The sequence below is a fragment of the Larus michahellis genome, chromosome 5, assembly GCF_964199755.1.
Source record: "Larus michahellis chromosome 5, bLarMic1.1, whole genome shotgun sequence".
NCBI classification, from domain to species: Eukaryota; Metazoa; Chordata; class Aves; order Charadriiformes; family Laridae; genus Larus; species Larus michahellis.
This window is the reverse complement of record NC_133900.1, coordinates 62300537-62417507: the sequence shown is the minus strand read 5'-3', so window position 1 is coordinate 62417507 and position 116971 is coordinate 62300537. Positions and strand designations below refer to the sequence as shown.

The following is a 116971-nucleotide window of genomic DNA, read 5'->3' as shown; positions in this document are numbered from 1 at the left end:
GTCCAGGCCCTGGCCCAGATCCTCATCTTGGGGCTGGGAACCTTTGTTGTTTTGGTTTTGTACTTGAATTGTGGTAGCTAGAGGGAAAGCAGTATAGCTGGGCTTTGGGATGTGGCAGTTACATCTCCATTTGTTGTGCAGGCGTAACTTTGCTGACTTAGGGATTGCAATAATTCAGAGGCACTGGTTATAGAGGGCATTCCAAATGCAACATTACCCCTTAAAACTCTCTGAAAGTCTGGTAGGGGCCCAACTGGGCATGAAGTGCCATTGTTTTCTCTCGCTCCAAGCTCTAATTGTTCTCATGGTTTTGTTTGTGATTAATAGGGATTCCTTGAATATCTAGTAGTGCATCTTTAATGAAAGGTCACAGCTTCTTCTCTGACCCTGGGGGGTCCTCTTGGAACTCTAGAGGTGGCTGAGGGGGAACAAACCACAAAACAAAGCAAAAAACCCAGCAACACCAAATTTCTCATCTACAGATACAGTTCTTTATTTCTTTGTTTTTTGGAAAAGCTTCTGTCTTAACCTCTGATGCTCTTATTTATTTCGCTGTTAAGTAGTGAATAAATTGAATTCTTCATAAATCCCTCCAAAACCAAAATCTAGGCAGCTCTGATGCAAGCAGTGATATTTCAACTAAAGTCACAGTTGCCATATTAATTCCAAAAGCATGCACCGAGTACAGCATATATTCATAATTAGTATTACTCATTATGAGAGTATTAAGGAACAACTGCGTTTTCCATAGGGTTATTTAATTAATCTTTGAAGCCTTTCAGATGTTCATCAGCCGAGCAGAATTTCCCCTCAAGCAAAGTAGTTTTACAATCACAAGTACGCTGTTAATTTACTTGGCCTCTTAATTTAGAGTGAGTTTGTGAAACTTCAACCTTGTCTTGTTCTTCTGTGGTGCAAAATTATCTCTATTCTAAGTATTCATTTAGAAGTCAGGTTTTGTAAGTCAGTATAGTTCTGAAGGTCACTTGTCGAAGCCAGTATTTGCCCAGTCGTGGCTGCTACACCAGCTCAGCTCTTGGGCTACAATTCTGAATCTATTTGGTGATGGTAAGCAAGAATGAATACAACTTAATGATAGCGCAAATGTTATCGAAAGTCTGTTAAACTCCTGCAATATTGAAACATTTTGTATTACAAACCGGGCTGCTCCAGTGTGAGTAAACTGGGAGTTGTACCCACTGTGTTGGCCTTGGGTGATCATGGCTTCAGAAACGGTCTTCACCATTACTAAACAAAGTTCGCTCTTGAAACTTCTTCCAAGTAGTTACTCTTTTCTTAGAAATTTGGACTGTGTTACTTTTGCTGACTCCCAGGAAGCAAATAGTTTTGTGTAAGTACTTTGCTGGCTGCTTAGGGGGCTGTGACAAACACTGTGAAGGCCGTGCAACGGGACTGTCTTTATCTCAAGGATGTTTTTCTGTATGTAGTGGTATGAGATGCTTAGACTACGAAGGCTGTCAAACACCTTCTGTATTGTTTCTGTACGTCTCTGTAGGAGAATAGTATCTTTCATCAGCCATGCCAACTTAGCCTGAGCCTAGCTACACTTTTTATAAGACTTCAGTATCTGTTATACTCTGATTTAGGAAAAAAACCTGCCAACAGAGGAGTTGTAAGATGGATCATTAATATATAATACAAAAAAAACCCCAAACACTTCAGTGAGCTCACAGCTCTAATAACAGAAAACCCCAAAATGAAAATAGGTTTTTTTTTGGAATATTTGTTTTGCCCAAAACACTATCACCATGTTTGCAATGCAATAGTGTCGGATTTTAAAATCTGCCCTCACTGTGAATATGCTGCCCGCCTGCACCTCACGGCTACCACTTTAGGCTGTGTAGTGTAGATTGTCATTTCTTCCCTTCGTTTACCACTTTCTGCCAGAGCAATGCTGTCAAGCAGAGCCAGGGTTTCACTCTTAATTGGAGCCAGTTCTGCCTTACAGCCGAACTGCAGAGTGTGGTGAGTGTCCAGGAGAGAGAGGAGTCGACTCTGTGAGTACAAAGCTGTGGGTTGCAGCCCCACTACCTTGGGTTCTAATTTTTTTTAGGTTGACTTTGGTGCATTTCTGTTGTAAAACTTGCCAAATAAATCCTGTATCGAACAGGCAAACACACGGCACGTATTGTACATTATATTGTTTTTACTACATTCATAGAATCATAGAATCTTCATGGTTGGAAAGGACCTTTGAGATCATCGAGTCCAACCATACACACAAAACCAAAAAAAACCCAAAAAAACCCAAAACAACAAAAACCAAACAAAAAACCAAAAAAACCCAACAACCAACAATCTCTGCCCTTCAGAGCATCCCCTGAGGTGCCAAATCTACACGTTTCTTAAATATCTCTAGGGATGGTGACTCAACCACCTCCCTGGGCAGGCTGTCCCAGTGCCTGACCACTCTTTCAGTAAAGTAATTCTTCCTAATATCTAACCTAAACCTCCCCTGCCGCAGCTTCAGACCATTTCCTCTGCTCCTGTCATTATTCACCTGGGAGAAGAGGCCAACACCCACCTCTCTACAGCCTCCTTTCAGGTAGTTGTAGGGGGCAATGAGGTCTCCCCTCAGTCTCCTTCAAACAAAACATGCTCAGCTCCCTCAGCCTCAGAAATCACTTACTGGTTTTAGATTGGTGATGCGAGAATGATGTTGCAAGGTAAGTGTATTTTTAATAGAGCAGGTTTTGGTGTTCAAGGAATGTTCAGGTTTTATGTTGATGTTGCTTCTTCCCATCCATGCTCGGTTTGTTGCACAAAAGCGGTAATGAATTTCTATGTATGTTAACGGCTTTGAATATCAGAAAGAGTGTGTTCCTGTTATGCCCAGCCCTGACAGGTGCTTATATTGGCTGTTCCTGTTGAAAATAAAGTAAATATCAAGGTAGCTCAGGAATCATTTCCTTGATGCTGACAGTTTAAAAAAGGTAATTCAGAGAAGTGGAATTGTGGAGCCTTGGGAAGTGATGCCTCTCATTTAGTGAGAAGCGTGGCAATGAAACTGAAAACCCAGCATCAGACAGCACATCGCTGGGCTCGGTGCGCTGCGTGAAAACGGGAAGGTATTTGAGTTGATGCAGCAAGTTCAATCCTGGTGACAGGACTGACTGTCAGTCCAAAATTTTCCTGCAGATTTGATTTGAACTTGACATTCTTGTTAAAGGCAGCGATATAGCCACGGGCCAGCTTCCTTCTGTAGCCAAGGCAGCAGGAGCTGCGCTAAACTAGTTATTCTGGAAAGAGTTCTTGAAATACCATGTGTGTATGTGTCTGACCTCGAAGCTACGGGACCTTGTTTTCAGGTCAGTTACCACTTTGTGCCCTTCAGACTCCTGCGAGGCGGAGCTGTGATGAAAATGAATCTTGCATTGAGGCTTGGCACTAGCTGCTCACTTGAGACAATGTCCTTAATACGGTAGCAGAGAACCCACCTATTATCTAAAAATTTGAGTTGTCTTTAGTCACTTAAAATTATTTTGACATTGGCGGGGAGCGAATTGTGCTCCCTCTGAGGTAATGGCTTATGGTGCTGCTTCTGCCATTTGGTGACCACGTGCTATTTTGCCTGCATGGGCGCAGGAGTCAGTTTTTGTGCTAGACCCTTGTTTCTTAAAAGCAGGGACCAAAGCCTCAGTGTATACTTAGTGACTCCTTACAGTAGATGTTCTGCTAGTGTCATCAGAGTCATTTTGTGGAATTGATTTACCTGCTTTGTACATCTTACGTTCAAAATGGCAAATTGCGTGAGGTTCAAGGTTCAAAAGTGTCAGCTTTTGATCTGAATACACGTGTCATTTCTTTTATTGCTATTTATTTAATTGATTTGGCAGGTCTAGCTTTAAAAAGTTAAAATTCTAGCAGTCCACGTTTTCACTTATGTGGATTTTTACTGCCTGAGGGCAGTAAGTGTGCCGAGCTCCTGATGCGCTAACCAAACTGCAAACCCAAAGATTCAAAAATCCAAGGTCCACAGTTTCACGTAACCAGCGTACGGAACAAGACAATCTCGGGCTTATCCCTGGTGTGAGCAGTCCATGAGAGCAGGAAGAGCACAGTAAGAGACCAACACACAGCGTACTCGCTCGGTTTGCAGCTCTTACAGTTTACCTGTAAATTCTCGTTACAGTTTACACACCAGGGGAATGAGCTACATCTTAAATCTTTTCTCCTTGCTGTCATTTTGTCATATGTCAAATTTCCATTGGTTATTCTGGTGTTCATCCAGGCCATAATCTGCAGTTGTATGCGTTTTTTAAGGACTAAAGACTGAATAAATCTTGTCTGTCGAGGAAAGTATTCTCACTGGAATTTAACTTGAGAAGGGAAGGGCTCTTGGACTATTAAAAAATGCTGCTTGTCTTATTTTTGTAGTAATTACCTCTTCTTCCTCTGAAGACAATTGCTGGCTTTGGATTTGCCGTAATATTCCAAGTAGCTGTCGGCAGCCTGGGGTGAATAGTGAGATGGATATCAAATTATCAGCGTTATGATTTCACTACTGAATAATACGAGTACGAGGACACTTGGTAACCTTCAAACACAACCCTGCAACGGCTATAAACCAGAGCTCCCTAATTAACAAGAAGCTGTGGCCTAAAAGCCACATGAAACCTGTTAATTCCGTTTAGCATATTATGGAGCATTTGAAAGTCTGTTCTCGTGTCTTGAAGAGAAATTGTTCAGAATAATGTTTTTCACAGAAAAAAATAATCAGGGTTTTTTTCCTTCTGCTCACGGTGGCGTGACGCTCAGCAGACTGGGGCTTCTAAAGCCTGTGTCACTTACATGGTTGCTGGTGATCTAGAAAGAACATGTATGAGTGATTTTATTTATTAAAAAAAAAAAAAGGAGGGAGGGGCTGATAAATAACTTCAACCAGTGCGGCGGGAAGAAATGTTTGGAAGTAGCCTCTGCAAACGTAGAACTTCATACTTGAAGGGTAACGGTAGGAATAACATGCATTTGGGTGCACGTTTCCAGAGATAAATTTGTGTATGTTTACATGGTAGGGACAAAGTAGGGTAAAGTCTTTTTTCGTTGTGATTCTATGCTCCTAACCCGTGTCGTTTTGTCACTCTGTCAGCCTAGCCCCTTCAAATCAGCTGGACGCGCCCTGAATGAAATTGGGCTGTAGCACTAGTTTTACTGGGTGCTTTTGTTCCCCTGGCTGGACACCCGGTCTTCAAAGAATGTAGTTGCCACTACAAAGGTACGTGCTCAGGTCCTGGGGAAGGTCTTCCTTTGAGCAGCATCTTCTCTGATACCAGACGAGAAGCCCTTGTAGAGCAAGATCTGAGTATGTAGATGGGAAGGAACCCCCTTGGTCATGGTCTGGTGTAATCCTTGACTCACTGAGCTGTGGGGCTGGGGGGGCCTGGCTTTGGGCACTTTATAAGAGCAGATATTTCCTCTCCTTTGTTACACTGCTCAGGAGTTTGGTCAGGTACGGTTTCCCTCTGCTGATGGGTGCCAAGGTGAGGCCGATGTGAACTGTGACAGGCTCTCCTGGATGTAGATTGCACATAGAGAACAGAGCAGAAAATGGAGGCCTTTGTCAAAGCCTCCTTTGTAACCGTAAATAATGCACCTTTGTGTCACGGTACAGGAGTTTCCTACTCGACCTCATGTAACTAAACGGTACACTCACATCCAGAGAGAATCATTTAGAGAGACTTACTTCTCTTGCATCTCAGAGCCAATGGCAGAGGTGCTGTGGTGGTGGTGGTGGTGGTGATGGTGATGATGATGATGATATGATTCGATTGGCACAGGAAGAAGGCAGACGGGCTTTGTTCCAATTACCCCATATAAAATGGGGTGGGTTTGTGGGTGGACATGTAGCAGCCTGGTATACACTGTGGGAGATGGGGGTAAGAACAACTGAGCTCCAGCCAGCGCCTGGTGGAAGGCAAAGGAGGCATTTATAAGTTATCCTACAAGTACAGCAGCTCCAGCCCTTCCTCTACTGGACCTTTTTAAGCTACTTGCTTCATTAGACCAGACATACGCGTGACAGTCACAGCTTTTAAAGAATCAGGGAAGAGAGTCGGGTATACTAGGCTAGAGCAGCTGCGGTATTTTGGGAGGCCGGTGTCATAATTTGGATCTTTCTGGTTTTATTCTGCTGTCGTTTCCTCCTCGTTCCTCTGTGTTGGCACTCATCGCCTGGTCCAGCGCCGGTGGCCGGGTTCCCTGCCACCACAGCAGTGGAGAGCAGCTTCATGCCAGGGCTGAGGTTTGTCCTCTGAGCTGTTCAGCTGGTTTCTGCCTGGTTTGTTTCAGTACTCCCTGCTCTATTTGCTTGTTTTACTTGTCTACTTTTTTTTTTAACCTCGTTAATCAAGCCCGTTTGGCAATACCGGAAGCTGGATAGAGCCACTTATTCTAGCTCAGGTCCTGTCCAGTGCAGCATCCAGTTCCTATATCTCCTGGTAGATATTTGCTTAGCTGCTTCCTCAACCTTAAATGACAGCGATTTCACAGCCTTCTTGAACAGTAAATGTGTACACTGCAAATGCTGGTGTTACCTGCAGAAAGCTTCCTACTGTCTAAGCCTTACTGAAATGTAACCTCCCCCTATTTTTTGTCCATCTGGGCATGGAGAATAAATTTCCTATCTCTCTCTCTGTTTCTCTCACATCCTTGGCAGCTGAGACTGCTTCGTGTTTCCCTTCAGGCTCCTTTGCTAAACCACCCCAATGAGCAGCTTCTCTCGGTGCGGACGGCTTGTCCCGTGCTCGTACTGGGCACAGCGCTCCAGCTGATGCCTCCCTGCCCAGCTGCGCGGAGCCTGAGGATTACATCAGCCAGCTTTCACTTGCCGTATCCTGGTGAGGGATTTACCTTGTAAAAACAGGATGCCACTTCTGACCCAGGAGAGCTGGAATGCACTGCGAGATCTATGTACTTTCTATGGAACTGCCTAATTGTTCCCAAGTCTGCACTTGTGCTGTAGCGTAGTGCTGCCAAAATGTAAAATCCTGTATTAGAGCTGCTTCGGTTTAATTTTTTTACCATCTGTTTCTGTGGTTAGTCAAGTTTGTTTTGAACTCCTGTCATGTAGTGAATCCACAGCCCTTCCTTTACCTTTCTCTGGCACTAGCACAATACTACTGATTAAAAACACGGGATGGCAATGGAGCACGAAGAGACGTCTGCAGAATCTGACTGCTGTGTGGTGGTGAACTAGTGGTAAATACTCCCCAAGCAGGATTTCCCAACAAGCTTTGTCAGCTTCTCCAAGAAATTGCAATCTGCGCTATGTTTCCTTAGTTTGAGAATATCATGTGAGAGAGTATCAAAAGCCTCATGAAAACCAACATGTGTGATATCTGCTGCTTCTCGCCTTATGGTGTATTATGCTGTTGAAGGGAAATGCACTGGTTTGAAATGATCTGTCAAATTTATGTTGGCTTTCATTCATCATCATGCTACTCTTCAAGCACTAAAAAGAACAAAACCCAAATCTCATTATGTGCCCAGAAAAATTCTGGAAGGCTGCACTTGGTTTGATCTATCGTTTCCTTTTTCCCTGTTCTAAAGATTGCTCTTTTACATCACAAGAAAACTGCTAACACCTCTGGTAGTCACGTTTTGGAGTTTCTTGTTTCGGTGCCCAGGATAAGACCTAAGCTGCGTCAAAACTTCTCACATACCTAAGTAGTGATGTGGCAGGATCCCTATGAGTCCCCATGAAACAGCTGGTTGTATATTTGGGGGGGGGGGGTGTTGTACTGCTGTGTTTGGTGGTTTTGTGGTGTTCCTACAAAGAAGGTAGACATGAATCTAGTAAGGAGCTCTCATAATGTGTTGTGCAAAGCCTTACTAATGTGCCTTCAAGTACCTATAGGGATAAAGGAGGAAAGGGCTAACCTGGCATCAGAATCCATGTTTATCAAAGGAGCAATAGGGAAGAAATGAGATAAACCTCTGAAGTGTCTCGTGATATCCTAATGTCCAGTGACGAGAAACAAGAGAGCAAAGGCCTGTCAAAGTCATCCAGGCAAGGCAGTGCCCCACCATGACCCATGAACACAGGGTGAAGGCGGCAGCTCTCCCCCGTCCCTGTCCTTTGCCGGCTCGGGCAGAGGGAGCAGCGTGCAGCTCAGGCAGTGTTCAGGCATCTAAAATGTTCACTGGAGGGATCCCCCCATATTCATTCCTGTCCTTCCCTTGGATTTACAATAAGGACCTGATTTCTTCTGGTCCTTAAACTTGAGTCCAGATTGAGCTGGTATTGCTTGCCAATGGGCTCCCATTGCTTTCTTCCTCCCAAACCTTACTTAAAGCCTCCCTGTCCTGGCAAGCTGGCAGGCAAAAAGGCTTTCCCTGTCAAGAGGATTCCCATCTTTCTCCACAGCTCCTGCAATGTCATCCCGTGGCTGAGGGTGACAAAGCCATCTTGGAAGCTTCATCTGTGCTCTTGTCTCCAGGACTCATTTGGCTCCACCTGATCCTTGAGCAGAAGGATTAGGATTCACAAGTCTAGAGCAACATCACCACTACTTTCTCACCTGCTCAAGCCTTTCTTGAAAGTATCTTAGTTCAGCAGCCAGGGTCGCTTGGTGAGTGACTCTTGGCTGTCTTTGTGCCTTTGAGGCTTGGGTGCTGACAGAGACCCCATCTGCTGGGCAGGCGCCCTTCTATCACGTCCAGATGGAAATCACCAGTCCCTGCTGCTTTTTCCTTGCAGTGGTGACTGTGAAACTTGCTTTGAGGTGAGACATTTGTCATTTTCTGCAACGAAGAGCAAATCCTTACTTGTGGGCAGGATATTGGAGCAGCAATTTAAACTGTCTTTAATCTAGTGGCTACCTGTTAAGAGTGGAAGCAGAGGAAGCCTGAGATAAGTTCATTTCCTTTTTCCTTACCCTTGCAGATAGAGTGAGCAATGAATCAATTTCTTCGTAACAATATTTTTAGTGGAAGACTGTTGTCGTACCTCTTCTTGATTGTCTTTTTTTCTAGACTTAGAAAGAAGCTTAACATTCTCTCTTCTAAACTGTCCGTAATTTGTCTACATCTGTGAAGTGTTGTCCCCAAGAGTGGAGGTTGTCCTTCTGTCGAGGCTTCATTGGGAACAAAACCAACAGAATAATGATTTCCCTTCCGTGTTATGCTCCTATGGATGTACCTTATAGTTCATAAAGCAAATGTTTAATTAAGTTGTCTCTGTCAGCATAAACTTTGGACATTTCCCTTGTAGTAGTATGGCCAACTGTCCCAAGTCTAGGCTGGATTTTAAGAAGGCTTTAGAAGCGAATGAATTTTATTTAGGCACCTGGATAATTTTAGAAACGTGATCTCTTACGTATCCTGTGGAGATTGTCACTTTATTAAGGCATAATAGTCATAAATATGGCTTAATGGTTTTGCTTTGGGACCGTGATGCCTTGATTATAGATGATAATCAAAAGCCACTTTTTCTCAAGACCTGAAGCAGGCAATTAAGATGCGATATCGGCTCCACTTACAATGTCACTATCTTGACGTGAAATCCTAGATGTAGTGCTGTGAAGAAGAGATGAAAAGGTGCCGGCTTTGCCTGATTTCCTTTGCACTTCAATAATCTTTACGTTTACACTTCCAGTGAGGTGTCAAAGATTTGGATGTTGTATTTTTGGATGAGAATTGAAATAAAATACTTCAGGCAAGAAGTTAGGTCTCTGAGCCTGTACTCTTAGTGGAATGCCAGCAGACCACAAAGAGTCAGAGACACATACTTCACCCTGACGGATTTCCCGAGCGATGAATGTACTTTATACAGTGTTAATTTAGTGTAAAGACCCCACTCTTGTCTATAACATCTAATGAAGAAAACCGAAAGTCAAATACTTATTTCAAACAAACAAACAAAAAAACCCCAACCCAAACCAAAACCTCACAAAATCCACCCCATGCTGTCTTTTTAAGGCAAATGATAGCAATTTCCAGGGCACTGCAATTTACAAAAGTCTTCAAAATGATGTGGGGCAGCTCCTCAGTTCTAGATGACTTTTCCTAATTAAAACAAATTCAATTAGTAATTCCTAGGTTGTAAGTTGAAAGCACCAATATAGCTTGCCCTTCAATGCAGTAACATTTAAAAGATACCTTTAATCTGAAGTAATTAATTAGGAAATATACTGTAGTTCCCCTTAGGCAACTCCCCTAGCAAACAACTGGCACTACTTAAAAGCTTGTGTCTGCTTGAAAGTGATATACGTATTAAAATGTATACCCCAAATTCTATAATAGCTTTCACTTAAGCCACAATCCTTTCTGCTTTTTGAAATGTGCAATAAATCCCTGTGCAAATATAATACCATGCTTTCACATTTTGGCCAATAATCTCAAAAACAATATTAAGCTTCACAGCAGCACTTTCTCCCGCAGTGGGACATAAAAGACTATTTCCGCTTAAGAAGTTCATGAAACGAAGCACAAGGAATCTAGCTCACTGACCCAAAACCTGTCTCATAGTAAGGAACGAGGCCAGAAGGGCCTATAGCCGTCCCAAAGAACAGCACTTCCACGATGTGAAGAAAACTATTTGGTTTACTGTCATTATGTTGGGCTTCTTCAAGGGAATGTGCAAAGGTATTTCAAGCTTAGGCTTCAGGATTATCCATTCTGCATGGATAAAATTCTGAGCAGGTTCACCCCTCTCTGAAGCACCATAATTGATACACGTCATGAGATTTAAAAAACAAAAAAGGTTTGCACACCACTTTCGTTTCTTGGACCTCCAGGACATCTTTTTTTTTTATTTTATTTTTATTATTATTATTATTTGGAAGCTTTTGGCTGCAACCCTAATAGCTGGAGGCTTTTTATCTGAAGTATTTACATAAACTGCAGATTGTCATACAATCAGCAGACCCCAGGAGTTTCCAGCCTTAGGAAGCGTGAGTATTGTGAGACTGGCAGGACTGCAATGCAAAAATGAGGCTTGCCACCTTAACGAAACATTTTCTCCGGGGGTGAAATGCTCCTCTACTGCAGAGAACCCGCAGAAGTTTCGCATTGTATTACCATATAATTATACGGGCTTATTAAGAGCAATCATAGTAAGAGCTGAACAACTCCTAATTCTCATCTCTGTCATGAGCACACTAGTGAGCATTGCCTCGGCTGTGCATGCAGCTGCATTTCAAGGCAGCAATTAGGGCAGGCCCTTTTATGAACAGTGTTAGCTGCTTTTTGGCTTGTGGAACAATTTACTTTGACTGAAAAGTTGTCACAAGTTGTTGAGTTTACAGTCACGTACGGCTCGAGCTAATAATAACCTGATAATGCAGTGAACACTTTCTCTTCTTTAATGTATATCTAAGAATACTTAAGTCTAAGTCTTTTTCATTAAAGAATATATCTTCCTCTTTCCTGACCTCATGATTTCTCAGCATCCCTGAATGGTACAATTAGAGGTGAGGAGGCAGGTCTGCTCCAGATCTGATGCACCATTAGACCAAATTTAGTATGGCAGTCTAAAAAAGATTGTATCGCTTTGGTGAGATAAAGTATACATTAATCCTGTCTACCAGTTAAATTCTGACTGTGGCAGCAGTACTCTACTGGAGCTCCTTGGTTCATCTGGCAGAACTGTCCTTGGCTGTAGTAGAAAGCTAACAGTACAATTCAGATTGGGTAAGTGCTGAAAAAGCATCTTTTCTCTATTTTCGCTCCATTTGAGCAACATCTTCCAAAACACACCAATCTGTATGTCTGTTGCCCAGTCCTGGCCTAGAAATTGTTCTTTAAAACGTAACGGAATTCAGCAGTGGTCACATGCATGGAGGATGTGCTCTGAATTCATTTCCCTCACTAGCAGGTGTATTTGTTATTTGATAACTATAACCATACTGAGTTGAGGCCAACCACTGTGCTACAGTTCAGGTCACGTTGGGCTAGGGGAGCTACAAACACGTGTTGGCAATGGCCATCGCTGTGTAGACAGTTGAGGGTAGTACCTCATGATCTGGAATCATAGAATCATAGAATGTTTCGGTTGGAAGGGACCTTAAAGATCATCTAGTTCCAACCCCCCTGCCCTGGGCAGGGACACCTCCCACTAGACCAGGTTGCTCAAAGCCCCATCCAGCCTGGCCTTGAACACTTCCAGGGATGGGGCATCCACAGCTTCCCTGGGCAACCTGTTCTAGTGCCTCACCACCCTCACAGGAAAGAATTTCTTCCTAATATCCATTCTAAATCTACCCTCCTTCAGTTTGAAACCACTACTCCTCGTCCTATCATTATACTCCCTGATAAAACTTGAGTTGAGTGAGTACTATTTGCTTCCAGCAGCGTGCGCCTGGGAATTTGGCTGGGAGCATGAAAAGAACACAGAAATGTCTCTTGTACTAAACCGGGCAGTATTCATCTCTTCATTACTCTGTTGAAAACTAAGTCAAAACTAACTTGCTCAGCTTTAGAATGCAGTTTTGGTAGTCCAATTCTCTTCAACGAGCTTTTTAAGTAAGTTGTAGTTCAAATTTATTTGTTTTCCAGAAAAATCACAAAATATAAATCAAACCCTTCTGTTTCAAAATCCAAATGTAATACGGTTCTATATGTCTATATACAGTAATATGGTTCTAGCATATAGAACTCATCAAAGGTTTAGTAATACCGCTCGAAACAAATGCTGTTTCTCAAATATTCCTCAAGGCAAACACACTAAATGTTCCATTAATTTCAGAGGGCTTTATTAGGAGACTTTCTTAAGAGCGTCTGAAAGCAGAGTGTTGCTCATCTTCATTGTCTAGTTCACGATAACGCAATGACAAGTTCTAGAGCAGCAAAGGTCATTGTGCAAATTTCACGCGTGGGAATTACTTAACATCTTCACAGGTTTCACTCTGGATTGCCGCACACCTGAACCAAAGCAGTGAAAGATCTGAAAGGTCTTTCAAACTGTTTTAACGGCAGGAGAAAACTGAGAGTGGATGCATCTTCAATGCGATCCTGCTCCGCCTGTTGACAAAGACTCTGGCACAGTTTAGCTGAGCCTGAGAAAGATGAAGCAGGAGGGCGTTTCCTTTCGAACATCTCACTGGCCATACAGCCAGCACTCTGGTCCCGAGCCCTGTCTTCCTGGACTTTCTTTTAGGGTCCTGCCACATGTGCTTTTGCAGCTGTACCCAGGGCAGTCCCCGCTGCCTTCCTCTGAGTTGCTGTTCTTCTCTTGCGCTCATACTTAACGCCTACTTAAGCAATACCCAAGGGAGCTTTCTGGCTTAACCTTGCCCTTAATAAGATTCATAGAAGGTTTCCTCTTTAAAGAGATACCGCTTCTCAAAACACACTAACTTTACTAGAGCAGTACCCTTCCCTTGTTGGATATGGTTTAAATGGGGTAAATCCTGGTAACTGATGGAAAGAAATGAGTTTAAATTCACCTGCTGAGGCTCGCTGTGGGGCTTCATACCCACTTTTCCTTCCTAAACTGTGACCCTCCTTTTAACATCCAGCTTCTTATCTCTGTGTGGGCTTTTTTCCTGTTACAAGGCTCCTTCTAACACCTGAATAATCTCATTTAACCTAAGGGTGTCTTATTTAACCCGGTGGTTCCCACTATGGGTTTACCTGAGAACCAACCATGGCAGAAAACAATGATGATCAGAGGAAAGGAGGGTGCCCGAGCACACCAAACAGCAGCTGCATCTCTAAAGAAGACCCTGTTTCATTGGCAGTGGTGAAGAGCTGGAGGTAAATGCAGCTGTGAATTAGTGCACCAACAGGGTCGTCAAGAATTTCTCATTTCCAGTCACTTAGGAGCGCTTTTTTCCAGAACATCTGGTGTTGATACTAATAATCTCTCCCTCTTTGATCTTCCCAATTTTTTACTGCGTATTTCTCTCTCGTGCAATTAGTGCAAGTTGTTTGTGCCCTTTTATGGCCACCATATGTTGGAAACCTGAACTCTGCAGGGAGACTCAGCGCTGCACGAGCTGCTGCAGTGTTTGAACGGAGCTGCTGGAGTTCTGCCAGGGGAGGCTGCTTCAGACCCATCCTGATGGATTTGCCTCTCCCTCTTTCCCAGACCCTGTATTATTCCCGATAGCTCTAATGATCAGGGAAGACAGTTGCACACACACAAGTGAGAGGCAGTTCATACAATCCCCAGAGATTAACAGTTGAGAGACAGAACTGGAAGCGGGTATCTGTGAAGGACTCCAGGGATAAATTTTCCAGGTTTATGTGCTGCTCTGTCCAGTTGTTGTTTGATGTCCAACTCAGAAATATAAAACACTATTGTCACCAGAAATTCTTTTGATGAATATCCCAGTTATTTCTAGCAGGATCACTATTTCCTCTGAGGTTTTTATTAAAAAAAAAAAAGAAAAGACACACAAAAACCCTACCAAAACAAAAAAAAAGAAAACAAAGCAACGCAAAAAAAGCAAGTTATTCAGAAAACAAAGTAAACCTCTTGTATGTCACTTTGACAAGAAGCCCAGTCAATTCCCAGTGTTTTTGTAGATATTCTGACCTGAAAAATTCAGACTCTTTGTATCTGGGATGTATAATTTTCTGCCAGGTAGCTTCTCTCTTTTCAGGCTACAAATGCCCTACAGGTGATTTCAGTGCAACTCTGCACAGCCACAACTGTCTGAATGAGAATCTTGGACTCCTTCCAGTAACAGGGACCATAGTCCTGCTCTGCCGAAGGCTGCACGAGCTCAAGCGATGCTTGACAAAGGTGCAAGTGGAGCACTAGGCTGATGACTTTTGGATGTCAGACATCCCTTCACATGGATCTTCTTTGGAATGAGTCCTGGCAAATAAATGGTAGCCCAGTGTGGTAGTCTAACAGTGGTGTTGCCACTGCTTCATTCAATCATCTCACTCAAAGCTGTCCTTAGTTTTGCTTTGGCCGTTAGTATAACTAGGCTTGGAGGGTCTGGTCCCATTGTATGAAAAAATGTTGTGTAGAACACAATGTGTAGAACACAAAGAAAGTATTCCTTTGATTTTGAGAGCATGGAGGACCTCTCCCTGACCAATGAACGTCATAAGGAAGGCAATATTCACCATTTATGGGTAACAGAGGGATGTTGAGTGATGAGGGCATGGTATGATATGGACTTTCACATTGAGTGGAAGTATCACATGACTGCAAATTAAAATTAAATACCTCCAGTCAACCAAATTGCAGGTAGAGAGAAAGAAACAGCCATAGTGGATGAAATGCCAAATAGTTCAAATCTTTCTTTTTTAAATCTCATGGCATAAGACTGGTTGCACCCAGAAAATACTGAGAGAATACTCCAAGTTGAACAAAAATATCTCTAGTTCTCTGCAACTGGAAATTAAAAGAACTGATTTTTTTGTATGCCTTCAGGGCACAATGCCACTCCAAACTGCAGGAGGCAGGATGTCATCTTCCCACTTTAAGTTGGCTACAGCCTGGGCTGTGAACACCACGAGCCCTGAAAACAAGACTCTATTGCAGCATGATCCAGCTGCCAACTTGAGGAGGGATATTTTCATTTTTTGTGTTGTTCCAAACAGACAATGGGAGAGGTTTCAGGATTGTCATCGGAGGGTTGAAACTAGGTGACTTTTAAGGAAGGTCCCTTCCAACTCTAACCATTCTATGATTCTATGATAAGAAGAAGTTCTTCCTGCCCAGGAAGAATTCTTGGGGAATTGCATGAGTGACACTTACTCCTTTTTTCTTTTTTCCCTTTCAAATGTTATTTCTGTGCCTTTAAGCAGCTTTGCACTGTGAATTGCATCTCTTTTGAAACCTAGAGACTAAGTTTTATATGAATACCAGTTACAGAACCTGAATCCTTATCAGCAAGACTCAAATCCCATTAGTATTGCATTTTGCATAAAATATTCAAAATGAATTATATATATTTGTAGGGCAAAGCAGGAGTAAATTAGTAAATAGGGGAAAAAAAAAAAAAAAGAAGGAATTTTATGTAGGAAAGCATGGCCTGAAGTGTGTATCTGAGATCTGGGAAGTTATGCATAATGAATAGGTAAGTGTGCTGTTGAATTTGGATATTTTCTGTAGGTGGATGATGGAAATTGTGCAGCACTGATGTGTAAATAATGCACATACACTCAGTAAGTCTGACCCGTTGCTTCTGAAACAGAGGTGAACATACCAGGAAGAGCCTGACAAGAATGCTCAAAATAAGTCTCTAAGCCACATGAAAACACATACAGCTTCCAGCAGCCATTGCAAAGGCAGACTGACAATTTGGGAGCTGTATTTTGATGATTCCTTCTCCCCTCCTGCCCTCACTCATCACGAGGGGTTTTTTGTGACTATATGGATCGGGGCTTCCAGTGCATGACTTGTTCAAATACTGAACTTTTCAGTTGCTAGACTGAAAAAAATACACATAAATAATACACACATAAAATGTGTGTCCTCTTTGTGTGCTACTGAAAACAAGTACATACACGGTCTAATTTGTTCATAAAATCTCAGAGACGGACATGTGCTGTAGATGAATCTAAAAGAACAGCTGGCTCAAGCTAGATGCTGTGGATTGGAAATACTAATTAATGTTTTTCTAAAGGCTGTATCTCATACTGCAATTCACCCCAGGACTAGGGGGAAAAAAAAAAGATATTCACAGCAAGAGACCAAGCATTGCAAGTATTTGTATGCTACTGAAACCTTCACTCAAAAGTAGCACGAATTTACCCTGAGCTCTTCCTCTGCTTCCACATCCCTAAATGGCTCTTTGCAATAGATCACAGTGTTTTTATTTGGTGCAAAACGGTTGTAAATACAGAAAGCAATAGGCAACTAGTTTTTCTATATCTCAAAATCTTATTTACTGCCTTTCTGCTCCAGTACTTGTAGTGGTCTTGGCCGTGAGGAAGCCCCAGGTAACGCCGCCTGGCAGGAGCATGAGGAACCATGCCTGCCCAAAGTGGGGCAACACACTGGGGAGCCTTTCTTCAGACCCACCCTTCTTCAATGTTTTGGTAAGTAAAAGTAACCAAGTCTTGTGAAATCCAGAGAAAATAACTCCTCTGCGTATTTTTCCAATTATAGAGGACAAAACCCCCCATTTGCCTTGTCTTTGATCTCCACAGACTAACTGGGGGTACTTAGTTGAATGCCTGGGTCTTCTTCCAGTTGACAGCAGTGTTCTGGTCTTTATTTCAGCCTCCAGCCTCTGAGGCACCAGGACTCCTGCCGTCCTGGCAAACCTCTCCCAAATAAAATAATGCTGTGGCTTTGGTAGCCCCCTATTAGGCTTTTTATTGCCTCACTGGTGGAGGGTCCCTTCCTTGCTGTTTGTTGAGGGAGCTTCAATAGCCTTTCTCTTGCTGGGTGTTAGTAAGATCGATGGAAGGTCTTTCCACAGTGCAGAACCCAGAGCTCTGTCCCTATCTGAAATGCTGTCTAACAAAATTGATAAAGGAATTAAATCTTCCAGCAAGCATCTCAAATAGATGTGATATTCATGTTTGGAGGTGATGTATGTTCTGCTCCTGATACGGAAAACTAGCTCCTGTCCAGCGCATTCAGAACGGATAAGCAAGTTGTCATGCATAACTTTAATGGTGAAAATAACTTTGTGTGGGTGACAGAATGGGGATAAATGCATTTAATATGAAATCTTGTTATATATATGGACACAGAGGCTGTATATCTCATACATGATAATGTAATTTCCAAAGCATTTTAGAGGTTTTTATAGCTCCAGTTCGGCTCAAAAGAGAATTCACCAGGCTGCGTGGAAACTCTCCCCCTCCTGTAGTGGCTTAATACATGGGCAAAACAGGCAGTTGCCAAAGACAGAAGCCTGATAGGGACAGCAAAAACCCTACAAGAGGCAGCCACTGTCTCCTTTGCCTACCAGAAAGGGAATTGGTGCTGTTGGTGAGGGTTCGGGCTGTGTGGGACAGGGGCTGCTCCGGTGGCGGAGCAGAGGCAGCTCTGCCCCCATTCCTCAGCGGGAGCTGCATCCGAGAGATGCTCATAGCTAAGAAACAGACGTTCAGCCTCGCCTACTCCATTAAGAAGAGTTGCGTTGACATTTTCCCATCCTGACCCATATGAAGCTGGACCTCTGTGCAGGATGTGAGGCTGCATTTTTAATCACGACACTGTGATCTCAGCTGAGCTTCTCCAGTGTTGCAGGGGAGCAAACAAAAGCATGAAATGGTGGCTAATACATATTTGGAGTCTCCTGCCCTGATGTCAATGGCCATGATAGCTGCACGGTGTCACGCTGAAGGCAGGCTTTCTCTCTATCAAAATATGACAAAAGGCAAAAGCCCTCAATGATGCTGATGCTATAATTTCATTTCTAATGGGTATTCTACTATCTGAAACAAAAGCTCAGCACTGCCAGAGGGCTCTTGCATGGTTATGACTAATATAAATGAGTATTCAAAAGTGATTCTTCCTTTGCAAGCTGATCCCATGGTGTGTTTACCTAAGCCATTCTCTTCTGGGGGTAGCTTGGTGACACACTTCAAGCATAAGGATCACTAAACTAGATTTAGTCATGCATACTTGAGTCACCGCCTGGTGTTACTTAATTTAGTACAGGCCATTAAATATTTTTACCTCTGTATTAGGGTCAGGACAGAAGAACTAATCAAGTGAGATTCAGTGAGGCTTTACATGTCATATAATGTACTCAAGCTAATCTTCCACACTTCCCACCACATGTGACCGACACAGAAATACACGGGGGGGCACATTCTCCATGTATGTGCATGTACATTTCCTTGTGAATTTGGTGATGCTAGTGTGCGTGTGTGCAAGGGTGATATTAAACATTAAGACCATCTTCATGCAATAGCAAAGCCTTTCAAGGTGAGGCTAAAGATGTTCAAGGTGACAGCCAGAGCAGAGGCACAAAATCCCCAGCCTGGTCTGACCTGAAGATGCTTTGTTGGTACAGATATGCCACGGATGCGTTGCAGTGGCATAAAATACTGCTTACTTCAGCGTGGCTACCTTGGTGCAGGATGAGTTCATTGGGGTTTCAAAGCACAAGATTTATTAATATATTAAGAGATAGTTACACTGGTGGAAACATCCTTGCTGCACAGAGGCCTGAAGTAAAAAGACACATGTAGCACAATCATTTTAGAAATCTTAATCTATTTAGCGTCTTTAGTATTCATCTTGTTAAACATGTGCAGCACTAAATAAATCGGTGCTACTTAAATATTTATCAGATGTCTCCCTGCATGTTTAAATAGCAAGCAGGCAAGCAGGCAGCCCGTCATAAACATCAGCTTTTTTTGTTGTTGTTTTTTTTGTTTTTTTGGTTTTTTTTTACCATCCCTCCAGGATCATCTACATTTTCTTCTTTTCTCCTTGAAGGCTCACCATCACGGTCATCCCGGTGCCCCTGAGTGGGGAGAAGCCGGGCAGGGTCCGTCAGGCTGCGCAGCAGCAGTCCGGGAGGCTGGGTCTGAGCCCGGGATGGAGCCTGGGACACCCCTTGGGGCCGAAACCCAAGTTCACTGGCACAGCAGTGGGTCCCCTTCCCCCGGGCTGCGGGGCTGGCCCTCGGCTCAACCACCTTAGTTGGTCACCCGGTGCTGTTTGTGGCACCCAGCAGGCTTTTCAGCGCATTTTTATTTGGAACCAGTTTTGTTTACCCCTGTGATTCCAAATCTCGCTGCGGCTTCAAGCTGTTGTATTATTATAACCTTTTGCTGCAAATAAGCTTTGAAAAAACAGTTTGCCCCATTGCCAGGAAGCTTAAAAGCAGAAAGGACAGAAATCAACTGCTTTAATATGAATTACAAAATCATAGCAACAACCATTAACAGATCTTCGTGCCGCACCCGATTTCCACTGGTGACTATGGTACATTTTAACGATGCAGAAGTTTGTGCCAGGTGCACACGGAGAATTATAATTATAATTTGTTTCCAGCCGCGTTTCACACCATGCTGTTGCCAGCTAAGCACAAACACGTGTCCGGCTGCTGAATGCTAGAAGAGGAAATCACAGGGAAGGGTCCCGACAAGAGGACAGAACGCTACAGATCACGGTTCTGATACCAAGAGGGTAAGCCCTACAGATTCACTGGGTCCAGCAACGTTATTTTCAGCTGGCATGAGTGAGGACAGGGCCAGACACACAAGCATTTGTGTTCTGCACTTCAGTAGCATCTTCCCCCTGAGGAGCCACGCACTTCACAAACTTCTACATTTCCTTTTACAGACAAGGAAATCGATGAAAAGAGAGGTTATAATAACTTTGTGCCATATGAATTAAAAGTTGGGGACAAAATGAACAAAAAAAGTCTCTGACTCTTAGTTTTGTGTTATTACCACAAAACCATGCTTAACTCTGCTTCGTGTGCAGCCAAGAAAACTTTTTTTAATTGTATGCAACAGAACAGTTAGATATCAATGGTTCAGTGACAACCTCTGTAGGCATTTGAAATGTGGTACTTTGGGACCCAGCGCTGTGCCTTCCAACACTCTCCTCAGTGAAACGGTCAAGGAAGTGGAGAGCGTCCTCATAAAATATGCAGCTGATGCTAATTTGAGAGACACAGCAAACATTTTGGAGACAGGATTATTCAAAATAACCTTTATAAACCAAGAAAGCCCTAAATCAAATATTTGAAATTTAAGAAAGCAAAGTGAAAAGGAGGGAAAATATCAAGGTTGGGCAAGTGCCTCGGGATGCTCTGGGCAGACTTTGCAGCTGGGAGAGGGACCTGGGGACCCTTCCTACTCTGTTTCTACGCCTGCATGGTATTCCTGAAGTTCTGAGATCCGATGCCCAAATGAAATGTAATGTTTCTGGCACTACTATCTGTCTTCACATTCATCTGGTCTTCGTAGCAGCTTCTAGAGAGAAAGATGGAAGTTAAAAGTTTGCTCCAACTGGTTAAGCAACTCAACTGATAAGACTGAATAAAAGTGCTCCTGAGAAATTTTTTTGGTCACAAATAAGTTCAAAATGACTTCATACTACGATCAAAGCATTGCTAAATCTGTGCTAAACCTCTTCCTGCCCACTGAGAAGAACTGACATTCTGCAGATTTGAAATACAGCAACTGAGGCAGCCTGGATACAAAGGTTAACCTAGACAGATTAATATGAGCTCGTATAAAGCTCTTAATGCTATTCCAAATGCTAATAGTGACTGACATTATAGGGTTTCCTGGAACTGATTTAGAAAGACGAGAACTGTTTGCAGTAAAAAAAGCCTGTTTATCTAATAAGAAGAGCATAAAATTCCTTAATTACCCAGCAATTTAACCAATTATGATCTCATTTAACAGACAAATCATTTCTAAACATGGCATACATCTGTCTGATTTCCCAAGACACTGTACTGTACCGTGCAGTGCTCTTCAAACAGGGCTCCAGAGGCACTTCTGAAATAGATGCTGGCAGAAACCTGTGAAAAAGGCAAGTTTTATTATAACCATTTTGCCAGCCGGTAAAGTGAGTTGCAGGAAGTACAGTGTTTTTCTCAAGGTGAGAGAAAGGGGGACCGACAGCTTCATAGGGAGAGGTTCGTAATGTCCGTCTTTTTTTCCCAAGCCTGGGGATACACAGCTCCTGGTTAAGCGGTAAACTATCCTCTACCCTCTTCAGCACATAGGTGCTCTATGGAGATGCTTTTGAAGCTTTTCAGCCATGCACATGCTTTCCCTTTTTTTTTTTTTCCATTTTAGTGAAATAACAAATGCGAGATTATTGTGAATCTGGCAAAGGCATAACGGGAGTTTTGAGAACCTCAGGGAGCTGAGCCGTTTCACTGAGTGTAATCTTAGCTCACAAATAGAACAGCAGTCCTGGTAGTATTGCAAATTCTGCCTCAGCAGCAAAAATGTCTTAGAAGATTTTTTTTCCCCTTTCTAAAATTGGTGAGAAAATGTATACTTAAAATCTTTAAGCATCCAATTATAAAAATACTATCCCCCCCCTCCATCGCAGAAGAACTTCAATATCAAAAAATAAATCGGGCTATTGAGTCAAAATCAAAAGACAAGATATTTCATTTACAGTCTTTCAGATATTGCAAAGTGACTGCAGAAAATAAATGTCGGAATGTTTATAATATACACAAGCTTAGGCTGGAAATTCAACTGGAAGCATTTTTCTAATGTATGTGGTATGCTGTGTCACTAAGTACAAACTAATAACATTTAATGCATACCAGAATTCAGATTTGGCTGCCAGCTACACACAAACATCTCCTCTTGTTGGGTTCAATGTAAACTGTATTCCCATCCCAGGGCAGACTTTGTTTCCTAGTCTTTCTGGGAATTTCCACAGATTTCACACAGGCAGGAAATATTTCTCATGTGATCTCTCTGCTCTTGCTTTGGCAACTCTTGGGCAGAATGACTATGCACACTTTTTATAATGTTTTCTGGGTTTTACTCTGTGCATTGAGATATTCTGCAAGCTACTTGAATCCAATTACAAAACCACTGCAATGTGCATGTTTGGTAATACGAAACAGCTGCTAAAGAAAGCTTAAAATACATATAATGTGCAATTTTTAATTGCATGCCTGTACTGTATCAACTCTCAGATAGCTCATATAGAATGTATAAAGTAATATGTTTTACTGCAGTGCATTGTGGATTACTTTTTATGTGATGATTGCTTCTACAACTGAAGCATGATTTGGGAATTTATTTCTTTTCCTTACTACAAATAGCAGAGGGTAAATACTACAAATCTGCAAAAGCAAATGTTTAAGCTTGTGTACAGAGGCGAGTGCTTGGATGAGCAAGGTGCAACAGAGACCACGATCTGGTAGCCTTGAGAAAGCTTTACCAAAATGTGGTGAAAATTACTATAGTTTGGACTTGTAAATTTGAATACAGCAAATAAACACAAAGTCCCTAAATTTGTGGTAATAATCTGCCTGGCGGGTAGCTGCCCTTGATTGTCCTGTAAGTCCTTTCTGTGGCTGCCTCTTCAGACAGGCAGGATGACATGCAGAGGAGTTAAATGAAGTGTCCATTTAACAAGAAGAGTGGGAACGGGAGTTTGCAACCTAAGCTCAGTCTATTAGACCTTCAGCTCTTCAAATGTCTGTAATTCGATGTTCAGGGAACTAAAGAGCAAAAAGACTGCCACAATATGAGTCCGGTTCAGCTTTACAGATAAAGCATTAGAGTAAGAAACAATGGCTTCCAGATTTGTCAAAAGACCTTTTCTACTTTAGCAGCTCTGGAGGATTTGCAGGCTTTATATGCTGAAGAGAATACTTCCGTCTTCTAGTTGGAATTGGCACCAATAATCCCAATCTTTTATCAGTCATGTCTGCTTTGGACCACTGCCTTTTTCAAGCACAGACTCTCTTTCTACACTGTATAGCTTGTACCATACTTGATGGCAGGGAAATACTACAGTAGTCAATCACAGGCACTATTTCAATCAAGTGACCAGGCAACACTGGTGCTGGTGGGTGTTAAAACATATTATTAAACATGGTTCTTTCTCATTTTTAGTTCAGAAAAGGAGAGAAAAAAAAAATCAATGTTCTACTTAGCAAGATTTTCTTCAAGAATGGTGCTACACAATCATAACAGCTTTAGTTTGTCAAAGGAAAAGACTAAAAGACTCTCATAAAGGTCAAACGGCACCAAACAGTGTTGGGACAAGATGTAGAGGTTGAACTTGAAGACTAGTGTCACCGCTGAGTGGTACCACACCTAATTCTTTGGTATTGCCTGGTACTGTGGAGCTACTACATTGTTCATCGCTATTACAAGGCTGTTTGAAAGAGTAGAAAAGAAACTGGAAGCTGAAACTAGGCAACTCACGGGAATGCTAAAATTTTGATCTTTAATAATGAGAAAAGATGGCCATTCAGACAATTCACAATCCAACCAAGATCTACTGCCATCTGAAGCCTAGGGACCTCTCTCCAGAAGTCTGCTGTATGTGATGAGCTTGATGTTGAAACTAGTATGTAAGTCTTCACGGCTTCATGCATGTTGTGTATAGAAATCACGTGGAAAGCGTCCCTCTGACTTAAAAGAGAAACCCTATGAATCAAGGAGCTTAGGAAACAATGTTTGATCATTCATTTCTTCACGGGATGCAGTGCAGACCAAAGAGTGCATGACTTGCTGCAATCCCCTTTATGAAAGCAGGTGACGAGTAAGTACAATGATGAAAGTTGGCCTTTGTTTTGCCCAGATTAGGTGTGCAATGCCTCTGTTTTCCGGGCCTATGTGGGCCTCCATCCCCAGGTTAAAGGCTGCAGACTGTGGGACATGCTGAAGTGAAGGACCTGCACTCCAGGCTTCGCTATCCCTTGAACCGTGCCAGTCTGGAGATTACAGGTAAATTAATACTTACGCAGCCAGAGACTGAAAACCTGAACAAAGAGCGAGCCAGCATGACAATATGGATGGGCCCCTGCTACACTTATCAGCATGACTGAGAACCCGAGCAGAGAGGAGGGGAAGCTGTAGCCTGCAGCAGGGCAGGACCAAGAGGCGCATTTCTGCTCTTGGAGCATGAGGCTGACTCTTGCTCTGCTGCCTGCACAAATATAGCTATGTGCTACCTCTCACTCAGGCTAGATTTTAAGATCACAGTTTAACTTTCAAGCAACAAACCTCAGGTGTCCTCCAACAGTGTAAATGTTTCCTTGTTCTCAAATGCTTAGTGATGCCTTACTTAGAATACTTAGAATATGTAAAATCATTTGACATTCTGACATGCAAAAATGCAACAGAGCAGAGCTAAAGGTCAGCTTCTTGGTTTTATGTCTTGCATGCTTCCACAGTGGAAATACTTTTCCCATTCTTTGTCTCTCATACTTTAGTCAGCTGGGAGGTAGAATGCGGGGAATAATAAACTGATGAGAACAGTAGGGGGAAAAAAGCCAACCTCCTCCATAAAATTCTGAAAACACCTCCTTTGACAAAAAAGAAAAAAAAAAAAGAAGAGATTATATTACAAAGGTGAAAATGGCATTGTGCTTGAGCATGTTATCATCAGGGCTGCAGTCTTTTGCTCAGCTGTAATGAACATTTTTTGTGCCAAACCTGAGAAGACCAAGGAGGGAGGTGGAGCTGTGAGGTGGCAAAGGGGAGGAGCAGCACTTCTGTTTCGCATGATAACTGCTTGTGGGTAGTAGGCTGCCACCCCAACCATTCAGTGGAAAGTGGAAGCTTGGGATGGGGAGGGACAGAAATGGTAATTTTTTTAAAGTGTGCAGCTTAACATGAGGAGAGGGAAGGAAAAGTTCACCACCTCGATCAGAAGCCCGGACAAGGTAACAATAAAAATTGTTCTCTATCCACCCTATAGGAAACTTAGGGATCGGATACTCAGCAACATCTCTGTGAAGGGTGTATAAAACCCAGGCCTCTTCCTATCCTGGTAATAAATTTTCAGCCGAGGTACGGTCTGTGTAAGATAAATTGTTATACCTCATATAGTTCATTTGAGGAGACTTGCACTAGGTGTAAAGTTAATAATAGAAACCAGAGCGAAGGGGCCCTGTCAGGTTAATCCTGCGATGTGTGTTGTTTATGTGCTTCCTGCAAGATGTTGTAGGTGGTGGTGTCATTCTGCCTGGAAACATAATGAATGGATGCCTGCCTTTCTTCTATTTTGTTGTGCTACAGATTATTCTATACTGATATTAAAAATAACCTTCTTCCAATCTTCTTTACTCACATCAGGCAGAATTTACTCCACAGCAAGCAGACAAAAGAAGGTCACTGCAGCAGCTAAGCTCCTAAGGTAGGATTACATTCTGTGGGAAGCATGGGATAGTTACCCTGTGCTGAGGGGAATTCTGCTTATCACAGGGTCACAAACAGAGATGAAAATTGGTCCTTTTTTTTTTTCCTGACAGCAGCCTACCAAGATTAATGACTTTGGTTTTGTACTGGCTTTCATGAGTGTACTTGGTTTGGCTGATTATTTCTGTAGTGTTTTTCCTTACTGACTTACAGATACTGTAATTAGATGAATAGTTTGTTTAAACCCTATCACAGAATGGTAGGGGTTGGAAGAGACCTTCAGAGATCATCTAGTCCAACCCCCCTGCCAGAGCAGGCTCACCTAGAGCAGGTTGGACACGAACGCATCCAGGCGAGTTTTGCATGTCTCCAGAGAAGGACAGATTACAGCCTCTCCTGTCTCTGTCCAAACAGTCCAGCTCAGGTGCCAGCTCTCAGAAGAGGTGAATAAATGCACTGATTAAAACAAATCAAAGCAATTAAATAAGCCACAGGGCAGAATGAAGAATCTATCAGTCCTAATCTCCAGGTGTCCGTGACCATAGCCCTCAGTGAGGCAGCAGGCTAGCCTCCGTGCTGTACCACATACAGCTGCTGGCCACTTGCATCACACACACAGGTGACTTCGTTAGCCAGGACTCAACTTTGTGACTGCGCCTGTGGGACCCAGACAGGTTGAAGCCCGTGTGTGCCTCCACAAGATATGAGTATACCACAAGAAGCAGCCGCAGTGGTAGTCAGCAATTAACTGGTCACAAGCAAGGAATTACCAGTAGTTGAGAACAGATGTGCCCTGTGGCCGTACCTTTGGTTCCAAAGGGAAAGGTACCAAACTGTGAGTAGGGAAATTTGGTAAACAGGAGCAGCCTTATTTAAAATCTTTTTTTCTATAAGATGAAATTACACTTACGCAAGAGGTTTTCAGGACTTCATTTGAAAGCATTTATTTAAGGCCACAAGTTGCTTTCTAACAAACTGAAATGCCCTTGCTGATGTAGCCACGTCCTCTATCAGATGGCTCTTTACGTTCAGTTCCCACAGAGAGACAACCTGGGAGCTGTTGTCCAGTCCCTTTATGCCACCAGAGAAGCATAAGGTGCTGGAGCTGGAACCAAAATCTGGGGTGATAGTTGCCCACTGCTCCCCGGTCTGCCATCAAACAGCATCAGAACTAAGTCGTGCTCCTTTTTCTCCCATGTCAAAAAGAGATGTGCCTTTTCCAGTTTAATTTCAAGTATTCCTGATGTGGTAATTTATCAGGATGTCAATCATCAAAGCTTGCAAGTCGAAATAAAATACAGAGATGATGGAAAAACAAAGCGGGGGGAGCTCATAAAAGAAGTTACAAGCTCTGAGTACATGCATCATGTAAGCCCTGTCATTTTGTATCTTTGTTTAGCTGTGAAATCTGTTACAGCAACTACTAGTGGTTTCCTCAGATGAAAAGCGATGAATATAATTTTTAAGTTCCTTGACTAGTTGTCATGCAGATCTATCACAGTTGCGAGGAGGGTGCACAGCAGAGTGTAATGGCAAGACATGTGTAGCTGACGAAACATCAACTCTCTGAAGGCATCCTAAAGTGATATACAGCATGATAAATCTTCCATACAAATGAAGGCAATCCACACTTAAATCACATCCTAAACTGGCATGAATCAAAGGTCTACAATGAAATGTCATTTTGTTTTCTAAGTTTGAGAATGAATGGGAGTAAGATTGTCCATTTCCTCTTTTTATTTTCCCTCAGGAGCAAGAAATTAAGCAAATACATAGCAGGCTGTAGCTGTTTCCCACCATTTTTACATATCCTAGTCATTCTTTCAAAATTTATGTGTTTTGTGTCCAATGCAGCAACATGTTCCTCCTGCCTGCTATAACCCCAGTTCCCTGCTCTCCCAGAGCCTGCAAAGCCTGGCAAGCCCGGCTCCAGCCTGGAAGAGTTCATGGCTTGGAGTTCGAGCTGCAAACTCATACAGCCCATAATCCCTTAAGCCTTGCATCCCACGGGAGAATTAAGGATGGGGAGGGATGCAGCTGTGGATGTCAGAGAGGGGAGAAACTGTGCCGATGGGGAGCTGAGCAGGAGGAGGGCATGGGGTATGCGGGGAGCTGGTGGGTGCTGCTGAGCAGCGTTAGCTAATTGGGAGGCCTGGCAGAATCTGAAGGGCTAAACCAGACCCAGAGGGAAGGGTGGCATCAGGCAGCAGGAGGAAGGGCAGAGCTGAGCAGAGTGCATGGTGGCGGAGGGCAGGGAAGGACTTGGAGATTATAACCCACAGAAAGCTGGGCAAAGTGGGCAGGCGTCGGGCTAAGGGGTGGAGCTGACAAGAGGGATAGGTAGACTGGTTGGATTTTGGGGTGTTGGCTTCGGCGTAGTCTTGGAAAAGGGTGTAAATCACTTTTCTCTACAGCCCTGGTACAGGGAAGGCACGCTGCTCCTCTCCCCCACTTCCATGCACCCATCTCTCCCCGACCACATGCTCAGGGAACAGCCAGATGAAGACTAAACACAGTGTAAGGGGGTTTTGTACCTCCACCTTCTTCTTTTTGGGAGGTGTAAAGGTTGGAGTTAGGATTTTAGATCTCTTCAGGCAATACTATGCCTAGTTTAACTCCAACTAATGAAAAAGGCTATTTATCTAATAGACCTTTAATCACGAGCTCTACTTAAAAATCAATTACATGATACAACCATTATAGTTAAGCTCTAAATCTCATGTATCTTCCTGTTATCTGAGGATTTTCCTCTGAGATAACAGAGATGATTGATACACAGCCAGATTTTCAAATGCTCAGCATCGAGTATGGGCCAGCTTTTTTTTATCCAGCTGTTCATGTGTTAGATGCTTATAAAGCAGGTTTTCAAAGGTCTTAGCACCTACTGCGGTGTGGATCGAAAGTCTGCTTCCTCATTTATGTGAGCAATTAGGGGTTTCACTGTCTTGGGAACCTGACCGCAGCTGAGTGCTGAGATCATTTAAAAGTTTTGGCCACAAAGAAAAAAGCTAGAAGACATCTGGATTAATTTTAGCCCCATCACCCTAAGGCACAAAGGACCACAGATAAAAGGTGGTGCAGTCCCTGGGGGATGAGTCTTCTTGATGCTCTCTGGGCCTGCTAAGACTCCATGCCGTTTTCACATGTTCCACTGCTCTAACACGACTGCGTTACACTGGGCATGCAAACCACACGCCAGCACATCGTTCACAGCTCCCACAGCCAAACATCAAGCGGTGAAACAAGCCCGGACCCAGCTGTGATCTGAATGGCAGGGAGACAGGGAGTGAAGGAAAGGGCGGCAAACTGGTGCGGTATTTCCCACTTTGCAGTTGTCCGCCTCTACCTGACATGCAGTTAGCGGAGAGGAAACATCAAGGAAAGGTCAACAGCTGCTCAAAGCGCTTTCAGGTCAGACGTATACTTGGAATTGCCAGCAATGGAATGGGAGGCAGCTGAAGAGGTCACGCTTCCATTTACCATCTCACAGTGACAAGCTCTGACAGTTTAACTAGGTGCTACTCAGAGAACACACTTTCAGTACCTAATACGATATAAATTATCGTAACTCAGTCACTTCCAGAGACCTCGGGCAAACTCCTCATCCCAGGCTGGATACCAGTGGTACAAAGAAACACATATGTGACTGGAAAGCTTTCTTATATTGATGGCATCATCCACAAAAAAGCAGGAAAGCTGCTACACATGGATAATACTAATCAGAAAATGGGCGTTGGCTTAGTCTACTGAAGAAATGCCTCCATTAATAGTGTTGGGCTTCATTTAGTTTCGGTCCTTCTCTGAAAGCTGATTTCTTTTTCCTGTAACTCCAGTTGCATGTCCTTGTTTATGCAAACTACAGACATTTCTCACCTAGAAGTCCTGTGGTAGCCTGCCATAAATGGTAGTAAACCTATAACTTGTATTAATTAATAATCCAAAAGAAAATCTTAGTGTCTTTGGCTCCAGCAAGGCTAGATTTCCTGACACTTCATTCCATGCTGTTCTCCTCCACATTTACACATTCTCTCCAAGTTCCTACAGACTATTCCACCCTTGTGGTTATTTATCACTGTAGCCATATGCCTTCACTCTGCAGTTTAAAATCAGTCAATGAGTCAATGAGGCCAGTGAGATTTGGCCTTTCTGTTTTAACCCCGTATAGAAGCAAGGGAATCAAATCCATGAGATCATCCGATTAATAGTGATGGGCATTCACAGCACATTATTTGGAAGGAATATTCGCTTGTATACAGAACAATTTTCATCCAAAGCTTAAGACAGGAACTGTGTGTCTGAATTTGAGGACAATCTGGCTAATGTAATACACTCATCCTTTTGTCAAAACGTTCTGTGTTTTCCCCAAGACATCACCTCTGTTTGACTTAGGGTGCATATGAGAACTATAACAAGAACTAGGTCAACAGCATTTCTTTGAGCTCTGTGCCACTCCATTTTGGGTTGTATCACTACATATCCTCCTGCTGAACAAGTCCAGGATTAGCCCTGGGCAGAATAGTTGTCCTTTCTATGTGCAGCCAATGTGGCAACCTGATCTTTGATGTGCATTGCTGGCAAATGCCCTCAGCTGAAATACAGGTAAAGTTCAGCAACACCAAGTGCCGCTTGTGGGAAAACTGTTCGATGTTTGGCCAAGCTTGCATTAGCAATGCAGACTGCTGCAATAGCCATAGCCTGGATTTCTTTCTGCCTGTCAATGTACAAAGCCAAAAGGCAGACTAACCTCCTTCTCCATCAGCATTTTAAGAAATTCCAAGGAACTGGCATGGCCTCGGATCTCCAGTGCAAATTCTTGCTTTGCCTTGATCCATGATGGTGAATAACAGAAGGTGTGGTAAGAGACATGAGAATCATGTTTATGTTTTAATATTGCAATGGGGGAACCGTATTAAAATATCAAAGATGCAAATAAGAATCACAAAGGGCAGAAGGAGAAAAGTGCAGGAGCCTTTGAAAGTGTCTGTTACTGTATTGCGACCTGTAGGGAAAGTGCTTCTTGTCTTACCAATAAATCACTGCCTCTCAGAAACAAAACCCACTTAGGAACACAGACAGCAGCCCTAAAAGAAATGATCACCTCATCAGGAAATAAGACACCCCTCAGGAAAGGTAAAACAAGATGTTTTTCCAAAAGCTAATGGGGCAAGTCACCTTGATACGGAGAAGTGAACCTGTCTGAACCCAAATCGAGCCCTGGGAGAAACGGCCCAAGAGGGATGTCCCTCAGCAGAGGCCGGCCCTTGGTCCCGGCGTTCGGGGAACACCTTCCCGGCGGGGGCCGGGTCCCGCCTCAGGGCCAGCCTGGCCCAGGGAGCAACAGGTCGCCGATGGCTGCGGGGCCAGCTCGACCCGGCTCGGCCGCCCTTAAATAACCGCGGCACGGAGCCTTTCCCCCCCTCCCCCGCGGGTCCCTGCGGGGCTAAACCCCTCACGCTCCTCCTCTTCCTCAGCCCCAGCCTGCCGGGGTGGTCCCGCAGCCCCGGCCCGGGGCAGAGCCCGCCCTCCATAATCCATGCGCGGGCGGCACCACCACCACCATTGCCGCGGCGCTCGGAGGCGGCAGGCGAAGCGGGCCGTGCCGTGCCCCGGCGCCTCCGACTCCGCTTTCCCCGCTTGGCCGGTGAGTGCTGCGGGACGGAGGGGGGTGTACCGGGGCAGCCACACTGCCCGCGGCGGGGCCGGGGCTCCTCCGCCTTCCCCCGCTGCGGGCGGCAGAAGGTCCTGGCCGGGAGAGCGCGGCCCCTTCCCTCGCGGGAGGAGAGGTGGCGGGGGGCCGCTGTGGGAAGCCCAGTGAGGGAGGCGGGTGTCTGGCCGTCGAGGGAGGCGGGTGTCTGGGGCAGCGGGGCTGTCTGCGGGGAGGGGGGTCGGTGGGGATCCCCGGGACTGGGAGAGCGACCCGCGAGAGAGGCGGGATGGAGGCGCTGAGGGAGGGAGGGAGGCGGCCCCGCCTCAGCGCGGGCAGAGGGGCCGGCCGGCGGGCAGGTCTGTGGTGAGGGGAGCCGGGGGAGCGCGCAGGGGCTCCGCGGGAGGGAAGGAAGGGGCTGCGGGGCGGTGTGGGCCGGTCCGCGGGGAGCCGGGGCGTATCCGCCCGCTGAGGAGAGCGGGGCGGCGGGCGCGGCCGCTGCAGGCGGAGCGGGTTTCCACCCCGCGGGGCTGGCCGAGGAGGGGTCGGGGGCCGGCCGCGGGTGCCTGGCCGCTGGAGAGGAGTGGCGGGGAGACCCTCGGGGATCTTCGGGGAGCCGCTCCGCGGGCACCAAGGTGCCTGCTGAGGGCACCTGCCCGGGGCGAGTCGCGGGGGGCGGAGCGGGTGGTGGGGCCTGAGCGGCGCCGGGGAGGCGGAGGAAGGGACGGGGACACCGTGGCGGCCTCGAAATCGGCTCGTCTGGGCGGAGGCGGCGGCAGGGAGCCGAACCCCTGCCTTGGGTCTGCGGCGCAGCGGTGGGTGCGAGCGGGGGGTGGGGGGAGCCTGCCCGCTGCCGGCGGGGGTCCCCGCGGGGCTCGGCAGCGCGCTGCGGAGGGCGCCGCCCCGCAGGAGTTGAGGGTGGTGTTGCCGGTGGGTTGATGCCCAGTGTGTACCTGGGCAGATCCCGCCCCGGGGGGACAGACCTTTATTCTCGGTAGGGGCGAGCTCTGCTGCGAGCTGGGGACCTCTCCCGAGAGCGGATGGGGGGAAAGGGGCGGTTGTGGTGGTGAAAACACGGGCTGTGCCTTCCCCTGCACACGCATGCAGGGGAGAAACTGCAGGAGCTACCGAGTCGGTCGGTAATTCCAGCAGAGGCAGGGCTGCGGTGGCTGTGATACCGTGTGCAGTTTGCAGATCAAGGACGAAGCAGCCTGGAGGAGGAAGAGGTCTCTACAGGTTTAGTAGACTTGGTCTCAGCTGACAGTGGGAGTACGGGGGGATCTGTCGCCTCGGTACTTTGGTAATGGGTCACGTCCTCAGCCCTCATCACCCAAAAAACTAGCTGTTTATGGGCTGGCGTTACGTTTTAAGATTTTTCTATGTGATGCTGAAAAGTGCTCTCATAAGGAATGTGCTATGAATACTAGGGTAAACACACCACTTAAGTTAAACATATTCTCTTTTTTTTGATTTTTCTTTTTTTTTCCCCCCCTTTTTTTTTGTTTCAGTTAGTGAGACTATACTTTAAACATTTAGGCAGTCAGCTAAAAATCAGACCCGCTGATGTTCTGAGGAGGTTCTCTCACTTGGAATTTTTACCGGTCTCTTTCTGTTGTTGTTTGCAAATGGCTGTAACTTGCAAGACAGCAGGATTTTTTTTGGCGTTGCTTCTTTTTTGTTTTTTTATTTTCAAATTATTAAGTAGCTGCTCAAAGCGAACTGGGTTCTGAATATCCATTTTTTCCTGACTTGACCACTTACTCATTTTGAGCACATAGCAAGCATGTCAGATGGATACTGAGGCTACCTTGTGTGGAAGATTCTATTTGTTTGGTTTCTGTCGATGCTGCCAGCCTCTCTTCTGCAGTCCCTAGTGCTTGCTAGGTTCATTTGCTTCCTACTCGTCCTATGGCAACAGGTTGTAATTGTTGGTAGGCTTAGGACAGATGTAACAGAAAACTGTACCTTTTTAAGCTGCCAGCATCTAGCTTGGCTTGCTGTATTATGTCTCTTGAATGGGAAGTTGTTGTTTGTGGGTTGGTTTTCCCTTTTTTTTTTTTTTTTATAAATACTTGGGAGTCGTAGTCTACCTGTACCTGTCTGTTTTGTGACTGGCTTAATGCATTTCACTCTTCTGGTGGTTGCTCATATTGGAGCAACCTCACTGAAGAGGATTACGGACTTGGATTTTCAAATGACTAATTAAACATTGTAGCAAATGTAGCCAGATCCTTTGTGTGGGCTTCCTATGGACAACTGCATCTTCCACCATCCCATACTGGTTCACTGCCAGCAGGCTCCCACAGCTTTAGCAGTCTAGCCTCTGGTTGATTGAATTTCAGTTCACAGGGTTAATCATCGTTGCATCACTGCACTGCAGCGTTGTATTTGCATGGATGGCAGTGCTAAACAGGAGGCGGCCAGTCCTGTTGAAACAAAGAGCTGGACATCATGCTGTTTCTGAGCTCTGCTATTTAGAGTTGATGTATCATGAAAGCCGTTGCTGGATTTCTGCATCTCTCACTCAGTCTCCTCTACCCCTCTTAAACTTACAGCGGAGTTGCTGAAGCTTTATTGTGTTTGGAAAACATTACCATATTTTTAATAATAAGTAACATATATTGGAGATATGATAATACTGAAGCATACTTGGTAAAAGCGTGGTGGTGTTCTCCACAGAACTTATATTTAGTGACTTGTATGTGTAGAATATTAGTGACAACTGCAGAATAAAAAGCAAGAGTGCTGGTCTTTTAAAGACAGATACTTGCAAACCACACAGAAAATAAATTATATATGTCATCTGGAAAAGGAAGGCCAAAGAAAGCATACCACCCAACAAGTGAGCAAGACTGGCAAACTGGTAACTACGGCAGAGGAGAAGGCTGAGGTACTCAACAACTTTTTTGCTTCAGTCTTTGCTGGCAACCTCTCTCCCCACGTCTCTCAAGTAGATGGACCGCAAGGCAGGGACTGGGGAAGCAAAGTCCTTACCTCTGTAAGAGAAGAGCAGGTTCATGACCATGCGAGGAATCTGAACGTACATAAGTCAATGGGACCTGATGAGATGCATCCAAGAGTCCTGAGGGAGTTGGCTGATGTAGTTGCCAAGCCACTCTCCATGATATTTGAAAAGTCATGGCAGTCAGGTGAATTCCCTGGTGACTAGAAAAAGGGAAACATTGCACCCATTTTTAAAAAGGGCAGAAAGGAGGACCCTGGGAACTACCGACCTGTCAGTCTTGCCTCTGTGCCTGGGAAGATCATGGAATAGATCCTCCTAGAAGCTGGGCTGAGGCACATGGAGGACAAGCAGGTGATTTGAGGCAGCCAGCATGGCTTCAAGTCCTGCCAGACCAACCTAGTGGCCCTCTATGATGGAGTGACTACGTCAGCGGACAAGGGAAGAGCTATGGATGTTGTCTATCTGGACTTATGTAAGGCCTTTGACACTGTCCCCCACAACATCCTTCTCTCTAAATTGGAGAGATATAGATTTTATGGGGGGGCTGTTTGGTAGATAAGGAATTGGTTGGACGGTTGCATCCAGAGGGTAGTGGTCAATGGCCCAGTGTCCAGATGGAGGTTGGTGACAAGTGGTGTCCCTCAGGGGTCCGTAATGAGACCAGTACAGTTCAATATCTTAATCAATGACACAGACGGTGGGATCGAGTGCACCCTCAGCAGGTTTGCAGATGTGACACCAAGATGAGTGGCATGGTTGACACGGCTGAGGGACGGGATGCCATTGAGAGGGACCTGGAAAGACTTGAGAAGTGGGCCTGTGCTCATGAGGTTCAACAAGGCCAAGTGTAGGGTCCTGCACGTGGCTTGGGGCAACCCCTGTTATCAGTGGAGGCTGGAGGATGAAGGGATTGAGAGCAGTCCTGCCGAGAAGGACTTCAGGGTACTGTTGGATGAAAAGCTGGCCATGAGCCGACAATGGTTGCTTGCAGCCCAGAAAGCCAACTGTATCCTGGGCTGCATCAAAATAAGTGTGGCCAGCAGGTCGAGGGAGGTGATTCTGCCCCTCTACTCTGCCCTGGTGAGACCCCACCTGGAGTACTGTGTCCAGCTCTGGAGCCCTCAGTACAGGAGAGACATGGATCTTTTGGAGAGGGTCTAGAGGGCCACGAAAATGGTCAGAGGGCTGGAGCACCTCTGCTGTGAAGACAGGCTGAGAGAGGTGGGGCTCTTCAGCTTGGAGTAGAGAAGGCTCTGGGGAGACCTTATTGTGACCTTTCAGTACTTAAAGGGGGCCTACAGGAAAGATGAGCACAAACTTTTCAGCAGGGCCTTGTTGAGATAGGACAAGGGGTAGTGGCTTTAAACTAAAAGAGGGGAGATTTAGACTAGATAAAGGAAGACATTTTTTACAATGACAGTGATGAAACACTGACACAGGTTGCCCAGAGAGGTGGTAGATACCCTATCCCTGGAAACATTCAAGGTCAGGTTGGATGGGGCTCTGAGAAACTTCATCTAGTTGAAGATACATCTGCTCATTGCAGAGGAGGTTGGACTAGATGACCTTAAATGTCCCTTCCAACCCAAACTATGCTATGATTCTATGATATCTTATTAAGTACTTAACAGGGTTTGTGTTTTGTTTTTTAATTGAAACATAGTAATGAAATGGATATCTTATTTGGTAATTAACGTAAGTGTGTCAAAGGTTCATGCAGCTTCTTTTCATTCACTATTTACGTGAACTTGGGGAGAGTTGTACTGGCAGTTACTGTATGTAGCTCACTGACTGCAGTGATGCCATGCTATTTCTGAGGAAATGAGATGGCCACATGCTGCAATGAAGAGTAGCATGAACTGCTATGTAATTCTCTTTATACGTGTCACTTGTGCATATGTCATTCTTGCAGTTCTCACAATTACAAATTTCATGGATAGACTTTTTTCTTTTTAATGCTGTTTGTCTAGCATATTTAACTACTAATATGCTCCCAGCTAAGTTTCTTTTAGATATCAAGATAAGGATAACTGCTGGGACCTTTTTACATCTGAGTTATTTTTAGGTAGGTTGAATACATATTGAATGATCAGAGGTATCCTGAGTTATGGGTTTAATAGTGTTTCTGCAAGTTCCCAATCCTTATTGGCGTAACCTTGAAAATATACTAGTGTTTTATGCAGTATAGAGAAGATTTGGTGTCAGCCTGGAGGAATTGCCCAGTAAGATTATGTATACCATGCTTATTGTGGTATATTTGCCAACGAAGGGAGAGGAAGAGGATATGGTCAGAATTCTGCAGATGCTTTGATTTACAACAAACCCACCTGCTTGCTGAAAAATTCTCAACTTTATAAAAGCTTAACTGAAAGTTATGCAGAGTTGGAGACATCAGTAGTGTCTTTGGAATGGAAAGGTGGTTATGGGTCTCCACTTAGCAGGATGTTGTTTGTATCTGCAGTACAGGTAGCGTCCTTGTCTTAAAACTGCCAACGCCCTGTCTTGGTTAATACATGACTTCACATTTCTAGCAGGCATAGTGAATGGGTGGACATTTTGATAGTGCTTTATTTGTCTATTTGTACAATTAGATACACTTTAAATTGTCCTTAACCTAAAATCTGACTAAAAAAAAAAAAGTTGTGTGTGTACTTTCTCTTATTCTGCCCTCTCTCTAGTATGAAAGAAAGCACTATGGAGAACATGCCCTGCATTCAAGCTTTGCCTTAAGACACCAGTTAGGGAGGCAATCTTTCTCTCAATTTCATCTTTCACATGTGCACCTAATGTTTACCTATATTGTATGCTTTTTTTATCTGTTTTCTGAACTCTTGGAATCAAGGCTCAGTCACCATGTGTGAGCCTTTTCTCCTGACTCATTGAAGTGTTGCAACTGTACTTTAGAAAACTCCGAAAACCCTAAACTTTACTTAGAAAAAGTGTTCAAACTTTTTTTTTATTAAGAAAAGCCAAGTTGAACTGTATTGTATCAAACTTGCACAATCTTCGCTGTTGTGTCATTAAGGCAAAACACACTTCTTTTTTTTCCGCACTTAGTTCTGGTCGTGTAATATTTTGTCCTGTAGAGTTTCCTGCAGATTTGTTAATAAACTACAGCCTAAGCAATTTTCAGTTTCTGACCATTTCTATGTTCAGCCCTAGAGTAATAAGTGCATAAAAGAAAATTCCACTGAAAAATATCTTTTAGGATGAAGAAAACTAGTTTCGAGAAAATATTATAGGAGGAAAAATAATATTTTTGGAGGTGGACTTTTTTTTTGTTTTCATTATTCTTTAACAAAACATTATTTTCCAGGTAGGAGAATACTCATGGTTTGATGTGTTCTAAGTTCTTATGTTCTTGTGTTGAGTGTCCTATTTCAGAGTTACTGCTAATAACACCTTTCTGAACAAGGCTTGGATAATTCTGCTATTCATAGCATTGTTACTGTTCATTCTTCTTGGTTTTCACTAGCCATGAGGGGGGAAGATAGAGTTGAGTTTTTCTTCTTAACTTGATTGGACTTTAGGGAAACAAAACTGTCTCTAGTTCTTTGATCTGGTCTTGTATTTCCTTGTTCCTTATTTTTCTTGATGTTAATCTATGCTTTGAACGCACCACAGACTGCTAAGCAAGACTGCAACATGGTTTCTTGCAAGTCAATAATGGTTTTCAGAAGGGTAGCCTGTATTTTACCAGACACTGTAAAGCACGGGAGATAGTTAAGTCTCACCTTAGTATCGATTTTTTAAGTCTTTTGCCTTCAGTATCTCTTTGACCTGGAAGGACCTTGGAAGTCAAGGTATTGGTGTAGGATTGGGCTGACTGAGGCCGTGAGGTGTTTGTGTTACTTTACTGCTGTTCTTGCAAGTGAATGGTCTGAACACCAAAGTGATTAACGACATTTCTGTATAGGTAGTGCTGCTGAAAAAGGCAACAGAGGCACAACTATGCTGAGCAAAGGCAGTTTGTGCTGGGTGCTCTCCAGTTTGAAGTGGGTGGCTTGTCATGAGCAGTGTGTTCCCAGCCATCCCCACCAGTGTCATTCTGGTAGATCACCAAAGACATTTCAAAGATAAGCCAGTCTGGTGGGTGGTAAAGTCAGTGTGATGGTCTCTGGCATGCTGTACATGCAACTTCCAAAGTCAGAAAGGGGCAGAAATTTTTCTGTTGCCTTTTATCTGTTATTTTTGGTCTCCCTGGAGGCCACCATGGCCCATGCTGAAGCGAAGGAGTCTTACCTAGCCCCAGGGAGGTGAAGGAAATGTTGGAAACCCAGGGGGTGTTCAGTTTAGACTTCTTAAGTGGTGCTCGATTAAACTGCTGTGATTTTGTAGATTCAGAAAGTTCTTAAATAACTGTAAACATCCAAAGTCATCTTAATGTCACTCACCTTTAGCAAGCTGTGAATAAAAATTGTTGAGTTGACTTCTCTGGTTCCTAAGGAGAGCTTTGAGATAGTTTGAGTTAATAGAAAGTAATTACTGACACCCGTTGTCACCTGTGTGAAGTTTTGTTGGTTTTTTTTGGTTTTGTTAACTTTTCAGTAACGAATAATTTTTTTCCTCAGTCTTGGAGGACAATTAGAAGTAGCTGGCATCCAGAAGGTTTTACTGAAAGGTTGAGATTAAAGAAGCTACAGGATATGACTTGTAATAATTGCCATCAACTATGGTAACATCAGGTGGCTGATTAAATGCATTGTGTAACTGTTGTGATGTGACATATTGTACTTGGTCAGAAGTGCAATTCATACATTGTTCCTTTAGTTCTGTTTCCCTTGGAGCTGTCCCAGTGCTCTGCTCTGTTTGTTTTTGAAAACTCACTGACCTGGAACTATTCATAATTGTTTTTTCTTCCCTCTTTCAAGTACATTGTATGTAGTAGACCATATTATTCACTAACTTCAATCTTTATTTTTTTTCTTTTCTGTCCGATCTGGCTTGCTTTTACAATATCCACAGAAGATTGCAGGTTATCTTGCACTTTCCTATTTGCTTGCACACATCTTAACGAGCTCTTTCTTGTTTTTGCCAGAGATGGTGCGCTGAATCATTTTCACAAGAGGCATCTACACCACTGTGAAGCAAGAATACATTAAAGAATAAAAGGTGTGAGGGTGCGCCAGTGCTTTCCTGGCTAGAAAGCTAACCCCCAAGTGAATGTATTGAAGATTTCTAGACTTGGTGGGACAAATATCTCTACCTCAAATTTTATGAATACTGCTAGCTATGGCTGTGGAACTCTGTTTGCTGCTGCTGCTGTTCTGTGGAAGTACTATTTCAGAGGTACAGCCTATATACAAACCGCCTCCTGGGACTTTGGATTTTGGATTTGTACCAGCCAAGACGTATGATACAGGTGCATACCATGAACCCGGGCCAATAGGAATTTTGTTTAAAATAGTACACGCATTCCTGTACTTAGTGCAGCCAAATTCTTTTCCTCAAGGTAAGTAGATACACATCTATCTCTTTTTTTTTTTTGATAAAGATTTGTTATTGATGCATTCATCTTATTGTAGATACCAAGACCATCATCTGGAACTACTATGAAGGGCTTTGTTAGCCGCACGTGTTATGGCCTGGAAATGTGTACAGTTTCATATGAAGTAACGTTTTTCTGCTAAGCATAATGTGTGTGTGTGATGTTAATGAAAATGAAATGTTGATGAAATTTCACAGGACTCTGCTTACATATCTCAAAGCTGTCACTGATGCATTTGAGGCTTTTTTTTTCTTAACTGAAACTTTTTCTTATGTATGCCCAGAAGCACGGGATATAGCAGTAAACCATAAACTGCTTTGTGTTTAATATTAAATCTGTAAGAGACAGCTGTGAGGCTTGCATATTATGATAAACAGTCAGGTGATTATAATATGAGATTTAGCTTAGGAAATGGAAATGTAGCAATGTGAAATAAATTTCATTCATTTCCACATTTGTGCATTCACAGCCAGGTTTTATGTAAGGGCAGTTCCATGACACAGCCACGTGTAATTTCTTGTTCCTTTGTAAGCTGAAGTTAACACTTGAGACTGCATTTATTTTATTCAGGCATTTTTTTCCCAATCCTTTCCTACTCAGTTGTCCCTTCTTCTAAAGGAAAAGTTAAGGTATCAGAGAAGTGTGTGCTTATTGAGGGCGCATTGATTACAAGATGGTTTTTGGAAACTGTGTTTGTGGATACAGTGGCTGTATCGACTTTCCAGCATGCTTTTTGTTTCATTTAGTTCTTAAAAGAAAATGCTAATGTGTTTGTATAAGATTTGCATTTAAAATTATATTGAGGTGAAGCTTTAATAAAACCGAAGGACGGCTTTGGTTTGTTATTGATTCCTTTTGGTGGTTTAGTTGTAACTGTGTATAAAAGACGTTTATATTATTTTGTAGTACATCTTTCAATTTACCTATTAAAACCTTTAGTAATTTCAAGTCTTAAATTCTGTGGTCACGTACCTGTATGATATCTGCGAACTGTTATTTGCTTGTACCTTTGATGTCTCTTTAATAGCTGTAAAAGAATGAGCTCAAATGAACTTGAATGAAAGAATTCTATTTAGGCAAGTGCTTGGAGTCCCGGGTGTTAACCTGGAGAGCAAAACCCTGGTGTGTTCCCTGCAGGATCTGTCTTCTGAGCAGGTCTTACACAAGGTGTAATGAGAGCAAGTGCATGAAGGTGACAGGAATGTCACCTTTTGGAGGAACTGTTTCCAGATACCTCTGCTTTTGTGGCCTCTTTCCTTCCATTAAATAAGTAGATGAGCTATGAGAGAGGTGACTGTGAGATGTGGTAAGTTAGGATTGTCATCTGCATTCAACTCTTAGAAACAGGCCTTAGTTTTGCCTAAAGCTCTGCTTGAATATTTTATTCTCTTGCAATTGAGGAAACTTGATTTCAGTGAGATGTTTACCATTTCTTTATATTAACAGAAATTTGGTCTGTAACCTTGTATGTCAAATTTAATATTATGTATCCTAAGCATATAAATAATTATCGAGTAGAGAATTTACGATCAAGATTCTACTTCTGTGGGACTGCTTGTAGTAAGTTTTGCATTAAGTAGGTGTTATGAAATCCAGTGTTAAAGAGAAAGGAAACATTCAGGAGTAAATCAGTTGTTCTTAGCTTGTAAGCTTTGAACATCTCGTACCTCTCCTTCCTTCCTTGCAGATACTTTTTGCCAAGTCAGTCGTTTTTAGAAGTTTAGGCGAAACCCTTTTCCGATGCCCCCACATACCTCACTGCAAAATACAGATTTGACGGATCATGTCAGTTTGAGTCATACCATTTAATTGGTTAATCCCCATAATCTCTTTTGCCATATGCTGTTCTATTTTCACATTCAGTGTATTAATGGTGTAGTTACATAGTTACGTATTTGAAATGCCTTTTTTATTTTAAACTGCAAACTTGAAATTGAGTTAATTCTGATTCAGAAATGAAAATAAACATTATCACAGATGGGCACAGAAAGCAAGCCTTTTGATGTTTCTAGCTCAAAACTTCATCATTCTGATTGGGCTGGTGCTTCACAAGAGTTAGCTCCAGATTGATACCCTGGTGTATTGCATGTAACCATAACATAGAGGAGAAGCATGATTCCTGTGCAGGATTTGGCATCAGTTGCTTCGACCTTTGATTTTAGTAGTCTTTTTTTTCCCTCCCCGCCTTATACTTGGAAATACTTGATGTTTGTTTTTCCAGTCTACTGTTAGTACTTTAAGCTGTGAGGAAAAAAAGTGGCAGGATTGTCTAATCGCATGTGGATATTCCTGCCATTGCAAATAATTTTTGTGCTTGCAGTAGTATTCTGATGGAGCTGAATGTTACAGGATAGCTTTCGTACTCCTTCAGTCCCAAGTGTGCCTTTTAGGAAGCGTTGTGGTTTAACCCTAACCAGCAACCTGGACCATGCAGCCATTCCCCTCCCAGTGGGATAGGGGAGGAGAATCGGGGCAGGGGGGGCACGGGGGAGGAAACCTTGTGTGTTGAAATAAAGACATTTTAATAGAAGAGAAAATAATAACAATGGTAAAAGAATATACAAAATAAGTGATGCAATGGAATTTATCTCATTACCCAATGACTGATTGCCCAGCCTGTCCTGAGCAGCGATGGCAGGTTCCCCCCTGCCCCAGCCAACTCTCATTTATATATTGAGCATGATGCCTCTGGTATGGAATATTTCTGTGGCCAGCTTGTCCTGTCTGTGCTCCCTCTCAGCTTCTACGGGAAGCTGAAAAAATCCTTGACTTAACGTAAGCATTACTTAGCAATAACTAAACCAAAATGTGTTATTGACATTATTCTCATACTAAATGCAAACCACAGCAGCTGCTAGAAAGAGAATTAACTCTATCCCAGCTGAAACTAGGCCAGGAAGAAAGCTAGTATGGTAAAACAAAATGTGAAGTACGTCAGAGTCTTTGGGAAACGTTGTCCTTAAAGTATTTGCATTCTGCTAAGCGTTAACATTTATTTAAATGTTTTTATATGTTACTTAAAAGTTGAAAGGGATCGCTTCATTTAAAGGAAAAAAAAAATCAGTCACAAAATATTTTCTAAGGTGTTTTTTTTTGTTTGTTAAATCTAAGTGAGTAATTATTTACTGGCATCTAGATTTATTCATGGCATCCGGTTTGTGGTCATACAGCTTCATCTAAGTTTAGATTTAATAGGTAAGTTATTAATGGGATTAAATATAGTGCTCACGTAAAGTGCAGTAGCAGAACCAGAACAAGGAACTGAAACTCCTGAAGTTTGTTTTTTTTTTTAAATTGCTGGATCTTTACCACCAGGACTGTGCTCTTTGGATATGGCAGTAAATGAGTTTAAAAAAGTCAACTAGGATATCTGATTGCAATGCTTCAGTGCATGGAAATAGATTCTGCTTTGAACTCCACCAGTCAAATACTTTTGTTCTCACTAGATGATGTACTGGGGTAAATGGGAGTGAATTTACTCCCAAGCATAAACTGTTATGCAGGGAAGCAGCCTCCACTTTGAGTTAATGATACACTGGAGTGGAAGAGACCGTGTTTGGTCACTGGTTTGCTACCTGGGGCTCAATAGGTCTCTTTAATCCTGCTGTGCCTTGGTTTCTCCATCTGTAAAATGGAGATGATGGTGGTACTACTCCTTTTGTTGAGGACTACATAGGATAGAGCATCATTATTCTTTGCTGTTAATAGCACCATTTACAATAACTAGATGATAACAGGAAAATTACAAGTTGTTTCTATCACTTGGCAAAAACGTCATCTAACAAAAGAAATTGTCATGTTTTCTCTTCGAATTTGCCATAAACTGAGGTGTTAATTTATTAATAAAGTTAAGTTAGTTCATGGTTGTGACATGGTGCGTGTCACCTGTTGTGTTGGAGACCTTCAGGTGTGAACTTGATGTAGCCAGGGCATGGTCAGTGTGATCCTCTGGCTGCTATGAATATCTTATCATGGCTTTGTCTTTGTTCCCATGGAAACCAGTTGTTAGTTGCAGTAAGACGATGTTAATCTGAGATTCCACTTGCCAACAGGATGTGCACAACAAATCTTTGGCTTCACAGCTTGTGTCTTGTAACAAAAATGTGAAGAGTTCACAATGGAACCAAGCTGGGAATAAGTCTGCTATTTTCAGGTGAAATAAGACAAAAATTTACAGGCCTTTTTACCTTATTCTGCTCCACCTGAACATACTGCAGGACAGCTGTGCCACTTATGTTAAGTTACAACTGCTTTGTTCCAGCTTCTGCTTTTTATTCTGGATAATTCTGTTTCTGCTGAAGCAGGAATAAAACTTTAACATCAAAATCAACTGTTGAATGCAGGTACTTCCTGGGCAAAACATAGTATGAAGAGTTAAATGTACTATTTGCCTGGTGGGAACAAGAGCAAACTGGTTTTTAGACCTGGACTACACCTCTCAATTCTTTCTGTTTGTGGAGTCTCACTTGTTGAACAGTTTGAGCATAAGACTGAGGATCAGAACTTGACTATTTTAATGCAAAATCCTGTTTCTGACCCCTTTTGGTCTTTCTTTTTCCTTACTCAGTCAGCCTTTAAAGCAGCTGCAAATTCTGGAGTTCATCAAGTTGTTCTTGTGTTCCCTATCTCTGCAATTAGTCTCCCGCATGAGTGTATTCAGCAATTAAAACATTTTAACATTTTAACGTTCATTGATGTGAAAATAAACAGTGTATCTCTAGCTAGTATTGCTGTAATAGAAATTGCATATTCAAAACCCTGTTATTGTAGGTAGGTTTGAGCTCCTAGGATATTGATTTTTTTAATAGATTAGCTGTGTTGGATGTGAGGTTCTAAAGAAAATAATCAAAACACTTTATCACTCCCTCGGTTAAAAACTTGGTAAGTCAGAATTGTTGGGGTTTTTTTGTGTAAAACTAACTTCTTTGCCTTTTGTAACTATTTAGTTCTTGGCTGTCTACTTCTACTTTAGTTTTGCTTCCTATTAGTAATAAATCTTCCACAGCTCCCCTACCAAAAAAAATGCATGTGTCTGGATGTTGCAGCATTGGAACTAAACTAGGCTATGTGTAGCTGGTAGTGCCTCTTTGTTCTTATACTTGAGATGTATGCTGGCCATTCCATATGCTGGGAATGCTGGCCATGTCCGCACCAGTGTGCAGTGAAAAGCCTACACGCTGGCTCTGACTTAAGTGCAGATACTACATTTCAGCAACAGGCGATACTGCTTGGGTACCCCAAGCAATTACAACCTTTTATAAAAACTGAAATTACAATATCCTTTTTCCTAATTGTGTGAAGCCTCAGTTTTAGTTTGGGCGTGAAACTGCCCTGATGTGATAGACTGCTTTTTTGAGCTAATGTTTGACACTATGCATATGGGTTGGTTTTCTTAAAGCTTATGTCCTGGAGCTGAGTTGTCAGCACAGATGCAACGGCTGGTGCAGGAACTGAGCAGAAGGGAAGAAGAGCAAGACCTGCTCTTTAGTTAGCTGTTAGATTGGCTAAGCTGTATTGTGAAATGACAAGTTCGTTAAGCTGTAGAGTCAGTGCCTTCACCGCATCCCTGTAACTCTTTTTCCAGCACTGTGGCTACAGCTGTGATGTGAACTTAGAGTAGTAGCTGAAGTGTGTGTATCAAAAATGCAGGCTTCAGTGACAGTGATAGCAAGTAGTGGTGATGTCTTTTGGGTAGAACTGGGATAAGAAGGGGGTCTTACAGTGCTCCTTTACTTGGTAATATGGTGTGTACATTGAAAGAAGCGTCCTGTGTCTAATGTTGGAAATACTGGGGAAGATGGAGCAGCAGCCAGATAAATTAGCCTCTTCTCTTTTCTGCCCACTCATATACATTTAAGGAAATAGTTCTTAAAAAAAAAAAAAAAATATAAATCATTGCTCATTTCATGCTGGGAAGTTAAGAGATGCTCTACTTGATGATATACCCATGTAAACAAGGAACACTGAGAATGTTTCTGAAGCAGATTTATGGCCTGCTTTTTTATTTTCTTAGGTGTCAGAAGAGTAATTCCTTTTTCCCTGAACTATTCCAAACTGCAGACAATCTAACAGATTGCTTGTCAAAAGGATTTTTTTGTGGATGGGGAGGAGACAGAGGTTTTAGGGAGGGGAGGCTTATACAGATTATCTATTAGAGGCTACCACAGAAAACTACAGTTGCAGACATTAGCACTTCTCTGATGTCTTCCTGCCTGCTTCTCTTGGATTACATAAACAAGGAATCTATTTTGCAGACAGGTATTATGTGGAAAATATGCAAGTCATTTTTTAATCAGTGTAGTATAGCTGATCATCTGAAAAATCTTACACTGTACACACATCTGGAATCCTTTTCCTACAGCATCCTCAATTGCTTGCCCTTGATCTGGTTTAATACTGCCTGCCAGCTGTGCCTAGAAGAAAAAACATGCCTTGACAGCAATTGGAAAATGACAATCCAGCTTCACAAATTACAACACTATTAGGACAGAAGGGAGAAACTAATGAAAATGAACCTCAAGCAGAGTTTGAGGGAGCTGGTTACTTTCTGTGGGGAGGGTGCAGAAGTGGCGTTACCACAGATGGCTGTGGTGGCAGGCTGGAGGGCACCTCAAGCAGTAGTACCTCTTGGAGGCTAGATTATAACAATAATTAAAATGGCCCCACAGCTGTGTGGTATTGAGACTCAGCTCATATTTCCCAGACCTAAACTGCTCTCTGCCCCTTCCGAATTAGACTGCTATGACCTTTCTGTGTGTTGGGAACTTTTCCTGGTGAATGGGTTGGGTATTTTCTGGGTGAGGTGCTGAGTTTGCTCAGGGAACCTGCTAATAGTTACAGCATGGGCAATGCCAGGTGAGTGCTTGATCCTGTCCAGACCCTGTTCTGTTAGTCTGTGGACGTTACTGGGAGACATGAGGTATAACCAAAGAGCTGATCATCAGCATTCCTGCCTACTGTGCAGGGGTTGAGTTCTGGGCGCAGCTAAATCCAGGGGTGCCGACTACAGGGAAGGGAAGGGTGGGAGGTACAAGATGGTATTGGGACAGAAGGTGGCCTTGTCATTTTTTTGTCATTCTAGGTAAACAAGCTTTATTGATAGGGTTTGTATGTTTTTAAAGAAAAAAGCAGAGGTACCATGTCCTAAAATTGCATGTGTCTGGATAATTAGTGCTACTGTGTGGTGTGTGTATTTGTGGTGGGGGTGGTAATGTTAGATACATTGAATGGAGTATGGTGTCTGTGTACCACCAATTACAGGAAAACACTGAATTAATCTCTGTGTGCATTCATTTTTCTTAACTTCTCTAAAAGATTGGCCATCCCATTTAGTATCTCATAGCAAAGAGATAAGCAACTTGGGCATCAACTTGGTCCAAGCCTAAGTTTTGCCTTTCAGATGCCAGTGCACAATCGCAGTCAGAGTACACCATGTGAAGAAGGCAGTTCTTTGTGTCCCTTCCTCTGTTAACAGGAAATCTAAACCACTAAGAGCATGAAAGCTTATTTGAGACTTCCAGAGTGTACCTGCAGCATCTTGTGTGGTGAGAAGTGGGACAGGGTAGATTTTGGGTCAACCACATCCTCTGGTAATGTGTATCATGTGTGAACTCTTTGAAAATTATCTGTAACTTATGGGTTTTCACACCACTCTGCTGAGGCTCTGTGATTTTTCTAGCTTAACAATGGCAACTACTCTGCTGTCCATCCTCCCCCTCCGTTTAATTTTACAAGCTTATCTATCCACATAGTGTTGAATTCTGTTTTCTAATTTGTAGTTCATGGAACTGATGGGGAGAGAGGCGGGGGGGTGTCACTGAATTTACTGGGATAATGTTTTCACAAGCCTCTAAGGGACCTCTCAATTCCTTCATCATCTTGGCTGTTATGAAGCATTTTGAGTTAATCATGTGAGGTACTGTATGGATACTGCCTGTTATTGGAAAAGCGTTCATTTGACTTTCTCTTTTCTTTGTTATAGACCATCATAATTAGATAACATTAGCTTAGCCCTCTCATTTTTTTTCTGACAATTTGCTTAGGTTGCTGTTCAGAGAGCAACAAACTCCTAGGTCTTGTTCAGTGATGACTTTTTCTAGAATGGTGTCAGCCAAAGTAATAAGAATTTGATAGATATTTTGCAACAAATCTTTCCACAGTCCTCATATTCAAAGTTTAATTACATCGAAAATTATGAAAATAGGAATTTTTTCCTCTCCTTTTTTCTCACTATTTTTTTTTTTGGTTTTCAAGATGCTGTGTATAACTTTTTGATCTTAATAAAGTTGATGCTTTTTTCGAAGTGAATATGCGCTATTCAAAAATTGCTGGAGCAAAGTAAATAAGTAAATGTGTAAGTATTAGTTTTAGTAGGGTTTGTCATCCTTTTAACAGTACTAAATCTTTCCAGATTGGTATTAAGGGTTTTGAGTATACTTCTTCCTGTTCCACGATCGAGTTACCTTCTTATTAGAAGGGAAACCAGCTGCCATGAATGTCAGCTATTGTAGTTTAAGCTGACTAATCTATCAATATATGCACCTTAGTGTAAGCCTACCAGTTACAAAAAAACCCCTCATGAACCTGCTTTTGACACTTTTTTGCAACATGCAGATATATTTCTCATCTAAAAACAGTTCTGTGACTAAATTATGACCTGTATTGCATTGTAACATAGGCAAGATCCTTATTATCTCTGAAAATATACAAATCATTTTATTTTTGTAAACTTTAAACAGTGATTGCAGTTGTGAATGTGAATATTCTTAGTATTCTAAGTATTTCCTTGGCTATTTCACTTAGCTGAAAGATGCCTGGGTGTAATTGTACAGAACAAATACAAACTCGAGGCCTAATTAACTTCCTTCAGAGTAGCAACCTTTACTTTTGCTTTGATTTTTGAGTGAAGTAGTGATCTCTGTAGTACTTTGAACCAACACGTGTGCCACAGGTATTGAACATACGTGGAAAACTGTGTCCCTTGCAGAAATGGGAAAGCAGAAGGAATTCTGAGGAATCTGAGTGAGGCTGCCAGAACACCAGTCACTGAGGTAATTAACAGCTAGTACCAGCAGGGCTCCAGCATGTACTTCCAAATTATCTGTGTTCATATTTCCAATAATTCAAGTTATGCAATATAAGCGAGGATTTTCTGTGCTTTCCTCATTTACAGCAATTTCTGAGGAGAGAAAGGAGTAGGAAAAATTTAGACTGTTGTTCATATAGTCTAAATATTTACTATTTTGATCTAAGTTAACAAGTCCAATATGTCTACACAACCCACACTATCAAGAAGTTGCTCAGTCTCTGCAGTGTGCTAAAACAGACAAGCATATACAGTGCACCCAGTTAAATCTTTGCCTGTAATCTGTTGTAAATCCTTGCCAGATGGTGGCCTAGAGGGAACTTTAGGTAGCTACCGCAAACAAAGTAAGTGGCAAAAAATAGCTGCCGTGGCACAAACAATGTGCTGCTGAAGTTTTGTTGCCTTCAGAAAGTGAGAGAATGCAGTTTGTGTGAAATACTTCTTCAAAGCTTTCTACTTGACTTTGTGTCTGCATGATATATGCAAATTTATTGCAGCCTCCTAGGCAAAGATTTTTCTAAAGGCTACTCTCATTTGTTCTTTTTCCAAAACTTCAGCAAGAACAGAACTTTCTTTGTAGCAAAGGACAACTAGAAAGTCCCTGCAAAGGTTACTTTCAAAGGAGAAATCTTTCATTCTAGGTGTCCTGTAACAGTCAATATTGTGGCAATTTCTTTTTTTTTCTTTAAACCTTTTCCTGACCAGGCTCTTTAACATTTTCTCTTTGTGTTGATAGAAAGCAGAATGTGCCTGAACAGAAAATGTGACTGCACTAAAGGAATAAGCTATAAGGTGTGAGGATTTTCTGTGGAAGACTTAAATTACCTGTTTGGTCTTCCTGACTAATAACAATCTTGAGGAAGCTAAATTTATAAAAATTCCATTGTTTCATCCATATTTCTTGGAAATTGGGGAAAATTTTGTATGCACGAATGAAGTTAATTGACTGTTACTGTTATCTGATCCCCTGCTGTATAATTTCTTCAGTGGATCAATGGTATTTCTGTCAGGAAGGTTGCAAAGGGGTGTCCCTAATTTCATGTTCTGGTTACTGCAGCCTGCTCGTTCAGCAGCTGTTGCTGCTCTGCAATTCCTCATCTTCAGTGATTGCACGGTGCTTAGTACTGCCTGCGCTCTGGTTAAAGCTCACCCTGTTTAGACCACTCCTGGAGTTTCAATCCTGCTCATAGCTGTTCATCTCTTCATTACCTGCTTTGTATTGCAGCTCTACCCCCTCTCACATTGTCCCTCGTTGCATCCAATATAAGCTAAGACTCATTTCTAAGTGGTCAAGTAGCTTGTCCTTTCAACTATGAATAAAGCAGTTTGTGCTTTACAAGTCTGCTGAGACCTTAAAAATGCATTTACTATGTTTTTGCCTGTGTCATATTGTGTGTTGCTGGGTTTTGAAACTGAGGCAGAGTACTGCAGGATAAGTGTATTTCTCTTGCTTTTGATCAACACGTAACTAAAGAATGTGGAGTCAGAGAACGGGAATGGATGGCGATCATATTGATGAGAGGAAACAGCATACTGAAGGCAGAATAGGGTGAGAAAGCAGACTGCCATAGCAGATGAGATAAGAAGTTAAAATACTTAAGCAATTTAGTATGTATTTGTCGTTTTTTACCTCCATTGAAACAAGTTCTTCCAGCCACTGTAGAATAACAGGTTCTAGGGCTTCATTCTACATGTCAGGGGTGAGGTACAGCAGCAAGGTCCCTTTCTTACTTGCCTTTTTTTGCACATTATGTCTATAATGCAGGTGAATAAACATGGGATTGAACAGACAATTTCATTTCACCATCTCTGTAGTGCAAGTAGGTGGTCTTGTGCTTCAGAAGCAAGGGGAGGTAGGTGTCACTCTGGAGTTGTGCTCAAACGGAAGAAGGCCCCAGTGGTCTCTTGTGAGGAGCAGGAGGGTGGAAGCCTGATGTTCTCAGTAACTCAAGGTACGAAACCAGGGAATTGTATAGAGAGATAGCTTGCCTGAAAGTTGTGGGGAGAATTTATCTGACAAGGCTGGTTTTTTTCTTAATTTGGGGACAAGGGTTTTGGCTCAAGTCTGTCTGAGGGAGATGTTGTGAAGAGGGAGGGGAATGAACCTGCTGAATCTGGAGTTGGAAAGGAATGTTCTAGACTATCTGAGTGAATGCATGGATTAGACTCCTCATCTGTGGACTAAAGTGGTCTCTTACTGTGTGGGAAGCGGGAAGATCTCACCTCTGAGACTTCCCACTTGGCCTACAGAGTGAGTTTTCTCCTTGCTCTGTGGAAAGAGGACAGACTGCACAGGGTGAGCGATGGGGCAGGACCCTCTCTGCAGTCTCTGCACCAACGTATGTGGTGGATTCTTCGGCCATCAACGTTACTGAGCTCCCACCTTGCTCTGCAGTGGAACCCGAGCCAAGTGACTGCAGTGCAATTAAGGGCAGTAAGAGTGAGCAGAGCTGTTCGATAGGTAATTATGTGGCACTAAAGGGGACCACCCTTTAGCTGGGAGGCGAGGACTGCTGAAGGAGATGTCTTCAGTGGGAACTGAATCTGATCATAGTAAAGGCTAATGGCTAGAGGCTTTCTAACCTTGGGGAAGCAACCAAAGCCCCACTCAAGTCAAAGCAAGTATTTTAAAATATCAATACAGTAAACTTGCAGTAAAACTTGCTATAAGATACTGGAAAGATTTTTTTTTTTTCTCTGATATTAGGTCTGAAAGGATAATATAGCTTTCCTGCATTTCATGGGCTTGCAAGAGTTATTCATTAGTCTGAGCCATAATTAGAGTGGGGAAAAAAAAGCTTGAAGTAATTTTAATTCATTAATTTGAGATTAATTATTGCTGCTTATTTATGACACTAAATGTGGTCAAACTGACTTGTATTCAGAGAGAATACAAGTTCAGTGTGTGTGTAATCCATTGCCTCTACTATAGATGAAGGGGAATGGGATGAAATACTATGATATGCATTAGAACAAGATAGCATTAAAGCAGTTATTAATTCATCATGTATATTATCTATGTAGTTCCCCCCTGTTGTTCTGAAAAATCTCCATTCAGTACAATATGAGTGCTTCAGTCATGGTTCTTATTGGTTTCCTTGAGGTCCTTTCCAGAATAGAAGCCTAATAGCTTATATTATGCATAAAAAGATAAATTAATTTCTGGCATAATTTGATTAATGCTGGAGTTGCACTATAACTGAATGAACTCAATGGAATTGTTTGAGTGAAGATGAAGCATAGCATTCCCAAAGGTTTTACTCCAACTGTTTTCCTGTCACCTAGATTTGAAAAGCTTTCTTGGCAGAAGAATTTGTAACTAATTTATGTTGGTGCTTAATAGCCAGACAGCTTATTTTTAAATCTCTATTATTTTTGCTCTCCCTCTCTGTAGAGCAGTTTTGAGAAGCAAGTCTACTGCTAACCTCATTTTCTTGTCTGGGTAATGAGATATTGAATGTAAGTACACAATATGTGTGCAATGCAGGAGTTGGGGATTATGTTTTTCTTAACGGGGGCTCCTCAGAGGTGCTTAATATTTTATCACAAATTGCAATGGTAAATTAAGAGTTCATCTGGCTAGTTAGATTTACTAGGGCAGATGGCATTTCGCATGGGTGATGAGAGCAGGAAGGAGACAGAACAGAGTAGTAATGTAATTAGCTGTGTATATGAGCCTCACAAGGTAAATCTCTTTAACCCCAGTGATAAAATGTGTTCTGTGCTAAAGCCTTGGATTACTGGTCCTGTGAAACAATGTGTGCAGCTGGTCAAGCCGAGATTTCAGAAGTAATCCCATTAATTTGAAAATAGAGGACACCGCTTTTTATCACACCTTCCTAGCACGTTTATATTTGCAACAGAAATCAGCCTCAAGGTGGTACTCTACCGATAATGCAGGAGAGAGTCATGTGGAGTTGCCTTAGTTCAATTTTAAATAAAAACTTATTTGAATGCTGGAGATGAGATGTTCTAGCTAGGGAGGAAAGGTACTTCAGAAAAACAAACCAAAATCGCAGACTGAATTAAATGTGAGCTGAGGTGTCTCTTCGCTGTGCTATGGTGAGCAGTGTAGCCATACCTGAAAAGATGATGCTTGTGTTTTACACGGTACCTGGCACAGGACATTCCCCTGCTTTACCCTTAAGTGCTGTAGCAGTAACCGTGATTGCTCTCAATATGTATAAAACCTAATAGGGAGATTCTTGATTCTACAACACCACTAAGGCTAGTTTGTGCTTACAGTTGTGTGGGTGAGTAACTGCAGGTAATCTTGCATTCAGTTATAGCCAAAATTATATTTTATATAGGAATATATACGACTTCTCATCCAGTTGATACTGAAGGCTATTGAATTAGTCAATTCATGGCAAAGACTGGTCAATCACTGTGTGCTACCTGGTGAGAAAAACACCCTGAAGCTTCACATTACTTCTAAAAAATCTTTAGAAAGTAATATAAGTAGTAAATCTTTATTCAGCAGGGAAATCTCACATTCTGGAAAACCAAGTTAAAAAATGGGCTGTTGTGCTATGTATGAAACCTCTATTATTCTCACTATTTAACTTATTCAATTCATGTGGGAACTTAGTGTATCTATTTTCAGGCTTTCTTGTTTATTATAAACCTAAAGGTGTTTTAGTTTCTGATGAACAGGCTTTAGAGCCTCTAAATTTCAAAACCACATTGAAAATGCTGTTTTCTGCATGAGTTAGTCATAGTGTATTCAGGTTGATTTCTGTCAAGTTTTTTTTTTTTTTGACTGGCAAGCTATAAATTATGGAAACAGTATAAATAAAAACTGTGAATCACGAACATTCTGAGCAAGTAATCAGAGCACTTCAGGGTTTGTTTTGTTTTCTTGAAGTATTGGATGTTGTCCTTGGAGATACTCAAAACCTGACTGGAGATGACACGTACCACCTGAGTAGCTTGTGGTGGGTGACTCTGCACTGAGCTGGGGGATTGGACTGGGTGATCTTGGGGGGTTCCTTTCAGCCTCAACTATCCTCTCTTGTCTCTTGAGTAGCTGTATATATGCATATACATATGCCTACTGATGTCCATAAATATATATGTGTGTATAGATGTGTTTTTCTTGTTTAATTTTCATTTTAATTTATGATGGGGACAGGCACTTGACTAGAAGAATAAAAACTTTCAATTTTTATTTAACAGGAAAGACTAATGCTTTAAAAATTTTATTCTGTACTGATTCCCAACAGTAGGAAATGTATCAAAGGAAGCTTTCGTCAATAATAAAATTTAGCTTTCTTACATGCTTCCTGGCAGTGCTTTCACTCCTCCATTAAATAATTTATAAGAAATCAGCATGATTTTAGGATAACTTTGGAATAATTTAGATCAGAAGGAAGCTCTGGTGGTCATCAGGTCCAACCCTTTTACAAAGCAAGATGAACCTTGGAGTTAGGAGCAGCCTGGAGGTGAGGGCAGGTTGCTGGAGGCTCTTCTGCTTGGCTTTGGAGTACTAGTGAGGATGGTGATGCCACGGAGTCCTGGGCAGTGGGTTCCCACGTTTAACCACCCGCCCACAGAGGTTCTGTACCGCTTCATGCCACTGATGACCACAGAAGCTATTCCTTTTTCTTCTTTCCAATCGCAATCTGATTAAAGTTGGTAGAAATTTCTCTTCAGCAGCTGTTCTGTGGTGTGTTGTCACACAATGCTAAATGGTTGAATAAATATGTAAACAAGAGGGTTATTTTAGCCCTTTTCTTCTCCTGATTGCTAAAAGGCATCTAGCTGTAGAGAAAATTCATTGCATTATGTATTTTATGCACCAGCATTTCTTAAATTTACTTACTTGGTAGGTATTTAGATATAAACAAGAAGAATGAAATGTTGCCTCTGATGAAGGAAAAAAAAAAAGTCTAACAGCCAGTGTGAATTACATCTTTGGGGTTTCTGCAGTTCTGCATCACTTGGCTGTACACCTCCTTGCCTCTGAAACTCTGCGAGAAACACGGATGCTGCCTGGGGATGGGCTCAATACAGGGAGGACTCTGCTGGTCCCGGTGTACAAGATGTCTCAGGGCTGCGGCGGTGGATCAGTTGCATGTTGCCCATGCAGGGGTGCTTGCCCTTCCCTTCAGCAGCCTCGTGACTCTCAAGGTGCAGAGCTTGGAAGGATTTGCAAGGATTGTAATTCTTTTGTTCTTCCTGGGTTCTTACTCTACGTATGTTTTGGATTTACTTCTGTTACTGTGGGATTCATCCTTATCATCTAGAATATGTATGGTCTTTCCAAAATGAGGTTGCCTCACTGTAGAGAGTCCTTGATCATCTGCTGCTAGCCCTCTTTCTGCATTTTAGCATATACTTCCCGTTGGTGGATGATTTGCAGCGTGACACTCCTGTGATGTGTTAACAGATTATTCTTTTTATTTTTTAATTGGCAGTCTTACTGGCTGCAGCTTCCTGGCAGGGAGTACCTTCCTTGAAATAGCAGTTAATTGCTTCGCTGTTGTGAATTTTCTTCTCTGGGGCACAGTTTTCTGTGAGGAACTCTTCAGGTTCTCTTCAGCTTACAGACCAGCGGGCCCATGTTCCCTCTGTAGGGTGTTGGGGAGGGAGGACTATGGGTGCTGTCAGCTTAGGGGTTTGTTTTCCTGAGCCACATGCAGGATTAGAGAGGAGCAAGATCGCTGTGAACTCACTGAACATATTTCACAAGTGCTACAATAAATTCTGGGAGGGTCTGGATCTTTTGGGGGGTGAATGGTCACTTTTGAACCTACAGATCTTTTATTGATCCGCAGGATAGGTAACTTGCTGGAGGTTTTTCTCAAGTATGTTCGGTTGCATATGGGGAGACTAACGATGGGGCAATAGTACCATGAAGTGCAGCTCTGTATGAAGGTGTGGGGCAGAGTGCTTCTCCTTGAGGTGTAGTATGCTCCTTCCTAATGTGCTTCCCCTTCATCAGAGGAGACGAAAAGTTCAGTCATTCCTCCCAAGCATCCAAAGGCTGCTGCTTTTATACAACCTAGCATGGAGCACACCCAGAGCTGCTGATGCCCCTCTGAGGCAGAGGGTCTGCAGAGCTGAGGGTGCCCCTCTCCAAGTGCAGGGTGTCAAGGAAGTGGCTGGGAGCTGCAGTTCCAGCAGAGTTCCCATAGGGTTGGCAAAACCTCAATGAGGGTGGTAGGCTGGTGATGTCCCAAAAAGGGGATCCATCCACCAGCAGCTGCTGGTGTTTACTGAAAGAAACTGGTGTGGTGAAATGATATTTATAATGTTAAGTGGCACTATTTGCATTAAATTCCTACTTTCTTTTTTGGGTAGTTGCTGTATTTTGTCTATATTGTGAGTAAGTTAGAAATGCGTGTTTTTAGGTGGAGCTGCATGCACAGTAAGTTGGCACGTGTTAGGCTTTCTGATTTGTTTTGGCGGTATTGCATACTCTCATGCAAAGTCTGGTCCAGAGACAAAAAAAAAAAAAAAGAGAAAAAGATTGGGGTAACGTTGGCAAGAATAAGGCCCTGTTTCCTTGTATTATGCAGTCAAGAAGTCATTGTTAGCATGCTTGTTTTGCACATTATCTGTCTAATTCTGTAGATATGTGGTATATATATATGTATGCATGTATGTAGTTGTCATAAACATGAAGCAAAGCTGATACCTGAACTTTGTTCAAGTAATTGATAAGTTTGGGATTCACTTTTAATAATGATGCTATGGTACAGAGCATTTCCTTGGAAAAACCTTCACTGTATTTCAGTGGATATTGATTAATTGATAGATAACCTGCGTATCTTCCTGTGAGCTCATAAAATACGCAGTTGGTTAAAAATGTTGTTACTAGACAAGTTTATGGAAACACTTATGTTCTTGCTTATCCTATTGATTGATATCTGTTCTTAATTTCATCTTGCCTACCTAACAGTAGAATTCATACCGTCCTTCCCCCCCCCCCCCCCCCCGCCATTTTTTATTATTATGTTGTTTAAAACTCAGGAATATTCTTGCTTATTTTCAGATCTCGTCAGAAAATTAGCACAGCAGAAGTTTGGAAATACACAGGGCGATTATCAAAAGGTAAATTGTCTATGTGAATCTGTATAAAATATTGAAAACAATGACTTTGGAATTCAGTTTTGTTTCTAAAATAGGAAATAGTATTTTAAAGCTATAACAACAGGATACAAGAATGAAATTTGTGAATGATGTGTATGATGGTTTCATACAAAATTAGGGACCAAAACCTTTCAAAAAATATTACAAAGAAAATTTCATAAGCCACTGTAAAGAAGCTACATATAGTTAAGGCTCACTTACAAGTTCCAGCTGTAATGTGATTGGGGTGTCTGTTGCACAAAGATTGAAGGCTCTTTTTATTTAAAAATACTGCTTTTATTTAAAAACACTTAGAACCATTACTGCTCAGCTCTCATGTTAGCTTCAGCTATTGTCCTCAAAAAGCTGAAATTATATGCTTGGTCTGGTGCCTTTGTGAAACAAAATCTCCACAGCCTACTTATAAAGTGTATTTTAGTTTAGGTAGTGTGCTAATCACATCAAGGTTATTTTCCATTCTTTCTTTAGGTTGGTGATTATCCCATAACAGTTGAAGTTCACAGGGTACTTGGAAGCAAGAGGAGATAGAATGTAGCGTGAGCCTGATTTTAGGCTGTTCTCATGGACAGTACCCCATCGTCTTTGAAGCAATGTCACAGGTTCCTGCAATAGGTACCTTAACCAGGCCCACAAAATGGACATTACTTTGCGTGAGCTACTTGTTTGTAGTCCCTGCCTTATGGCGTACATGTCAGGAAGATGAGTATGGAACGTGGCATACGGGCACTGAGCTGCTGCCTTGAATCAGGATGACCTGAATGATCTTGGGATTTGAAGGGGGAAGGCCTTGTGTTTCCATGTGTTCCTGACAATGAAGCTATGGCTCCAGTAGCTTGATAACCTCTGCATGACATCCCAGTGTGTGAGGATTGCTGTTATGGTGCATCAAGGGACACTTGCCAATCCCACATGCTTGTTCGGTGCGGCTCTGTAAGAGCCATGCATCACAGATTGTGCCTGCGCACCCAGGGAGGAATGCAGGGTGGACTCGGTTGTCAGAGTCTTTGGAACAAAACCATTAGACCATACATGGTCTGAGTGCGAATATAGTATTTAGTAACTACTATGTAAGTCATGAGAAATTTGAGTCTATATGACAGCTGTAATCCTGCACAGTGGAGACACTTGTTAAAATACTGTGTGGTTATAGCGTGGCAAATACAGAATTAGGTGTGCTTAGGAAGTAAAACAAATATTGACTATTTATAGGTCCTAATTTTGACCTGAATACAATGTAAAACTTTAAAGCAAATTTGGAAAAGCAAAATCTATCAAGACAAGTAGAGAGTCCCTCGGAAGACAGAAGCATCAGTGAGAGGTAGCTGTGAAGAGGCCAGCATGGCTGTAGGTGTGCCCCTGGAGGAGTTTCCAGTGGGGACAGGGAAGCGTGAATGTCACTGAAGGGTTGCGGGTAGGTAGGTAGAAATGTTGCCTGTGGTTTTCATCACTCAAATTCAGGGAGAATGAACTCGGAGTAGGATGGGTTCAGAAGGTGTGTATTAGGATGATCTGGGAAACACGCAGGTCTTCAGAAGAGACTGGAAGAGTTTATTTAGCTTAGCAAAATAATTGATAAGGGGGGTGATTACTCCTTACAAATACATATGGAGAGGAAACACCAGGAAGAAAAAAATGCTTTTCGGGCAAAAGATGGTGCTATCACAGAAGCAAAGGGGCAGAAATGGACCACGTGTACATCCATGTAAGACTTACTAGTTCACCGAGCGTTGGGAACAGTCCTTCAGTAGCGAGAACAGGAAATCTGGTTCTGATATTTATCCTGTTAAATTTCTGCTGTTGTTCATCTGTATCTTTTTTTTTTTTTAAAAAACCTATTTGTAGAGTGTATTAGTGACCCAGGAGGCCCCTTCCCACTTCTGTGCTGTGTGTCCCTGTGTTCCCAGTTGGAGTCTTACCATGGACGTCTCTCCGTCCCCTGTCAGGGCCAGCAATCTGCCAGCCCAGCCCAGTAGCTGAGCTCAGGGGGATTCCTGCTTGCTGCTGCTGCCACTGCTTTACTTCTGCTGGGAGACAGCCTTGCTTAAAAAATTCAAAATCATACTTGGTACCAGATTTTTAAGGGAGGCTAAGCACTTATTTTCTTCCCATTAAAAGCATAGTTCCAAATATGATTTTTGCACATTTTAAGCATATTGTACAGTAGAAGTTTCATAAAGATGTGCGTGATGCTGAGAAAAATTTCCCCAAACTTGAGAACATTTCTGATTCTTCCACATCAGACTTTGGGTTGAGGGGTCTTGCTGTGTTCAGCTTGTCCGCTTCCCTTTTCTCTTCTACTTATGAGAAAGGGAAAAGCATTATCAGCGGTAAACTTGTACAGAGATGAAGGGGAAAAAATGCAAGAAATTCTATTTCCATTATGGAAACAAAGAAGGAACTGGGTTCTTCTGAAATTCCTTAAATTGAATATTTAGTGTTTTTCTGAAATTACAGATAAGAAATCAGTTAAGAACCTGATAAATAGACATCTTCGGTCTTTCTTGAATGCCTTTTTTTTTTTTTTACTTTTGAATAATTTAAAATAAACCTCTACATAATTAGTTAAAAGTGAGGGTGAATTTTGTGTGTAATGTGTGAAGGTCCACAAACTGCTACTAAAACTGCTGGTTTTATGCCAAAATAAAATTAGTGTTGAAAAAGAAAAAGTTAATCAGGAATATCATAGGTCAGTTATGACAGGTGGAAATTGTGAATAAATCGCTAAACCACGAAGTAATGTAATTCCTGGCGTTCTGTTCTGTGAGATGTTTTGGGAATTACATGAAACAGATGCTCAGTGTAGAAATAACTGATCTGTTGCTGTTTAAAGATGGAAATATTTCTTGGACAAACCCTAAATTCCTCTCACTTACCAAGGAAACCAAAAATTATCTGCTATATATTTTAGCGTAAACAATTTTCCGTAATTATTTAATGTTGCTTCTATGCATTATTTTACTTTCATGTCTTTTTATTATTGTTTCTGTGTTGTTAATTGTTTTGGTCATGGCTAATTATTCATTATTCACGTGATTTGTTTTTGTGCATGCTGCCTGTGCATTATACACATTCTCCATTTGTTTTGACTTCCACAGCCAGAAAATGTTGTCCTGACTCTTCAGGTAATGTCTTATGGTAGATGTACAGCTTTGAAAAGCAACTAACCATGTCTGTATGCGCTACTTCTATTAGAACATCTGTAACCATTTTTAATGTTATTTAAAATGTGTTTTTCCATCTAACCTGTTTTAAAACTTATGTTATCAAATAATTTCTGAAGTGTTCAGCTCACCAGAAAACGGTAATTCTTTTGCAAATTCTAGCCAAGTTCTTCTTCCAAGCGTCTAGTTTGTATTCTTCAGAAGGGATAACGGCTTTTAACCAGCAGTTAATAAAATAGATTTCATCCTAGAATTGGTAATTAGGTCAGAAATTTGCAACTCTGCTAGTGGTGATGGTTGCTGTATTTGGATCAGTTGGTAATTAGGGATTGTGAGGGAAGGGCATCAGCAAAGCTGGAACTGGAGCATGATTGATAGCTTGTGAGAAATTGTAACTTATTTTGCAGGACAATACACAGCCTCAGTTTCATCCTTGTGCTGCCAAGTTGCCCTTGTGCTGGCAGATTGGTAAAACAGCAGAGGACTCACAGCACTAGCGTGATAATTAGTTCTCCTAAAATTGGGAAGGGAAAGTAGAAAAGTGATTTATCAGGGAAGAAAGACTGCTGGGGCACGCTCGTGCCGTGCTGTCCACCTCTGCGTGCTGACAGCTGCCCGATCCCGTTGGGGAGGCGTTGGGAACGGCATGGCCAGCTCGCGGCTTGTCCCCTGGCAGCCAGGTGGCTGTGTGTGGGGCTGTGCCAGGGCTGCCTGGCCCAGCTTCTCCGTCCTGGGGCACTTGCGCTGCTTCCAGCGTAAAAGCTAGTCAGGGTATAGCATTGCGTTGTCCCCTTTCACTCCTTCCAGCTTTTGAAAGCCTCCTTTTAGTTGCTGCGGCTGCTTTGCTGTTTGGCAGCAGAATAAACGTCTCTACCTGAGAGAGCTTAAAATCGGCTCCTTCATGTTTTCCAGTCCCTAAACAGTTTTTACTTCAGCAGTTTTTGGAGAAACCTCTGCCATTGCAATCGATCATCCAGTGAAGTACTTCCCTTTGCGGTTCATACGAATCTTTATGCTCACAACTGATTAAAAAGGAGAACAAGCTAAGCTTCTCTCCCCACTCCTAGATGAAGTGTTGATCCAGTCAGCCTTTCTGACATTTGTGGAGCCTTTTTGGAAACAGATGTCAGAAATAGTAAATATGTGGTCCAGGAAATCAAATGTGTTAATTTTTAACCTATTTCCGTTGCCTCAATTCACATTCGTTTCTTGTGAGCGTATTTCTCTCTTAGCACTCACGCTTGTAGTTTACCTAGTTAATACTCTAGCTAAATAATTATTAGCTATCAGTATCTACGATGTTATGCATCTTTTTGTTAGAAAAGTTGCCAATTATTGACAAAATACACCAAGTCCATAACCTCATAACTTAGTAGATGGTTTAGTCTGTAGTTTGACTTCTAATTACTTGCTCTATATTGATTGCAGTTACTGTGTGATATCTGCTATTACCACTATTTTTGTCTGAATTACAGGCCATCTACTATGAAATCGGTTTTATAGTCTCCGCAGCCTTGGGATTGCTATTTATTTTGTTACTGCCTCTTGTGGGACTTTGCTTCTGTATGTGTCGTTGCTGTGACAACTGTGGTGGGGAAATGCATCAAAGACAGAAGAAAAATGCTGACTGTCAGAGGAGCTGTTTTGCAACATTTCTTTTTGTTGCTTCTTTAATAATAAGGCAAGTGTAATAAAGAGAACAATATGAAGCTTGGTATAGCACTAATTTTGCAGTGTCATAAGACGATTAATGTTACTGTATTAGCCTACAGGTGCAGAAATGATTTTATTAGACTAAGTAATATTATTGCTTATTAAAGAAAATGTGACTGCATTATAAAAATGCTGCTACCATTGCTATCCACAGGTCATTATGTACTCACTTAAGAAGAATGTAGGAGCGAAACAAAAAAAAAAAATAAAAATCAAGCTTGAATTTGGCAAATGAAGTTTTTGCCAGTCTCAAAATGGCAACTGCAGAATGTTACGTTAAACTTATGAACATAAGATACTGTGTCCTATGTTCAATTCCTATGCTATAGAGGACTTGAGGTACAACATATTGCTTTGCTCTTGATAGTGTAGTAGTGGTGAGAGAAGTAATTTTATGACCTCCTTCAGTATTTACTCTCCTCCACATTTTCTTATTAGTTCAGAATAGTGGGTTTTCTTTTGGGCACTGAGTTGTTTAAACCATGCATGCACTCACTCTACAATCCTGGAGTTTGGAGACATTTTTGTAGTATTAGTGTTAGGAGCATATTCCTGTTCTGTGCTGGGTGTGCAATAGGTGATGAGGGACTACAATCCAGACTTTTCTTTTCCCCGTAGATGCTTTCAAAATACATTGTTTGCTTTCAGGTTTTTTTACTTTCCTTCAACGTCTTCATATTTTCACCTGCCCACTATCCTTATTTTGTGATTATATTTAAAAAAAATAATTACCTGTACTGTGTGACTGTTCAATCAGGGGGGACTTACTTTGGTCACTTCACTGAATTCTAGATATTTTTTTTTCTTTTTACTACTGTTTGTCATGACAAATTGTGGCCTTGTCTATGCTCAAATGTACACCATGCTGATATCAGGTATAGGAAGATGCTCTTTTCTCCCAGGCATCACTGACAAACATGACACTTAAGGATTCTGAAGACCAGAAATCTGAATGGTATTGTAGGTGATAGGTGCATCCCTGCCATGATGACAGGACAAAAGTTGTTCATAGTACAATGATGCCTCAAAGAAAGTAAGTTACTACATTACCTCTCAGCATGCCGAAACTGAAGGTAGCTCACCGAGCATGCCAGCTATCTTTACGCCATGTTGCAGGACACTATGTTCTGGTTATAATGGCTGGGGAATGTTGTCTGTTAGCTGAGAAATTAAGAAATTGTCCCCCTTGTTGGTCTCTTTAACTTGTGCTTTTGCTGCCAGCTATTCTTGTGGTATTAAACATATGCAGCATTGGCAAAATGCTTCTTCCCAGGTCATGACTGGGAGATGAGTGATCCCTGGTAACATGCTTTCCAGGACTGAGGAAACTGCCTCTTTAACTTACCATTTTTTTCCCTTTTGTATAAGACATCAGGAGTATTGGATGCTTACCCTAAGGAAGGAGTTGGCCTGAGCTCTGTCTGCAGGTTTCCACAGGTGGAGATAATCTCATATGACTCCCCGGCTAAGTCTCTAATGCCGTGAGTGCTGTGCAAGGCAAGATAGGACTTTACAGGGCTAATATTACTGACCTCTGCCTGACTCGGCGCTCAGGTCTCCAGTACGCCTCCGTACAAAGCAAGATTCTGCTGCCCTTCCTGGGTCGTCTTTCACAAGAGAAGACAAGATGCCATGCCTGGATCTATTTAAGCCCACGCCAGCTTGTTTACTGCTGTGCTGAAACACAAAAGGACAGTCTTGTTGGCAGCCATTGCCCTGACAAAAATCTGGAGAAAGCCTGAGATTTACTTACAATTGTTTCTTATGCTGTTTCTGTTCTTATGCTAAGTTTCCTTCTGGATTTATTCTCTACTTTCCCCCTAAGTTACCATGCAATTTCAGCTTAGGTGGAAGATTTATCTGTAGTGGTTCTTCCCAAAACTACACATCTCAAGGACTGTGCCAGAGCTGCACATGTAAACTGTGACAATAATCAAAAGTGTTTAGTCCTGTGCAAGTAAAATGCTTATGGCTATTTGCAGACAGAGCCAAAAGAACAAAAACTTGAACGACCTCTGCTAGCACAGGGTTACATCAAGATGTGCCATGAAATCACTAAGGTGGGTCCTCTTACTGTTTGGGTATAGTTTAAAGTTCATGCAGCACTGGGGGCCTCCTTTGGGAGTATATGGCATTCCAGTCACCTGGCAGGGCGTTGGGAGACATAGACTCCTTCACCAAGTGCCGCGCTGCTTCAGAAGGTGCATTTAGCAAGGCATTCATCCATCAGAGTACCCTGAACCCACATCTCTGCCAGTGGAGCTTAGTTTTAAAGGCTGTCTAGCAGAACGTATGTGCAGACAGCTGCTGGAGGTAACGTGAAGGATTTCTAGCAGATGGACTTCTTCAGGAGGTACCATCTAAGTGTATGTTCTGCATCTTCTTTCCATCTCTCTTGCAGTGCCAGCTGTTCTGGGATTCTCTCGGTCAATGGATCAGAACTTCGACGAGCAGGAAACAAGAGCCTCTTTTTTTTTTTTCTCCTTTTTTTTTTTTTCCCCCCCCAGTCCTTGGCATGGATTTGGGCTTAAACAGGTCTAAACTATCTTTCCTTTGCTGGGAAAGACGGGTCACATGCATCATAGCATATTAGTAGGGGGAAGACGCGGAACAGAGAGCTTACAGTAGATTATGTGTATATAGGCAACAACTCTAGAGAACTTGAAAATAACAAGGGGATGGCTTTTCTGTGTGTGAGCATGCGAGTTCACACCGACATGTTTATGCTGGTAATGTAGGTTTTAAAAGATTTCAGCTAGTAGATTTTACTCATGAGAAACATTATTTCTTCTCACTTGTCCACTGATACAGTGCTCTGGTAATTAGGGTAAAGTTTTAGTACTAAGTTTACTGGAATAGTATGTAAAGAAAACACAAAGATGACAGATTTTATTTATTAAAAAAAAAAAAGTTCTACCTAGATGTGCTCTTTGAAGGTGAGCTGTAGGTGGGAAGTCTGCTTTCCTCAAGGAGAGGTATAAGAAGCAAGTCAGAAATCTTGTGACTATGTACACAATTGTTTATCTTAAAATGAATAGGCCTTAAATGTGTCATTTCCAGTAGATAAATTTTATGTTTGATATATTCCTTTTGGTAGATTGAGTCAGAAATACATGTAGTATTTTGATAATTCGCAGGTTTTAGACAAGAATTTTGTCATACAAAGTAGGATTCTATTGCTAAAAACCACAGGGTGTAGAAATAATCTATCAAATAGGTAGCTGAGTGGGTTTGATATTCCAAATTTATCATTAAAACAACAACGTGCTTTTCCTCAAAGGTTAAATGAGAGTTTAGGGACAGAGAACTGCTATTTCATTTTATACCCTAGTCATCTTCAGGCTTAGGCAAACACACATTTTCTCTGTGAAAGAAATGGGATTTCATTAATTCCTCTACGTCATAAAGAAAAGGAAGGGACACTGGATTTTTAAGAAAGTGTACATTGCAATTCCAAATGTAATACTGGTAATAGAAAGTGTCCTGGCTATTAGATAGAAAAATACATAGTTTTCTGTCCTTCCAAGAGAGCTTGTGTTATCCACAACTTCAAGAAAGAACTTAAGTTGTTATATAGGAAGGTAGGGAAAGACAAGTCTGAAGGACAGGAACAATATGTGGTATCTTAGCAAGTACCTCATGCAGCCTTCGTAGGCACCCTCTTGGCTTTGTGAGGTTGGTAATGCCTGTTGTTCAGAGCCTGGGAACCAACATTATCTGAAAGAATTGGACAGAAATCTCTAGCCCATATTTCTTAAATTCATTAGCTGGTAGTGAGGAAGGTGGTGTTTCACCAGTGCGTAAATCTGTTCAGAGTTTCTGTTCTGGGACTTGAAATTCTGTTGCAAGCACAGCTGAAGGAGAAGCTTGGATCCGCCCCTGCAACTCGATTAGTAACATTTATGTTGGTCTGTGAAACCCGACAAGAAATTGAGTGTGGAATATCTGACTCCCAAAGAGACTGTTTAAACAGTTCTCTAATCTGTTACAGAAAAGGCTTGTCCTTTTTATTCCTGCTTTATGCTTCTGTCCTTGTAGCTGCTTATTGAATGTTGACTCAAGGCTCAGCTATGTAATAAATAGATTTTTCCATGCTTATGTTGTGTATTTGTTTAGTTACATTCAGAATGTAGTCGCAATTGTTCAGAGTGCCTTGTCTGCTTAAAGCATCTCCAGTATCTTGTTTCCTCCCACTACTTCCATTTAGGAGACTGAAGAGAAAAAATGATTGTGCTCAAGTCTTACAAAGTACTGTTTTGTTAGCTTCAATTGACCCTTCCGCTCTGTGAGTGTAACATTGAAAGGACATAAAGATGATGGCTGTCCAAAGAACAAGGATGTTGTTATAAACTCCAAACCTCAGAGTGACATACAAATGTTTACTTTTCCTGGTAGTGTGAGATAGTTTGTCTTCTGATTTTAAAAAAACAAAACAACAAAAACCCAAAAACCAACCAAACAAAAAAAAAACCACCAAAAAAACCCCAAACAAACAACTGTTACCATCACTGTAGAGTGAAAAGAAATAATATATTGCATGTGTCCAAAATGAAACTGCTTATGTCTCCTTATATTGAAAATTGCTGTTTCTTGGCATTTTATGCATTCTGAGTTCTCATTCCATGGGTGGTAGCTGATGATAATGGCTACTGGAGTGTTGGTCATAGTGGAAATAAGACTATGGCATTTGCTGTTAGCTTAATAAATAGTAAGATAAACATTGGTGTCCCTTTGTTCATTAGTGATGACTAGGAAGGTAGTAAATGGCCAGTTTTGAAGACATAGCTGTTAAACTTTGGGTAGAGAAGCAACCTATTTATGTCAAATTCTGTCATCCTGTTCTGAATTTTTTTTTGGATATTGAGAAAAATGTTATTGAAGCAATCCTAGTAGACTAGCACCTGTGGGGAGTAGTCTTGCCATCTCTCCCTGTATCATGCTCTGAAATCAGAATTTTCCTACTGAGAGTCTTTGTCAGAGCAGCAAAAATTTTAGTACTTGAGACCAGTTTTACCGGGAGAACAAGCCGTTGCCTTCTTCGGGAAAGTTAAAACAGGAAAAGTAAAATAAAGATGAAGGTTTTGGATCACTGAGAAGAGGAGGCAAGCATCATCAGTGTGTTTGCTCCTGTCTTGGCAGGATATGCAAATCATGTTATTCTAGGTACCGTTTGCTCTCCACTGTCTCATTTCTCATTTACGTGGCTGTATTATGGCTTCCTTTGAAAATACATTCTTTGGAGCAAGAATTATACTTGCCATCTGTGTGCCATCCAGAGAAATTCCCTGTAATGCACCTGACTGCAGCCTCTAGGCAGCGTTTGCCCTTTGGGGATGTGTCATGCCTGGGTTGAGCCTAGTGGTTAAATCTGCAGAAAGTTAGCGCTTAACCCATCAAGCGGGTTTGTAGTTGGCGTGCTTTTGAGGCTATTACCACTTTGGTGCTTACTCTTGGTTTTTCTGGTGCTTGTTGGAAGGGTTAGCTGTTGTGAATGTGAGACGTTTAAAACCAAAAAGTCATCCTTCTTTTTAAGTCTATTTTACACCTAAACTAAACAAAAATCTAAGGATCATGAGAGAGTTTTTGAAGCCTCTCATGGGATTTTTTTAATTGCCTTTTTTACTTACTGTTTGTGCAGATCTGCCATGCTGTAATTAGAGTTTTACAGTGGGGAATGATCAAATAGAAAATAATCAGCATCAGTGCTGAATAGAAATCTTGCTCACTTTTCACTTTTTATTTTACTACCAGGAAATGCTTATATATTATTTTAGCATTAATAGGGACTATTCTTGTGCTTTTAAAAGATCTGTGCAATTATGTAAATAAATTGGGCCATTATGAGTACATGCTGCTGTCATTTTCAAATGTAAAATATTTCTTTTTACAGATGTTTTCTGAGCATTTGCTGTGTAAAGGTTAATGATACTTGTAAAAGAGACTAACATTTCTAAGTCTCATACAATTTACTACTATACTATATACATTTTCTGACAGTATCAATGCAAATGGATAGGTACCTGTATGTTAATAACTTCTGAAGTTCTGAACTTATTTTTTTTTGCATTAGTAGTACAATATCAGCCCTTATGGCTAATTCCTCTGCTCCGCCTCGTGGTGCATGTGAGAACTTGTAGTAAGAAAAAGAATGTGTAAATCTATGGAAACCACCGTTTTGATGATGTTGACTTTTTTTTTTCCTGTAATTTTTTGGTTCTGTTTTATGTCAGAATGGGCATTTACACTAATAAAGAAATATCTGTTATCTGTATTTTTTATAGTGTTGGAGTGCTCTGTGCATATGCTGCCAACCAGCATTTAACTAACCAAGTCCGAGGAGCAAAGAAACTGGTTAACAGTAATTTTAAGGATCTGAAAATTTTCCTTAATGATACTCCAGCGGTAAAGAATTTTTTGCTTATGGGGAATGGGGGTGGGAGGGAAGAGGTGGAAGTAAGAAGTATTGCAGAAAATAATTGTTTCTTTCTATTTGGTATAAATCATACTTGCAGTATTTTGTTTATTCTTTGTGTGTCAGTCTCATGAATTAGAATAAATGATGCAAGGTAAGACATTTTCACATAGCAGTAAATGTTTGGGAGTTATCCTGATGGATCAGCATTCTTTGAGCAACTTTTGAGCTGTGCTATGCTGCAACGATGCTTGTAGGCCCTTTTCCTCCCACTGAACTAGTGCAGATCGCTAGCAGAAGGTGAATCATTTGAAAAAAATATGGCTTTAAAAGGAATACATATAAAAAAAAAAAAGGATATTACATGAAAACTTGGATTCGTTTTTGCTGTTTCCTGTTTCCTTGTATTTTGAACTTAACTTGTACGTGTTCTGGGAGTGAGCTACAAAAACTTGTTTTCCAGAATTATTTTTGACTGTTTTTTTTCTTTAAACTAGTGTCATATTGTGCCATACTGAACAGGAAAGATTCTCCCCTTTCTCCTTCTCCTTCAAGTACCCAAAGCAGTCCTCTTCATGTCTTTTTTGCATTGAAAAAAATAGAAATGCTAGTAAGGAAGACTTGTAAACTTTCCTATGTACAAATTTCAGTTCTTCATGGATTAGGAGAAGTCCAACAGTCCTATTATCTTGGCTTTCATTAATTTTAATTAATTAAATTTAGTTTAATTAATCTGTTTTACTTGCATGTGACTGATAAATTAGATAAATGGAGTTCACACCATTATGTGGGATCCACGAGTGCGGTAGCCTCCCAGTCACAGTAACTCTGGGCTCCCATGACCAATGAGCTGGTTTTCGTAGAAGTAACTATATTAATAGAGGGGAAAAAAAATAGACACTAGCTAAAAAGTTAATAAAACCACATGAATTACTGAATTTAAAAGTGTCAAGATTTGAACACTCATGCCAGGGATTCCTCGAAGTCTCAGATAGTAGGTTTTCAGTTTCTGTGCAAGACTATTAATTTTTATTTTCTAGACTTCATGATACTTAATGATGTAGTCATCAGATACATCTTCTAAGTCGTTTTGTCAGAGAAGATACACATGTGCATGTATACATGATACCCATGTAAGAATTTTTTTGAGGATAGGAGAAGGACTTCAGCTTCTTCAAGAAGTTGTAGAATCCAATTAATTGTCTATAAAGCTCTGAAATCCTAACTGATGTCCTTGACTCATCAGTATGAGGTGTATGGTACATAATAGGATTTCTAAAAGAAGTCACATGTTAAGAGTTCATGTCGTAGAAGATTTGCAGACTATGAGTATTGAGTGGTAACACATACAGAATCGTCTTTAGTATGTGACATTGCTGGAGACAATGCAAAAACTTGTAGCCCTGCAAAATTTTAGTCCTCAGGTTAGCCTAGGAAGACAAAACAAACAAAGAAACAAAAATATACCTACAGCCTTCTTACTAAGAAACTCTCAAATTTTTTTCCTCTTTTAGGAAAAGGAGGTTTGCCTCATACTTTGTCATTTAATTATATCCACTGCCGTATGATTGATAGGTTGGTTTGAGGGTGGTTTTTTGTCTGTTATTTTTTATTTACTCCACGGAAAGTTTGAGACTGCAAGTCAGATATGCTTTGGTACACATATAAGTCACGTTTAAAGTTGGAACCCCATTTGTCAAGTATGTGAGCCTTTACATTACTTTAACTGAGTTGGCGTAGGATTTGTAGTGCATTATTTTTAAACACGCAGAAATGAATGAAGGTTATTTAATGTCTTTTCAAAATTAGTATAGTGAGATTTCCACTTGGAATGATGCTTTGATGGTGTTCACCCAGGATCTGGTTGTAACTAAGTTGCTGCTTCTTATTCTTACGATGTCTTGGTAGAGCCCAAGTTGTGACTGGGCCAAATCCACCTGGGGGTAAAGAAAACCATTTGCATTAAGCCAGCCAGCTCCTTTCCACAAGAGAAGGTCTGAGAGGCTGCCCAGATATGAGCCAGTCTGATGGGTGAATTCCTTCCAAATTATCACCCCATCAACTTGCTGCGTGTCTCTCCATAAAGGAGGAACTAGTGCCACTAGAAAATCAAATAACAGAGATGAAGACATGCAAAACCTTATTGGCCTCACCAACTGGAAGCCTTCATAAGGCCACAGTTCCTGCTACTTAACACTTTTAAGCTGAATCATTTACCCCAGACATGTTCCAATTAAGTAGATTTCCCAGTTAGACATGTCTTATACTAACTGAAAACAGTAGAATGCCAGGATTTCGGGGGTTCGCACAAATATTTTGATTGTTTCAAAGTGGCAGGTTGACTTATTATTTAAAAACATTACTTTTTACCAGTCATTTCAATATTTTTTTTTTTATCATCGTCTTTTCAGCAAATTGACTACTTGGTGAGCCAGTACAACACAACTAAGGATAAAGCACTCTCTGACCTAAATAGTAAGTACTTTGATTTAAAGGGAGTTAGTGATGTGTATTTAAAGATTTCAATAAGGTGATATAAATAGCTCATAATGCAAAGTGAAATTTTATTTATGAGAATATGGTTTTCAAGCAAAAGTGCTGTTCTTAGTGGTAAATGAGACTAAAACCTGAGATTCACTTCACATAAAATGTCTTGGAGCACATGTAATGCGTATTATTTCCTGAAATAAAAATCTTTTATTAAATTGCTTATACAGTAAGTCAGGCTAATATTTTATTTTCTTTTTTATAGTTCAGTAACCACTAATAGTTAATGTTTTTTTAGAGTATTATTCCTCAGTTTTTAACAGTGGAGTGAAATGTCAAGGAACAGAGCTACTAGCTGTTGTGATGGTTCCACTGAGCGAGAAATCTCCGTATTTGTTTATTTTTGTTGTTATACCTTTGTCCTCTACTCAGCTAGAAGTTGAGGTATAAGCTTATCTTCTTTCTAAAGCTGCTTAACGTATTTGCCGTTTCAGAATGAGCAGTTGAAGAGCAGGAGATAAAACTCGAATTACAACTGCTGCGCTTTCCCCTTCAGCGCAGTTACAATATGAGGCGTCACCTTTTAAAGCTCTCAGGAAACAGAAACAACCGAACCACTGATTTTTTTTTTTATTTTTTATTTTTAATTTAAGCATCACTTTACAAAAATCATAATAATAGAAAGGGCTGACTGTATTCAGTGCAGATTAGAATTCAAGATGCACTGTTAGTAGGTGTTAATAAATGTGTACAGGTCTTCATTTGGGACTAAAGTGAAATACAGAAATACCAAAACCTGTTTTAAACAGCACTCTGCTGGGATCAAACTATGCAACTGTGGCAGCACTTACCATGAATTGACTTACCATGCATAGAATCTATGCTTCTGTCGAGGTTTAAAACTTATTTTAAAGGTAGTTTTCAATGCAGCCAGCTTGGCATACCCTGAGGTCTGTGTGTCTTGTCTATATGAGGCTACTAAAGCACATTGAATGTGGTTGCAAAAGTAGTAGTAGTCTTCGTACTTAATTCTAGGCAGGAACACTCTGGTGTAAAGAAAGTGTGTCATCTTTAAGCCTATAATAATAACAACAAATTGACATCTGCATTTCAAGTACTAGCTTGTGGCTTCCCAGGCACTCTAAATGAAATTTCAAATTAAATATTTATTTGTTCTGAATACCAGTTTAATATGTTAGTTAACGGGAACCTAGTTGGATCTGTGATGAGAATGCCTATCAATAAATAAAGATAGCTTTTATTTTCTTGAAATACCAGAATTAAGTGTGTGACACCTGGGGACAAAAGGATTTCATTCTAAGGGAATCAACAGTAGCATAAACCTTGAGAGAAATGTAGATGAGTTCAGTTTGCCCACCCTAAGGAGATGCTGAGAAGTGTTTTCTGCTTGATAAAAATTTTCATCCTAAGCCAGACACGACAGTGCTGACAGTAATGGATGCTTCTGTCTCACCAAGAGCAAAAAAAATTTGAAAAGCTGTTCACCATGATGTGAAAACAGAAGGGACCCAGCAACTACCTAAAGGATATGTTACATGAAGATGCTTCACCAAACTCTGCTTGGCATTTGTGTGTCGTCTTGCTGAATTAAAGCTTTGTTTCTGTTTGTGGGCAGTGGGGCAGGAGGGTTTGGAGGAGGGGACAGCAGTGGGTAAGCATGAAGCCAGCGCTGAGAGCCAGGGGGTCAGGGGCCGGCAGATGTGTGCTTAACACGCTTAAGAGATTGCAGCCGGGATGGCTGGCAGGTCTGGCTTGTGGGTGACCTTGACATTGCTGGATACGTGAGGAACAGGAAAAAGGGAAATAATTAATTTTCTTGTTTCTCTTGCACTATGAAAACATAGCGTATAGTGAAAGAGTATGCCACAAAATTCCCATCCAGGTGTTGGATCTCTTAAGATGGATTGTGGGGACAAAAAAAATATGTTTCCAAAAAAGTAGTAAATGCAATTAAATACGAATTTTGGAGTTTGTTGAAATGTTGTGTGTCTTTACCTATATGGTCAAGTGCTAGTGAATGTTTTCCACCATATTTTGATTTACTGCTTTCATTTATTGGCCTGCAGCTAGCTAAAGGAGAACCGTGTTCCTGCTTCATTTTCTGTCACTAAGTTCTAACTGTCAGGCCCTAGAAATTTTAATAATATACGTATACTTTAAATAAGAGTCTGACAGCACCTATGCTAAGAGGAAGTTTAAATTGAACTAGTGTGTAACGTTTGGATTTTTTTGTCTCTTTGTCCTACAGATGTTGGACCATTGCTTGGAAGTAGAGTTCAAGAACAGCTGGGAAAAGAAGTGCGTCCCGCACTTGATGCAGCTCTGACAATGGCAGGAGGTAAAGATGTACATCCTGTTGTATTAATGTTCTGCTGCCATGGTAAGACAGGCATCATCTTTCTAGTGCACAGCATGGGATGGCTTTATGCAGTACCGTGATTCGACTTACCACTTCTCTAAATGCCTGGATGTTTATTTTGAACTGAGGATTTCAGGTATTTTGAGGTTTATAAATATATTTAAAAACTAAACCAAGATTTATGTGCCATTGTTGATACCTAGTTTCAGCAGTCATTGAAGAGAGCTGAAATCCAAATTCCCTGCTGCAGGTGGTTGTCCCTTTCCATTGAATATAGGAAGACTAGGAAAACTGTGCCTTAAGGGCTGTCTGTAGGTCTTTGCAGGTTAGTCTTCAACAGGTCAGGGAGTGAACATACAAGTGTCCCCGTTCTGTACACTGACAAGCCAGTTATGAGAGTGCTAACCATGCTAATCATTTCTTCATTGTGTCTTTGAGTTTAGCATTGCTCATACTTAGTTCTGTCTACGTTTAAAGAAAGCAGTCTTTTATTATTTTTTCCATTTAAGGTTTTTTTTTCAGGAATCAGATACAGCTCATAGAGCAAAGGGAAAGGCATCAGTGAATTTGAGTCACTTTGGTATTTTTTACCCATGAATTCTTTCTCATTCACTCGTCATCGTTCTCTTTTTGTTTTGCTTTATTTCTCTTATTTGTCTTGAAGTCAAAGTGGAAAGGGCTATCAAAGGTAAAACATACAATAAAACCTTGTGTTGTGTGAAGTGCACTTTATTTTTGTAACTTGTGTATCTTTAGTTGTATCTGTGTGGTTTTTTGTCCATTAAACACCCGTTCAGTGGTTGTTTTTTGGTTTGGTGTGATTGGGATGAAATCTAAAGCCAGTGTTGAACACTCATTAATGATTGCTGATGCAACGTGATCTCTTTCCCTTTCATCTTGCAGCTACATAACTTGTGAATTGAATTATAACCAAAAAACCTGACAATACTGTTTTGTGAATATGGGCTTTCTTTTAATTTCTAATGGCCAAGTATTAAAGTTCTTTACTGAAATCACTGGGTAAGAAGAGATAGGGAAAGGGTAGAAAGGACTAATCTGGGAAGTGGATAGAATCTCAATAAGAGTAACCTGAGCACATTCATTTGTTTGTGGGAAAACGTAAGTGATGTATTTTTATGTGCAATAAATAAGTATTCTGTGTTAGAGGGCTTTTGTGGGAGGGAGGCAGGGTTGTTTAAATCAGTATTGTTAAGAATATTGTAGCTTTTGCGTCTGTGCACTTTCTCTTCATATCTGTTTCTATAGACTGGTTTCTAACTTTTTTTCTTTTAAAAAACTGTACATCCTTGCAGCCATCAGAGAAACAAAGGAAGCACTGGAAAATGTGAGTGTCTCTGTAGAGGTTTTGCAGGAGGGAACAGAGAGGCTTCATGCAAACTTGACAGATGTTAAAATGCATCTAAGCAATACCCTCAATGATTCGGCGTGCTCTGTGACTCAGGCTGCCTCAACTTGCAATATCATCAGGAATTCATTAAATCAACTGAACATCAATGCCAATTTTAGTGGGGTAAGAGAATATTTTTCAGACTCTTTCAGTGTGATTGCCTTGAATAAGCTCAGTAGTGTCTCTGCAGCTTACTGGCTTGGTACGTGCTGTCACTTGTGAGATAAGTGACCTTCCCTTATTCTGTGTTTCTGGGTAATTCCCATCACTGTTTTCATCTTCTGTGTAGAAGAGGATAAAGTGTGTGTCAAGCGGCTACGTTAAAGTGCTGCTCTGGGCAATGAAATAATCCGCCCTCCCAAAAAATACTATGTTAAGCTTTACTTTTGTACAGCAAAGGTTTCAGGAGTGTGCTAAAAAGATTCTACTACAATTTGTCTTTCTATTTTCTTTGCCCTCTCTCATATCTTTGAAACGTTTAGTAAATTAGCAAGACTACTCCTTTGGTGTGACTCAAGAATGCTTTTTGCTTCCTAGTTGCCAGGAGTGAGCTCACAGCTTGCCAAGGTCAATGATGTCCTTAAAATAGACCTTTCTAGTCTGGTTCAAAAGGTATGTTTCTTGACAGGCTTGTAAACTGTTAAGTAATAAACTGGGATACTTGCACATCACTTGTTTTCCCTTGGCTTTCTCAAGCAGAGTTCTCTTGTTCCTGCCTTATCCTGCCTCATGGTGGATCTCTCTCCTTATTATTTCATTTTTTGGCCAAGATTTAATATTTGAAAGTATGAATGTAGTGCTTTATATGCCCAGGATACTACGGATCAAAAATGTGTTGCTAATTGTCTGCTTGAAAGAATAATCCTTAAAAAGACAAAAGGGCAGAAACATGGATTTACTTGCATGCTCTGTATTTTTTGATTCAAACTAAAGGGAAAAAAAAAAAATCCATGCTGTCCTAATTAGTTGTATTTTATTCCAGCTGTTTTGACATATGTCTTTCAAATTCTTTATATGCATAATTGATGTTAAGTCTGGTGCAATGGACCTAATGTAATTATTTGTTAGTATTTTTGCAAGACTATACATGAAATGCCATGATTTTCACCTATGAAAAAAATGGCTTAGTTTGAGCAGCTTAAAAAAATCTAGCAACCTGAAAATGTTTGTTTGGAATAGAAGACGTTTTCTGAAACCAAAGGCTCAGAGCGCTGCCTGAAGTGATCAGGCTGCAGGAAGTAAGAGACTTCAGCATCCACTCCAGTGGCTTCTGCTTTCTGTCCAGATGAGCTACTGAGCTTGCTCACCACTCTTGAGACCCTGTCTTTCCCCTTCTCACTAAAGAAAGGGTTGCAATGTCTTCAGAGGCAGTTGGATTTCAGTGTTGGTAACATGCATTTCGTATTAAAGACAGCATAGAATGGCAAAGAGGAGGTATTTGGTACGCAGTTACTCCTTTCACTTACTGAGTCTTCATAGGTGTGTTCTCAGTTTTCTATGAGATAGATCTGACAGGCAACAGTAATATAAAGTTGGAGATGGTTGTGACGGGTGCATGTGTATTTAAATGTAGATTTTTTTTTTTTTCAAGGAGTATCCTGGAGAGCAAACTGAATCTCAAATATACTTCAGTTCCTATTTTGCTTTGACCTTTTCTAATGTGCAGTGATAAAAATGTATTTTTCATAGTATTACCACGTACATTTTAGCATGTGTATACTTTTACTCCTTGTATAAATGGAAATAAAATTGCAATAAGTAATAAACGGAAATAAAATTGCAATAAATAAATTTTGTGGTGAGAAACTTATTATAGTTTTTCCAACTTTTATTCTTAGGGTTATGCAGCATTTAATGATACTCCAGACCTAGTAGTGAATCAAACCAGGAACATTTTATCAGGTGAGGACAATCTATCTTTGAACTTTGATTTTTTTAATGTTGATGTTTTTACATCACTGACCGATGTTTTTGTTTTCTTTTATTGATAATATATTTTCTGTGCTAAAGGTAATTAAAAATGAAAATGTAAGGCTTAATTTATTTTTTTTTTTTACATTTGGTGACACAAAAAAGCCATAGAAAGCAACTGTGTCTTAATGAGGACCCAAAATTAAATCTAAAAATAGACCATATGATACTTTATGAAGGAGTTTTATTTGCTAGGCTTTTTACTGCTTAAGTAATAAGAAATCTTAGGATCCCAGCTGCACATTGATGCCTTATCTTTATTTGGTTGAAAAGCTAATTTTCTTTGACTGATATGTCTGTGACGTATTTAGGAGTGTAATGTTTAAAAAAAACTAAACCTGCCTGTTGCTGTATTAAAATGTAGTGGATGGTGAAGGGGAGGTAAAAATATGCCTTAGGGGTAATTTAAATGTCTGTCTTAATTGTTTTGTTACTTGGGCTTTAAACTGTTACTCTTTGACAGTACCTGGACACTTGACGTTCGAATAAAATGTAATAATACTTTATGTGTACTAATCTGTTTTAATTTTTGTTCTTGCACTGTGGACCTGTTCTGCATATATAAACAGCTGTTCCTTGTAAGTTTTTCTTTTTTTTTTTTTTTTTTCCCTGGGCAAAGTGAAACACAGTATGTACACAAACACAGTATACTGTGTGAATTTGCCTAAAATGAGCCAGTTTTCTAAAACTGATGTTATACTTTTTATTAGGAAATCTAGTGCAGATTTACTCATTTTTCAGTACCTGCTGATATGCATAAACACAGACAGGCCATCTTAATTTATCTACTTATAAATTTTTAGGGTTTTGTCTTTTTATAAAAACTGAGTTTGAGTTACAAATGAAATTTAAAAAAAAATAATTTACTAGTGTGGTACCTGGTTGAATTTAGGAGAATAAACACCAAAACAAACAGCCAAAAACTTGTCCAGTTGTTTTTTGAGAAAGAGAGGAAATACTACCAAATTGAAACCTCTAGTTTAAATTCTGCTATTTCAAGTATGTTCCAAGTTGGAAGAAGGGGAAGAGTAAACAGAAACTGCTATTTACAAGTAGACAATATGTGTAATAAGTGAAGTAATCATGTTTTTGTGTGTCTAAATAGTGTGTATCTGAATTGTACGTATAGGGTAGTGTGTTCATTCATAATTTGAGGGGAAAAAAGCTTAATTGATCATTATCTCAAGAGTGCTGCTAACTAATCAGAATGAATTTATTTAAGTAGTCTTTTTTTAATAACTAGAATAGATTCTCAATATAGGCAGTCTAATTTCTTTCACAGTGTTGTATTCCCAATGGATGAAGTTTAAATAGATTTTGATCTTCTCCTTCGTAAACTTAGTGGCTAATTGTCTTGCTCAGTGCAAGACAATTTGCACTGAGCAAAGTCGGTGCAAGACTCATTTGCAATATTGCATGAAAAGCAAGATTTAAACTGGCTAGATAAAAAGTGACACATTCATTATAACAAAAGGAAAGAAAGAATTCTGGCTCGACATCTACATCTTTCATCATTAAACTGAATGCTAAAAATAAAGCGTGCATTTTAAAACACCATTGTGTTACTTTGAAGCTCAATGTTTTTGTTGCCTGCTTGTCTCTTCTTCACGCTTGTCTTCATGGCTTGCTTGTTACATGTGGCAAATGGCTTAAGTAGCATTTTATAATGCATATGTGGCATGTAAATTTCTTCTCTGAATCTGTAACAGTGCAATATGTTTATTCTTTTAGATATCAAAAACGTGCTGGAATCTGTTGGTTCAAATATCACTACCTTCACAAAAGCGCTCCCTGTTCAGAAGATTTTAGCGGACTTGACAATATATCTCACACAGAGTGAAGCATACGTTCAAGATTATTTTCCAGTAGTGGAGCAGTACGATTTCTACAGGTATGTATGGGAAATAAGGCAGGAGTGAAGTGCTACCTGTTAATACTTTGTCATATTTTGATGTTCTTTAAAGTCTATTTAAACTATTAATGATAAACACAGTGAAACAAAGATGCTATAGGGCAACTGTTTGTTACTGGCATTTTGGTGAAAACCAAAGCTGCAGCTAACCAATGATGAGGTGCTGTTCCACTACGGAGCAAGAGGTAGTTTCTGCTCTCTCTGCCTTCAAGCCTTTTTCAGGGAGGTAGGTGTCGAAGAGGAATGGATTGTTTCACAATGTCAGGGCGACATCTCATTTAGGGCTTGTTTTTGTTGAGTTGTAGGTGAGTTGTGAGAGCATAGGACCAGAGAGGCCTTGAAGCCAATCCCTTTTTATTGCACGCTTTCTACCACAAAGGAGGAGTAGCACGGATTCTGCTTCACACCTTGTAAATCTTCGCACACCCATGCTTATTCCTACTGGTGTAGTACTTGTCCTTGTGAACACATGGGTTGATTGTACCTTGAGAAAAGCATATTCTTCCTATTTGAGACTTGTGCGGCTCCTATATTTGAGTAATAATCTCATATTTTGAAGCATAAAGCTTTTGATTTCATACCATGTAACATTGTGCAGTTTTAGTCATTTTAGCCTCATCAAGTTCTCCCTACATTCTGACACTTCAGTTGATCCTATATCGATAATTGCTTCTATCTTTGTGTCATAATCAGTTTCGCTGCTACAGAATAACTGTGCTAGTGGCTTTAATTCAATGTTAAATAGAAGTGTGCAGAAGACCGAACTGTGAGAACCTCACTTATAACCTTGCCTTTAGCCCATTCCTTACCTGGCAGTTGTTGTGGGGAGCCTTAATTTGACAAATTTATCAATATTTTCTTTGAAGCTCAGATTGTATTTAACCAAATAAATATATTGCTTCATTCTGATATAGTATGCCTCTGTTAATCTTGTATTTAGATTCAAAAAAGTGGAGAAATATATCTTATCCACGTGGCACTTAAATACCCATTTTTGTCAAGCTTAACATAGTAGTACTTGAAGTACAAGTAAAACCAAGAAGCCTGTAGTTGTCCAAATTATTTTCTATCCATCCCTTTCTTAATAACAGGTGCATTATTTGTAGTTCTTCATAAGTATTCTTTTATGAATGTGCCTGTCAGCATTAATGTTTTTCTTTCTCTTTCTTGGCTGTGCCTATTCATTATGATATTCCTTCCTCCGATTTTTCTGGTTCCTGCTTTCTCTCCACAAAGCTACAGGGAGGAGAAAAGGGAACTTAAGAAATATAAGCTGGGAGAAGTGACAAAGGGAAAAGGAAGAGCAGAGGGAATTGGGAGAAGGTGAAAGGCTAGAATGAGATATAAAACATGTGAACAAATGGATGTGCTCCAAATACGTGGACAGATAGAACTGTTGTGATTTAATTAATAAAATGAAAGTTCAGTTCCTACAAAAGATCTTTCTCCTGATCTAGTTCCATTAACTGTTCCATACATTGAAAGCATTCCAGCACAGACACACAAAGCCTAGGTTTTAATAGCTTTAAACACAGTTATTTACAATTACAAGCCTAACACACTGTGTGCAATAAGTAGTAAGCCTTATAGTAAGAGCAATTACCTACTTCATGACCAATGGCCAGTCCACATTCATAAATTTCTCCTTTGCTTCTTGAATAAATTACCCTCCCTCCTCTGAGTCATTGTTTGTTCCACTTGGCGCACTTCGGTACAGTCCACCTGCAGTAACTGGAGTTGGGAACACCTTGTTCCTGTGATGTTTGGTCCACAACCCTTCAGTAGCAGCTGTCTGTAATCCAGCAGTGATTAACTTATGGGGCAAAATGCATGCTAATGGAGGAAAAGCATTTTTTCATTGCTAACTTCTGTTGCTGAAACAGAAGCAAGAGTGGGCCAGTTGGGAATACAGCACCACCTGATGTATGCTGCAGGTCTCTAGTGAGTTCTTTGCATGCTAATAACCAAGCACTTTGGCTTTTATTCCTTAGGTGGCTTGGTTGTCTCATTCTGTGCTGCGTGCTGGTCCTGATTCTGGTCTTCTTCTATCTTGGACTGCTATGTGGCACCTGTGGTTACGATAAACACGCTTCTCCCACAACCAGAGGCTGCATCTCCAACACTGGAGGAAATTTTCTTATGGCGTAAGTTTCGCTTATTGGTGAAAAACAAAATAAAGGTACCTGTAGAAGGTTGGTTTTAATGATTTTGAAGGACATATGTGTGAAAAGAATTTGTTTCCATACCTGTGTTTATGTGCAGAAAAATATAGAACAAAAATAAATATTAATCTCACGTATTTCCACTGAGGGACTTGGGGATTTTTGGGTTGCTCTTTCATTGAGGATCATAGATGAAGGATAAAACCTCTGAATCTACTGTTTTAAGGCAAGTGCTATAGCAAATGAATTTGAGTAAACCTATTTGGAAGTTGCAAAAACTGGGAACAGGTAATTGAAAACATAAAGGGAATTTTTAGGTTTTTAGTACACTTGAGCACTTGCTCAAAAGCAAAAAAAAAAGCCATGCAAGGAAGTAAGAAACATTTGAATTTCTCAGAGCACTATGAGGTGTGGGGTTGCTCTTGGAAGTTCCCAGTAGTGGTTTAATGTAATTTCTGTTGGGCGTAAGAGAAGATTGTGTCTGAAGTCTGTGTAAAACTCTCTTGATAGCACAAGGCTAGAGAGTTGAATTTAAAAAAGAAAATTGTGTGCTTTTGTGGCTCATAAACTTAACTCTTAAAAGAATTTGCACACCCAATGCAAATGTGAGCATTTTAGGTGCACTTTAGCTGAAGACTTTACAGGGCTGAAATGTATAAGATGTTTCAGAGGGCAAGAACATATTTGGAAAGCAAGTACTTCAGTCATCTACCAGTTTTTGTGTCTCTGTTATAGCTGCTAACTGTTGGCTTCACTGTTGCCCAAAGTATATGTATTTTGTTCTTAAAAAGCAAAAACTTACTCAACTTATTTCTTTTTCAGTGGTGTTGGATTCAGTTTTCTTTTCTCCTGGGTGCTGATGATTGTAGTGGTGCTCACTTTTGTCACAGGTGGAAATGTAGAAAAACTGGTCTGTGAGCCCTTTGAAGACAGAACTTTATTCAAGGTGAAGTTATTCAAGTTATTAAACAATGAATAGAATCCCCATGAGTCCTGATGGTCTTGTCAGTTATGTGTAGCATATTATTTTTTATGGGACACTTCAAGTGAGTTTGGATCTGGTCTTACTTTCCTCTTACACACCGACTAGAGATGTTCATCCTTTCTTGGTTTAATTTGCTTTGCAGTGTAAATACTGCATGCCTGTCTTCCTCTGAAGGTAACTTTTTCTCTGATTTAGCATTTCTTGGTAACATGGAGGCTTAATATTCACTTTCTGCACCAGAGAGGTTGAATTCGCTGTTTTGCTTTGATTTCCATTATTGGGTGTGTTGCATGAAAAGGGGCAAAGTGGTTCTGGCAGAAGATAAATCCCCTTGCGTTCTAATACTCCTCACCGAGGTGGGAGGCCAGGTGCAGCTAGGTTTAAATACTGAGTGATGCCCAATTCAGCACTATCAATCCAATCGCGTTTAATATGTATTAAACTATTATGATTTGGATACACTAATAGTGGACTGCACCTTCAGTCTAGTCATGCTCCTGAACTAGCACGGCCACTCTCGAGTCTTTGGTTGCGTTCAGTGAAAAACCGAAACGGCTAGCTACTTAAACAGTGCAGTTTAAATAAACAACAGATATACAGGTTCTTAGGATTGCCGGTGATAAATACACTGTCTGCAAAGCACATGCAAATAAAGATATTGTTAAGTACACAAAATGTGTGACAAAGGTATAAACAATACAGCCAGGCTATAAATGTAGGATAGAGATTCTCTAGAGAAATTTCAAAGTTCCCAGAGGAAACACTCGGTATAATCTAAGTCTTACCCAAAGGTGTCCCTGTGGGGGGGGAAGAAAGGCTCAGCCTGTCGACTGATCCCAGAAGTCAGTGATGGAGTTCTCCTGACTTGTTCACGGTGGTGTCTTCCCTGATATCCCCTCTCTCTCGGGCTATTTTTATACTATTTTTTTATCTTCAAAGTGGAGTTTGAGTGACTTTAGTCATTAATACTTTTATTATGATTGGTGTACTCAAGGAGGTGTCATACCACCCCGGGGGCGGGTAGCCTCCGGGATGGAGGTGTGTTTTGGTACATTGTAATGAGCAAAGTTCGCACAAAGAATAGCATTTCATCAACATTTGACGAAAAGATGACAAAAAAGAAAACCCCTACACACTCGGGTGGTGTGTAGGCCGCTTATCTGTTCCGTAGTACCATCTCATTCCCATATCTGCTATTCGTCACAAGGGAAGGCCACGGAACAATCGCGTTCCGTTCCATCCCTCATGTAGTTTCGCAAACAACCTTGTACAGGGAATCGCAGATGTTGCATTCTTCGTGTGCCAGCTGTGGATGTATTCTGCCTCAGAAGCCTCTTGATTTTATGACTTTCCTTAATGTGTGAACAATGCTGTACTTTTGTATTCTTGGCCAATTTAGTAATTATTCCACAGGGTGATAAGCTCAGAATGGGTATATGTCAAAAAATCGCATATGAAGAAATTTATGAATTAAAAACTCCAGAATTATAGTAACATTACTGAATTTTTTCTTCTAGGTTTTGGATACTCCCTACTTACTAAATCAACACTGGAAAAACTATCTTTCTGGCCTCCTGTTTAAAAACCCAAGTATTAACTTGACTTTTGAGAAAGTGTACAGGTATTAAAGTTATGGTTAAGATTTATTTCAATTTATACATATTGTTTCTGTGGTATCTTCCATGCTTCATATTTCAAGCACATGCAGAAATCGCAAATATTCCAGAAGACATCCTGATTTTTCTAGTGAATCACTAGCAAAAGCAATTTTCTCCTATGTGTGAGTTATTAGAGGTAGTCTTTGCATAATGCTGTATAACGATTGTAATTGAGCTGTTTGGAAAGAATATTTTGCAACCAGCAGAAATTATTAATGACTTGCTTTCTTACAGACTGAGCTTCAAAAAATATAGCCAGAATGTTGTTGTGTTTTTTTTTTTTCTTTAAAGGGCTGATTTTCTTAAAATATGAAAACACTGTTAATCATTCTCTTAACAATTGGTCCTCAGGGTGGTTTTTAGGCTGATGTATGTGTTTTTATTTTTATAGTGATTGCAAGGAAAACAAAGGAATTTATACTTCCCTTCACCTAGAACACTTGTTCAATATCAATGAATTTCTAAATGTTAGTATGGTAAGTAAAGAAAATATGAGTGAGTTCATGATTATTTTTGAAGGATGGAGAGGTATTTGCTCTTAAACACGGTATAGCACATCTGGGTTTTATGGGATTTTGGTTTTATATACAATACATCCTGTGAGGAGGCAAGAACTGTCCAACTAATTTGAAAAAAATAAATCGATTTACAAATAAGGTATTTTTTACCAGTCTCAGTGTACTATGGGAAGGTTTTCTGATGTACTTTTTTTATGTCTGTTGATAATACTGTTGTTTTTTATTTTGAAACTTCATAGAAGGTTCAAGTCTAGCATCTTCCAAAGGCTGCTTACAGTGTTTAAGGAGAATCTTGTTCTTTATATAAATGCCTTTCTTGGTTTGTTCTCTTCTGATTCCAGTCAGATTTATGTTGGTTCAGGATATGATACACTGTCCTCCTAAGAATGGTTGCAATTTTGGTGGGAAGGAGTTTGGATAAAATCATCTTTTCAGTTAAATTGTAATAATACATGAGTGCACTCTCATTACGTGATTCTACTGATTTTGGAGTTGCCTGTAATACTGATCTTCACTGCAGCAACCCCTAGGGGATCCGTGTTCCATTCTGCCAGGCACCGTACCCACACTTGATAGATAACAGTCCTTGCCCCAAATAATGCATAATTAAAATGAACAGGGAAGATTCACTGAGAGGGAAAGTTATTTTGAGTTTCCACAACAGACTAATGGTGGAGCCTGGGAAGGAAGTCAGGGTTCCAGAATCCTCATCTGTTGCTCTGCTGCCTGTACAGGACAGGTAACACTTTAGACTTGAGTGTAATGCAAGAATTCACGTAACAATAAGCAAGTCATCTTTAGTCACCATTAAACATATTTAGAGGAGTCTCATCCAGTCCTGTGGCTAATACAGCAGACAGTGTCTGTCCTGGCCACAGGTGAGATAATGAATTCTCTGGGGTTCCTTGATTAGGGCCAGGGGTATAAGTTAAATTTTTTTAAAGATAAAATTTCCTGGAGAGGAAAGAGAATTCTGTTTTATCTCCATCTCCTCTTAAAAGGATCTAACATCTGTAGAAGCCTGCTTAAAATGTAATGGAAGGCAAGTAATTTGTTGGTATGAAAGATGCGTAGGTAGGTTAGAACATGGCATGGCTAGACTGTGGATACTGCAGATAAGCGATGAACATTACCTGGTGGATTCTATCAAAGCTAATTGAATTAAACTGATATAAGCAAAAACCAATGTGTGCTTCTTCATGGAAGTGACGAGTCAGCAAAAGCACGATGCTTTTTGAATGGGGAGTGGCTATAGAGGAATATGCACTGGGTGCAAACTACTTTTGTGCTTTATTTTGTTTCCCTCTCAGTATACAGAAGATGTAGCACTTAAAATTGAACATATTCAGATAAACCTTAGCAAAATCATTCTGCTGGATGAAATTGGGAAGGAGAATCTTCTGAATTTCAGCTCTTCAGGAATAGAAGGAATAAACTTTGCAGCATATTTGACAGAGGTGAGACAGTAGTAAACTGGAGACACAACTGGGACAAAGCATAAAATTAAATATTTCTTTTAAAATGGACAAAACGGAGAAAAATCTGCTTTTGTGTGAAAGGGCGTGTTTTGAAGAATCACAAAACTTGGAGCAAAAGTACTTCAGAATTTAAGGTCAATAAACATTTAAAGAAATAAAGGGTAGACAAAGAAGGTGGTGTGGTTAAGTGCAAGCAGTCTATATGCAATAACAAAATACTACTTTTCATTCCCTACTGTTCACATCTTGTTTCAGATCAATAAAAGTGTTACCAAGGTTGATCTTCTGTCATTTGCTAATGACTTAGAAGCAAGAGCAGACCAGCTGGTAAGTTTAATTCACTAATACAATAATACATAAAATGTATTGTTTATATGCTGTATGAGTATAAATACATAGCAAAGTATTTAGACTTCCTACGGGAGAATTCTTGTTCTTCAGACACTTATATACATGATGCATTGTCACGTAAGGAAAAACTTTCAACAGCAATGTTGCATACGAGCTGTATTTTAAATGTTGCTAATCATTGATTTTTGTACGCTAACTTGTACAATTTCTGCTTTGGAAGTGTAATTACTTAAATTCCACTGTTTGATTAAGAAACGAAGGGAGTACTCTGTTCGAGTATTTCCTGTGATGCTGTCTGCATTTTAGCGACCCTATTGGAAGAAAAATTGGTTAGATCATGATGGAAAAGATGATAGGAATTAATTTTCTTTCAGTTAGTGAGCAGAAGATTTTGCAATTAGCAATAAAATCAACACTGCGACAGCTATAAGGGCTCTACCTAGAACTGGGGCTCCATTGTGGAGGGAGAACGCACAAGAGAGATGCTGTCTGCTCTGAAGGGCTTTTTGAATGCAGACACACAGACAGTGGTCAGAGGGTGTAGCTACAATATTGCCTGCAAATGAATCTGCAGAATGACACGGCTGTGTTAACAGATAGTGAATATCCAGTTGATATGTTTGTATGCATGTCAAGGTCACTTTCTATTTACTTTTCAAAATGAGACTCATAGTTTGGAGACTAGATTGGACACTGGCCCAAGACAGATTCCTGCATTGCAATGTGGGAGGAGAAGTTATGCTGTGCACATGCTACAGTCGCTTGGATCACTAAGGGACACAGACAGCAGTGTGAGACCGTGCTGTTTGGAATTTATCAAATATCCGTACCTCCTCCAGGGAGAGGAGGGCACCAGTAGAGGCTCCTGGTGTGTTTACTTCAGCTTTTTGCATAATTTGATCGCACGCGTTACATCAATTTTTTTTTTTCATTCTGCCACACGTGCACTCATGTCAAGGTTAGGCTGCTCATCGTTTTTTTGTTTTGTAGTTCGCATTCTCTCTGGGCATCGTCAATGAGCTGCACATTGCCTGTGTACTCATGTAGGTTGTCTGCTAACTTGGGCAGATACCAGTAGCTTTGGCCACACTTCTATTCTATTTTCAGTTATTACTGTGCTATTTTGAAGGTTATATAGGTGGGGAGTTTTTGCCGTTACTTTTGAGCTATTTTCTAAGTGAAAGTTGAAGTTGTTCGAACATGTAATATCTTACACAGAATTGCCTCTGAGATATCTCTTTAATGGTATATTTTTCCTAGCTCCATAAAGGAAGATATATTGTGCTGGTAGATTGTTGGGGTTTTTTTTATTATTTTTTGTAACGGAGTCTAAAGGAAGCTTTAGAACTGAGAACAGATCAGGCAGACTAATTTCTTCATATAAAAGACAAAAATACAATATTAAATGTTTTCACTCTCCCAGTGTACATTTTTATTTCTTCCTGGTGATGCTATTTAGTGTGATCTATGAAATGTCTAAAAAGAAAAAAAAAAAAAAAAAAACCCAAAAAAATGCAAACAAAAAAACCCCCACAAAAGTATGATGTATTACAAAAATCTGATTTTTTTCAAAATTGATACCGGTTTCCAAGGATATTTTATAATCCCACTTTGTTATTAGTAATAGTTCTTAAAGTGTACAAGAACAGTCAGTTAAAAATAAACTAAAAACTTTTGGAATTAATTAACTTTGGGTGTCTAGTTTGCATTCTCTGGCACGTTACACAAAATCGAACATATGTTTTTACACTGGAAGGAGCAAATGGAATAAAACTTGCATCACACCTAGGGATCGGGGTGTGGAGGAGGGAGCAATACCACCCCCAGGTGTTGTTAGGTAAGTGGATTCAGCTTGTCAATGCAGCAGAAGCAGCATCCTGAAGCTGCTCAGTGACCACAGCTGACCGCCTACGTGAACACTTCACAGGACGCAAACACATCTCTGACCATTGAGGTCTGCCACTATTGCACTTCCAAAACGGAGTATTCAGTGTGTATGCAGGGAGCCAAGTGATTTTGCCAGTGAAAGGAAATGGAAAGGAAATGTATTTCTGAGAGTAAAATCAAATTTTACAGTAATTCACAGGTGTGAGCTCTAGGCAGGCACTCAGACTTGAGAATCAGGGCACAAACTCATATCTTCTGATTGAAAGTAGGGAGCTGCAAAAATGAAAAACACACTTCACAGATACTTTTCCAAGTTACTGGCTGAAAATATTTAAACTTCTGTGCCCCTCGGAAAGCAGAATGTGCCTTGGGGTGATGTCCCCAGTGCCCAAAACAAGAGCAAGTTCCCGTGACTGGGAAATGCTCGTCCCAGCTGGGGCACCGTGCCGCGGGGTTCTTGTGATGAGGTCTGGCTTGTGGCAAGGGAGAGGGGGAAGTGCTCGCTCTTCTGTATTTAAAATGACTTAGTGCACCATGTGAAAATTCTCTTTGGTTAAATCTATGCTGATAATGTTGTAGCCAGGAAAGCAGTATAATATCTCTGTTTTGGTTGCTGAGGGTTGAATTATTAATATGGTGATTTTTCCTTTCCTTGTGTTGAGGAATTCAATTTGCCATATCCCGTTGTTAGCATCGGCTGTTCTGCAGCGGATGAGTATACTGTGCAACTTTCATGGGGTTTTGCTTTGCTGGGAAGCTTTGAGACTACTGAACAATACTGCACAATTGCATTTTTTGCAGCCAAAAGGAGCACTGGAAAATGCCTTAAAAGGACACGCAAACAACATTCGAATGATTCATAACCAGCAAGTCGTTCCACTAGAGCAAGCTATGGTAAAATATTAAAGCAATATTAAAACATATTTGTAGAAAATATGGATCTCTAAATCTCTTAAATGTGGTCTAGAAACCTGGACTTTTGCTATTATATAAACAAAGATTGCATTTGCATTGTGTCACTGAAAAGTAATCTGGTGAAAGTATGTGTTTAATAAATAGTTTTCCTGCTTATAGTACTACTGCTACTTAGTACTGTCTAAAATCATGACCTTTTTCTTCTCCATTTTTACTGTTTCTATTTGTGATTATATGTGAATAAAAGAGAAAGCAGGGGAGAACTTTACAAAATTCTAACCCTACACCACTCATTTTCTTTTTGCTTACCATTTGTCTTCAGTAATAAAAGCAATTCTTGCTTTCACACTTTGTTTCTTGGAGTTGGCAATCTCATCACAGTATTGGAATTGGAAACTCCTGACAGTTGTATTTAGAGCCAAAGAAAAATCTTTTTTTATTGATGCTGTAAAAGACATGAAAGGGCTTCTTTTGCCTGATTTTGCCAGGCACTGATTTGTATAGTATCAAGCTGTGAATCTCATACATGTTAGGTGTTGGTTTTTCCTCTACATAACGCAAAGACTTTTAGTTTATCCTAGCGTCAGATACAGTATTTCTGCCCCTATCAAAGCCCTCTTGTAGAAAAGCATTAGGTCTTCTGTTCCAGCCTGGTGCTATGCTGTTCTTTCCTAATTGACTCCTAATTGTTCTCATCTCTTTTTCCTTTTACAAAACTGACTGTCAAGAAATATGTTAAAGCTAGGGTAAGTGCTTTTTCCCTTCTGAAATTGCACAATTACGGAATTCTCTGAACACTTAGTTCTGATTTAAACTATTCTCTCTTCCCTTCAAATAAATCTTACTCAGTTAATTGCTACTAACTTTAGGTAAAACTGAAGTCTTTCAGTACACAATTCATAGCTACTTAATGCTGTCAGCAAAATACTGATTCAACAATTAAAAACAAGATATATGAGTTTTAATTCAACTGTTGTTACTATATATAGTGTGATATGTTGTACTAGAAACAAAATAGTCTATATAAGATCAAAGCATGCATATAATGTTAAAAGAAGTGGGCTCTTGCCTGTAGTAATGACCTGAATCTTTTCTTTTCTTCCCCCCCCCCCCCTTTCTAATAGAGCACTTTAAATCAGAGCATTAGGTTACTGAAGAGGACATCATCTGAACTCATGGTAAGCTTTTCTTTCTGGCAAAAGGAACATTTGTATGTGTTTTAAATCCATCCACTGCATATGCAGGGCATATATTTTCAGTACAGCTTTTTTGATTTCTAGCTGTTCTGATATTGGAAGAGATTGTAATGCACGGAGGTAGTAGCAGGGATTTAGACTGTTCTCTGCACAGGTTTTTCTATCCTGGCTTTCCCTTCCTTATAGAGAAAAAAAAAAAGGAGGAGGGGGAAAAAAAGCATGTTTGGGATATTTTTTGAAGTATGAATTGTAAACTTAATTGTCATGTGATAAAATAGACTTCAGTACAATTCCATATATTTTGTTATTCATGTTCCTAAAAATGAAGTTGTTTTTTCTGGAATCACTGAACGCAAAACTTGGGGGGGACAACCAAGAAATAAAACGCAAAATACAACTGAGAAGAGGGAGCTTTGTGATTCATATCCTTAACTGCTTCTTGTTCAATGTCCAGCTCCCACCGGGGCCTGTTTCTTTAGCATTGTACTTGTTACCTTCCTGCTTCTGCAGCACCAGCCCTGCTGTGGGAAGCTGGAGAGAGGCTTCCCCAGGACAGCTCACGTTTCCCCTCTAAGTGCCTGCACCGCCATGAGACCAGCTGCCTTCACGCTCTGCCAAACTCAGGAGAATAAGAAATGGGATGGTTATTTTTTCTGGCAGCAAAGCTTTCTGTCACCACCAGCCTGCCTTGGCGCTCTGGTAGCAACAATTCAGCCACAGTAGTTAGTACTTAAGAGTCATAGTCACAACAGCTTGATGGGCCATACCTACCTCAATTCTTCCCATTATGGTTTTCAGCCACCCACAGCAGCAGACCAGCTAGATTTCTTTTAGGGTCTGTGGTTTGAACCTGAATGTTTATGGCTTCTCTTAAGAAGACATGAAATAAGGTGTTGATAAAAAAAAAAAAGATTATGTTTGACCCTTAAATATATTTAAGAAACATCTCTATAGTTTCAAGCTGGGTGTGTTCTTTGAGAGACTTTATGGGGTTGGACATACATTGAAGAAGTGTCTCAATCCTTTTGGGTATTGATTAGCAGCATATTCCAGCTGGTAATCGAGAGTTGTGATGGTATATGGCCCACTGTTTCCTTCCTGTGCACCGTGTGCGTCTGTAGTATAAACACGTACATTGATGAAAGTATCTCTACGCTTAAGGAAAGGAAAGACAATGGAAAAGAAAGGTGATATAATATAGAAGTTAGTTACACAGGTTCCAGGAAAAGATACTGTTCGTAACCACAGATATCTTCCTTTTTTAGTAGCGAGAGAATTTTGTCAGATGATCATGAATCTTTAGGCAGGCTTGTATTCTGTCTGGAATTGCATGTTTTGTCAAGTTTTGACAGGACAGTGATGCTGGTTTATCAAGACAATAGGTTGCTGACGATGGCTGCAGAGCCATTGTAACTGCCTGAGCCTGTGACTGAAAGGGATTTATATTAAACGCTGTCTCTTCCTCTCCAGGTCAAGGTGAAAAATGTCATTAGCTCTGTTAATGCTGCCCAGCTTCTCATAAATAACAACGCTTCTCTAGTTATTGTCCAGGTAAGCTTTATCTGATTAAAGTTCATTAATTTATGATGTCATGGAGATAGAGGTTCATTTACTTTTGTCTGTTCCTAGGAGACGAAGAAGTACATGGATACCATAGTTGGCTACTTTGAGCAATACATTGAGTGGGTCAAGGAGTCGGTAAGGTGCATTTGCTTTATTGAGAGAAGCTGCATTTAAAAAAAAAAAACTGAAACCAAAAAACATTAAAAAGCTAAATAATAATAATAAAAATGTTACGTTGTTAGTATGTTTTATAGTTTCAGTTTGTAAGATATTTGTACTTATTATGAAGGGGAAAACTTGTCTTCTATAAATAGTTTTGTTGTGTCTGAAGTAGAATAGAAATGATGAGTTGTATTGATTGGAATAAAATGCAAATTTAACATAGTATCATTTTTCCGAGTCTGAAATCTACCATTTGTGCTAATACTGCACTGAGCCTGACCTTGCTTAGTTCAAATTAATGTCATTAGCGTCTTGTTTTATTTTTCTTTCTTCAGCTGCAGCCTTTGAGAAAGTTAGCTGATGTTTTAAAGATGTGTATGTTCAGTTGATGGCATATCCCACTGGAATTTATTTTGAATTTTGATAGGGTGAGAAATATAAGAATTTAGTAAACAGTATCTGTAAGCAAGTTTTGAGATTCTTATTTTATTCTGTTAGATACTTCAAACTGTATTTTTCTTTAACATGTCTTTCAGATTGCCATGGAGGTAGCAGCATGCAAGCCTATTGCCAATGTGATAGATACAGCAGTAGATATTTTTTTATGCAGCTATATAACCGATTCTGTGGTAAGAAATATTTTCTGTTACTCGAAATTGGGGCATCAAGTGGGAAATTCTTTGAACATAAATCTACATTTAATTATTCTGGCTAGGCTATTCTGAATTATGATAATAAAGTATCACATCTAAAGTTATGCAAGGAAAAAATGTTCCGATCTGGATCAAGTCCAAAGCCAAACCAGTGCTGGACTTGTTTTAGGTTCCCATTAAACTTGAGCTTCTGTTCACAAGAATTCTGTAAAATTAACTGTTCTTACTAAATCTCTCCCAACTTGAATTGCAAAGCAATACTGGTTTGGAATGAAAATTCTGGAAAGGGTGGATTTAATTTTGATTGCTTGATTCTGACCCACCTTGAAATGGAAAAGCTTAAAGATCTGAAGATTCAGCTGCAACCATTTCTAACTTAAGGCGATGGGGCAGGGGCAGGAAGTGAGTGAGAAATACCAAGGAAAGACTTTCTCAAGTATCTCTCCTGGAATCTAGAAAACCTCAATGGGGTGAAGGGACTTTTTATCACTTGACTTGTAGCGGACAGATCTTGATTTATTTCTGTACGGTGGAGAATTTGAGTGTGACTTATAGCAGTATATAAGGGTAATATTGGCTTTTTCGTCTTGCAAAAGAGCTTGGAAAGAGGACAGCATGTATTAAAAGTAGAATAAGAAACCATATGCCTGGAAACCACCTAAAACATCTAGCTATTATTTAGCTTTATGGCACTTTTAGCCAGGTCCTGCTCATACCAACAGTAAATGCACGTGATTAATCAAAGCCAAAGCACTCTAGCCTTGATAATGCTTAACCATGAAATCTCCTAACCTGCCAGAATCATGTTGTACTCCTTGATTATCTCATAAGTAACAGAGCTTCTCTTCTCCTTTGTGTAGCAACTAGCCATCTGGTGGTAGATGGACCATGTTTTTCCTGATGATAGAGCTTAGCTGAGTCACTTATAAGTCAAAATGCCTCCAGCCAATACAAATCAAATTTGAAAAATCATCTTTTTAACATCTGGTGGTAACTCAGTTCAACTGTATGATAATGAAATTAGTTACCCAAACAGGCTGCAGTTAGCAAGTTAAAAATTACCTTGAGAAAGTGCTGGAAACTCAGATTTTGACAAGAACTGCAAAACGACTACTTTAAGATATTAAGAAAGGGAAAAGAAATAACGTGGCCTGGAAATTAATGCTGAGATGCAAAATTACTTTCTAGCCTAAGGCTGAGTATGTTGAAATAACTTCTTAGGGCACTAAGGCTGTGTAGCTTTGAGCAACTTTGGACGTATTTCTGTTTGGTTACATTTGTAAGACGGGGTGGTCTTACTTTAAGTATTCTCCTCTGTCAATGTGCACTAATGTGCCCTGTTCCATCCTAGTATAAGGAACCTCAGATAGTCCACAAGGCCAGCGCCACTAACTTCTACTGTGTTCTTCTAGTAACAATGCTTAGAATATCAAGCGAGGATTCAGTACTTTTCTGATAAATTTTCTCTGTAATCTTTTTTTTTTTTTTCCCGGACTTTGCTTTGTTTCAGAATGCCTTCTGGTTTGGTTTGGGAGGCTCTTCAATATTTTTAATTCCTGCCATAATTTTTGCTGTAAAACTCTCCAAATACTATCGTAGAATGGATACAGAGGATGTATATGATGAGTAAGTATATACTCCTAAGTAAGCTAAATGGCAAATGGATTGAAATGATTTTTTTTCTTCTAGTGTCTGACATGAAGGCACTGTAATCCCTAAACCTTCTGTGCTGTCAGATTAGAACTGCATGTTCTTGTGAAATACTGTGGGTTTGGGTTGGTGCCTGCAAAGTGCTTCATGCAGGTGGGCTCTGGTTGCCCCGACTTGCCGTGACTCTGTGCAGATAGCGCCAGCTCTGACTTTGGGAAACTTATTTCAGAATGAGGTCTTCAGAGCTCCGTGTACAGCTTTTATATAAATATCTTCCAAATGTGCAAGTGATTAGCTTAGCTAAGTAACCTGTTAAGGTGAATTATGCCTGCTTTGTAATCTCCTTGAATTAATTATTTGCTTTCTTACTGTCTTAGTTGTTCCTAACCAGTCTTTCCTTTTTCAATTGCAGTTCCTCTGTCTCAGGGACTTGGCATTTTACTTTATGATAACTGTTCTTACATATTTTCCCATCAATTTTGTTTTTGCTGTTTTCTTTTCTGCTCTTTGTTTTGCTTATTGTTCAGTTCGCCTGTGCACTGCATTTCTCAAATTTCACACTGGTCATTTTTCATTACACATTCACAAATCAGGAGAGCAGAAACAGGCATGTGCAGCTGAAATTACTCGCTTATTAGTGTCTAGTTAATTACTCCTCCTTTTCTGTGTTTTTTAGCGTCGAAACTATACCCATGAAAACGTAAGACATTTTTGCTGGTATTTTTTAAAATTATTTTATTGAGGTGGGAGGGTTTAGATTTTTAATGTAACTTGTTACCTCAAAAGAGGTAACCTGTTCTGTTTCAATAGACTTTATATTAGAGTATACAACTCAAGAAGAATAGCGAAACAATTAATTTTTGGAGAATATAAAAATATTAAAAATGTAAAAATATAATTATGGCATAACTCTTGAATGTTACAAAGGAAAAGTTATCTTCTATTGTACAGACACAGTTTATCTTTGCATATAATACCATCATCCATGTACATGTCTTAGAAGCCATACTGTACATAGTGCATCTTATAGTTAACATGGTCTTTCTTGGTGTATTTATTTTATTACAGTACAGAAAATGGTAATAATGGTTATCATAAAGAGCATTTATATGGTATACACAATCCTGTTTTTACAAGGTAAACCAAGTCGGAAACTGCATGCCTTCGTGTGTCCTTACTTAACCTACTATATTAATCACCTGTCCCATTTCTGCACGTTTTAAAGTGAATCACTTAATTCTCTATTTGTGTTTTTTGCATGACTCACTATAGCAAATGCTGTATGATTTGTATTTCTCAGAAATTCTTTACGTAACAGCAGTTTTTTTAATAATTTCTAGCAACTAAACAAAGCGATTGTCTAAAGTGATCTTAAAATCCAGGTAATTAGGTATTTATTTAGCGCAGTGGGAGGTCGTAAGTTGATGAGCATATTAAAATACTCTGACAGCAGTTGATAGAAGAGCGTTAAAATACTCTGATAGCAGATAGATAGGATGGGATGCATTCTTACTCCTAAGCTGTTTTATTTTTTAGATGGTGAGGGGAAGAGCTCTTCCTGCGCACAAGGCAGGTGATCCAGTGTACGCAGAAAACACGAACAGAGAAAATGGGTGTTTCTGCATGGGTAGTAGTGTAACATCACAAAACAAGAAATTCAATTTATGTTCAAAAAGGAGGAGATTTGGGTTCTTTTCTGGCTCTACAACTTCTGTGCTGTAAAACCTTAGCTAGTTGTGAGACTTTCAGTTTCTATAGGGATAACATTAGGGTGCCCCACAACCTCAATATTTAGGTTTCCAAAATATCCAAGTTGTTTAAGGCAGGATCGTATTTATGATTGAAATCTGTAGCTCACCGTGCCTTAACTTGCAACTTCGTGGCTGAAAGTATAGATTGAATATCAGCAGAGAAGTAAGATATCACCATTCTTTCAGTAATGGGTAAATACCAAGAGAGTTCAAAGTTTGGAAGTCTTGACAGATTTTATGGCTGCATCAGTTATATGTTGTTATTCATTAGAACAGTATTTTACAATAACTATTTACAGAACAAATCTTGATTCTACACTTCCTTCTGAAGGAAGGAATGTTTTCAGTGATATTTATCACAATTGTCATGGTCTGTTCTGCAATTTAAGGGCACTCCCTAAATTAACCTGCAAGGCGTTTAATTCAAAAGTACTCTCTGCTGACATACCTAAGGACTCTCAGCTTTAAGGACTTTCAATATTTTACATAAGAGGAAACTAATAATTGCTCAGGCCTTAGAAGTCCCTTTCTGATCTTTGAATCTTTAATATGAATATTAATACTGTTGAGGTTCATAGCATGTTTTCTGTGATATTTCAGTGATTGATGAATAGTTTAATAGTGTTCCTGAATAAGCTAGAAGTTACTAACATAAAATAATCTTTTAAACAAAGACCGACTAGTTCAGTCCTGACTTCTTTTTCCTAAATTTTAAGTTACTCAAAATGGGCTTCCATAATAAAATGTAAGGGTTCAGTTTGAAGCAATGCTGTCTTCTGATGTGCTAACTGAGGTAATTTGAAAAACTGCTAATTATATGAGATACATGCTTTGAATTTCTCAGTCTGGGATTCCCATAGCAATAGAGTCTTGTTTTTCATTTTCTTCTCAGCAAACTCTTTGCTTTTACACTCTCCTTGCTTTTTTCTCATTTACTACAAATTATTTTGGGAAATGCTTCGAGATATGACTTTGAATAGAGCTCTGTACACCTGTACTTTTGCTGGTGTAAAGAATCCCATAGGTTTTGGGGGTTTTTTTGTCCTTTGAAATCAGATGGATTATTTTGCTGGAAAGAGATGCAAATATCTTTCTTTATAAATATAAGATATGTAAATACAAGTATGAGATCTACATGAGGTATATTTGTGTTTGTATAGATAGATCACACAAGTGTTTTTATATACATGTCAAAGATGCAGATAACCTCAAATGCAGCCACCATTTTTGTGAGAGCAAAATTGGAGGCTGGATTAAGTTCTCAAAGGAGTGGTGTTAAATAGGTAATCCAAGCATTTCTTCCTATCATGAAATGAATAAAACCAGAGAGGTTGGTGGAGAAAACCATTCATCTGTTTCCTCTTGTTTGAAAAATTCTTAATTAAATGGGTAAAAGTTTGAGAACAGTTTGTGGCAACTGAGCTTGTCTCACCTTAGACACGGTATTTCTGCTGCATTTGTGGGCAAAAGAAAATGATGATTTTGTTTTGGTTTTTTTTTCTTGTATAGCTCTGTGGAACAGTGGTAACAATACTGGGAACACTAAGGGGTAAGTAATAAGCTTTTTAAGTAAATTCTTTCTGTAACGTGAGCGTTGTAAGGTTTAAAAATAAAAATATAGTTGAACCATATTGAAGTTCATGTAAAAATCTATAGCTTCATTCTGCTTAAATTATAATATAATTCTATCTTCATCAAATTTTCCTGAATTGTTTTTGTGATTATTTCCAGGCTATAAAAATGAGGCTCAAGATTCTTCTACAGGAATATATCATTATTCTTCCGAGTGTATTGGCATTTGCATTCATCTTCCAAATCCTGAGCCACTTGTTTTATGTCACCCGTACTGTAAATCCCAAATGTACTATTGAATGTTATGCCATAAACTACTGTACAGAATATTTTGCAATCAGGGCACTGCCTCTCAAATACCACTGTTCAAGGCTTGAATTAAATAGTTTTTTGTTTTTTACTTTTTTACACTGGGCTTTCTACCTTACATCACAGTATATAAATTCATTAGATTAATAGCCTTTGCCTAGCAATCCTCTGACAATTGGTCAACAACTTCTCTTAAATTGTTGATTTGTGTTAAATACAGTACATACACGTTTACATAAAAATACATTTTGTATACAGAGACTTTTGTATATACGTTTTTCTTAAAACTTATAAGTGTTTAGTTAAGATTTTAATATTGTATAATACTCTTCACAATTGAATTTACCAGCATGATCAGTGTTGCTATTTGGTGCTCTTGAATGACCACTTTGGACTAAATTTGAAGTGTAATGGGATCCACAGTGTCTCCTTATGTCTCTGAAAAGTTCCCTTGCAATTTTGCTTTCTCCCTCTTTTTTTTTAATTATTTAATATTTAGTGATTTTTTTTTTTTCAGTATAGGCCTAAAAGGGACTTTTTGGAGAAGTTTGTTTTGAAACTCTTTGGGTGGGAGGGTTGGGAGTGTGTGTGATGCATAATATAGCAAAAAAGCTAAGCTTTCTAGAGTTCAGTAGTACTTAAAAAGAGCATGAGAGGTGTCATATGTTGGTGATTTTTAGAATGCTTTACATTCTCTGTCTCCCTTTTCGTTATTCACACTCACTTCTGTAGTGTCCTTAATAGTATCACTGTTAGCCTATGGCCCTTTCAGGAGGCAGTGATACTATTTTTGCTAAATAATCTCAAAATATGATTTCCAATATTGAAATTCAATTGTGGTTAGCAATTGGAGTTAACGTTTGTACGATTAGATTTATTGCCTTGAATTTAGGCATACAGTCGCATTGCTGAATTAGTTAACAGCAGAATTCATCAACAAGGACAAAAGTATCAATGCTACTCATGTAAAACATTTCAACAGGTGAAGTAATTGGTTATATTGATCTAAAATAGTGTCTCTTCATTATATCAGTATTGTTAACTTTGCTTCCAACAAGATTCATTGGCTTGAAGTAGGGATAATCCTGCAAATCATTCGTATAATTTTAAAGAAATGCTGAAAAGTGGTACCACTCCTTGATCTGGAATAACCTTAAATTTTTCACTTTTAGGTCATAAATGGAAACATTTCTAATTGACAGTATGTAGCATATGTGTATATGTAATGTTCAGAACTGCATATTTTTAAAAGTTTCTATTTTTAATTTGAGAAAATGTTCCCAGTTCATTTAAATAAAAAAGAACTTGCTTAACTACCTGATGTTTGATTCTTAATTGTTTTGTTGTGTAGACCTGTCTCAGAAGAGTTGCACTGAGTTCAAAATCTTATGAAAATTTATTTTTTTTAACCTGATTAAAAATTTGTGCTGTATTTGACTTTTATTGATGGTTTTAACTTAAGCAAGATAAGAGATCAAGAATTGGAGCAGGAAGAACTGAAAGAACATTGTCTCTGGGTGAGGGAGCTTCCGACTTCCACAAAGGATGTGATTTATGCAAAGATGGTAGGATTCAAGCTAATGAGTTGTAGAGGTTTATCCACATATCCTGCAGGTGCTCAAGGTATTACCGCTTGCCTCTGTTGTTTCTGTAGCACTGACAGCAGAATTAAACGTTTGCCAGTTCTTTGGGTCCTGTGGTTCACTGCTGGCATCCTGGCTTAACTTGCAAAAGGACAGTTGTTTTCTGCTGATATAACAGACCATGAGCTGTTTGATCTGAAGCACAGAGGACACAAATGTCAAATGGGAGTGAGACAAACACTTGGCCGCAACATATTAACTGTGATACATAAATATACCAGAGCCCTTCAGTCCAAGCTTTGGTATTTGTCCTTATCCTTGTAGTCTGATTTGTTTTCATGATTACACTTTAAAAACTTTCGGAACAAGAGATCTGAAACTGGTATAAAGTAACTTTTAAGTAGTTTTGAACTCCTTAACAATAGTTAGAACAAGAGAGACAAATGCCTTTAGTTTCCAATCTAGGAACTGTCAGTACTGTTGTGCATAATCAAGTGTAAATAATACATTTGTTTGTCAAATAGTAGGAGGTCTTTGAGTGCTTGCAGTAGGGATTTGACATCCTTGAAATGAAGTGTGAGGTGGGCAACAAGATTCTTCTGTCTGGATGGATGATGGATGAGAAGACTCCCCAGAAAACAACAGAAGAGTGAATTGTAAATCTTAAGTAGGCTTCCACCATTGCAGTTTCTCCTAGGACTTGACTGGAGAGCCACACTACTGTGCTTTGAAAGAGACAGTCGGGAGGAACAAATGGCAAGAAGCTAGAAATGTTATTAAAATAGCATTAGAGAGGGGGTGAAAAGAAAATGGTATTTAGTCATGGGGAACTAACTTCATGACACGTTCACTGGAAGAGCAAGGTTCAGGCTACCCAGAATGGCAGTTCCAGGTAGCTCTCAGACTAGCTAGGGTGCCACAGCAGCTAGGCACTCTGTTGTCAAGTAGGAGAGAAGCATTTTTGCAATTTTATTTTTTTGTTCTGCTTCACTGTCTGTGTTAAATTAATGTTTTTGCCTTGGTATTTTCTTCAGCGATATCTATTGAGTGGCTAGATACACTAAATGGTCTTCTATTCCATTATGTATGGCCATTCTTAAACCCAGGGTTTCTAGCACTCCACAGTTATTCGAGCATAGCCTAAATTATACAATATTCTTTCCAGAAAGTGTTCAGGTCAGACTGAGCATAGCACACAGGTCTTTGAAAGAAGTGCCTAGTGGGTTCTTACTAGCCAGAAAAGTACTGTGGCTTGCAGCAGCCTGGGAGGGATTTTTCCTCATGACCTCCTGAATGCCAAGGGAGTTGCAATGATTTTCCTTAGCTCTACTTTTAGTTACTGCAGCAGAAACTACTAGTATGGGATTCTGTGCTAAAATATTTCTATTCTCTTGCCTTTGTTTTATGGCATTTTTACAGCTCATTTATTAAGAACGGGAAATGTTTATTAAAAAGTGAAAGGTGATAAAGCACAAATATCTGTCTGATGTGCTATGGGGTCTATTCCCTGCTGCTGAGACCCATGATAAACTACTGTTGTCTTGCTCTGTTGGCTGTAAAAAAAGCCCACGGTGTGACAATGATGATAAGACTTCCAAATGTTTGGCTCATGTTTAGGCCTGTAATACCTTATTTTGCTAAAGCTTTATTCCTTATCTTGCTTAGATATTGCGAGTCTAAAAAATTTTTCATGGCTCAAAGAATGTGCAGTTGATTCTTCCATGTGTCCCCACTGCGTGTCATTTGCTGACAAAATGAAATACTGAAGTTGCATTCTTACTGTGTAAATCCACAGAAAACCCATTCCACAAATCAGACTTTATTAGTAGGACACACTTATAATCATCCAGATGTAGCTGCATAGATTGCTTTGGCACTTTTATCTTTTTTTACTTCAGTATGGTCGTACAAGCTCTGGCATGAGGATAGCTATAAAGCAGCTGAGAAAGGAAAATATCTGTTAAAAATCAAATATGACATGTTCATCCTGGATAGGAATGTACTTCTTGGTTATACAACTATCGTTCTTTATTTAACTGCATTTACAAGATCTGTCTTGTTACCTTCTTAATAGTTCACAGGTTATTCGACACTCCCTTGGGCTATAAATTATGTGCACATGCCTACTGACGAGTGATTTATTATTTTTATTAAAAAAAACCAACCCCGTTACATCCCACATTTCACTGGAAAGAGGCTTCTTTGTGCACCAAGCCTTTAAATTGTGACCAGCCACTTATTGCTTTCACTTTTTCGGATTGTGTTGCTAAAGGATCTCAGTCAACTCCTCTCACCATGAAGAGTTTTACTCTTCTTTTCCTAGTAGTCATCTGTGGCATGGGAGGATTGGGACAGAAGCTGAAGCCAAAGAAAAGAAGCAATGGTGAAGAAATCAATTTTCGGACTAAAACCAAAGATGTTTGCACAATGAGCATGAGTGGGGACGAGGAGATGAAACTTAGGATTGAATGCAAAAGCCAAGGCATGTCCTACTGGTGTGAATTCACTGGCAAGCCATCAGTCTGTCGTGCTTTCAGAAACAATCCAAAGATTTACTGGAATCAGATTGCCGTGGAACTTAGAAAGCTCCCACATGCTTGTGAATCCACACAAGTGTTGAAGACCACCATGTGCCAAAAGGCTCCCACAGAGGCTCTCATGAAGCAAATAGCTGCTGGTATGGAGCCGGAAGATCTAGCAAACCAAGACAAATCAGTCCAGAAAACTTCCACTTCTATGAGGGGAGCAGGGAAAAGCTCTGTTAAGAAAATAGGGAAACTTCCAATACTACCTCTTATAAGACCAACCCAACATGGTCAAGGGTCTGAAAATGAAACGGAAGCAATGAAACTGGCACGGGAACATTGCTGGGAATCCCTGCATGGTTTCTGCTCCTACATTATCGGCATCTTTAGAGGTTAAGGATTTGCTTCAGGTAAAACTCTCATCTTAAAGCACAGCAAAACATACCTAAGAGTAATCCTGTTGTAGTTTTGTTTTATTTTTATCTTGGGGGTCTCTCAGGGGTGTGGACAGGGAGGTTCTAGGCTTGCTTACTAAAATCTAATGTGGTAAAGCCTGTACTGTGGCTTCTGAGGCACTGGACAGCTTAAACTCCCAGTGATGGCTACTAGTTCAGGACGCCCTGACAGCCTGCTGTGAGGTCTTTAGTATGTGCCAAGATGTTTGTCCTATCTGTTATTAATCTCATGGTATTTCAGTTCTAAGTGTTTGAATTGGACTTGTTTTCTGCCATCTGTCATTCCTTCCCTCCTCTGCTGACTTTTGGATTTAAGCCACTGAATTAAGATTGTTAACAAATGCATTAGCTAGAACAACTTAAAACTACATTCAGAATTGAGAGGATAAAGTTTGTACATCAAAACTGCTAGTTAATTATTAACCATTTTGATTTTAAAAATTCGTTCATAACCAATGTGCAGAAATGAGTAAAACCAAGTGGACTGTCTTGGGTTGCGGGTCTGTTTCTGTAGCAGCGATAGGGGTTCGCGTGCAGGTACTTTTCAGCCAGCCTTAAAAAAGGCAAAACCCTCACCGAAGTGATTGGGTTTATACCCACTTCCATTTTGGCTTAGAATACCAGGAGCTGGTGACTAAACCTGGCAAACTTGTGACAGAAATGGGAATATATATATAGCATAAGCCAGCAAGTGTTTAGGCTGCTAATGATCTTGTGCTTAAGGCAGCAAAGTGACTAATTTTTTTTCTCTTTTGTTTTGCAGAGCAAAATTTTTACAGCGGAAGAAGGGTCTTTGCTGTAGTTTAATAATTTAGATGTAAGAATTTTGGTTTAAAAAATGAGTCATCTTTGTAAATCTTGCAGTTGTTTTCTCTTTGCACCCCTAAAATGAAACTTTTTAACAGCCCTGAAAAATGCATGAAACTGGAGCATTAGGATGAACGAACTGTTCGTCGGTGTGTGACACACCAAGGCGCACTGCACTTATGTAACCAAGGGTCCTCTTCAGGACTGTGTCTGCTGATTCGCTTCAATTTGTTAGAGATTAAAGCTGTAAATGATGCTACAGTTAGTGCAAACAATAAAAGTAAGATTTTTTGAAAACATACTTGGTGTCCTTCTGTAAAATTTTAAATGTGCTACTTTGCATAAAGTCATTATATTTAATACTTGTTTCTTAAGAGACTGTTGGTAGAATGTGTAAGAGAAGTTACAGATCTGAGTCATTGCTTTCCCACTGTGAACGTGTTTTCATTAACATTAATATTTTCAATGTTATTGCATTTATATTACAAAGATAAGTTTCAGCCAGCAGGGGAAAAAAAGTGATTGGAGAAATACGAGAGTAATGTATGAATACATTTCTAAACGTAGCAGATCAGAAGTGTTCATCTGTGGTGCATCTGCGGAGTTCAGTGTTATTAGGATCTGTCAGTGGTAATATTAATGTTTGGGTTCGGTAAATATTCTGAAAGGTAACTCGTATCTATGCACTTGGGCACTTGCATGAATCTCATCAAAACACAAAGCAAGACCTAACAGCCTGTTGACAGAGATTACAACACATTTGTATTCAGCTTGTTTTTTAACAATGAATCCTTTTGCTCTCAAGTGAGCTTTGGAGCAGGGATATAACTCGGAAAACTTTGTAGCACAGAAGTTAGCGGAGCTCTATATTTGCTGTTAAACAGTTTCTGCAAGGTGTTGTTACGCTTAAATACTTCTCCAGCTTTACTCACAGATTTGTAATTCTCACTTCATAATTCCAGATCGTGACTGTCCAATCACTGAACTTTGTGCCTTGTACCAAAAAAGCCCTTGACATAATTTTCTGTCCCCAAACCTCTTGAAATGGGAAAGAACAGGCAGTAATAAACACAGGATCGGTGCAGCAGGTTGCATGTACAAGGCAGAAATATAGCTTGATTGCTGATAAAATGCAAACTCAAGCAAGTCTGTATTTTTGTCAACCATAAATCTAGTGTGGTTAATCTTCATTTGTAACTTCAATTGCCCTGCCAGGCTCTTGTGCTGTGAGTGAAGAATGTAGCAGTACACCTGTTCACTTATTTCTGTCACAGAAGTGACTAATTTGTTTGATTTGCAAACATAAAATGCATCAAAGTGGTATTTGGGAACTATTTGGAAACTATTTGGAGCGTTTTCTTGAGGTGTGCTTTTTTAAATATTTTAAAACTCCTCTTTTGTATGATGAAAAATCCGCACTGCAGAATGGGTATTTTGCAGTAGTATCCAAATGACCTCAAAAATGAGACAATGATGTCGTGCATTGAGAGAAGTCTGGGAGAATCAGTCACGCACCGTACTGACAGCAGGAGAAAAGAGAAGGTTTCATCAGTTCACCAAAAGAAAAATTTCCCCTTTTATGCCCTCTTGCATGTATGCGCACTGAGCGCAGAAGGCAGCAAAGCAGCCTGACAATCTGTAGAACTCTTGATGATACAATCTAAAATACGTGGCCATCGTTGATTCTGCCTAGTAGAGGACAAATGTGACATATACTTGCTAGTGCACTAGTTCCTAGGGAATTCGTATCTCGTTTCAGTAGAGTAGAACCCTGCTGCACAGGGCTCCATGCTTGGCACTGTATTGTCTGGGATGACCACCTGAAGTTTCACTGTTGAAGCGGAAACTAGAAAACTATTAGTCTTGCATCAAAGGCCCCTCTTCTATGAAATGCTTTTTATAAAATATCCAGGATCCAAAAAACAGTTAAGCACTGAGTTTTACCAAAAAAGTGAAGATTTTGGTACCAAGGTGTTGCATGGCTTGGATTGTATTTCAGTAGGTAACACATGCAGCCTCAGCAAGTCAGTTAGCTGTAATGATCTTGCCTTCAAAATGTTTAAAAATCCAATGTTAACTGAAATACCTCACCTTAGTGTAACAGTGGTGTAATTGTAGCAGCTACATTACCAGTTAATTGTGTTTACCACTAGAAACGTAGAGTCGTGACATTTCAGCTACCTTCTTGGTATGAAAGTGCTATTCATTAATGAAAGGATGAATTGAGAAGTGTTTGTGGTGAGTTTAATGCGGTCTTCAAGTACCTCGTGAATGAATGAAACCCGCTGTTTCATTCATTTTAGGTTAACCTGTTAGTCCCCACATATGTAAGTACCTCAGGAAATCCGCTCAAGTGGAGACGGAATTTGTCTTTATTTTCTTGATAGAGGAACAGCAGGCAAAAATGTTTGTCTGGATTCCTGCAGGCAGGGAGACCCCTGATATCCAGGTGCGCTGCTTCTGCTGCTAATTCAGTGCAATGTGAGGTAGTCCACCTGCCTCAAGATCCTCACCTTTAGGTTCCCACAGAAGCACCATGAGTATTTTCTACTTTGACAAGGTAGAAAATGATGAAGAAAAGCAAAATGATGGGTTTGGAGAACCTGTGTATAAAAGGATGTGTATTTAACACACAAAATTAAGACACAAGAAAGACTGGAGTGAGCGTAATGGAGAGCCACCAAAATGGTTGGGACTGGAGCACACTCCTTTGAGGAAAGGCCAGGAGAACAGGTCTTGTTCAACCTGGAGAAGGCTTTAGGGGGACCTAATAGCCCCCCCCCCCCCCCCAGTATATGTGAGGAGACTATAGAGAATAGGGAGCTAGACTCTTCACTGACTTGTGTAATAGGAGAAAAAGCAATCATGGTCACAAATTGATACAGGTGAGGTTCTGACTTGGTGTAAGGAAAAACATTCACTGTAAGGAGGATAAACACAGGAGCAGGTTCCCCAGAGTGGCTCTGGAATCTCCATCTGGAGCTTCTCAAGACTGACTGGACAAAGTTTGAGCAACGTGGTCTGAATTCACTGTGACCCTGCTTTGAGAAGGAGGTTGGACTACAAACTTCCCAAGGTGCCTTCTGGCTGGAATGATTCTATGATTTGCAATGGAAACACAGAAGAAAGCTTAAAGGTTCTGGTTGTTTGATAATGAACACCTCTGTTAGCATCAGTGTCTCCTTAAAGTCAAAAAATGCTCTTGGATCAGCCATTCTAACTACATCAAATCAAATGAGAGAGACAATTTGCTTAAGTACGGTCTGATGGCAGATCCCATCGTGAAGTTGAATGCATCATCTTGGATAATTTCATGTTCAGTGCCTCTGTCTTATGGTACATATTTTTATTTAGCCTGGTTTTGACAGCAGAGAAAAATCAACAAGAAATTCAGGTGTTAAGGAGCGCTGAACATAGGGTCTGTTTGCCTTAAATTCAAGTATCCAAATCTAAGAAAATTGCTGTATGCAGTATGTAGGTTATTTGCATTAAAGTAGACCAAATCCACGTCTCAATAATAATGTCGCTTAGTCTGCCTGTAAATCATCTCAACTATGCAGTAGTGCACTCTGCTGTTTTCTGAGAGAATAGTTTAGGTGTGTTGACTGGTCATTCTTGCATGGCTTGCAGTCTTTCAGTTTGCGTTCTTGATTTTTCCATTGGTGCCATAGCTGATATGGAGTGCATTTTAGGGACAGAGATCTTCCGCAAAAATAAGCCAAAAGGAAAAACGAAAATTGCCCAAACTTGGCCATTGCTGTTCCTGGTTCTTTAGGAACTTTATAGTTGTCGGTTTCTTTTTTCTGTCTCTCTTGCTGGAACTTTTCCCAGTCTCTGCTTTCTCCTCTGAAGAGCAGCCAGATACAGCACAGGAGATTTCTTTTGTCTCTCTCTGCTTTCCCCCTTGCAAACCAAGAGCATTGCTCTCATCAGACTTCACAGATCATTTTACAGTGACAAAAAGTATGTGACACGTATACAAAAACAGGAATAAGAAAACAAGAGCAGAAGAGATGCGGTCAGTACAGTGACAAGACATTGATGTTACCTCATGGACTTGTCAACTCAGCCGTGCTGAGAACCTGTTTATTTCCCTTTCGCATCTTGTGTACAAAGTTAACTGCGTAAACATTGTGCAGGAGGCCAGGTGCTGAATTTCCAGGGTAGCTATATTACAGTATGTACAGAGCAAGAAAAAAAAAATGAAACCGGCGTCTGACTCGGAGTGGAAGCTCATGTTCCCCCCCGTCTCCCTCTCCCCAGCAAACAAAAAACTGTTTGCGTAACCGGCTGCTCGCCATAAGCATCCAGCCCACGGTGCGCTCCCACCCGCTCCGGGCCTACAATGGCTGCAGTCAGGAGGGGGAACAGAGGTGGCCTTTTAGGTCTGCTGGCTGCAGACATAAAAAACTGCATTACTCTGTCGCTGCCACCCATAAAAATTAATGTGCAAATGGTGAAATTGGTTGCCCCTTATGTTTGCCTTGCCAGGGTAACGTGGTGTGCGAGAGGGCCCTCCCTGCAAAGGCGGCTGTAATAAAGTTAAGAATTTGCCTAGGAACTGAAGAGGGCTAGAAACTTCCCGCCGAAGGAAATGGTGAGTAAAACTCAGCCTCCGAGTTCTGACAGAGAGACCTCGGCGCTTCCTCTGCCCAAACAGAGTGGGAGCACTGCCCGCCCTTCTCCCCTCTCGTTCCCCCTTCAAGGAGGCACAGGCCACATGGGTGCTGTCACCAAGCTACTGAGACGCTTCCCCGTCTTCTACACTGCAGAACTTCAACATGAGAATCCACAGATTCCTGTTTGCAGCTGTGGAAGGTTATCTGATGCCCTCGCGATAACACGGGAGACCTGGTCAGTGTGGGAAGGTGACAGGAGGGAAAAATGGAGTAGGGTTTCCATACCTGCCTGCAGAAAACATTACCTGAGACTGTCGTGGCTCTTTGGTGCCTCAGATGGCTCAATGCAGCTCAAGTGTTTGAGCAGCACCGTTTTTTGCGTGGTGGGGGGAAAAGTTGCGTGGCCTCCATGAGGGTTGTCTCCTGAGTGAGCTGCCGGTGGCCCAGCTGTGAGCAGGCTGCGCAGGGGCACGGCGTGCTGTGGGGTTGTTGGGGCCACGTTGCAGTGTTGGGGTTGGGTTGTGGCTCTGGGGCCCTGAGCGGTGCTGAGGAGCGTGATTTGCTGGCAGATACAGGTGTTTCAGCTGCTCTGCAGGGTCTGTCAGGGAGCAGCCATGCTCAGGGGAGCTGTGGCTGGCAGCAACCTGCCAAAAGGCTGGAAGCCAGACCTGGAGAGGCACCAAAGTCTTTCAAGTCATGTTGGTGAGCTTGGGACATGGGATCATGGGTTTTCCCCAAGAACGGATGCCGGAACAGCCTGTGGAGACGTGGTTTGTCAGGACAAGATCTCCATCTTTCCCCAAGACCTGCATCAAACACTGCTGTCCCCCGTGACCAATCCTGCGTCTCTTTCTCTCATCAGAAAGATGTTCCAAGACCTGTTGTTAAAACCTGTCCATAGAAATCGACGTTGTGTCTGCCAGGAAGGTAAGCTGCACCAGGGTGATGGGAGACATTTTTCACAATATAGCAAACAAGAGGAGGTAAGAGCCATTGAGTATGTTGAATACAAGGAACATTATCGGTAGCCATCTGCTTCCTCTATTTTCTTGGGCCTGAAATCTTTCACATAGTTGTAATCAATTCAGTAGTCTTTGGTTTTGCTTCATACTGATCGCACGGTGTCTGGACATCATCTCGGCTCAGGGTGAGTCAACAACCGAAAGAAATCAGAAGCACTGCTTTCCTTCAGCTTAAGGAACTATAAAACTTTTTATAAACACTACATATTTCACCTCAGCAGCAGCAGTGTCCTTTGGCAGGAACATACTTCATTTGAAGTACAATAGATCAATCACAGTGATTTGATGGAATGGGCAAACTCTTTTTTTTCTTCCTTACTGTTAATCATTTTTTTTGTGGAGGATTGTGTCATAAGTGTTTCTGACTTGGAAGGAACCCAGGATCCAAAATGAAAGATTACCTTAAATCCTTACCACCAGGCAAATTATTCTTCTGGGTATATCGTGGCCCTTTTTAAACATCTACATATTAGTTGAACTTGAATAGCAAAAAGCACTATATGACTACTTTGCAGCTTCGGCATAATTTACATATGCAAAGAAAATATACTGTCAAGGACTAGAAAGCAGTATAGAAAATTGATTGCCTTCAGCATCTGTGAGAAGAAAGGCATGTTGTAAATACCCGAGAGAGGAAGAAATCCATCCAAAAAGGAAATCCTCGGGTAATGAATTTTCCACGTCATCATTGTGTCTATGTTTTCTCCTGTGTTACCTAAAAGTTGTTCAAAACAAAAGTAATTGTTGCTATTTGAAGAAACACATAACAATTTAATTGCTAGTGTGCTTTCTACAACACCTTTGTGCAAGTGCATCACTTTTCAGCCTGTAGACCTGGAAAAGAAAACTAAATTTTATTTCCACATTGCCTTCTATTTGTACATGCTGGGATATTTACTAAAAAAAGAAATATAAAGGTAACTTTCTTGCATCTCTCTGACCTATACAATCATTATCCACCTTTAAAAGCTTAGGAAACAGAGACGTGTAAGGGGGCCTCTGACAGCAGATGTTTCAAAAGAAGCTAGTGTGTTGCACAGTACTAGGTGTGTATTTAAGCAGAAACAAAAATTTAGCACACGCTTTTGTAATTCTACTAGATGGGTACACACATGGGAACAAAGTCTATCCCTTACATGCCCCAGCTTTGAACCTTGAACATGCAGCGAGGGCTCTCAAACAGAGCCAGCCCGTTACACAGCTTTATTTGGCTGTAGTCAGGAGGTTATGCATATTGGTACAGTAACGAAATTCTGCACTGCAAATTCCATCTCTTTCTCAGGTCTTGCTGCTTACAATTTTATCTGCTTGCATATCTGTTTGTCCGCGTTGCATTAGTTCTTCCAACCATAAATGTGTCATGCTGCAAAGTGCAGGTTAATATATATAGTGTGCCCCGTGAATACAGACCTGCCTGTGTGTGCCAGCATGTAGTTTAATGTAAATCTTCCATCTGAATGCAACAGTGTTTCTCTGGTCTAGTTATGTTTATACTTAATTAAAACCATTAGTCTGTGGTTCTTTCTGTTCATTACCTTAATTATAATGATTCAGAGAAGGGAGGAAGAGCTGATAAGGAGAAGAACAAAAATAATATTTAAAACACGGTCTGTGTTTTTTATTTAAAAAAACCCAACAACTTTGTATAAGTGCTAAGCAGCTGGTCTGGGGTAGCGGGAGGAATACAGTACACGTTGGTTAACAGGAAAGGGTCCTTGAGAGTGCCAAGGTTTCATTGATTATTCCAAAACCAAAATTTACAAGTGTCTACGTGGTGAGAAGACAGCAATGAAAAAATGTTACCTTTGCCCTTTGTAGTCGTTTTATTTTATGCCATCCTTAAAATAAATTAAGGTTTCTAAACGATTTTGTGAGATCATTTTACAAATTTTGTTCACCTGCAAAAATCTCTTTTTGTTCTTTCAGAGCAGAAAATGTCCAAACGTTATTCTTTTTCTTCTTGATTTCAACCTAATGCTGGAGAGAAAGATGCCTGTCTGGTGCACCCCCCCACATTCCCTTCCAATAGTTGTGGGGCAGCCATCGAGCCTTTTTGTGCTGTAGACCATAATTAAGCAGAATGCTTCAGTCAGCAGCTTGTCCTAGTTCAGGGCAGCTTTGGGCTTTTAGTGGTGCTTAGGGAGGACTGAGGTTTCTTTGCCGAGCTCAACTATACTTCAAAAAGCTACAAAGTCCTGTTCTCAAAAGGAATTGGCTAGCTCCGTTTATTTTAAGATCTGAGATCAAAACCTGACCGGAGCTAACAAAAGAATCTCACAACCATCCCTACCTATTCTGAGACCTGGCTTAAGCAAACACTTCATAAAAGCATCAGGAAAGACTGCTTTACCATGTGTGAGATGCGCTCTCGTACTAATTAATAGTGAATGTGAATTCAGACCATGGGACTTTCATTAAAAGTGTGATTTGCAGGACAAATCTAGCAGCACCTGAAGTCTCTCTTCTTTCCATATTTTCTTCCATTTCCTATTCAACCTCAAACCTCCAATCAAAAGTGTTAAAAGATAACTTTTTGTAAGTTCCAGGCATACATCGGATACCCTTGTGGTGACTGAAAACTATCTGAGCAACCTTTCAGAACACTGGCCGTTTCCAGTTCAGCTGCAAGACTGGGCAGGGAAGATACAGTCTCTCTTCATGCCACCTTTGCTCTTCCTGGAGGGGTGCGAGGGGACGGTGAGTGCCACCACCTAGCCTCCAAAATTCCTGGGGAGCGTCAGGTGGTTCTCTTTTCTTATCTTTTCAATTTGCCCCAAGCCTAATGCTTATTAGTGTTTATTGAAGTCAGTTGGACCGTGTCATCATCAACACGCAGATAATATTCACTGTCTATTAAATAATTTTTTTAAATATTGCATTGCATAATCTAGGATTCCGTTTCGGAAGGCTATGGATAGGCAGCTTGGAAGATGGTTATGGGAAGGCTGTTCTTTACTAGATACAGCCTTCCACCCTCTTCCCAACCAGCAGGTTAGTTAACCAGGAGTTAAGTCCTCTTTACCAACAAACTGGAGAAAATCCCCCAAATTCCCTGGTAGATAAAAGAGGACATAGCTGTGAGATTCCTATAGAGGCACACAGGAACAAACAGAATTAAATACGAGTAAAAAGTTAGTTTGTGTAATTCATGTGATAACAGAGGAAAGAAGGTAATTTAAACTAGAATTGGAATTGTAACGCCGCAGCAGTAGCAGTGGCATTCTGATGTACGGAGTTACTGCTCTGCTTTTCATCTGTTTTCAGAAAATGGGTTTCTGGATGAACAGGGTTGAATACCTCTAAAAATGTCCTATATATTTAGAATACTGCTAGTCCTCTGCAAATCTATTAAAAAGGTATTAATACCTAGTGTTTAGGGTATTAATTTCTCGTTTGTTAATGATGTCCACATGGAGGAGCTGTAGAGTTAAAAATGATCCAAGAAAAAACACTAAACACTAAGTTTTGAAAGAACGATATAGTCAGAGACATCATATCTTCTCTTGGTCAACCTAGCAAACCCCAAGTCTATCATAAATGCTGAGGGATGTGCATCCTTTCAGTTGTTGCTAACCATAACAAGTTGCACTAGAACTTGGAAGGATGGGTCAAGAAACCTTTTTCTCTGTTAACGGCTTCTATTCGCTGTATACCCAAATGTGCTGATCTCAGTGAAAGGAAAATGGCAAATAAGATTTGTTCATTCCCTTTGTCCTTTCTCTGTGCCTTCAGAGGCTTATGTCAGATATGAAAATGCTGAGAGCTACCAGCCCACTCAGTAGCTGTGAAATGCAGACCTTTATAGTCATTCTTCTGACTTGCTGACCTTTCGGTAGGGCTTTTCAGAGCTGCTTCCATATATGAGCTCTTGAGCCTCACAGCCCGGGTGCATTTAAATGTGTCAACTATGTGTCAAGGATAACCCAAAAATTATCGAGGATAAACTTTATGGCTAATCCTGTCAGTGCGTAAGTCAGGCTATGGTGGCTGACATGACTTGTGGAGACATTGCTTGTGTTAGCCCAAGAGCACTCTTCTCACGTAGCTGAAATAGTTTATTCAAATGTCATAATCTAAATCAGCAAAGGAGTTGTCACAGCTGTGACTGTACCTTCTTGTTGTCTTTCCTGCAATAACTGTCATGGTTTAGAGTCATGGACCCAAGGCGGTATCAGTGTGTCTTGGCCATCAGTATTTTTAGCGAAGGGGAAGTTCTGCACACGGACTGAATTCTCTGTTGGTTTCTTTTCAACTGGAATCCACTGAAATAAAAAATTCTTAGTTAGCTATTTGTGGAATTGAAATCTCTGTGGTGGGTTGACTCCAGACAGCAACAAGGCACCCACCAGCCACTCTCTCCCACTCCAGTGGGATGGAGGAGAGAACTGGAAGAGCAAAAGAGAGAAAAAAATGTGGGTTGGGATAAAGACAGCTTAGTAAGTGAAGGGAAGAGGGGAAAAAAACCATGAAGTGACTCAAAGACATTCACTCTACACCCCTCAGAAGCATGCTGATGCCCAGCCAGTCTCCAAGCAACAGCTACCCTAGAAAGACTGCCCCCAGTTTCATTGCTGCACGCAACGTCTTATGGTATGGAACATCCCGCAGGTTTCTTTGGTCAGCTGGGGCCAGCTGTCCTGGCTGTGTCACCTCCCAGTCTCTTGACCACCCGCAGTGTACTTGTTGGAGAGGGAACAGAGTGAGAAATGGAGAAGACCTTGACGCTGTTTAGCAATAGCTAAAATATCAGTATGTTATGAGCACTACTCTAGTCACAAATTTAAAACACACCACCATATGGGCTGCTATAAAAAATTAATTCCATCCCAGCCAGACCCAGCACAGCCTCCTACACCATAAAGTGCCTGGTTTTCCATTCCTAGTTCCTGGTTTCCTATTCCTGGAACAATTTCTTGGTTCTTGTTTCCATTTTTCCACTATATTTAAAAAGTATGCTTGAAATGAATGTTTATTTCAAAGCAAGTGTTAGAAGCCTCTTGCTGTGCTTGGAACCAGTGTGAAAAACAACAAAATTACCAGGCACTTAAAAACTGATGAGTTTACTCAATATACTTTCTAAGGTTAGATCAACCTATTCTTCTCTCTCCACACACAGATATGCAACCCTTATTTCAACAAATATGCAAATAAAACCACTCATATTAATGAAATATAACGGAAGGGAGAAAACTATTCAATGCTTATTGTATTATGTTATATTACATTATATATACATCTATGTATATAAGCACATGTGTACTTATTGGTACAGCTTAATTTATTTACAGAAGAGATCCTGAGAACAGACAAAGACCAGAGCTATCACTGATAATAAGAAACAGACTTTTGAAAGTCCATCTATTCCAACTAAGACTGCATTAGAGAAAAACTAGAAAGGAAATCTAACTTGTTTTAATTTCTTACAGTAAAAGGTAGAAAAGATAACTGCTGCATCTTCCTTGAAAACAATACTGTTGATTACATCATTTCAGATCAGATGTGGTTTACAGAAGCCCAGACGCAACCTCAAAAAATGTGGTCAGCATCTAGGAAAGAATGTCTTTTTAACATCCTATATCTTGGCCTGTACATACTCTGTCTTCAACTCTATTCATATTCATCCTGTATCACTCTGCAGTCGCACAAAGGTGTGGAAGAGTTTCACTGCTGATCTGGTCAGTATTTGAAGTGTTCCAAACCACACTGTAACCCTCAACTGACCTTGGTCCCCTTTACCTACGCAGGACCAAGTAGTATTTTTACTGCCTGTAAAGGAACTAATTTAGTGGAGACCGCTGTGTATACACCAGAAAGAACTTGAAACAAGTGCCTAAGTCATTTCAAATTCCCACTAAGAAAAAAATAATCTTACCCTTATGAGAAGGTGGATTAGAACTAGAAGAGGGATGAATCTCATTTATTATCTTTGACACCATTGCCTTAATGCGAAGGCTTTTTTCACCTGAATAAGCATATGGGGCATTTTTTACTGCAATGTTTAACAAGAGATAAGGCATTTGTGACAGCTGAAAGAATGTTTTGGTTGGAGCTCAGCGTTTACGGTAAACAGTGCTGCTCACAAGACAGTCCCTTGTGTTCTGGTGATACGTGTCTGATGATTTCATGTAACATGCTGAGTTCTTCCTTCTCATAGATATGCATGACTTGCCATTACCCTGAGTAAACTCCAAGTCTAATGGCAGGCAGTAATTTACAATGGCATCTTTTTATTATTTTACTCATTTTATCTTTCTGTAAGAGAGCAATCCTTTGTCTGATTGTATTTCTGAAGCTGTTCTGGTCCAGACAGACAGGCTCTTGCATTGCTTTAAGCTATAAAAATCTTAGCAGGCTAAATATTTCAGATGGCAATTAGTCAATAGTTGTTGCCCCTGGCTGCCAAAACAACTTGACCATGCCCTGAATATAGTGAATCTGTGCTAATAAATCAATGAATCTATACTAATAAATGAAGCAGCCAGCCTGCTCAAATAAAATCACAGGACAATGAAATGATTGTGCTTGGAGAGTCTTTAGCTGTGATTTGAGATAGAGAAGTGATAACTTCCATTGGAGCCAAAATTAAATGAAAATATGTAAAATTCAGATTTTGAGGTTAAGTTTTTCCTGATATTCGAAAAATCAGTACGAAACACACATTTCAGTGTAGTATCCATCTATTTCACATTATTTTTCTTCCAAGTATTTTTTGCTTTATAAAATATAGCCTCTGTCTTCTGTGAAAGCTAAATTCTAAACAAGAGGAAAAAACAGATTTTTTTTTTTTTTTTTTTTTTATCTGTCTAATACCATCTCTTCTCTGGTGATTCTGTAACATTATCAGATGCAAATATGCAGGGATTAAAATCTTCGGATCTGCTTGGATTGGGATATGTTTTCCACTAACTCTTGTATAGTAACAGTCATCTTTATCATGGTATCAGCATTTAACATCCTGCATAGAAGAGGGTAATCATGTTTAGTTAGCAATGGCAATTATGTATACTTCTTTGTCTTGACTTGTCTCAAAATCAAGGCAAACTTTCTTTAAGGTTGGTTCAGCTTACTTTCACAATAAAACTGAGGGAGAAGAGGCATCTAAAATTTTCTTAGCCTTGTTTGAATTTGGAAAGCCTCCTCCTGCCAAGGCAAAGCACTGTCAACCCCATTTGGCATCAAATGTTTCTGCCTCCTGCATACATGTGGTCCACAGAATTTTCCCCTGTATTACCTAATGAAATAAGAGGGATTTCCTCATCATTTCAGAAACACATTCCTAACGGTCGTGCTCCATCACTGGCTTGGAGCTCCTTGGGTTAATTAAAACCACTTACGTTTTTCTGAAAACACGTCTGTCCTTGCCTACCAAGCTAAAGTAACGCTCTGCAGGTCTGGAAACAAACTCTCCCTTTTCTGACTGTGTGTGAGAGTGTGTTCAACAAGCAGCTAGTAATAGATGAACAACTGCTGACTGCCAGGTATGAGCTGGGAGCTGAGAGGGTTAGAGCTCTGCTGAAGAGAAACTACACCTTGGCAGTAATGAATTTCAAGATATTTTAATCAAAATGTTGCCAACGTAATGCAGCAAGTAAATGAAGAATAACACTGCAAGTAAGAACTACTGAATTCATAGATGAGGAAGGTAATCAGTAATACTAGGGCTACAAATGACGGATAAAATGATTAAGCTGTTAGTTTCACTCACAGATAACCACTGTATGAAGGAACTGTGTTCACTTAATTTACTAGTGCTTAAGGAATTTAGTTCTTAATGGAAATGCCTGAGCATCTGCAACTGGGAACCTCAGCATGAACTGGAATTTGCTATAAAATAACTTTACCATTTGGTCTTGTAAGGTGCCCTTCTTTTTATTAGGTTATAATTAATATACAGCAGTCATAATTTTCTGTTATTCTGTGATCAACTTAAACTCAACACTTGTTTGAATTAGCGAGTTTTTGTTTGTTTCTCATTTGGGTTTCATGGTATTGTTTTTCACGTGGATGCTGTTCTGCCAAATTCACTTGTCAGTTTTGGCTAGTTTGTGAAACAATTGGACGCTGTCAAAGACTCAATGGAGAGAGAATCCGGTGCCCTTTTTTCATACTTATTTAACTCAGGACAGAAGTAACTGAAAATTATTTTTAACTGATGAGTTTCCTTCACCTCCTTTGCAGTGACTATGCCTCCATGTAAAATAGCTAGTAAGCAGATCTCAGTGCACTGAAACCATCGCCACATTTTGAATTAAATTCCAGAGAAATGGCAGTAGGCTATGGAATATTCTTCTGAAGTGTTGGGCACAGGCGGTGAGATGCAGAAAGGCTGCCATCGGTGGCCACTGCCCGTGTGACACCTTTGTTGTGGCTATGTAAGAGGGCTTCAGAATTTAGGGCTGTCAGCTTGCTGTCTTTTGTAGATACCAGATTCACAGAATTAAAAAGGAGATAAAGGTATGAGTTCCTTGCCTGAAGCCTTTTTACCCAGGGGTGGAAGCGAGGAGTCAGAGAGCAACCCACCGCCACCGTAGAAAGGGTATTGCACTTGGCGGGAAGAAGGGGTGTGAACATACTTAGTCTTTCAGCCGGTATTTTCAGTAAAATGGTGTACACCTACAGCCTGTACATGATTATATTTCGTTAGTAAACAGTACATGAACAGGCTAGTCTGTTGTAATGAATAATGCGTGTACCTATACACTGAAAATGTCTGATTTACA

The 116971-nt window shown here is 40.5% G+C and overlaps 2 protein-coding genes across 5 annotated transcripts; both read left to right on the top strand.

The window, feature by feature from the left end:
- Positions 1-31212: 31212 nt before the first annotated feature.
- On the top strand, positions 31213-98507 carry PROM1 (prominin 1). Of its 4 annotated transcripts, XM_074587630.1 has the most exons (28): positions 31213-31348; positions 39355-39768; positions 56889-56947; positions 60082-60108; positions 61623-61828; positions 68142-68262; positions 70684-70747; positions 73029-73118; positions 74453-74670; positions 75085-75159; positions 76386-76449; positions 78250-78409; positions 80422-80574; positions 81415-81538; positions 83095-83198; positions 83627-83711; positions 85064-85210; positions 85487-85558; positions 88271-88363; positions 89509-89562; positions 91051-91131; positions 91210-91278; positions 91842-91934; positions 93469-93584; positions 94285-94308; positions 94677-94745; positions 96869-96908; positions 97091-98507. In XM_074587630.1, the coding sequence occupies exons 2-27, from the start codon at positions 39549-39551 to the stop codon at positions 96885-96887; spliced, it is 2607 nt and encodes an 868-aa protein (XP_074443731.1). In that variant the 5' UTR covers positions 31213-31348; positions 39355-39548; the 3' UTR covers positions 96888-96908; positions 97091-98507. The 4 variants fall into 4 exon arrangements, with proteins under 4 accessions (XP_074443731.1, XP_074443732.1, XP_074443733.1 ...); XM_074587631.1 differs by lacking the exon at positions 60082-60108; XM_074587632.1 differs by lacking the exons at positions 94285-94308; positions 94677-94745.
- Positions 98508-101118: 2611 nt separating this feature from the next.
- On the top strand, positions 101119-101745 carry FGFBP2 (fibroblast growth factor binding protein 2). Its single transcript, XM_074589438.1, has one exon. The coding sequence runs from the start codon at positions 101119-101121 to the stop codon at positions 101743-101745; it is 627 nt and encodes a 208-aa protein (XP_074445539.1).
- Positions 101746-116971: the final 15226 nt, after the last annotated feature.

What these genes read in the sequence shown, in the direction of transcription:
- FGFBP2 (XM_074589438.1), top strand. Translation starts at nt 101,119, where the DNA reads ATGAAGAGTTTTACTCTTCTTTTCCTAGTAGTCATCTGTGGCATGGGA.
- PROM1 (XM_074587630.1), top strand. Translation starts at nt 39,549, where the DNA reads ATGGCTGTGGAACTCTGTTTGCTGCTGCTGCTGTTCTGTGGAAGTACT. An exon ending in AAGACAGAACTTTATTCAAG is followed by an intron (nt 81,539 to 83,094) that starts GTGAAGTTATTC and finishes TTTTTCTTCTAG; the next exon opens with GTTTTGGATACTCCCTACTT. An exon ending in TTGCAGCATATTTGACAGAG is followed by an intron (nt 85,211 to 85,486) that starts GTGAGACAGTAG and finishes ATCTTGTTTCAG; the next exon opens with ATCAATAAAAGTGTTACCAA.